Here is a 144,179-nt window from a genome sequence, read left to right as displayed (position 1 = left end):
AACCTGGTAAAGGAGGAAGCCGAGAAAGGCGAAGTCACCAAGCATGAAAACCTGGTAAAGGAGGAAGCCGAGAAAGGCGAAGTCACCAAGCATGAAAACCTGGTAAAGGAGGAAGGAAGCCGAGAAAGGCGAAGTCACCAAGCATGAAAACCTGGTAAAGGAGGAAGCCGAGAAAGGCGAAGTCACCAGGAATGAAAACCTGGTAAAGGAGGAAGCCGAGAAAGGCGAAGTCACCAAGCATGAAAACCTGGTAAAGGAGGAAGCCGAGAAAGGCGAAGTCACCAAGCATGAAAACCTGGTAAAGGAGGAAGCCGAGAAAGGCGAAGTCACCAAGCATGAAAACCTGGTAAAGGAGGAAGCCGAGAAAGGCGAAGTCACCAAGCATGAAAACCTGGTAAAGGAGGAAGCCGAGAAAGGCGAAGTCACCAAGCATGAAAACCTGGTAAAGGAGGAAGCCGAGAAAGGCGAAGTCACCAAGCATGAAAACCTGGTAAAGGAGGAAGCCACCAAGAGAAAACCTGGTAAAGGAGGAAGCGAAGTCACCAAGCATGAAAACCTGGTAAAGGAGGAAGCCAGAAAAGTAGAGCACACCTATCAAGAAAACAAAGAAAGTGGGATCGCGGAGAAAGGCGAAGTCACCAAGCATGAAAACCTGGTAAAGGAGGAAGCCGAGAAAGGCGAAGTCACCAAGCATGAAAACCTGGTAAAGGAGGAAGCCGAGAAAGGCGAAGTCACCAAGCATGAAAACCTGGTAAAGGAGGAAGCCGAGAAAGGCGAAGTCACCAGGCATGAAAACCTGGTAAAGGAGGAAGCCGAGAAAGGCGAAGTCACCAAGCATGAAAACCTGGTAAAGGAGGAAGCCGAGAAAGGCGAAGTCACCAAGCATGAAAACCTGGTAAAGGAGGAGAGGAAGCCGAAAAGCGAAGTCAACGTGCCGGGAGGCATGTGAAAACCAGTGGTAAAAGGGATCCGCACGCTTGATATCAAATAGTGGTAAAGGGGTGACGATAAGGGTGGAGTAAACATATATAGCAGATATCATATCTCCGGACAGCAAACGGGGCATGACAGTCATGAAACTTTGGCCCGATCCAATACGCCTTGTCTTTTCTGTAATCATACAAAGCATACATATATTTACGTAAGCATACTTTTGTGGTACATGTCTTAGCTACCTACATCATGTTTTCGAAAGAAAAAAACTGAAACTATTTCGACGTTTTTTGTTTTAATTTCAGAGACAAATATAACAGTGGATTTAATGACCTCAATATTATTGAAAAGACGATACATCTTTTTCAGAAAAGATGTCTTTGCGATGTAAATATTGCCTGCTTTATTTCTATTCAATCGTGTCATGTGTGTGTGTCAGTGGAATTCTCATTAACGTCACATTCGTGGATAGCAAATATGAAATGAGCATGAAAGCTATAACTTGAACATTTTAACTTTATATAAAGTAATAACATACAAATTCAAAACGATAGAGCTTACGCAAGGATACATTTGTAAATCGAAAATGTAGATGTTAATGTTCTTGTTGGAAACACTGTGAGACTCGTGCTTGTCATATACACAGAACGATGTGCGTGTTATTGCGATCACTTAAAGCAAAGCTTTTTTTACTGATAATTGACATAAACCGTGGTACGCTTAAGCAATCCAAGTAATTACTTTTTATTAAATTAACAACGTCGCACTTACCACTGACAACCAAACTGTAGGTACCGGAAATTGACGTCACTGGTACTCCATTGACGTCAGCTTGTATTATCAACTGCGTGTTTTCAGTCTCAAAATCGACAGAGGTTGTCTAAATATGACACGTGATAATTAGAAACAGAAAAAAGAAGCTTGCTACCTTGAATAAAGTACGACCATTCGATGTAGTGTAGCTTAGTCCCAAACTGAGGGCAGATATTCTGCTTTTTCGAAATATTGAATCTAAATAATTATTATAAATCAACTGACAAATATACAATGATTAACTTCAACATGTCATAAATTTGTGAAGTGCATTTGTAATTGTCAGTATATTCAGTGTGATACACACCATCTTTTGTTATGTTCGCAGAACTGCTTTCTTCCAATTGTAAGTTCGGGTGTAAGCTATACGTCTTCTGGAGTTTGATGTCTGCGATTTATACATGATTAGATAAATGTAAAATGAGAACCATGAATGTTAATTGCTATTCTTGGTTAAAGGTGACAAATTAAGTTAAACAAACGTATTAAGATTGTACAAAGGAGACAAGTGAATAGCAACACTTTATAATTTAGTGTAAGGTACAGTAGAGCCAAACAATTAATTAAACTACATCAAACAGCTGTTTCGTCCTTTTAGGATTCGTCAGTAATACTACATCATACAACAACTATCCTTTGTAGCTTGAACTAAACTGCATCATACAGTTGTTTCATTCTTCTAAGACCCGTCAGTGATGCTAAGGGCCTAAAATTTAAAGCCTGGGAGGCGACTAAGGAAAATCCAAAGTGATCAAAAGAAAAAAGTCAAGTCTAGAAGAGAGGTACAGCAGCTCTATAATTAGAAAAATATTCGTAATTCCGTATAAGCTGAGACAGAAAACCATATTCTTTAGGCTAACTACGCCGGTTATCGTATCGGAGTAACAGGTAGACGTTTCAATGCAAGTCTTGTTTGGAAACGCGTGCGAGCATCTCAGCGTATAAAGGGCCTGTCAAACCGGCTATCACTATTTTAATGAGTCGTGCGTTTGTAGGGAAACAGATATCAACAAATGAATAACAACGCAAAACCTTACTTGTTCTTCCATAGTACATAAATAAACTTCAACGTAAGGCTTTACCATATCCAGATATCTCCTTCAGAAAAAAAGTCTCTTGTTAAATTTACGCAATCAACGATAGGTCACGTGTTTTACTAGTCTCATGTTATACAGCATTTTAGGAGTTTGCTGTGTTTTCAATTTTATTATCTTCAGTTTTTGGACGTAAGTTGGTATAGCTAAAAAATATTGATCATCTGAACACCGTTTCTAGGTCCTCAAGAGAGTCACGCGTACGTCGTATGATAATAAAGAGGCGAGTTTCACTAAGGGCTCTGCGACCTGGCTTGACGCTGGTAAGTAATCAGCACAATGAAATAATATTTGAAGAATGCGGAATGTACAATCCCAATTTTGGTAGAAGTTACTATGATTTATCAAAATACATGTCCGCCATGAACCATAAATGTTCACAATGATTACATAAATTTAAAGTGAGCTTAATTTTAAGAACTCACCACTCGTTTTTCTAGTAAAGCCGGATCCTGGAATGTAGCACTGGCCCAACTTATTTCCACAAACCGTTCTGGGGATTTCTTTGGAAACTGTGAACAATTAAAGGATACAATAAAAGGATCACTTTGAAGACATTTTTCAAACTTTGGACACTTCATCCAGTTATTATTTTATCGTTGTTTTGTTTGTTCATGGTATACATGTAGTTACTAACATTATCTTAGATATTTAATTGCTATCGCTTGATGCTTTTCAGTATCGTGTCTTGTTACAATGTTATTTATGATATTTTTTTTCGTTTATATGGGATTAGCTTAATGATCACAGTAATTACAGAATGTAAACGTTCTTCACGCCGGTAAGTTCTAAAGGATTTGTTTTATCATAATATTTTATCTACCTTTAGTTGGTCTGTGTTACTCGTTGTGATTTTGAGTATTGATTTACTTGTACAAAATAAAGATCTCAAAAAGACATAATCCCATAATTAATCCAGTTGGAAATAATTCAATTATATGGCATCGCTATTACTATTAGTCGAAGAGAAAAAAATAACAACATTCCAAATGTATAGGTATACAATTTTCTCTTTTTTTGCGCATTCAACTCATGATATAATATGATACGCATAAGATAAATAGTGTTTTTTTCGCAAAGAAAAATATTTCAGCACCGCATTTCAGTTCTACGTTATTACAATGAATCTGTGTATACAATGCAATATGCATATTAACATAACTATGAAAAAGTAGCATATCAATGTTCCGTAAAAGGAGATAATTTCAGTTTGGCTCATGTTATAACATTATCTAAATAATACCGAATTTATCGACTTTTTACACGATTCAAAGGAAAAAAGCAAGCGAACTTTCTTTTACGAAAGTGTGCCGTTTTATACAAAAAAATTCAATAAAAAGGACATGAATATTAGCTTACCTCCAACCCAGTTGTATTGAAAACCAGTTTCACAGATCTCAGATCAGCGCCATTATTCAGCATCAGCTGGAAGTGACACGTCACTTCATCGCCTACATCCACTTTAGCTGGCCTGAGAGAGCTTACATCAGAAATGTTTGTATCACCTAAGATAGACAGCTCTCCAGTGACTGTCACTTCGCAGAACACAGTACCTAAAATGAATTCGAAATCTCAGTAACAAGTGAATAGTAAGTATCATGGGAAAAATTGCATCGATTTTACAAACATAGTGTGTTTAATATATAACTAAATTACTTGTATATCCTTTACCTGTGTTCCATAATGTGCAAAGAAGAAGCAAAATGGATGAAAATTTCCTCATTTTGGTGGTGATTTCATTCCGATCTGTTTGCACAGCACTTCAGATTAAGCTCCCTCGCCAAATGTATTACTATTTTATCACCAATATTGATTCTACTGATTCTATTGTCTGGTGTTAGTGACACAATAAAATTCTTACACCCTCATAAAATACCAATTTCTTCACAGATTTTCGATTTTAGTGAATATTAATTCTTTTTATTATGTATAGATTAATCCTAGTCGGGATCATTACTGCTAGAATCATTGATTTTTTCCTTCAGTCAGTTTATTGTACCAGGACAAAAACAGTTCAGACGTCGAAACTGATCCCGAACAGAAGATTACACTTTCCGTTTGTCCTTTAAGTGATTTTGAACAAAGACTCGGAACAATCATTACCATGCAATGTGTCATTTATTTGAATTGATTAATAATCATGTTTTTGTTTTTTTTTGTTTTGTTTAAAAAAAACATGGAATGATTATTCTAAATGCATTGAAATTATTTTAACTTGAAATCGTTACGGCCTTATTTAAAAAATAAAAAACAGAAACATGCCACTATCACTTAATTGAATCATTTAAGAATAAGTAAACGATGTAACTAGACCGTGAGGAGCTGGTGGTGACTTATTGTATAACATTTTTATAGCAGATTGCTTTCGAGAACCGTCAGTCCGTTTATGCTGGACATAGTTGTGTTCTGTACTTTTCACCCTACAGTGGGGAAGATGGTGACCTGCCAAGATTTGGAGGTGACAAAACGGCTGAAAACAAACACATATGAATGTAAATAGTGTTTATATAAATACAGGTAATTCGTGTTTATAATAATAGTTGTTTATATACTTTAATCAAATGATTGACGTGCTTTGCAGATGCTGTTGTATCGAAGCAATACATTCTAAGATAAAAAAAAATCGTAGAAGTGATCAAACATTTCATTTGAAATTAAAACTTACACCCTGTGCTAAATATTTTGTATATTAATTTATGCATCTAGCTTGTAGGGTGTTGCTTCACGGGAAATTTACCTTCATCTTATGATATCGTTTCGGCATTCTTACTGGACCTGTCACCATTTTTGGATTAACAAATACATTATTAGGAATAAAACTATATAAAAAGTAAAAGTTTAAGGAATTCCGATTCTGTAGCTTAAGGAAAACATTGAAATATGATTTCCTCTACCGCAAACACACGTTAGTTTTTACAAACCTGTCCTCGAGGACATCATCCATCTCGGAAATGGATGCCAAATAGGTTGGTATCCTTATCGTAACATTTCATCGAAATACAGATATACGTATACTAAATATGCATATTCATCCCTAGATAGCAATGTTATTAGTTATATGTGTTTCTCGTACTCTTTCCTATATCTTAATCAGAAATATTAATCCAGTGACAGCAGATATAAGCGTTTTGATCTGTACAAAAGGTACAAGTGGACAACACCTTTCAATACGAATTTAGAATCAAATACAGCAGAGCAAACCAATGAATTGAACTGCGACTTGAAAGTTGAATGCAGAAAGACATTGATTTCCTTCGATTCAAAAAAAAAATTCGAAATACATGAACATTATGAACCATGGGTCATGTGGACAATTCCGGTAAAAACTCAGCGTGATAGTTCCACGGTCTAGACGACTATTCCAAGGTGGATTGAAGGTCAATGTCAGCAATGTGGATCATTATACATTGACTTGATACTACACAGTGATGACCTGTGACGTCACACAATTTCTCAGGATTGATTATATGATATCGATCATAGAAAATTACGGCAAGGAGTTTACTGATCACTTGAACACTTTACCCCACGGAGAATTTTTCAGGCGACTTTTTGGTAAAGATTTCAAGACTTACGCACCTTTTATAGACACTAAAGGATTTTATCTGGACAGTGCTAAATATATATCAAATGCAGCCAAACTATACTTCGACAATAAAAATCTTAGGCACACAGCATAAATGTATGCACATATGATAACTGAGTGTTATATTAAATAAAAAAAAAGAAAAAAAGGACTGTTGGTGATACTAAAGAAGTTGTAATAAACACCATAATTTTAACATATAATTAAATATATAACTTTGTACTCTTTTTGAATTTCTTAATAAGAGGACTAAAAGATTTGAATTGACATAACGGTTTTATTACCTGACGAACTATAAAACTTGCATGACCCTCACTTTTGTCAGAACCTAAATGTTCCGAAATTCAGAATTATAGCAAGAAAATGATAAGGAGACAGAAAGATTGAAAAAAAAATTAGATATAAGAATAAACAGATTCTGATTTTGAATTAATGTTTTTAATAAACAAACGCAAAAATGTTCGACGATTTTTTTTAAACATTTTTTTCAGGTCAAGAAGTAATTAGTGTCATTTGTCATCGCTAAAATCCTTGAAATATACATCGCCGCTGACGTAAGTTCGAGGTTTCAAAAAAATTGTTGCGAAACATTGATACTATATCAGACTATATATACTGAGAGGAAAAAGAAACGCAATTAGCAGAAATTTAATATTGTAAATTAAATCCTTCAATTCAATTTTTTTCAATTTATTTTTATTTCTCTTTAACCATACAGTACATAGAAAACATATTTACAAAGCAACGAAGTTAAATAAAGTTGTTCAGCCAGATAGAAAGTATGAATACATACATTGTATACTATGTACATGCAACATAAGTTATGATAACATAAGTTTGTATACATGTTAATACTTAAAATATTAATATATCGTATATATATTGTACATGTATATCATAAAATATCATTGCACAGTACAAGTGATACCATTCAAATATATACATATTAATCATAAAACGTCCAAAATTAGAACTGAAACAGCTCAGTTCATGATTTGTACTGTATTATGGAGGACAGATATTAATAAAGATGATTCTAATAAATTTACAAAGTTTTTTCAGAGTTTTATCGTGTTTAGAGTTAATAAGATCTCTAAATTTTAATACATTCGGTCTTGTATAATAATATTTGTTTACATATAATTTTCTATGCTCAACAAGTGACTGGCATTCTAGCAAATAGTGGAATTCGTCCCCTATTTGTTGACTATTACAAAAAGTACAAATTCTTTCGTGACGTACAGTATTATTCCCACTTCCGGTTTCGATAATGAACCTGTGATTTGTTGTTCTGAATTTACAAAAAGTGTTTATCTTTTTATCTGTTAAAATATCCAAATATCCTTCAAATCCAAAATTTTCTTTAAAAATTCTGTAACAACTAGATTTTGAAGAAGTAAATACATCATTTTCCCATTGCTGCGTGAACTGATTGTGAAGTGTTTGTTTTACATAGGATTTTAACCATGAGGTATCTAGATCTTGAATATATTGGACATTCCAAACATAGCCAATACCACAGTCATTTAATAGTTGTTGGATATAACTTACATAGGAGATATTATTATATTGATAATGACATAAAAGTTTATACATTACAACATTAAGTTTGTTTTCTTTTGAATTAATCAATTGAGACCAATAAGTCAACATTCTCGTTTTAACTGAAATATTCAATGGATAAGCTCCAAGTTCACCATATACCATAAACGATGGTGTACTACGTTTGATCCCAAGTAACAATTTACAAAATTTTAAGTGAGGTCTCTCAATAACTTGTAGATTTGTAAAACCCCAAATCTCACATCCATACAATAATATAGGTTTAACGATTTTATCATACAAATCATAAATACATTGATTAGAGAGGTTATACAACCTTCCCTTTTTTTAAACATCATACATTGCAATAGTTGCTTTTTTAACGTTGTAATTTTTAGCTTCATTAAAGGAACAGGTACGAGAAAAAACAGTGCCCAAGTATTATAGCTTTTGACAGTTTCTATCTCCTCTGTATCAAATTTAAAATGAAATCTGTTATTTAAACGACCTTTACTGAATATCATACATTTTGTTTTCCCACTATTGACTTTCAATTTCCAGTTTTTACAGTATTCATTAAAAATATTTAGCTGCATTTGAAGGTCTTCTGGCATGTCAGAAAATAGTATTGTATCATCAGCATATAATAAAATAAATAATTTAAAATACATATGGAAATCATCTTCAAGCTGATTATTAAGGCACTGTAAACCAATGACATTGTTACTAACCATAAATTCCTCCAGGTCATTCAGATATAAACTAAATAAAAAGGGAGATAAGTTTTCCCCTTGCCTCAAGCCGTTATTACATGCGAAAAATGTAGAATTCTGACCATTGAACGATATATTAGATTTAATACGTTAATACATATTGTAAATTATTGTATACATTTTACCATTTATATGATTAAGCAACATTTTATTCCATAAACAATTTCTCCAAACTTTGTCAAAGGCCTTTTCGAAGTCAATGAAAATACAGCAGAGTTTCTTTTTCATCATATTAGTAAGAGTAATTAAAGAATACAACACAAAGATATTATCTATAGTTGAATACTTCTTACGAAATCCAGCTTGGTTTTCACATATTAAGTTAACTTCGTCAGAATACTTTAAAAGTCTTTCATTTAAAATGCTGGTAAAAAGCTTGCCAAAGCAACTAACAATAGTGATTGGCCTGTAATTTTTGGGGTCTGAAGGAGAACCCTTATTTTTAAAAATAGGTACGATAGAGCCTCGAAGCCAGCTTTCAGGGATTTTCCCTGTGCTTAAAATAACATTGAACAACATAACATACAGATCGATCATTTTAGAGGACGAGTATTTAATACATTCATTACTGATAAGATCATTAGAGCAAGCCTTATTATTTTTCAGTAGCCTAATAGCACGTTCCACCTCCTCTCTGGTTATATTACTATTTAATACAATATATACATGACCCATATCAATATCATTAACTTCGAATGGGTTATCATCCCCTTCAACATTCAGGGTTTTGAAATAATCAAACAGCATATCGAGTGAAATGTTACCTCTCTTATTTTTACATGGACCATTAGAAGATTTGAGTAGTTTCCAGTAGTCCCGTGCATTATTACTTTTCAGTTCTTTCAACTTACATCTAAGATCTTTTCTAAACTTGTAAATACTTTTATCCATTGTACGTTTGTATATTTTTTCTGATTCTTTATATTTTTTAAAGAAGCAATCATTTCTGTGACGTCTATACGTACCTTTATTGCGTCGGAATGCCCTTCTGGCCACCTTACACTCACCATTGAACCAGGGTTTAGAATTTGACTTAGGTGTATTACATTTATCAGTATGCTTACGTTTATACGTACCAAAAGTTGACTTAGCAGCACTTACCAACACATCGCTACAGTCTGCTATTAGTGTATCAATATCTAGGTCATTGATGTCATTACACTGGTCAATTATATTAGTAATATATTGTATTTTGTCATCATTTATGCTGTCAATAAAGTTCTGGAATTTCTCACTCTCCCAATTCTTAATCCGTTCAGTAGTCTGTATTATCATGAATATTACTGGTGTCAATGGAAAGTGCTATTCCACCTGTAGTAAGAGAGAGAGAGGGCAGTGCGCGTCGGACAAAAGAGCGCTAAAATCTAAAACATCAAAATCACGTGTGCGCTTAAGGAGCATATCAGAACATAGTAGTCGTTCGCCAAGAGTTACGTCCCCTTCACATCTCCGTCGTAACAGGCTTCCCATTAGAAAGATACGACATTTGGCATGTTTTTATTAAAGTTAAGGTACAAATGGTTGTTGCTACATCTATTACATTTCGTGACAACGACACAAGGATGTTTTATGCATGCTCCAGTAGTTATAATGAAAAGCAATCAAAGGAAACATCCGTAAAATTACTCGAGTTCATCTTGCAGCTTGCTGCTATTACAACGTGAAACACCATGGCGGACGAACGGGTTTCCGCAAGTTCAATATAGGTTGCTATAAATATTTATCCAATAAGCTATTACGCTCGATATGACGCATTAGGGATTTAATCCCATCTGTCAAATGAAATTGGTCAACAGAAAATCTATTTTAAGCCCGTAATTACCGGCATGACGATGCAGTGTTGATGCAAATAGACGCCTTCAGAAATAGTTCCGGGCCAAGGAAAAACGGACCAATGACAACAAAATTGAAACAGTAACTTTATTAACAACAATAAATTGACATTCCTTGTCAAATAAAGCATATATCAAAACTAGATATACATATATCCATTATCAAAAGCCATCACTCCACAACTATTTTTTTATTTAAAACGAAGTCAGAAACACTTGCATATTTATATGTAGCCACAATGGCTTGTCTAGATAATTAAGATAATAAAAATAATTTCGAAAAGTCCCTGTGATTTTGCTACTTCTGGTTATTAATTTTGTAAATATGCTTTTTTTTCTCACATGATGTACAAAATATTGCCCCATTAGGATATTCTGACAAGGTGAAGTTAACGACGCCATCAAAAGACCATGGCTGCAATAGTAATAATGGTATTGACTTATCTGCAAATAAATTGGCAACCATACAACTTAATGCTAGAATCACTGTAATTCCTCCACCAGTATGAGTGATTTACATTATTCTGATAGTGTAACAAACAAGCTCTGTCCCGTCAGTTTATCCTAATAGGGATCTATGAAGGTATAATGGAATGCTGACAATATTCATATATTGAACAATCATTTTAATTTGTCACACGAAAAAAAAAAAAAAAACAAGAGCCTGTTTCAGGTCACGAAATACGCCTGTGATTTTGTCTGACTATCACCTACACTATTTATGCTGTATATAATATATTGCATTTGTTTCAATGGTAATTGCGTAATACTTTGCAAAGTTATTGCACCGACTTTGAAAAGGTTACAGACATTAATGGGCCGTAACTCTAAAAGTTGTGGATCAAAAATCATGGAAATCAAACTCAATCTAGCTTTGATTGTACTTAAGCTTGCAATGAAAGTTAAAAGAAATCTGTTAAGGCTTAATAAATTCCAAAATCGCTTGGACATTGAAATGTTTACGAACAGAGGGACATACGGACGGAAGATGGACGGATGGAAGACGAGAATACCATAATATGTCCTGTCATTTGACGGATGTATAAAATACATAAATATCAAACAAAAAAAAGAAGTAAATAAATGTAAAGATCATAAATCTAAAATAATAAGCAAAATCACTTGAGGTACGCATATTGTGCATAAAAATACATTGAAAAATTAATTTAAGATTAGAAACAAGAGGCCCATGGGCCTTATCGGTCACCTTAGAATCAATCACTTCACAAGCAATGGTAAGAACTGACAGTATTTCTGATATTGATTTACATTTATTATTAACAGCTAATAGTTGTCTGCTGTTTAAAGAATTATAAAAAAAAATCATCACATGTTTTGTTTTTTATTTGTCTATTTCATTATATCTAGGAACATTTATCTTATAGTGATATAGTGACAGCTGTCAGTTGCTCACTTATTATGAGTCCATACTAGTTTATGGAGAAATTGCTGAAATTAGCATGTCTATGTGTGCTTGATGATGAAGATAATGATGTTGACTGTGTCTAAGAATCTGCAGCATCCTTATGCATGGAAGTTAAAGTGTGTGAAGAAGCTGATAATGAGGATGTGTGATGCTGCTGTGTGATGCTGCTGATGTTGGTATATATGATGATGTTGAGGTGTGACGATGCTGATTTGGTATGTGATAATGCGGATGTGTAATGCTGCTGAAGTGTGATGATGCTAATGTTGATAGGTGACCATAATGATGCTGATGGTATGTGATGATGCTAATGTGTGACGAGGATGATGATTGTATATGATGACGTTGATGTCAGATGCTGATGTTGTTTGTATATGTAACAATGCTGGAGTGCTAGTATGGCTGCAAGTTATAAATATATGTTTAGAGTGATTGTGTTACATAGTGTCTATGATAGTTAAGATATAGTGTGCAACTCAAAATGCTGTGTGTTTAGTGGTGAAAATGATGCATGACTATACTCTGTAAGTGTGTGACGATGGGAGTTATAGACTGATAGTATATATGAATCTATTTATTCCTCATGTGTTTTTCGATAAATAAAAAATAAACAAATATATATAAATAAATAAAAATAAAATTGATATTATCCCTGTTAATAATTAACATTTAAAATTACTTTTGCTAAATGATTCTCTTGGCATGTTTAAATGGGTTAAAATTTCCCTTGCACCGGTTGCAGTGCGCTTCCATAAAATTCTACAACGATACTACGCGATCTCTAAAAACTACAGCTCAAGCACCATTTCATCAATTAAATAATATTAATATAATACAAAAGAACTATTACTTACGCATAAGAACTCACCACAGTTCCCCTGTAAGCAATTTCTTTCCGTGAGGTGCGCGTAATACCCGCCATGCTTACATAAAAATAAAATCAAGTAGGATTTCAGCCATACAAGTGCTTATAACTGAAACATACCTCGTCCATTGTCTTCATAATGATATTTGGATGTTTTCCTCTTAATAAGTTGTTTCTCTATCTTTCAGTTTGAGAGTTTTCTGCGATCGCTTTCTGCTCCGAAAATGCGTGCTGTTGTAAGTTACGCTAGCTGCAGATGTAACTAAGTATGACGTCACTATCACTTTTACATGACATTTCCTTATGACGTCATATCATTGTTTCCTGATCTACCGTTCTTGTTTGTTTGTTTGTTTTCCCCTCACTTTTTTTTTTACAGTTTTTTACATGCATATTTTTGTAATAAACGTATTCAGCTTTCCCAGTGGATGTTCATTTAATCTAAAGGTTAAAAGCTGGTGTGTTTTTATGTCAAATGCAGGGGGAAATTATGAACGTTCACAGTACCTAACTAAAACTGCTTGAGTGCCAAAGATGATCAATTTGGTATCTGTTTGATGTATCACTCTATCATAAAGTCTTACTCAAACAATTCTCTGTTATGCATATCTACATTTCATTAGACCAAGTATCACATTAAAGTTAAATTGATATCAGTGATACAAAATTAGAATATGTTTTGATGGAAGCTTTAGGTCTAAAGCATTGCTCACCATTGATTATTCGAATTCTTTGTCTGTGCTCTCTTCCTTTCAAATGCTTGTCTGTAGGCTGCTGTTAACGTGGTAGTGTCGATCTGCAATGCCTGCAAATATTTCAATACATATGCATGCGTGAAAATACAATGTATTTCCAAATATTATTGATTATTTTCTACTTTTTCATTATAGCAACATTGCCGTGTCTTGTATCAATGAGAATACAATGATACAGTGTACCATCAATGTATATGGTAGTCCGGGACAAATGGCACATTATACTTCCCTGACTGCTAACTATATACGGAGGCAAATCTGAAATAAATGTTCTTACATTGTTAAATACCCTCCATCGAACACTCTTTCACATCGTTGATAATTTTTGTGTATTGTTATTACGAAATTAATGAAAGTTGGTTAGTTTAAACTGACCTATATACAACAGTGACGAGATAATTAGACATAAAAAAAATACATTAGCAACCCCTTTCCTCCAATATCTAAAAACGGATTCTAATATTGTCCAGTCGCTGGCCAATCTGCGATTTTTTTTCCAACTATGAACCCTGTAATGAAAAATTATTTGATTGAAATACGAGGAGACCCCCCCCCCCCCCCCACCCCCTCAAAAAAAAAAAAAAAAAAAAAATTGAAAAAAAAACAAGAATATATATTAGCCTGTGGTCTTTTGCTCTCATATCAATGGTTAATGACTATCTTTTATGGTTACGATTAATACAATCAACCAGCTTAGCCATCACGTTAGAAACTACTATAGTGTAAGCTGGTGAATCGGAAAATGCTCGCAGGCAAACGTCAGGTATGCTCTACCTGTGTACTGCAATGTATCTACTTTTAATCGGCATGCATCGTGGCAAGATTTTATCAACAGGTGACTGAATTTTCGGAATTCACCATCCACGTTTCTGTCACTTGAAGGAGGACATTTCTTTCCTGATAACTACGACCGAACATTATCGATGGGTACCAAAACAGTTGACCAGTTGTCAACTTCTATGCCAGCCAGGTCCTTTGTCAAAAAAATAAATGATATAAGATATATAAGTTGAAAATACAAGGATTTTTTTTCGAACATTTTCGATTGATGACGTCGTGTGCACGGTGGACGTAAATGTCTATTGGCGGGTCCGGTTTGTATTCCACATATATGTTCATAACGATATTTTAATAAATATTCAACAGTTTAACACATTATCATAACAGGTATGTGATGGGAAAACAAGCTTAGGGCTTATAGAAATATATGTTCTGTACCTTAGTTATGTCAGATACATGTGTCGCGGAAACTGAGAATGTAACTTTCTTTTCAACACTTAATACAAATCCCATGGACATGGAACCAATCACGATCGTCTGTTTGTTATGGACAGAACGTCTTCTGACTTGACTTACTAAATGTGGCAAATGAAAAGGTTTCCAAGTGAGCCGAATTTATTGTTGTGAAACAAGAAAGATAACTCTCAAAACTTTAAAAAATATGAACATTACAGAAGATATCTTTCTTCTTAAGCAAGTTAAAATCCTATCTTTAATCTAACTTCATATCAAGGGAACTAGATACGACATAGAACAAGAGATCTTATCTTACTTAAGTAACTTTAAAGCTTTCATAAAACGATCCCTTAGAGCCTGCTGCGTTCACTGAAATGTTTATATCTAATTTAAATCCACATCCGATACGGAAAACGAGGAACCCCAGAAGTACGACGCCATCAATTTTCGTATGTTCTTCATTTGCCAGTGCTCTTGAAATCAATCACGTGTAGTTTTAAGAAGAAAACAAATTTGAAATACCGGGGTAACTTAAAATGTTTACTTTAGATATCAATATTCGAGATGGCCGCTCGTCGCTGTTTTCCCAGCAATCAGGCCCAAATTTCGATAGACAAAACCAACGAATCAGAAGAATCGTCATATGAAATTGAAGAAAAATCCATTCAGAAATAGCACTTGATATTGCTCACTTGGTTGAGTTTGCTGAAACTGCATCATTTGATTTAAATGAAAAGCATTAAAAAGAGTTTGCAATCTTGGGTGTCGCCCCTCTCCTAGGCTCCACACCCACCGTCTATTCAAAATTGATTTTTCTTTACCCAAAGATGTTTCAGATCAAATTGGAACAGAATCTAGACGATCCTTCAGAAGGATTTTAAAGGCTTTGCTCTTCTTCCCTATATGCCCCATCCTTCCGTCCCAGTGGGTCGAGATCCACCATCTATAAAAAATGGGTTCCCCTTTATCCAAGGATGCCGGAAACCAAACTGGAACAGAATCTATAGATTTTAAACAACTTGCTCAACTCCCTCTTTTGGCCCCTGCCACTCCCATACCAGGATGCCTTCACCCACTGTTTATACAAAATTGATTTTACCTTCACCAAAGGATGACTCAGAACCAATTGGGGCAGAATCCAAGCATCTCTAAAGAATGTGATTTGTTTTCCCTTTTGGACTCATTCCTTACCGCCCGATTGGAGAAGCCGTTTATACGATATCAGTTCCTCTCCACCCAAGGATGTTTCAGACTAAAATTTTGACAGAACCCTTGCATTCCTACCGAAGGAAAGGGATTTTAAAGACACTATTTCCCCTATTGGGCCCCGCTCCTCAGACATCTAGGGGCCAAGACCGACCATTTACCTATAATTTGTTCCATGTTATCCAACTTCATAAAATCTGGCTAAATGTGACCAGAAAAATTGGAGCAAATTGCTTTTCTTTAACAATTTGAATATTGAGCATCTCGTCGTAAGATAAGCTGTACGGAGCTGATGTAATTCTGTTCTAAAATAATACTCTAATTGACCCAAAATACTGAAAAAACTCAAAGTTATATCAAACGTCTAAACGAAACTTACCAATATCAGTCAATATACTTTCCACTTTGTATATCTTATAACAATGCTAGTTGATGCGAGCGTTCAATGTAAAGGCTACCAAGGGGTATAAGTAAACGTTGTGACATGGGACACGATTTTTCACAATTTTGCATTGTTAACTGATGTGACCCCAGGTTATCTGTAATTCACAAGGCGCTGTCCCTCCCCATTCCTACGTGAATGACCTAAGAGATAATGACCCCACGTTATCTGTAATTCACAAGGCGCTGTCCCTCCCCATTCCTACGTGACTGACCTAAGAGATAATGACCCCACGGTAGCTGTAATTCACAAGGCGCTGTCCCTCCCCATTCCTACGTGACTGACCTAAGAGATAATGACCTCACGGTATCTGTAATTCACAAGGCGCTGTCCCTCCCCATTCCTACGTGACTGACCTAAGAGATAATGACCTCACGGTATCTGTAATTCACAAGGCGCTGTCCCTCCCCATTCCTACGTGACTGACCTAAGAGATAATGACCTCACGGTATCTGTAATTCACAAGGCGCTGTCCCTCCCCATTCCTACGTGACTGACCTAAGAGATAATGACCTCACGGTATCTGTAATTCACAAGGCGCTGTCCCTCCCCATTCCTACGTGACTGACCTAAGAGATAATGACCTCACGGTATCTGTAATTCACAAGGCGCTGTCCCTCCCCATTCCTACGTGACTGACCTAAGAGATAATGACCCCACGGTAGCTGTTATTCACAAGGCGCTGTCCCTCCCCATTCCTACTTGACTGACCTAAGAGATAATGACCTCACGGTATCTGTAATTCACAAGGCGCTATTCCTACGTGACTGACCTAAGAGATAATGACCTCACGGTATCTGTAATTCACAAGGCGCTGTCCCTCCCCATTCCTACGTGACTGACCTAAGAGATAATGACCTCACGGTATCTGTAATTCACAAGGCGCTGTCCCTCCCCATTCCTACGTGACTGACCTAAGAGATAATGACCTCACGGTATCTGTAATTCACAAGGCGCTGTCCCTCCCCATTCCTACGTGACTGACCTAAGAGATAATGACCTCACGGTATCTGTAATTCACAAGGCGCTGTCCCTCCCCATTCCTACGTGACTGACCTAAGAGATAATGACCCCACGGTAGCTGTTATTCACAAGGCGCTGTCCCTCCCCATTCCTACGTGACTGACCTAAGAGATAAGTCATCGAAATATATATGTTCGTAATATGCATATTCTGTGGGTGATAACGAAGCTGATGGGCTTGTGACGTATCAGGTGTCCTCCTGTCAATATTCGGCTTCTGTTATGAAAATGAAATGGATGTTTCATTCATCACTGAATCAGTAAGAAAGATCCCCGAGAGAAGTGCTGACCAAAGGCAGTAAAACTCTGAAACAAAAGAATAAGATTGTGAAAAGTGTCTAAGTGTTGAATAGTATGCAAGTGACCCGATAGAAACTGTGATCACGAATTTTAGTTTTGAACTTCGTCGTTTTACCAAACTCAACTGCATTGGTCATGAACTGTTGGTCCGATATTGTATTACACCTGATGGTCAGTGGGGAAAATGACGATGGCTCTCTGTCTCATGCTTGCGGTTCACAAAGTTTCAGATTTTATAGCCGACAGATTGGATAACGTCTGCTGGAAAAAATTCACACACCTTTCATATATAAATGTGTATGCACACCAAAGAAAAACAGCTACATAAAAAAGTTGTTTTTCCTTTTTGTTAAGAAAGTTGAATGAATATTTGGTGTATATTTATGATACGCTTTATTTTAGTATCTAAGAGGGTTCATTAAGGTGTTAAAGACACTTCATCTTCACAGGGACATTTAACCGAACGTGCTACCGCTTGACTAAAGAGAAAGTCAAACTAGCTGTGGCTAGTAAAGCCACCAGAAGATAGCTCTCGAAGACGATCACAACCCAGGTTTGATATATCTACTTAAGCATCTCAGTCTGTTATGGCTTCATTCCTTGATGTGATGAGCGGTACGGACTCTGTTACAGGAATAACATGGCCCATCCCCGCTAGGGTTTGAATTATCTTTCTAGCAGGACATTTCGTGGGATGACTAAACTTCTCACCTGCTGAGACTAATTATAAGGGTACCGAACTCTTAAATTTTACACGTTTAGATTGTCTGTTTTGAATATCAATATAAACTAGTAGTAGTATAGTGGGGTCGTAACTTGACCGGTAGACCGGTTTATACCGGTCGACGGTATGTAGTGCTACCATATACCCCCACCGCCCCTGATATGTGGTACAAGGTACGTCCAACCCGCCCCTGGTATGTGGTACCAAGCGCACCTGTCCCCACCCGCCCCGGTATGTGGTACTGCCAGATATCCATGTCCCCACCTGTCCCGGTTTGTGGTACTACCCGGTACCCCCACCTGCCATTGTGTGGTACAATCAGGTTCCGTGGTACCTTATACCGGAGACGGGTGGGGACAGGGGCGCTTGGTACCGCATACCAGGGGCGGATGGGAATGGCGGAACCTTAGACCACATACCGGGGCGAATGGGGATAAAGGAACCTTGTACAACAAAACGGGACAGGTGGGGACAGAGGAACCTAGTACCACATACCGGGGTGGGTGGGGACAGAGGAACCTAGTACCACATACCGGGGCGGATGGGGATAAAGGAACCTTGTACAACATAACGGGGCGGGTAGTGACAGTGGAACCTGTTTGTACCACAATATGGCGGACAGTAGTAACACTAAACGGGACAGGTGGGGACAGAGGAACCTAGTACCACATTCCGGGGTAGGTGGAGACAGAGGTGTCTAGTACCACATATCAGGGGCGAGTGGGGGTACCTGGTGGTACCACATACCGTCGACCGATATAAACCGGTCTACCGGTCAAGTTACGACCTCACTCTGCTACTACTTAAATTGCAGTTTTTAAAAATGAATCATGAAAATAAACCAAGCTACATGATAAAGTAAAACAGTAACAATACTAATCTCAGTACCAAAATTGAGGCACTAAGACAATCTTTACAGTGTATACAATAGATATAGCAGAAAAGGAGAAATCAAACAGGTATGGTTGATATAAAATAAAAAGGAATAGACGAAAGATATCCGGAAGAATGTTACATGTGGGATATAGATATAGATATATAGGTTAAACAATGGCGGTAAAATTGGAACACTGGTTAAACCCGAACTTTAATGGTATATATATAAAAAATATTAAAATTTGTCAATGTAAAACCAAAGACAGTGTCTGTACCGCTCAGTCGGATTTTCCGACTTTTGTCGGACTTCGGATAATTTGTCGGGAAAAGTAGGCTATTTGCTATATTTCCCTTTATTTTGCATATGTTCGTCGGATTTGAGCCCCTTAGTTGTTTGTTCTCGTTTATCGCAGCTATTTACGAGCTGCGTTGTTTTCCTATATCTATTTTGTTAGTTGGCCTTCCAGCCTCCACAATGAAACAAAGCGCTTTCGCAATAGAAGAGTAGAGGGGTGATCACTAATTACATATACCAAACGCACTCCCTCCGGGCGTATTGATAATTTGAAACTGATAAAACAGCCTGACTTGATGTGGTTGGGAGTAAGCACAATTGATTAACGTAACTCCCGCGTAATTAGGTCAGACGACTCTTGCTTGTGAATGAACAGCGTGGCTGTCGTAAAGAATGGTGCTACACTACTCGAACTCGCTTCTAACGTCAAAAGATCTAAACAGTGGTGTTTACGGTGATTGGATTCTCAAGAAAGACATATTCAATATTCAGTGTAGATTTTGCAAATCAAATGTTTGTATAAAAGAAGGGAAAAAAACCTTATTTAAGCACAGCGGGAGCGAAAGACATCGCAAGGCAAAGGATGCGGCTTAAAAAAACCGTTTCGGGAGTATCAGTGAAGCTTTCGTTGCGGTGGTGGAGAAAAACAAAACAAATTTATGCCGAAATAATGTTCCTACACTTTGTAGAAATGCATGGTGTTACACCGCACGCAGCCACGTGTGCTTCTGGTTTGTTCAAACAAATGTTTCCGGACTCGAAAATCGCATTTCGGTTTTCACTATCCGAATTTAAACAAGGATTTGTTATAACGCACGGGTTAGGACCGTTCTACAGGGAAAATTTAACGAACAGATTGAAAGAGTCATTTTTTAGTATAAATTTTGACGAGTCCACGATTCTGAAAACCAGCCAACTGGCCATATCGGCCGATACTTCAACAAACATTTGGGGAAAATAGTGCGCGAGCATTTCAAAACGATCGAAATTGGACAAAAAGACTGTTTCAATTGTAAACGCTCTCGAAAAAGCATTCGGGGAAGCCAGGTTTGACTTTAAACGTCAAATGGTTGCAATCGAGACCGATAGCTGTCCAGCAATGAGGGGATCTCGAAGCGGTGTGATTACACGTCTACAGAATACAGTGGAGTGTTTACAGGACCTTGGATGATGTCCTGACCGCCATATAGCTAACGCAGTCAAGTATGCAATGATAGAACGATATCATTCAGATATAAATGAATGTGAATAATTAACAGTGTGCCTTATTATCGCTCACTTGATCTAGTACTAATTACTACATTAGGCAAGCATGATAATCTTTTGTAAGTTTGATGAAATTCTTACTCAACTAAACCCCATGTGATAAATGCCAATATTGCATTATTCTATCAGCTGTTTAAGGAAGGGCTATGGAAGGGCTAAGTCATTTTATTGTACATTATCTCAATTCAGTGACGAGGCTGCCATATTTTTTTTATGAGTAGTACCATGATTAGTGTCATATCAAATTTTGAAAGTGTAAAAATAGTATCGGAGAGAAATTATGAAATAAATATGAATATCAGTAATTATTTTGGTACTTGAGCTAAACTTTTATATCAAAATTTGATAGGCCTTCATCATATTGCAGGAGGTGTACAGCAATCTATCACTATATTAGTTCTAATGTTCAGGATAAGAATAGTCTAGCTGTAGTTTTAGTGCTTTTTTAAACTTCACTTAATGGGTACCAGGTGTATTATGTCTTCTTGCAAATACATCTTTAATGAATAATGGAATTACCATTTATTGCTAAGTCAACATGTTTTATATCTTATTTCATTTGATTTTGTTTTAACAATTTCCACTTGAATTTTACAATCTAAATGAGAATTTACTTAGTCTGCATTAACATTTTTCACGTTAAATGTCTTATTCCTAGAATACAAATCTATGCATTTGTCTTATTGTAAGTATATATTTTAGGTGGACTATCATCCAATCTTGTTCTGCAAGGGTTTTCGAACAGCTCGATGCTCTGGAAGCCATGTATATCAACAAGAAACTCACAAAGTCTGAAGAAACAGAGGGTTCAGGAAACAGAAAGTATAGACTTGTCTCACAGTTCACTAGCAATGCAACACCACTGTTTAAGTTGAAACTACTATTCCTACAGCATGTTACAACTAGATTCTGTGCAGCTATTAAAGTGCTAGAAAAAGAAGAACCACTGATGCACGTGCAGCATGAGCTTGTTAGTAAGCTTCTCCATGATCAGCTTTCAACTTTTGTTAAACATTCTGTTATGCAGAAATTGGAAAACTATAGAGATCTTGTTAGAGTTGGATTCATGAAGGAGGAGAATATTTTGTCCGATAACAAAATACTGTTGCCATCTGAGGTACAGGCGTACATGGAGTCAGTGTCATTGAACAATAAATCACACATCCCTGTTTTCAAAGAATTTATGAAGTGTGTCAACAAGTTTAACACTAAAGCAGCTGAAAAGTTAGTACATTGTTGTGAAATCCAATTAACCAACAAAACTATCATTAGCCTGTCTGCTTTCAACCCTGAGAAACGTAAAGATGAAACATTGGAAGCTAAGATTATGTACTTGCAGAAGAAATTAACCTTTGTGATCCCATACCCAGAGAGGGATAACCTCTGTTCAGAGATCAGAGATTACCAAGGTGCAATTGACATTCCATGCTCTCAGCAGTCAGATGAAGAAGAGAAAGTCATAAAGGTGCTACTAGATGTGTCTGAATACTGGTTTAAAGTAAGAAAGATGACCAGCATGAAGATTGAGAGTGGGGAGCTAGTTCCAGTTCAGAGGTTCCCACTTCTGTCAAAACTTGCTTTAAGCTTTACTCAGTATTCACCATTCAGCAGCAGAAGTGGAACGGGAGTTCAGTGTGGAGAAAAGGATATTGACCCTGAAAAGGAACAGAATGTCCCAGGAAACACTAGACTCACACATGCTGATTCATGACCATGTTAACAGTCCCAATGGTTGTGAAAATGTGAAAGACACCATTACTGATGATATCAGAAATGCCTATAAAAATGCTTCAAGTAAAAGAAAACAGCATTTACAAAACCAACAGAAGGAAACAGCAAAAATGCAGGAATTATTGAACACAAATAGAAAGAGAAAGACAAGGGAAGCCATGTTGTTAAATAGACATAAATTGGAGAACTGTCTAAGCAGTTGGATAGTGGAAAGAACTAAGCAGTGGGATAGTGGAAAGAAACTTTGTAAAGGATTATCAAATGTTACTAAACCATCCAAAGGACTTAAGCCCACAAATCAAAAATCAGTTAAAATAAGTGAATTGAAAATTAACACATTAAAAGAGAATTTTATACTGACCTTTTATCTTGTATTTATGCTCTCTCTCTCTCTCTCTCTCTCTCTCTCTCTCTCTCTCTCTCTCCACACACACACACACACACACACACACACCCACAGACACACTATATATGTTAAACCATTATTTGATAATAAATATGTCATCTTGGCATACATGAGGTAAGCGTACTTTTAATTAAAAAGAAATAACACAAAGTGTTCTCAAATACGACATGTATATTTATCTCAATATTACTGACTGCACCAGATAATGACTGCGGAAAATGTCATTATATCAGAAGGAAGTATGTGTTATGGATGATGTTACATGCGCTTTCTAAAAACAAGCGCCATTGTCGTCAATGTTTGTTGACAGGTGTTTTGCACTCCAGCTGATACAGAATTATGTTGATGCCACTTTATGGAGGAAATTCACATACAAGTTGTGTCACCTTGGAAAGGAAAACCAATAGTTATGCAACAAATTTCGGCATGCTAGAATAAACATAATAACTTTCCATTGTCTGTGGTGCCCCCGATGCATATTTGTAATGAACATACAATTGGTGACTTCCTGAACCCCTCATTGACAATGGAACTATAGACGAGGGGACTACTGAATCTCAAAAATAGAGCTGGTCACGAAATAAAAATGTGTACTAGATACTACTGGGTCATTTTATAGGGATGAAAATGATGGAAAGATCCTTACAAAAATACCTGCACCGTTTGAGAACCTGAACTTATGTCTCAGTGATGGTGACAATGAAATTGTTGACCGGGGGTTTAGGGATGTGTTGGACCTGTTGCGAAGTACAGTGTTTTCTGTGCACATAACTTTTCGTCTTCTGCCTGGTCAAATATAGCAGGATACACTGATTGCCAAAGAGGATCGCCGGTGCACAAAGTCAAGATAGGTAGTGGAGAGTTACTTTGGTCGACTGAAACAGTGGACAATGTTCAAAGAGCAACTTAGCTCAAACTATTTCCTCAGCATCACAGAGGAACTGGTTAAAGTAGCAACAGCTTTTTTTATTGCTTTGCATGGGCCGATTTATATGTCTACACCAAAGAGGGTCTTATGGCACCGTCGCCTTTGTGGACCCATGCAATCCCTTTTGGTTCTGCTCAGTCCTTTGGCCGTAAAGACAGTTCATGAACCCGAGCTTTCTAGACGCAACAGGGTCAACTAAGTGAAGCTTGCCATCTATTCAATACTTGATATGGGATATCTAAATGCATCTGAAACCGGATGGATCTTTGAAGTGTGGGTCTATCAGCATGCTGAAAACCTCAATCAGGCTCAAATCCAGTCAAGGCACAAATGGCAGATAAAAATATAGTGTTGTGATTGCGTTTGATAGGCATGATTGAGTTGACCAGGTGGAAGATTATTACTCTGTCTGTCCTGTTGCGCATGTTGCGGGCATTTAGTATTTCTTTAGGTCAGGTAAATCACCAAGACCACAACCTACCAGCCCATGAGGCACTCAAGTTCAAACAAGCAATCACTAGAGCTGTTTTCACAGAATCAAGCTGTATTTAAAAAGCAATTTTCGCAATTTAATTTATTGAGTAACGCAACTGCATTGTTATAAACTGACTTCTCGGAATTGCCACAATAATTAAAACTAACTATTGTTATCAGCTATCTAAACATATAACACTTCACTGACCTCATTGATCTTCAAATTTTACATGAATCTGTTGAATAAATCTTTTAAAGCCTAATACAACTATTGCTGTATAAAAAATTATGATTCCGAAACATTCTAATTTTCGTTGTACTTTTTGCTATGGTATCGCTGTCGATCATTCCTTTATTCAATTTTGACTTTGTTTTAACAACATTGACTTAGAAATTAGAAATAGTTTTCGCAGTGTTTGTTTTACTCAGTATTTTGACCTCACTGAGGTCAGTAAAAGGGTGCCGATTATAGAAAGGCATGTTGTCATTTATTAAAATTTGATCCTGTACTTAACCAAACCATTTATGATATATGATTTATTCGCTTAAATATTTAATGTCTTTGTAAGAGATCTAAAAAATGAAAGAGATATTTTATAGAATACTACGATAAAAGTTTCGATATCTTGTAAACCTTTCTCTAGGAGATATAAAGATATTAGATATAAATTTAATGACATAAATCATAAATAAGATATCCATAGGTTCTACATACCGGAAAAGTGTATAAGATGTCTTGCTTATATCATTATATAAATGAATGAGATAGGTATTATTAAGTATTTAGGATGTCTTAAATATTATGAAAGATAATAGATGTTTGACTATTTGAAATGTCTTATATGACTTGATTCAGTGCAATATCAACATGGTTCGTTGAATAAATGATAACTTGGATTGTCGTAGGTTTTGACCTATAGATGATGGTTCACTCTACAACATTCACGATTTCGCTGTTGACCTATAGATGATGGTTCCCTCTACAACATTCACGATTTCGCTGCTGACCTATAGATGATGGTTCACTCTACAACATTCAGGATTTCGCTGCTGACCTATAGATGATGATTCACTCTACAATATTCACGATTTCGCTGCTGACCTATAGATAATTGTTACTTTTACGATATTCACGATTTCGCTGTTGACCTATAGATGATGGTTCCCTCTACAACATTCACGATTTCGCTACTGACCTATAGATAATTGTTACTTTTACGATATTCACGATTTCGCTGCTGACCTATAGATGATGGATCACTCTACAACATTCACGATTTCGCTGCTGACCTATAGATGATGGTTCACTCTACAATATTCATGATTTCGCTGCTGACCTATAGATAATTGTTACTTTTACGATATTCACGATTTCGCTGTTGACCTATAGATGATGGTTCCCTCTACAACATTCACGATTTCGCTGCTGACCTATAGATGATGGTTCACTCTACAACATTCAGGATTTCGCTGCTGACCTATAGATGATGGTTCACTCTACAATATTCACGATTTCGCTGCTGACCTATAGATAATTGTTACTTTTACGATATTCACGATTTCGCTGCTGACCTATAGATGATGGTTCACTCTACAATATTCACGATTTCGCTGCTGACCTATAGATAATTGTTACTTTTACGATATTCACGATTTCGCTGCTGACCAATAGATGATGGATCACTCTACATCATTCACGATGTCGCTGCTGACCTATAGATGATGGTTCACTCTACAACATTCAGGATTTCGCTGCTGACCTATAGATGATGGTTCCCTCTACAATATTCAGGATTTCGCTGCTGACCTATAGATAATTGTTCACTCTACAATATTCACGATTTCGCTGCTGACCTATAGATGATGGTTCCCTCTACAATATTCAGGATTTCGCTGCTGACCTATAGATAATTGTTCACTCTACAATATTCAGGATTTCGCTGCTGACCTATAGATGATGGTTCACTCTACAACATTCACGATTTCGCTGCGGACCTATAGATGATGGTTCCCTCTACAACATTCACAATTTCGCTGCTGACCTATAGATGTTGGTTCACTCTACAACATTCACAATTTCGTTGCTGACCTATAGATGATGGTCCCTCTACAACATTCACGATTTCGCTGCTGACCTATAGATGATGGTTCACTCTACAATATTCACGATTTCGCTGTTGACCTATAGATAATTGTTACTTTTACGATATTCACGATTTCGCTGTTGACCTAGACATGATGGTTCACTCTACAATATTCACGATTTCGCTGCTGACCTATAGATGATGGTTCCCTCTACAACATTCACGATTTCGCTACTGACCTATAGATAATTGTTACTTTTACGATATTCACGATTTCGCTGTTGACCTAAAGATGATGGTTCACTCTACATCATTCACGATGTCGCTGCTGACCTATAGATGATGGTTCACTCTACAATATTCACGATGTCGCTGCTGACCTATAGATAATTGTTATTTTTACGATATTCACGATTTCGCTGTTGACCTATAGATGATGGTTCACTCTACAACATTCACGATTTCGCTGTTGACCTATAGATGATGGTTCACTCTACAATATTCACGATTTCGCTGCTGACCTATAGATGATGGTTTACTCTACAACATTCACGATTTCGCTGCTGACCTATAGATGATGGTTCACTCTACAACATTCACAATTTCGCTGCTGACCTATAGATAATTGTTACTTTTACGATATTCACGATGTCGCTGCTGACCTATAGATGATGGTTCACTCTACAACATTCACGATTTCGCTGCTGACCTATAGATGATGGTTCACTCTACATCATTCACGATTTCGCTGCTGACCTATAGATGATGGTTCACTCTACAACATTCACAATTTCGCTGCTGACCTATAGATGTTGGTTCACTCTACAATATTCACGATTTCGCTGCTGACCTATAGATGATGGTTCACTCTACAACATTCACAATTTCGCTGCTGACCTATAGATGATGGTTCACTCTACAATATTCACAATTTCGCTGCTGACCTATAAATGATGGTTTACTCTACAACATCCTCGAATCCTCTGTAAGTAAAGTAACATTGCTTACAGTCCTCTCGTCAGTCTGTATAGCATTTAGTTTACGTGTCCTGGGAATGCCGTTGGTATCAATGTTAAGTAAAATGTAAATACAAGTATTGGACTAATCCTTGCATATTCAAACTGGCATTTCAGCCCACTGTATTGATACTGATATTTAACAAGAGGCCTATCGGACTGTTAAGACCTATGATTGATAAAATATAAGAGGTGGTAGTGGGAACAAGTGTTAAGTGATTCAGACAAGTCTGAACTCAAGCTTTAAGGTAACAATAATTTCGTCGTCTCGTTTTCTCAACTTTTCCATCTAATTTCAGTTTGGTGACGTCAAACTGAAGAAGTTTCGGCTGAACCCCATCGGTGGCACGTTTATGGTCTTGTGGATGCTCAGAAAAACTATGATTGCTCAGTCATGCTACAAAATGGCCGCTGTGACTGTCATGTCGAAATTTTGAACTTTTGACGATACTTCTTTTCCTAAACATTAAATTTCTTTGTTTTATAATAATTGCGAAACAAGTTATTTCAACTTATATCAATCACTCTTGTTGGCCTGGATGTAATCGCACGAGGGGTCTTACTGTGGGAGAAAACTGGAGTATCCAGAGAAAATCCACATGGTCGGGCAGATGATCAAATACCTGTTCACGTTCGTTCCGTGAATCGAACCCCTGACAGCCAGGTGTGAGAGCGTCACCACTATACAATCCGATCATCCGGAGCGTCTCCACCAATTTCATCTCAATAAAATGGCACCGTCCGTGCAAGCGACAAAGTTTTTAATTGTCGTTCTTAAAACTGCGTTCATGGAGGTCATGCTGGATTTAGACCGACCAGAAAATTAACATTTGGTCAGGATCATCTCTGGACCATTTCATGCAAGTTTGAGCTGAATCCCATTAGTGGAACTTGAGAAGTTTCAAAATGTATTTTCCAGATGATGACCACGCGTTGATATGGGTCTGCTGAGAAGATGTTAAGATGTGATCTTGTTTCGGTATGGGGCATAAAAATAGGACAGATGAAAAGTGCACAACAAAGGTACATGTATTTACTAAATACTATAAATGATTTCTGGTTTAAACGTTTCCTAAAAATACATAAACCTGTCTCGGTCATACCACTAAGTACACATTGCTGATAATATCTTTATATTCAATTTCAGTTAAAAGGCTGTTATCATAATGTCGAAAAATTCTTTTTTGAATTTTTTAATCTACAGTCCATTTTTCACGTGACGCAAACGATCCTTGCGTTTCTTGTCTTTTCTTGCTTTCTCTTTAGCATTGACCTTCACCTTGGAGCCGACCTCAGCCTCTAATTTGAGTCTTTCTTGTCTTTCTTGTTCCTGTTGTAGAACCAACACCAGTTCCAGCTTCCGGCGAACGACTTTCATGTTTTCCAATGTGATAAATTTTATGTTACCGATGGCGGCGTCTGCCTCGTTTTGCTTCGTAGGGGTCAAGGTCGGGACAATGTTTGACCTTTTGGTGTAATGTGATAGACCATCCACGTCATTAACATCTACAATGGTTTTATCGTCCAGATTGACTCGCCATGAGACTGGTTTATACTTTGAACTTTCAGTACATTTTGGTGAGCGGTCTGTTTTCTTAACAACACGAAATTTACTATAGAGGGCGCGTTTATCAATTTTGGTTACTTTGGTGATCCCGTTATTGTTGGTTGTGGCCTCGTTTTCACCAGACAATTTGCGTTTACGTGAAGCGCCATCTCCGATCCGCTGTGGCTGTAATTCGATGTCGTCTTTCTGTAAACGAATATGCAGCTTTAATTACTAGCATTCCAATTTCTCTCATAATTGTTAACAAAGCAATTGAAATTAGACTCCTGTTTTACAATGTTACCTAAGAAAAATGTATGGCCTATTTTCGGAAGCTCTGGTACTGGAATGGTACGTAGGAGGCCAGTAGATTTATCAATCACACCAATGGTTAAATCATCTCTGATGTCAATCAATATTTCAGATTTATGTAAAATGTCACGTTTTGTTCATTGCCAAAATAGGTGAAATCTTTCAGTTGAAAACAAAAGAACCAAAAAATATCACACATAATATTTTGTACCTGTTGATGTGAACTTTGTTGTTGATAGCACAAATCATACGGTCGGTGTTTGTCCAATTGTGCTTGACCACCATGCTGTCTATCTGCTGCACCTTGGAATGGAACACAAGCAATCCTTCTACCGAGAGATAAACTTTCCTGTTTTTGGAGTGGCTTTCTATCTATGCAAACATTGCTTCCATTTGGCAATTCTCTTTTGTAGAAATACTGTTGTTCGGCCTCTCCACCTCTCTGGTGTCTATCATTATCTCTCCACACAGCAGCAACATCGTGGTGTTTTGTGATGTTCACCAATGTTTCGTTGACATACTTATTTTTATCATCTGCGTGTGCCGACGTCGGACTCGTGTACCATTCATTATTGTGGCTGTTTATGTTAGTTACACCAAACAAAGCTTTGTGCGACGAACCAGTATGATCCCAGTAGTGGCTGCTTGTGTCGGCCTCTTTTGTACCGCAGAACCAGGGGTATGTCGTAGCATCTCCGAGGTCAAGGTCACTGACTGGCGATTGTGTGTATCGGTTACATGTCCTACCATCACACCTGCTGATGTTAAAGAGTTGCTGGTCAGTACTTGCTCGAGCGTTGCTATAGTAAGCGGTTCCAGACATCTGGTTTCTTCTTTCTCCCTCAGAGGTTGGTCTATTTCCATAGTAGTCTGCACCAGCATAGAATCGTCCTTTTCTGTTGTAAAAGCCGTTTGCACATGGCTGACTGGCTGGATGACGAAGAATCTGCTGGTTAAATAAAAAAGTATTTGATAAGAAATACCTGAACAAGAAAACCTGTAACATAAAAATACGCCTGTTTTATATCTCGTAATATGACCTGAGATAAAAAAGAAAAGAAAAAGAAAAGAAAAAGAAACAACAATAAAAGGAAAAGAAAAGGGAAAAACAGAATCTTTAGAAAGTTTCGTGAATTTTCGGTGTACCAAGTGTCCGTAATAGGAAGGGTAACGGAAAAACAGAATCTTTAGAAAGTTTCGTGAATTTTCGGTACCAAGTGTCCGTAATAGGAAGGGTAACGGAAAAACAGGTTCTCCCGCCTGGGTTTAAATTAGCGAGTTTTTGGTCTCTAGTTGGAAACGCTAGTGTTTGACTAGGAAATTCAACTTTTATACTACTTCCGTCATAAGTCTAGATCTTTGCCCTCTTAGTCAACCACAGCCCAGTCCAGTAGCTAAGCAGGGCTAAAACAGAATAAACTTTTACAATCGGTACACAATATATGGAGCGGGAAAGGAGAAACTAGACACGTGTAACTGATATAGAATAGGAAGGCGCACAGAGAGCAAAGTTCTACATCCGTTAGGAATATAAACAAGTTAAACATGGCCGGTAGAAATTAAAACAGTAGTTAAGATTTAACTTTGACGGTAGGTATGAAAAGAAATGTTTTTAAAAAAAAATCAATATGATCAATACATTTAACATAAACACGGAACTTTAAAATGGAAAATAACATCAAAGTCGTACAGTGTAGTAGATATCCAACAGTAATAATACACATAAATATATCGTAACGATGCGCGATTTTCTATGTAAATTTACCTACGCTGTAGATTTATCTAGATAAGAGTTGAAAACATACCTCATCCATTGCGTTATCGTTAAATATGATTATGTATCTTCAAAATTATCTCTTGGTGTTTTCTTCTCGGTTTGTTCGCTTCCTTTTCCTTCAAATATGAGAGTATTCTATAATTTGTTGGCTCCGTAAACTCGCGCTGCTGTAAGTTACACTAATCGCTGATGTAACTAGGTTTGACGTCATAATCACCAGGTCACGAGGCGACACTATGACGTCAGGAAATAGTCTTTCGTGTCCATCTGGAGCCATGGTATACTCTGCGATTGTTATGTGTTGTCCTCTCCAAAGAAGGGAAGAGTTTAGAGATATAGGAAAAAAATAATTTAGTTCATGCATATTTAACCTTAAAGTATTCAAAACTTCAGTCAGTCTGAAAAAAAAACTAAATTTGGTTTGACCGGGATCTGATATAACTTGGAATGTCACCGTTAGATTTTTAATGCTAGACTTTGCTGAAATAGAAGTTTACTTTTCCAATACGGCTTCATATAGGACTTACGAATATGTAGTATGTTGGAAGTGCCAAACAAAACCTTGGACATAATTCAGATGGTGTGGATATACGTGGTGGGGAACATTTTATATAAATATTATACATCTACATCTAGACTAGTTTCGTTATTACCTCCGAAATGGAAATAACGCTTCCCTTTTAATTTTCCACCTTTCAATTGTCATTTATTTCCCGAGTGAAAACTTGAAAATGATTCGTTAATTTGCCTTGGAGTGGAACGATATCCCGTGGTTGGTCAAAATATAGAAAAAAAGGTCAAGGTTACTTGTTAAAGTAGATAATGTCTGTAAGACATAAATGCCTCGCGTCAAGGCCTTGACGTCTGACCGGTACACAACAGTGTCCAAAGTATACTCATACTTGATGTTTGCGTAATTTTTATCAAATTCCAAGAGAAGAATAAAGTTGCTAAGTGTTTAAATTGAATGAGTTGATGGTCTTATATATATACTTCAATATATAGCAATTTAAGGGTAACTTTGAGCCGCTGAAACACAACTACGTCTGAAATATATTCGTAACTATCTTAGTGTAAAGTTTGACAAAATATATCAAAGATCAAAGAATGAAATTATTTAGTGCTGATATTGAATCGAGACTGGACGGAATGCAATGCCAAGGACATGGGCAAAGTCATGTGCCCCACCCCCTCAATTTATGGCGAGGGCATAAACACGTGTTGACGAGGTAAAGAGTGATGCTAAAGTAGAGTCTGATTGCATCTGCGACCGGCTTTGTCTTACCCTGATGATTTTGCAAAGGTCAAGGTCAATGATGCTATAAATAGAAATGTCCAGATTAATATTTAAGAGTCTTTTTTACTTTCTGTGTATTGTTTTAGAAAGAACCCCATTAATGTTGGCTACGATCTGCTAAATGTCACACAGAAAATGTGTTTACACAATGTTCAGATTTAAGGTTTGGATTTTGCCGTCATATAAGGGTATCTACCAAAAACATCATTCAGTTTGCAAGTTTCAAGCTGAGAAAAAAGTTCCACCAACTTGAACTGATACTTCAGAGACGGGTAGAACATTTTTGATATTGGGGATGATTGCACAATATTACGGTCAAATCGAAGTCACTGTTGTACCATAAGTTAGTGTTGCTATTGTTGAAAACAGAATATGTAAGGTGCACACTAATCAATAACAATTATAAACTATTTTGAAATAATGGATTCTAAATACCCATGAAAGTTTTGTCTTTTATTTGGTTCAGGAGTTGTTGACGGACTGCTTGGCGTTCATCGTCAGAACCAAATTATAATTTCTAAAAAGAAGGAAATAGAATGACAAGTAAAAAACATATATTTTTTTCATTTTATTTTATTTGGTATAAAATTATTATTTTTATTTTACATACAACTCTTCTATGTACTGTGTACATACAAAATATGAAAGCGTGTATAATTTTCTATAAAGTACCAAAATGTATAACATAGGAATGCCGTGTATATATACACTATAAACAACTATACTTGGAGACATTCTAGGAGTGGAATGATATTATACAGGACAAGCACACACAAGTGTTAACAAACAATTCTCAACCTCCCACAACTTTTGCATCTTCATATTATATAAATATTATTAAAATCAAAAGCACATTTTTAGCAAAACTTGAATTTTACAATTTGTTCAGAAATGTAAGGTGCAATAATATCTTATGAAAAATTAATTCACATCCATTAACAAGGCCATAAATATCACCAAACAAGGACCTGATTTGATACTTTCTTTCTATAATTTTTAAAATATTTTTAATAAGGTGCGGTCTAAGATCATGCATACAAATGAAATAATTCCCTTTTGTAATAAAGAGGGAAAGATTTTGATATATCACAAAAATGCACTTTCATTTAGACACACAAAAATTGCAAACATTTCTTTCCCCCAAAACACTGATTTTCATAAGCAATATAACAAAATACATATAAAAATTGACAGATACTCTAGTATATGTTTAAACTTAATTCCCCAATGCCAAACATTTTTTAATTTTCAAAAGTAATTTATGAGAGATTCAAATAAAACACTATTTCTAATTTATTGATATTGGGCAAAATATCCACCATCACAAAAGCTAATCATGAAATATATTTGAGTCTTAAGATCAGTCCCTTCCTCTCATCCCAAAATACCCGATATCTTGTAAGCATCATTTCTATTCTCCTTTCCCATTCTGGTTGGCTGTCCTCCTTAAAAGGAACCCCAAGCCCCCTCCCCTATTTCCTCAACTCCCTTGTCACACATACACACTAACTCCCTGTAATACATTATTTCATATAAAAAGGATAGTAATGTCATGAGCAATGTAAGTTAAATGGGCCCAGAAGTCTGTGTAAAACTATACACAAATCCTTGGCAAGATTATTACACTAATGTAACCTTTGACGTGTATCATTACATGGTATATACACAGTCAAATGTCTCACACGTGTCATGGGATGTATATATATATTTATGAGTTTTCAAACATTACTTAAAAATCCCCAAAATATTTCATATTAATTCATCAAAACCATTAATTAATGAAACAACAATCCGTAAAAACAGAGATATTCTCTAGAGTTGCTTTGAAGAACAATGCAGCTTTGTTTGAAGTCTAGTAAAGGTTCAGTGAAGTAGAAAATAAAGGTGACAGTGACCTGCATTTAATGTTAACAAGCACTTCTCTTACAATGAATGTTTTTGCATAAGTTTGTCGAGCGTTTATCTGACCAAGACATTTGATGAATTCGAGTATACTGCAAGGATTTTACAACATATTTGAGTATAACCCAAAGATTCTTTATCTTTGCAGCAATAATTTCCTTTCAACCCAAGAACGTATGAACAAAAATGGATTATGAAAACCTATGCAGGTTGTCAAAATTGGTTCTTTAAAATCATAAATTTAATGTAGTTTGAAGAAATGATATTTTTCTTTATTTTGAAAGAAGGCAGTATCGTTGGAAATGATTTGAAGACAATTTTCTTGTAAATTTGAAAAAAAAAAAAAAATATAGCTGAACAAAATTAAGTCATTATCACAATCAGCTTCAACATTTCTTCAACATTTTTTTTAATTATTTTTATTAAAAAATTTAATTAAAAATTTAATTCAAACAGCACTAATCATTAATACTCCTAAAGAAAAAAAAATAAAGAAATTTTTGGATAAAATCAGAAAACATTTGAGACCATTTTCTGTCTCAGATTTTTATCTTTGGGAAGAAACTAATAGGATGTTACTATCCGGTAAGGGTCTGATGGTTCTGGCACCTCGGGACCATCAATATCGTCAACGATTGTCGTCTCAATTCTTGTATCCTCGGGTACATCTGAAGATCGTGGAGATGGTTCCTCTGGCATATATTCAGTGGTAGTCACAACTTCGTCTACAATGACTGGCTCAGGATCTTGGTCATATTCTGGTTGAAACTCCAACTGAAGTTCAGGCTCCGGATATTTTGGTCTTTCAGGTTCTGGACGCTTTTTCACCTTGGCATAGGCAGGTTCAGGTTGATATCCATAATTGTCATACATAGGATTCACGTTTTGAATAGGAGGCTGAGAAACAAGAGATATTTATCTTGTTACATTTCATGAATATCTGGGTCAAAATTATGAGATAATTTTCAATTTGCTTCACTTAATTATATTTATCAGAAAATTTTGTATCTGAAAAATAAGGAATTTTTAATGATAGTATCTTATTTAAATATGCCTTAAAAAGTACAAGTTCCTGTGTGAACTTGTCTTTACCAACAAGAGGCCCATGGGCCTTAATAGTCATCTGACTATCAAGACCTATACTGTACATGTAAGAGGCAAAGTAGGCCTGAAATAAATAGCTCAACTACTCTACAGCTTACATAGAAGACATTGTTGGTTCATTAAGACATTTTCTGCAAACTTGAAATCATACATGCACTACACAATTGCCATCACTTCAGATGTATTGCTTTTGAAAAAGCAAGCTAAAGGCCCAATATCAAGACCCTTGGCCTTTCGGTTATTGAGAAGAAGTTGCTTAAGCATTTCAACACATTTCACACTTGGTCCAATATCATCAAACTGGGTCTTTTGGTTATTGAGAAGAAGTCATTTACCATTTTAACACATCTGATACCTGTGACCTTGAAAGTGGGGCAATGTTATTCCTATTAACTTGGGGTTGGATTTCAGCAATGATTCAGCACTCTCTGTGATGTTTTAGACTAAATTTGGTTGAAATCCATTCAAGCATTAAGAAAGAGTAGCATTATGAAGTAAAATCTTGTCTAACATCCCTTTTGGAGCCTTTAAGAAATAACTGCCTACCCTAACTGATGAATGAGGCTAAAGCCTGTTGAAATCAACACAGGCAGAAAGGAGGATTAGGGTTTTAAATCCAATTTCAGCACCTCCCCCTGTAGGGCCCTGATCTCAACCCCTCAAAATTCTAGATTTAAGAAATGATTAACCTTACCCAAATGATGCATCAGACCAAATTTGGTGAAAATCCATCCAGGTATGAAAGAGGAGTAGGATTTTAAAGAAAAATTTTATACTCAACGCATGGTGAACGAGGCACAAATTATTGCTTTCTAATATAAATATATATACCGGTAGGTTTATATACACAATGGCACCATGAACATAGGATATGTTTATATGTATCTTAAGCTGAATAGAAATTACACATACCTGTTCAAATCTCTCCTCTGTTCTGGTTTCTGTGAAAAACAAAACAATAATAGTTTTTAAGAGACAATATTCAGAAAATGCAATATAAATATCATCTCTATATTTACGTAAAGGAAAAGTAAAAAAAAAAAATTTTTTGATGAAAAAATATTTGGCACTCAGCTCAATCATATACACATATACTTGACCTGAGTTTTGGCAAATTTCAATTTTATAATTAGTAAGAGTTAGATCATAATTATAAATTTCAAGCCCCAAAAAATTAGTTAGGGGTTTTTGTATTTGGATGTACTGTCAAAACACAAATGCTTATCAAATTAGGTGATAGTATATTTCATAACAGATAATCTTCCATCTTAAGCTTGTTAAGGTCAAATTAGGTAATACATATTGATTGTATAAATGACATCAACCCAAGTTGGAAGATTATCTGTGTTAGATTTGCAGACAGCTGAGTTGCCCCTAATGCCAAACTTTGTTTGTAAAAAAAAATCTGTTTTCTTTTATATGAGTTTTACAATAAATGTGTTTGTATGTACCGTACATAAGTCTTGCGTTTTCATTTGGGCTGTTTAAACTCTATATTTACGTAAAGGAAAAGTAAAAAAATAAATTTTTTGATGCTATTTTCCAAAACTGATTAAGTCAAAATATCATAAGATCTGATTTGTTTAACTCTGTAAACACTACTTACCAAGCAAAGCAGTCTTGTGCTCATTGCTAGAAAAGAAAGGAAAATTTACACATAATCTGGAGCATCATTCAAGTGTCCAAAATACTCCCCAATAAAAATATAAACACATTAAACATAACTATGGCATGATGTTGGTACAATATTTTTTTTTACATTTGTGCAGTATTTTAATTGTGGTGATCTTTGATTATAAAATGAGATTTTATATAAATTTCAATTTAAAAGAATGCATAGTATTAAAATTAGCTAATGACTATCAGTGTAAACTGTGTAATTGTTTATGAAGCAATGCATGTAGTATGTAACTACAAAAGCAATATATCATAAATTTACATCATAGACAAACAAAATTTTTTGATCATCTTAAAGAATTTCATATAAATCTGTAACCAGTGCAATAAATACTAGTATGCCGAACAGTAAAACTGAATCATTCAAACTGGTTATTTTGAATTAAAAATACTGTATTTTGACTATGTATCAAGAGGTAAATAAAGGGCCACAACTCTAAATTTTTCAATCATGAATTAAGATAGATGTGTGGGCTACTTCTCTGAATATCCAAAGCCAATATTGGTATTAAAATCTGTACTAAGAGACACAACTTGAATAGTCACATCTTTGTATGTCTTATGCCAATGTATTCAAAAGGGATCAAAGAGATGCTACTCTGTACCTTTAGCAAACACATTCAAATGTGAACAAAGAGCCAGGAATCTGTATATCTTAAGCCAATGCATTTAGAAGGGAACAAAGGGCAACAACTCTGTATGTTATAGGTAATGTATCAAAAGCTCATTAAAGGTCAACAACTCAATTCTTTAACTCACAAATTTAATCTAGTGACCCTATGGCTAGAACTCTGCAAATATTTAATCCTTGAATTAAATAAAATGTGACCAACCAAGCGAAGAAATTTTTCAGTCAAAAAATTATAATTATGAAATAAAATAAATATACATGTATATGCCATTAGATAATAGAACATGTTATATAAAATGATTATCATGTAAATATAGTTTTAACAATTGGAATGTTACCTGAAGCTTGTAAAGGGTAAATAATTTTGTGTAAAAATATTTTAAAGTAAGTTATAAATGCTGAGGTGTGATTTGTTGTTGCACATGCAGAATAATAGCTTGACTGCTATTCATTTTTGTGTACATTAATCTGTCATGTCATCATTTTGATAATGAAATTATTCAACATGAAATGTTTCATGTTTTGAAAGATGTGCTGGGATTAAGATCATGCAATTACTTTGAGGTGTGAAATGTTGAAGTGGTTAAAAAAATCAGTTTTCTTGCGTGTTATCATTTTGTTTCTTCTTCAAGTAGTTTAAATAGATAGGCTTACTGTATTAGTATTTTAGCAATTTTGTTGAAAGCACTACTACTCAAGCTGGGACTGTATTTACACTGATAACTTGTGCTTTACTTAAATATCTGTAAGCAAGTTGTTCATATCATTCAATTCTTACAGTTATAAATACTATAAAATCATCTGAATGGTTTTGATAATATGATTATACAATTCTAACATGAACACATCATTATTAGCTTAAAGGTGAAATAAACATGGGATAAACAAAGCTAAAATGTTGTAAAGATTTGCAGGAAGTGAACTCACCATGTGCTGAAAAGTTTTTTTGAGAACATATCAATTCAAGAATTGTAACCCTATACATATTCATTAGCTAAAGAGACATCCTCTTGCCATGGTTTCATTTTCTTTGCTTCCATTGAAAAGTTCTCATTGAAATATTTTCTCAAAATAAGTTTGGCGAACCTTTTTTTCCCATTTTGTACACAATATCAAGATCAATATTGAAGCAAAAATAAAAAAACCCATTTTAATGTATATGGTATATGACCTAATAAGGGTGCAGGAAGCAGGTAATTGAAGGCAAGGGCGCCCTTAATAAGACTGGACAATCAGTCAAGAATTTTTCCTGAAAAAAGGCACAGATGCCCTTATAGAGGCATGCGCCCTAAAATGGTCATATTCGGCAAATATATGTAAAAAACAAATTATTCTTAGAAATTCAAACAAATATTGACAGAATTTTTTTTACACCTTTAGGATGTGAACAATGAAATAAGATCAAGAGATGCTTTATACACAATCTGATTGTCTCTGTATGTCTCTGTATGTCTCTGATTGTCTCTGATTGTCTCTGTATGTCTCTGATTGTCTCTGATTGTCTCTGTATGTCTCTGATTGTCTCTGTATGTCTCTGATTGTCTCTGTATGTTCTGCAGTATATAATTCCTGATTACTGAAGCTTATTACTGCCATAATCAACAATAACAGACAGCCTTTATATATGTATGTATATGTAGAGTGATATCATTTCCACAGCAAACTTTTGGACTATATATGAAGCAACATGAAGCATATTTCATTAATATACATAAAATTCAAAAGTTTAAGTGATTTAAAGTGAAATTTCTATTAATGTTATAAAAAATCTTTAATGTATTTCTGAAATGAACATCATTAACATTTTTAACTTTTTAATAAGTATAATTGTCTCTTTATTTACAAATTCATAAATTTTTAACAAAGTTAATTCTACATTAAATCTACACTAATGCATTCAATACTTCTTTTGAAATAACTCTTAGTATCAACCTCACTACTTGGCTGCTAAGTATTGACTACTTACGACTTTCTGATGCAGTAACATGCGATGAGAAGGAAGAAGAGGCCAACGACGATGAGAACAATGATGATTATCATCACGACCAATGTTGGAGTACGGTCAAATTTATCTTCTGTTTCAGTGGCCAACTGAGGAAAAAAACCATCAACATGTAGTCATCAGTGTAATGCTAGCAGTGCTTTGTAATGCCATTGATTTTTAATGGTATTTAATCGTCCATTATTGAGTAAACAATGTCTGTAAATCACAAATCTAATATCAGTAAAGGTGTTATTTGTGTTAGTTTAAAATACCAGGATCATTTGCATAACCTATCAGGGAAATTTCACGTACATTTTTCACTTTTAGTTTCAATGTATCTTCATCAATATATGAACTTGTCAATGGGCTTCGATCTCTCGTTACATACATGGAAATTAGACAGTAATTGCAAATTGTAATGAATTGTTCTCTCAACATATCTTTCCAAATGTATAAAACCATCCCTTCTATAGAAAAAGTGACTAGATTTCCGATCCGCAAAACAGAGGCGGGTCATCCTGTAATATGAAATCCAACTCAAAACTCAACTTCATCAAAATAGTTCATATCATAACTTTTTAGCAATATAGTTGACAAAATAACCTTGACCTTTCCAAAAACCCTGACCTTACCTTAAGTTCATTAATATAGAGGAGGTCAAAGCCATCGCTATTCTGACTCTGTAAGATCTGGAGTTCATACAGAAGTTGGGCACCACTGTATACACCAGCACCACCATTGTAGCCACATGTGGCACATCCTGTGGAGATCACAGCATCAGCCCTGCAAAACAATTTGTTTGTATTTTTGTATTTTGTGTGTTTATAATTCCAGGAAGTATTTGAAGGGTGAAGAGTAAATCTTTGCAATAAAAATATATGACCACAATTTACTTGTATTTTTTCTTTTTTGTTTTGGTGTTTCAATTGGTTACAAATACTTATATATCTCTGACAGTATTTTTGTTGTCATGAAGTGTTCTGCAAAGTGAAATACAATGCCCTTTATTTAGTGGTTCCGGTCTAACTTTCGTTACTATAAAATTATTTTATAAAAGTATTTCTGATTTCAGGTGAAACTTGAGTCTTTTAGATATGTGATCTGTCTAATTTTTGATTTATGGTTTGTACCGACAGATTTTATTGTACCTACCAAAAACTGGTTGTGTCTCCTGAGGAAAGGACATGGTCACTTATACTGTTAAAACACACGAAAGTGAAGATCGGCTGATTGTTGCCATCTGTAAAACTCTCCAGTAACCTGACAAAAACGTGAAAAATAAAAACAAACAATGGAATAAAAGAATGGTATCTTCAACAAAAAACCTAGATTCTTCTTCTTATTATTATTGTGACAATTTTAACGACCCGTCAACCCATGAAATGTCAATAGGGCCATCGACCGGTAAAACACACAGCGATCCAAAAAGGAAATAACATCAAACAAACTAAAAGGTAAAAGATAAATGCTAAAAATCTTAAATGGTTATATTATCACAAAAGATTGAAATGGTAAATCAGAGTCTGTTACATACACCAACATCTTTCAGATAATCTAGAATTTTACAAATCTCAATAGTTTCAAAAAGAGTCTTTAGACTTGTAATGTTACAATAAAAAGTTTCTCTAGTAGACAGAATGTCATTGCAGTCCAATTAAAAAAACCCCTTAAAATCAGGTATACACATTAATGTTAAAGAATGAGAAAGAAAGCACTGAAGACATTGAGATTTAAATATGATGACCTAATTCTTAGGAGAGGATTGTTAAGGAATCAGTAGATAGAACAAAGAATAAGTTTTTGATTCATTTCTTGTTACCCAAATTTTTAAGGTTTCACTTTAAGTCTCCTGACCCACTTCACATCTCTGTAGTTAAGAAAGCTATCTCATCAATGTCTAAAAAAAGCAAGACTTCCATCTGACACTTCTATCATAATATCATACAATACTATACAGAGGGGAATTTGTTTCCCACAATAACTATACAGGGATTTTTCTCTCTGGTTCAAAGTTTTTGTGGTTCAACTGAAAATTCAAATGAAAAGTATCTAACTTTCATAGGAGTCATGCGACAAATTACGATTGTTCTTTTTATATAAAACTGACAAAAGTATACAAGACATCTGTAGTAACGTTTACTCACTTCTGTATTTGTTCCTTGAACAGTCTCACTTCTGAGGCTGGTTGAGTGATGACCAGTGTCACACCATTCTCTGGATGTGTCACAAATATCTACAAATAAATAAAATAGTTATTGAATAGGAACAGTGATGATTCATTTTAATATATTTCAACAAAACCATGTCAAATTAAACATACAGAAATATGTTTGACATTAAAAATAAAGGACTGTATATATACAATCACACTGTGATAAAAAAAAAATAAAATAAATAAAATACCATACAAGGGGATTGAGAAAAGTGGACTGCATAGTCAGTTATGTTTCATATAGAGGTTCAACTGGTGTGAATTAAGATACATAGGCAACCAACAAAAGTGTTTTTATAGACAGATCAATGGTGGTTTTGTTATACAATGTTGGTTTTGTTATACAATGGTGGTTTTGTTATATAATGGTGCTATTAGAGGTATATGATGAAAAAAATATATCAGCAATCACCTGTACATCAGCTGTGTCTTGTAAGTTGCTATCCTGCGCCTGGACCTTAATGTTGTACACCTGGTTGTTGGTATTTGACATGAGTACCCTATTGGAAATGATTCCTGTGATATCATCGATGACAAACAGGGACTCGGAGTTACCATCTGTGATACTGTATCTAACATCTGTGGAATCCACATCAATAGCTTCTACCTTAATTATACTCTCACCGATCGCAGACCGAGTAGACACGCCTTAAAGATGAAATATATATTATGTCAGATCAAGTGGACACACCTTAAAGATGAAATATATATTATGTCTGACCAAGTGGACACGCCTTAAAGATGAAATATATATTATGTCAGACCAAGTGGACACGCCTTAAAGATGAAATATATATTATGTCAGATCAAGTGGACACGCCTTAAAGATGAAATATATATTATGTCAGACCAAGTGGACACACCTTAAAGATGAAATATATATTATGTCAGACCAAGTGGACACGCCTTAAAGATGAAATATATATTATGTCAGACCAAGTGGACACACCTTAAAGATGAAATATATATGTCAGACCAAGTGGACACACCTTAAAGATGAAATATATATATGTCAGACAAAGTGGACACGCCTTAAAGATGAACTCTATATATATATCATATTTATCTACTAACAGATAAACCTTATAGTATCATATTTATCCATTAACAGGCATATTCTTGGTAAATAGACCACCCATACGTATATCAAATATTATTTATATAACACTTACAGCCACTGTAAAGTACTTTGGTAAATGTAGGTTTTGCATCATTGGTGTCTCCTACAAGGATTTTCACTGTGACAATGCTGGGATCTGTGGCTCGTCGACGACGATTAGTAATGACACTGTAGTCGCTGACATTGTTGGTGGCTTGAACATCTAGGAAGTAGATACTCTTTGTTTCACGGTCTAGTGGGTTGGCCAGGAATAGTTCTCCAGTGGTCTTGTTCAAGAAGAATGAGTTATCCTCATTGCCACCTAAAGAATAATCACAATCAGTAATTCATTAATCAGTAGCTTCTGCGATAGCCTCTCAATCAAAAGCTACTATAAATGAATTTATCTACATGAGTTATACACCTATTGTAATACGTGGCAAACAGCGCCGAGATGAATCCAAGGGACATAACTCTCATAATATGCCTTCTTTATCAGTGTAACAGTAAGTTTTTTCAGGTCACATGACATAAATCTGACACGACGTCCTATCAGCCAGTAACTATGTAATGACAATGGATATCACATCTTTCAATTTCAAAAGCAGATAACGTTATCATCCTTCACAACATATATGCCTGAAGCTCCATGCAAATTTAAGATGTTTTTACAAGCCCAGGTAAACATTTTGACAAATTTTTTCACTGTCTTGTGAAAAAAAATTTACCTGACATAAAAACTTACTTATAATGTAATAGTGAATTCTGACAGCCTCTGGTTCAAAGTCCTGGTCTGTTGCTAACAGTCTGGTTACCAACGTGCCCACGATGGCATTTTCTGGAACTTGTACCTCGACAGGAATAGTCTCCCCTTCCTGTAATCAAATATAACAATGGCCACATTGATATTTCTGGAAAATTTTGAAAACTGCAAACTTATACATTTAATATCTATAAAATGTAACAACATAAAATATGATTACGGCAGATGCAAGTCTACATTGTAATATAAAAGACTGATATTTTGAATGTCTGGAAAACCATTACCTCTGGTAATAAGCCCAAGTCTGGTAATAAACCCACCCATACATACTGATGATCAGTACAATCACAACCCAATGTTATTTGATTGTCTTGTAACAAGCTAACTGATTTAAATTTTTAAATGACCAGAGATCAATAGACCTTTAAGCATTGTAACACTAAATATGTAACATGTATAAATCCCTTTATTTAAGACTTTTTCACCAGTTAACATTGTAATGTAGTTGTATATCAGGATATTTTGTATGAAAATTTTAGTACGCTCTTTGAATTTGGATTCAATTTTTTTCTTATTTAACCAGAGAATTTAAAAGATTTGAAAAGCAAATAATTCAAAGACTACCAAAACCAAATCAAACATATCTTTTTATGATAATGATTTTTTATTGATAAAAACATTAACAACCCTAAAGAGTCACCTTGAAATAATTAATCCTATACTTCTAAAATAAAAAATTTCACATTTCTGTAATAAGAAATCATCGCAAAGAAAATCAGAAGGATTGATATATAAAAGTTACTTACTGCATTGACAGGGAAGACTGGAGGGTTGTCGTTGACATCTAAGATAACAACAGTCAGGAAACGGGTTGATTCTAAAGCTGGAGTTCCTCTATCCTTAGCAGAGAGCAGCAACTAAGGGAAGTAACTCATTTTATAAAGACAATGTTGTTTTTACAGGAAAATTACTCGGGTATTACAATACCTATTTTTTGGAGATATCTCGGATCTTTTTAACACCCCTTAAAAACTTGTGAGGTGCATACTTATGTGAAAATTTGGCAATAATCCAGCAGTGACAGAATTTCTCTAGTCAAAGTGACTGCAGAACTATTGTTAATTGTTGTGGTAAAAGAGAGAGACTGTCCGAGGTCAACAGTCTAGTTAAACTCACCACATAGCGATCAACCTCCTCCCGATCATACACTCTCTGTGCTCTGATGACTCCAGTGATGGAGTTGATCATGAACTCTGGAGTAGATGTTGTGTATACTCCGTTGTGATAGAAACCATAATCAACAACACCGTTTACTCCTTCGTCAATATCAGAGGCATGTACGTCATAAACCCACATACCAAGATACTGGCTCTGAAAGTAAAGAAAGCAAGAATGCCTCGTTACTAAATTTGTTATTCAAAATTTTTGAATATTTTATTTCAAACTGAATATGAAACAAAATAAAAATAAAGTGTACACTGAAATGTAATTTGCGCAGGTACTATATGTGGTTGAAACTAGTGAAAAGTGCTTCTACTTGCATAATGTGTGCACCCAAAAATTCATCAAAAACAATCTCCAGGAGCCAAGAAATTGCTCCCAAAATGTCTGACCAATGATATAAAAGTCCATAACTTGAAAATATTATCTTCAAAACTGGTTTTCATCTCATTTATTGACTTTTAATTGCCTTCTTCTCTTTAATTATTGGTACAATATAGGTACAAAAAACTGCCTTATATTTGTGCACTTCCTGTTAGACATCAGACGTGTTACAATGCATCATACACTTACCTATACCTACAATTAACCTAGATTTTTTATCTTATGTGCACAAACACTTGTCTTCTCACTAGTCAACAGTGTTTAGCGTTAAAATCACAGGTACAAATCGTTATCTACCTATTCATGATCAAACAAGGTAGTTACAATCTCAGACAATCAAGTTCCCTGTTAAATCTTGTCTTATAATACACACGCTAGCTGACGTAAATTGCGGCCAAAACTATATATAAAAGCCATTGGTATATGGGGCAAGGAATGTACTGTAGACTTATATATGTGTATTGTCAAAAGACTGGCATTTTATTACATTTATTAATGTGTGCAACATCCCCTCCCCTCCTCTCCCCTTAAATTTTATTGTGTGCAACATGCAACATCCCCTCCCCCCACCCTTAAATTTCAATGTATGCAACATCCCCTCCCCCCACCCTTAAATTTCAATGTATGCAACATCCCTCCCCCCACGACATCCCCATTAAATTTGGACTTTCATTTTCTAAAAAAAAGAAAAAGAAAAAAAGAAACAAATAAAAAAAAGTGTCCATAATTACGTGTGTTTTAATGGTAGACAACATGCATGTTTATCTTTCAACTGCAATTACATGACACTGAAAGGTAACTGAATTTGAATCTTTTATGATATAGAATATCCTAAGACAATGAGCTACCTTGTGTCTCTATTGACACTACCAGTACCTAATTTTTAAGCTGAGAGTCTGCCCAAGTCATGAAGGCTATGGACTCAAGTGATGACATACCAAACTCATGGAGGTAACACTTAAATGCCTAATGCACAAAGATTCTTTAATCTGTTTTTCAGTAAAATGTGATCAGTTGATCATGTTCCAGGTCATGATATTTCAGTGACATGACACTATAAATAAAGAGGTTTATCAATGGTCAGCCATGGACTTCACATGATCATGACAGACATACATAGCACCAAGTGTTTGATTAAACAACTAGAATTGTGTACCTCAAGGACGTCAATACTCATATTGGCAACAGGAGGTGTTCTCCACTCTGGGTAAGAGTTTGTAGCTTGTAAAACAGTGATCCTCACACCAGCCACGGCAGTAAATGGTCCGTTACCGTCCAAGTCTGTGGCTGTCACATTAAATGTGTATACTCCTGAATTACGTAGCAGGCTGGCTTGTATCTCTATAGCACCAGAATGTCTGGCAATTCTGAAAAAATCTGCAAAGGGATGGAAAAAGATTTAACAATGAAAACTTAATAAAGTGTCTTATCCAACTATGCATGAAACATGACACTTCTGCTGGAGTTGACAAGGTGTCAGAATATATAGGATATTTTTTGTACTGGTAGGACAACTCACCTTCCGTTATGCTGGGAACTGATTGTTAGAAATAGCCTAGGTTCTTCTGTTTTGAATTTTTGACTATCGGAAACTTTTTCTCAATTACCTAGTAATTACTTTTACGTATGTAGACAACTTGTAAATATTTATTACATATTCTGTAATTTAAAAACTTTTCATAGTTCATAATGATCCCAAAAATTATCTTATTTCAAGTAAAAAGAATTATTCTCTTAAAATCAGGAAATTTTCAATGCGTACCATTCAGATCACCACTCCCTGGAATTTTTTCAAAGGCGATGAGGGCATTCAAACCAATGTCAAGGTCACTGGCCCGCACCTGAAGGATACTGGTACCCACAGGGATGGTTTCAACAATAGTAGTGGCATATTGAGCTTGACTGAATTTTGGCTTATTGTCGTTGATGTCATCCAAATAAACATACACCTGTACAGATAAAATTGACAAAATAATTCTTAATTTTGGAATGGTCCTATATAATTAGAAACAAGACCAGTTGAGAATTTTCATACTCATGAAGGTGCCTAAGGACTGGGGAAGGACAAGAAGAGAGACATACAAGCAGACAAAATTGATATAGCAAATGAGACCGAAAGAACAAATCTCACAAATTAGAATTTTTCAATTTTTACGTACTGTTGCCGTGGCAAATCTCCTGATGCTTATATCCTGGGTGTTGGGACTGTCGTAAGCTGTAACCTGTATGCTTACATCACCGATGGTTTCTCGGTCCAAATTTGCTCCAGGTTTGACTGTTATGTTACCCTGAAAACCAATACACACATAATCAATAGTCAATGACATTAAGTTTGATATAGTTTCATACACAAATATCTATATCACTTTTTCTATCTGCTTTCACTTCTTGAATCAAAGACAGTTTTGAAACACGATATACACATTTCTCACATACAAAAAGACATGAAAGTCTTCCACAGACTTAAATTTATTAAGCAATTTTTCAATTTAAACAGCTAATGTGACTTAACAACAATTCATGAGTGACTTATTTCTGTATTGTTCCCTTAGAAAGTAATCCCTGCGATTGCAGATATGTTAATTTCTTAACAGAATAAAAAAACTTAATTTTCGTAAAAATACAAATGAAATAGTCTATAAGAGTAAATTGCAGAAAGTATTTGTTTCGAAAATCAGCTGCTTTACAGTTACGTATCAATAATCATATATGAATGTACCTATAGGAATTAAGTGAGACAAATCTTATATCTTTTTTCCCTATACCAGACTTAATAAATTATATGAAATCTTATATTGAAAAACTAACATAACTGAACTTGTATTCTCTTACCGTGATACTGTCGATTTCGAAGTAGGAGCTAGGTTCCCCTAGTGTGTACCGTACCACACCATAGTCGCCCTTATCAATATCAGTAGCACTAACTTGGACAACAAATGTACCTGCAGGAGAGTGTTCTTGAATTCTGGTGATGTATGAAGACTGAAAAAGATATCAAGTTTGTTTTTTGAAAAAAATGTTTATCTTTACACTAACCACACCAGGCCTTCCATGTCACATCATGATCATGGCATGTCACATGATCATCATGTCATGTGACATGATCATGACCATCAATGCAATGTAATGTTGCTGAAAAATGATCCAAATTTAGGGGGTATTGAATTTTTCCTATTTTTTTATTGCTAAAATTTGGAAATTTAGATATTTTCAAGTTGAATACCATCACCTGTTGAAACAAAGTTGTGCTTGATAACATTTTTATTTTGTATGTTTTGTAGTTCATATAAAACATTTTCACAACCGACTGAAACATCATGTTCTATCAGTGTTGTTGATTACAACAACTTTTGTCCATCTTACCTGTCGAAATTTGGGCGAATTGTCGTTGATGTTGTTTATTGTGAAGTAAACTGTTGTTGATGCACTTAGTCTGGGAATTCCGGTATCAAACACCATCGCAGTGAAATAGGTAGACTCTATCACTTCAAAATCAATTCTTCTGGCAATACTCACAGTTCCTAGGGAGCACAAATACCAGGGCATCTATCAGGAAAACACTTCTCATACACAAAATTTCATGTCTTGGTAAGAATTATGTTTAATAGCAAAACACAAAAAAGACACATTTTTTTCTTCTAATTTCTTCATTAAAATCATAAAAAAAAAAAAAAAAAAAAACCAAAAACAACTTTTAAAAAAATGTATTCTCAACTCAAAATTGATGAAAAAAAGATGAAACAAGAATAAAAGATACATTTACAGAGACCCTTGAAAAAGGTAAAGGATTACAAGACCAGGTGTTCCAGAAGGGAAAGCATCATCTGCTTCATCGACAACACCTGCCATGAAAACCTTGGTCAATCCAAGTAAGTTATGACACATTCTCAAATGAGTAAGTCCCTATCCTCGTATTTAAAACATGGTAATTATGACATTTAAAGTGAAAATGTACAATTAAATCATTCTGCAGTAATGTTTCTGACATGGGTGGGCTTATCAGCAAGCAAGGGATCCGATATTGACTGTAATCAGAATATGTACCCCATTCCCCCACCCCCACAACCACCCCTCAAGCCATTACCTGTTTCAAAGTTGATAGCAAAGAACTGGTTTGGATTGTCTATGATCTGGTATTCAGCTATGGCGTCATCCTGGTCACGAGCTTGAAGCACCATGACAAATGTCCCAAACGGTTGTTCCTCATCAATGGTTTGATTGGTAAATGGCAGGAAGTAAGGAGGCTGATCATTGTATTCCAATACAGTAATAATAAGTGTTCCTGTCAGAAGGGTAAACAGAGCTAAGTAAACAATCTGAAGTCAAAGGTTATCAGGTGATAAAAATTGCATATATATGTATATATAATTATATATATATGTATATCATATATTTGTCAGTATATTGAAACAGCAAATCTGAATCAAAACATGACAGAAGGAGAATGCTGTTCATTACTCAAATAAAACAAACTGATAATGATGCAATTACTTTTGTCGAAATCACAAAGGGAACCCACAAAATTTTGGCAACTTTTTTAAGGAATTGTCAAAGAATGATTTTCATATCTTAAACATTATGCCATATTATCAAATAAGTTGACCGTGTACAATTTTTCAATTCTTTTTTCGTTTTCCAAATTTGAAATGTGTGTTATATGCAGTCAAACTCGTCAATAAAGGTAATCCAAAGAGCAGAGACGAGTTGTATCTATAGGCAATTCATCGCTGTTTATAGGTTCAATTACTATGAAATGTATATTTAATGACCCAAAACATGTCATATATAGACAGGTATCTGTTATATACATGTGTCCTTTATAGACAGGTATCTGTTATATACATGTGTCCTTTATAGACAGGTATTTGTTATATACAGATGTCCTTTATAAACAGGTATCTGTTACATACAGGTGTCATTAATAGACAGGTATCTGTTATTTATAGGTGTCCTTTATAGACAGGTATCTGTTATTTATAGGTGTCCTTTGTAGACAGGTATCTGTTATATACAAGTGTCCTTTATAGACAGGTATCTGTTTTTACAGGTGTCCTTTATAAACAGGTATCTGTTATATACAGCTGTCCTTTATAGACAGGTATCTGTTATATATAGGTGTCCTTTATAGACAGGTATATGTTATATACAGGTGTCCTTTATAGACAGGTATTGGTTACTATAAACACACATATCTTATCAGTAACCATATTTTAGCATTTTCGTCACTGAAAATATTGTGCTTAAAGATGATTATTCCAAAACATTTCTGTATTTTGTTTTAAAGCAACAACTGTTAATTCCCTCACTCATAATTGCACTAATTTGCCAAAATATGATTTTGTGCTCAAATTGCAAGTTCATTTAGAAATTTTACTGGTTTCCTTTAATGCAGGTTTCGCTGTAGATATCACTGTCTAAAGAATTTTTAAGGGAATTCCTCATTTCTCTTTAGACAGGTGTCCACTTTATATGAGGTTCTTTAGTTACCTGTGCCAGTCTGAGGAGGGCTGGCGCTGACGTCCACAACAATCAAGGAGTATGTCAAGACCGAGGTAAGGTCTCGATCAAGTGAACTGTTTGTACGGACGATTCCTGTTGCCTGTTCAACTCTAAACAGGTTCTGTAAGTAAGGGGAAAATCTCAATTAGCTAATGATGACTCCTATGTAGTCCCTTTTCTCCAAGACAATAACGTTAGAGACAAAATTTGAACTAAAAAATGTTGCAATGTATTTCAGACACTAATGTGAACATGTGACAGATCTGTAAAGATCGAGTGTCAAAACAAGTTGTAATAGTATAATAACATACTTGAACATAGTCTTTTTGTAGGCAGCAGAAAATGCAATACAGATAATCCAGCACCAGACCTGTATAAATAGCTAATATAGTTTAGCTCAAATGATCCCTACAAAAGTTGTACTAGAGTACAGTTGTATAAGGTTAATAAGCCCATGCCTGGTAATAAGCCCATCTTTATATATTGTTGTTCTGTACCATTTAAACAAATATTATTTTAAGTCAATAAGACTAATTCAGGACACTGAGTCAGAAATTGTTGGCCCCTTGGTCTTACTGCAAACATATCATCCCATAATAATACCACTTGTTTAGAATTCTTCAGAAACAACAACAGGACCGGGTTGGTTAATCAGCAGAGGCGGGCTTATTAACGATTAAACATAGTAAGTCATTTACAGTTAATTGATAATATTGAAAATATGATTCTTGTACCCTCTAAATTTTTTATTAGAATTCGATCCAAAAGCCACTATGACAAACCGTGTAATCGTAGACATTTCTGTCAACGTTGTTACCACGAGGACTAATGGCCGTTTTTGGTTCCACAAAAAAATAGTTGAGAACAGCATTCGCATCAGGATCTTTACCCACGACAGTAATGACGGAGTAACCGAGCACAACGTCTGAAATTACAAAATTATACAATTTATCTAGTTATAATGTTTATCACCATTTGTTCGAAGATCACGAAAAGATAAAAAAATTATAATATTCTAAATAGGTTTAAACATGTTTGTGTGTGTTTTTATGGAGTTTACAGCCAGTATTTGCATTGTAAAGAGGCATGACATGCATTCTCATCATTTCTAGTTCAACTTACTTTCGTAAACCTCAGCCTGCATGGTGGTTGGCTCAAAGTACGGATCTTTATTGTTGACATCACGGATATTTACGTAAACTTCCTTGGTGGAGTTTCGTGGAGGTGTACCACGATCACGTGCCAATACCTTTCGAAATTAACAAAAAAAATGTTTTCAGAAATCAAGTTAACCATTTCACTGCATTTCATAGTCCTGGGAATCGGTTCCAAGGATAAGATTATTGACTCCCAACAAAAACCGATGATCTATCTAATACAGCAGGAAAGATCCTCCCCCATCCCGCGGTGGATACACCCTTAGTTTACTCAAATCACCAATGCTGAATTAATTAGCTTACATTAAGCTGAACATGTTGAAAATATAAAATAAAAATTTGGGATATATATTTTGTATGTATTAATTTTTCCTATGTTAATTGATCAAAATTTTTTGGTTGAAATTTTCACTTGCAATTAAAATCAAGCATCAGCTGAAGATTTTGAAAATGCACAGAGATTTTCATAAAGTATTGCCATGAACAACTCACAAGCAATGTGTATCTTTTCTTCAAATCATAATCAAAGCTTGAATCCTGGGTGGTAGTGATTATGCCCTGAGTTCGACTGATCTGAAATTTTCCATCTGTACCAGAAAGGATTGTATAATCCACAACACCATTGTCCGTTGTTGGTGAATCACCGTCTGTAGCACTCACAGTTATGACGGATGTTCCTTGAAAACAAAATTAAGGAAATATTTGAGGAGATATTTTCAAATATGTATCTAAATACATACTGTAGTATACAGTAATCAACATTACACTATACACCCATAGTGCTAGACCCCTTATCTAATTGAACAGAAATAAACAAATTCAAATTACTGAACTGATAAAGATGATTTTTAATCAAAATTATCTTGTGTATTGTTCAAATGAGACGTCCAACACCAGTAACTATTCCACTGTCAAGACCAAGAAATATAATAAACAAATTTCTTTGTGTGTGGAAAACTCTTCAGAAAAGGAAATTCATATTACAGTAAGAGAGCATATATCCTTAAGTCTCACTGTAATCAGTAAGGTAGCATACAGCCTTAACACTGCATGTACCAGAAAGGTAGCATACAGCCTTAACACTGCATGTACCATAACACTGCATGTACCAGAAAGGTAGCATACAGCCTTAACACTGCATATACCATAACACTGCATGTACCAGAAAGGTAGCATACAGCCTTAACACTGCATGTACCAGAAAGGTAGCATACAGCCTTAACACTACATGTACCAGAAAGGTAGCATACAGCCTTAACACTGAATGTACCAGAAAGGTAGCATACAGCCTTAACACTGCATGTACCAGAAAGGTAGCATACAGCCTTAACACTGCATGTACCAGAAAGGTAGCATACAGCCTTAACACTGCATGTACCATAAAACTGCATGTACCAGAAAGGTAGCATACAGCCTTAACACTACATGTACCAGAAAGGTAGCATACAGCCTTAACACTGCATGTACCAGAAAGGTAGCATACAGCCTTAACACTGCATGTATCAGAAAGGTAGCATACAGCCTTAACACTGCATGTACCAGAAAGGTAGCATACAGCCTTAACACTGCATGTACCAGAAAGGTAGCATACAGCCTTAACACTGCATGTACCAGAAAGGTAGCATACAGCCTTAACACTGCATGTACCAGAAAGGTAGCAGACATCCTTAAGATTGCAACAACACTTTTCATTGGTCAATTACCTATATTGTTCAACCATTTTACAAAACATGTACATGTATAATTTTCTAACAAAAAATGAGGGTGTTACTTATTTCCAAAATCTTATTTCTATCGCAGCTTATTTAAATTATCTGAGGATATTTTATCTAAACTATTAAAAGTCAATATTTAAGTTAAGTAAATTATTCAAAATTGTGTTCAGTTAGACATATGTCAGATAATTTAAGTGCCAAAGTGAGACCAGCTAAATTTATTACTGACTTCTATAGACCAGTGGGCAATTATATATTGACCGGTAGCCAGAGACATTCTGTTGTTAATCAATCTACTACACATGTCCATGTATTAATTAATTCCCAGGTTATATAATTAATAACAGGAGCCCTAGCTATCTGTCTATCAGATGATGGTCAGTGTATACTTATCTTGTAGATAACAAACTAGTCTACAGCCATTCCCAGGTATAAGTCTACTACTAATGTTTTACTTAATATTTGTATTATAATATAATGTATATAATCTAATGTGTAATATTACTTTACCAACAGTTCCATGAAATTTTAGTATAACAAGTGCTAATTGTAATGGGGACCATTACAAATGTCCCCCTAACGACCCCTTCAGCAGTAAACGATCACAATAATCAGACCTGCAGTCATGCCAAACATGGACTACACCATTTTGCTCCTATAGTTCCACCTAATACATATATACCAATTTTTATGAAAATCAGACAATATCTAAAATTTGGCCAAATTTTGACCACAGCTGACCTCTCAGATGATCCATCGGTGGCTGAATGAAAAATGGACTACGCCATTTTGCTCCTAGTGCCACCTAATACATATATACCAATTTTCACAAAAATCAGACAATATCTAAAATTTGGCCAAATTTTGACCACAGCTGACCTCTCAGATGATCCATCGGTGGCTGAATGAAAAATGGACTACGCCATTTTGCTCCTAGTGCCACCTAATACATATATACCAATTTTCACGAAAATCAGACAATATCTAAAATTTGGCCAAATTTTGACCACAGCTGACTGCTCAGATGACCGATTGGAAAAATTCAAGTGGCCTGCACTCCGCCTCGCATGTATGAATATGTGTGTCAAGTTTTGTTAAATTCCATGCAATAGCTTTTGAGAAACACGACGGAAACCTCGCCGGCGGAAGAAAGTGGAAGAAATGAGAATGATATAAATAATGATAATAATAAGAAATGGAGCATCACAATATGTCCCCCCACTTCGTTTGGGGGACATAAACACACGTGTAGATTAAGCCAGTATGTATCGTTTCCTGAGGGAATGTTAGTGTTACTATCTCCACAATATAGCCCACACCACAATAAATATACAATGACCCAACATCTGGACTTCATCTATCCACCATTCAATACAGCATCGTTTTATGTCTTACCTCCAGGTGTTTTCTCACTAATAGTTGTCTCATATATTCCTGGTGGGAATATTGGTGTGTTGTCATTAATGTCCTGTAAAATTCAACAACGTCTTTAATCTATTAAATCTATATCCCACTTTTCTATCAAAGGTATTTCTTCAGAAAGGTTACAGAAATTTAAAAATTACAAATCTGCTTTAGAGAGACTTTGCAAACATTGTTGCTGTATGTTTTTAAAACTAGTCAAGGATAGGTCCTTATCTCAATCCATGTATCTTCCTTTTTTCTTTACTTACAAGTACCCACATTTTCAAAATATTGTTTTTAATGGTGCACTGCAGAACACTTTTATCCAACAAAAGTTGCAGACATTATCATTACAATATTTTTGCAATTTAAATAGCAAGACAAAATTCACACTTACGATAACAAAGATCTTGACATTTGAAACGGGTGAAAATTTTCCATCTGTCGCCTGTACTTGGAAGACAAAACTGAAATATGACAAAGGAATTATTGTAACATTCATATCTTGGGAACATTCATATAAACAATTTCTGTTTTGCAATAGAATTTGTTGAAATGAAAACAAAGACTTTCTTTAAGTACAAAGTGATCAAGACTATCATTAATATAATCAACTTATGAAAACACATTTTCTTGTAATTTTTGTGTTTCAACATTCTTTAGATTTCTTTGTCCTGAAGATGCTTCATCAAGCAATTGAACATCACTGCAACAGCAATAGATGTGGGTGGCTTTCTAACAAATAGGGTACAAATACCATACACAACAAGCATTGCTGAAGCAATACATGGTCCCTAACAGCCCACTATCAATTTTGTACAAGTAGTAACAGTGACCTTGAACTTGACCCAATAACCCTAAAACTTGAACTTGTCCAAGATAATTTGATGCTTTATAAGTGGGTAAAGTTTGATGAGAATCCATCATGAAATGGAACTGGTCAAGCACTGGCAAGAAATTTCTAAAAATAGTTACAGTGACATTGATCTTGACCAAAAAACCTTGAAACTCAACCATTTCCAAGATAATTTGCTGTTAATATGTGTATGAAGTTTGATGAGAATCCTTAAACGAATGAAGTCACTGGAAAGCTGGCAATCTTTCACAGATGCAGGGACCGACAGAAGTGAAAAAACTGTAGTCCACTCTTGTGACATTGGTAGGGGACACTATACATGCTATACTGGAATTTTACACATTTACTTACAATCCCACATTGCCTGGTGTATCAGAGTAGATAACATCCTTCTGAGCATAAATGTACCCAGACGAATTGACTGCCCATATCCCAGTCTGGTCAGCAATGACGCTATAAGATATGGGTCCCCCAACAGTATCCTTATCAAGTGCAGATACGATAATCTCTGGGTTTGGGTTACGTCGGTTTTCTTCAATATAACTTGTGTAATTCTGGTTAACAAACACAGGCGAGTTATCATTGACATCAAGAATATTGATGGTCAGTGTTGTTGTGCCAGCTCGTCCACGTCCATTCTCATCCCGAGCTGTAACCGTCAATACATACTGACGTTTCTTGTCAAAATCAATACAGTTGCCACTTCCTGGAGTTGGACAGTCTGCCACAGTTACCAAACCTGATGTAGCATCTAGAGAAAATCTGGGAGAAAACATTGAAATTTGAATAAAAATATGTAGAATGTCATTTACAATAATTCATCACACATTTTCATAACATTGCATTCAACAAAAAAAAAATTTGCAGGTTAAAATTTAACACATCACCTAGTTTTTGTCTGATCTTGTCAAATAGTCCTCTACATTTTTTGGTTTGAAAACAACTTATTTACCTTTATAACATTTCAATAAAATTGTGTAACATAGGAAATCTACATTTATGAATCTTTTGTAACTCTGACCTTGGTTTTCACAACCTGTTTAAAGATATTTACTTGATGACCTTGTGTTGCATTTTCATAAATACACAAATATTTGATAAATTAAATGACATGACAAACAACAAGTTTAAATTTGGTAGTAAATAAAAAATGAGACTCAAGTTTTATCAAAATCTAATTATTAACTAATTATATCAGGTTCAATTGATTTCCAAAAACTCCACCACTAGGTATAGTCTTATTCAAACGATCATATCATTATCACCATTTCACTTCTGTCACTACTTGGTAGGACATTGCTTCTCGGAAAATTCCACCTGCTAGAGATTTTTCACGCCTGAATTTATCTACATATATATATGTTTTAAATAACCCCTGCATTCCTTATAGAATTCACTCTCTCCTAACCTGTACCATCCTTCTAGCAATTTGGATGAAGATCAACCACATTATGTGAACTCAGAATACCACCAACTTACCTAGAAGACATATTGAAAACATTCAACACCCTGCACACTATCTACTCCAGATTTCAGATGAATCACAAATCAACACTTCTTACAGATCTATGCTACCACACTACAGGCCCTGTGCACAGATGTCAAACTCTTCTTTGAGACAATGGATACTTACAAATTCTTGCCATCACCTGTCATTCCATACACAATGCCATCTTTACCAAAGTCCCCAGAGTCTGGATCATTGGCCTGTTGTGGAATGGAAACAATATTTAAAAAATAAATTAATAAAAATAACTAACACCTTATACAAAAATTCAGTAATCATTTACTACACAGATTCATCATCGACATTTTTCAGTATTCAGCATTAATTGATAGTTTGTGGTCTGACGTTTGACATATTAGACATTCTAACAATTCTGGGACTATCAAAGTATTAATTGACAAAGTTTATGAGTAGTTTTCTTGAACGGTTCTAGAGTTCTGGTCTGCAAAATGCTCATTCACAGTTAATTCAGACAGACTTACAGACAGAGCCTGATTGAATACCCCCCCCCTCCCCCATCTCAAACGTACTTCCCCAGAATGGAAATTATATTGCCAATAAGAAAGCCAAGGCTTTAGATTTCCTTCTACCCATTGCTGGTAGTTTGGTCAAAGACATATGGCCAGTTCAAGTCAAAGATTACAAATATGCAGAAACCTAAAAGAGTACAAAAGTGAGAACATTTCCTTTCCAACTGGACAGAAATATCCACACATCCAGTGAGGACAAAATACCTATAACTTAAAGGTGTGAGACAGCCTGTAAGCACACAATATAAACACATGCTAAAGTGAAAGTTGTAAATTTAAGAAGTGACTGACTGATATTGACAGTATAATATTATCATATGGCATTGTCTGATTATCTTTGATTATTCAAATCAGTGTTATGACAATGATTTATTATTATTATCTTGTATAATGTAGACTACAAATTGGGTAAAATTAAAAACAAATGCTTGTATTTGCCTCCTGTTGTTTCCATAATTGTCAGCATATATTTGTCTTGTTATCCTATTTTTAGCAGGCTGGAGATAAGGTGTAGACAGATTCCCTAGTTTGAGGGTAGGACGGATTCCCTGGTATGAGGGTAGGACGGATTCCCTAGTTTGAGGGTAGGACGGATTCCCTAGTTTGAGGGTAGGACAGATTCCCTAGTATGAGGGTAGGACAGATTCCCTAGTTTGAGGGTAGGACGGATTCCCTAGTTTGAGGGTAGGACGGATTCCCTAGTTTGAGGGTAGGACGGATTCCCTAGTTTGAGGGTAGGACGGATTCCCTAGTATGAGGGTAGGACAGATTCCCTAGTTTGAGGGTAGGACGGATTCCCTAGTATGAGGGTAGGACAGATTCCCTAGTATGAGGGTAGGACAGATTTCCTAGTTTGAGGGTAGGACAGATTCCCTAGTATGAGGGTAGGACAGATTCCCTAGTATGAGGGTAGGACAGATTCCTTAGTTTGAGGGTAGGACAGATTCCTTAGTTTGAGGGTAGGACAGATTTCCAACTTTGAGGGTAGGACAGAGAAAGCCTTGGGTTGGACAGTTGTGAATCTCCTCCTCGGGTAGAGATTCCTCCGTCTTACCCTCAAGCTAGGGAAAGATCCTATTAGTCTAAATCTCAGAGAGTTCGAGGCTATCAGGAATCAGCTCTGTTCTTATCAATCTAACATTCTTACATTAAAAAAAATAACACTATTCTTACTACATTTATTTTCATATAATGAAACATCAAATCTATTTTTAACCATGGCCTAGCCAACAATGAAATTTCACACTTCACCTCTTTCTAGCTTCATACTTACACTAATTGTTTCAATTGAAAAACCAGGGGGAGAGTTTTCCAAAATACTTTTCACATAGGTCGACTGGATAAATTTTGGACTGTTGTCATTGACGTCAATTATGTTGACAGTGATTTTAGATTGACTCTGGTATCTTTCTACCGTCAAAAATTCTTGAGCTTGAACCTTAAACAAAAGAGAAATGAAATATTTGAAGACTTAATATTCTGTTTAATAAATACAAATGAAATTTTAATCTAAAATTAATTGAGTGTAAGGATCCAGCCTCACTATTTTTTACATTTTCTATGTAAAATATGATGAACGTAAATTGCATATCAAAAAATCTTTTTCCCTTTTTCTGACACCTGACATGATTCAATTAATATGCAGAATCAGACAAGAATTCAAAATACAAAGATTTTGTATGACTATATGTATATAAATAGGATGTTGGAGTGCTCAGTATTTAGATAAGACAGGGAAGTCAAAATACCAAGGGCTTCTGACGAGACAGAAATGGCTGCTTCTAAATTTAATCTGTAGACAATTTTTTCTTCTCAAATTTATAATTTTTAAGTTCAAAATAAATAAATCTGTATGTTTCCATGCAAAATATGAATTTTGCTCAATCTGCTATTCCTGTTATGTCACTCTATCAAAAGTATTTGTGTTTCTCGTAAAATTCTTACAAAGAAGACGTATTGTTTCTGGGCTCCTTCATAGTCTATAAGTGTCGTGTCCTTCACACGGATTTGTGCAAATGCAGACTCGGACTGGTTTCCAGGGTCAGAGAGCTTGAACTCGGCATTATAGTTGCTCAGTGTGAATATAAAATTGTTGTTAATTCCCTGTAAATAAAAATATGCTTATTAAACAAATCAGATTCTGAAGTTTCAGTATTCCTGTTAAAGAAATAAGCCTAGAGGTCCTCCACATTATCTCGGACTTGAAACAAGCTTACTGTTAGTGTTGCATGCAACACATGTCCCTTGCCATAAATTACTGTATTTATCAGCAAATAAACCCATGTCTGCTAATAAGCCCACCAGTGTTCTGATGTAAAGCAAATGGGAGCAAATGCTACCTAACTGTTTGCAATAAGTTAACCCTTTACTATGGATCCGAGTTCATATGTTGGCCCCATGATCTAATTGCAGTATAAATACATTATTTTTTCAAGTAATATAGAACTTGTTCTGTATCAGAAGTATCTTGTTTTATTATTTATAAACTACCATTGTATGAAGTTTCATCCAAATCCATTTATCCATTCTCAAGTTAATGTCCGGAAACTAAAATGTGACAACAATTTCTATTTTTAGCAACAGTGACCTTTGTAGTTGATCTTTTGACCCCAAAGTAAATCCAACATTATACTGCCTTATAAACTACGATTGTAAGAAGTTTGATCCAAATCCATCAATCTGTTCTCAAGTTATCGTCTGGAAACCAACATCCGGACAGACAGACAGACGGACGGACACCTGGACGGCGAGACAGACAGACGAACGGACGGACGGACAGACGGAGACAAACACTATAGTCCCCTCCAGTTTCACTGGCAGGGGACTAATAAGGAAACTGGCTAATAACAGTACAGTAATTCAGGTTGTAATATTCTCTTAAGTATAGATGATGTGGTATATTTAGTGGTGTGATTTATGATGTACTGGCTTTGTCCTTTTTATCTTTACCAGGGCATACTTTCTCCACATTTAACCTGAGAGAGCAACAGGTGTGGACTTTCTGTCAGACAAATCACTTAATTTTTCATTGATATTTCTAATCAAAACACACTTATTAAAAAAGACCAAACCAGCGTAGTACAGGTATTACTTTGTCATAATACATTCTAACATCAAAACAGATGTTGACAATCTGCTATTTGTGACAGAATTTGAAAAAAACATATTTGGACCAATAACAATTGATCCTAAAGACAAACCTGATCGGGGTCCTGGCAGGGGATCAATAAATTGAGGGGAGTATCATTTGGTGCATCTTCGCGCAGATTCGTCACATACTCATCCTGTTCAAACTGTGGCTTGTTGTCATTAATATCCTCAATAGTAATGCGAATCTGTGTTGTTGTGGAATTGATGGCTGCGTCACCAAGCTCCCCAGTAACAAGGTCTCGTTCTCTAGCCTGAAAAAACATGCCAATACCCTTTTTCCACTTGCTTTATTGAAGAATTATTTTGCGTGATACTTTTTTCTGATTAACCAAAATAAGCTGGGGATATATCACTTATAAAGGAAAAATTATGCTTGAAAGAGATTTTTTATGAAAAAAAACCAATTTCAACTAAATCTTAAGATTATCCAGTTTTAAATGTATACTCATGGAATGTGAAAATGGCTGCAAAAGCAATGTTGAAGTATTCATTGAGTGATCTCCACTATACACTATTACTTGTCAATTGAAAAGATATGAGTGGTCCACATATAAATACCCTAGCATGAAATGTGGAAGACATGTACAAAGCAACAAAGTGGTGGGTGACTGTCTTCTTATTCATATTCAAGCTGATAGTCTATGCTAAAACCTGGTTCCTTGTTCAAGCTAAAGATTATTCAATTTCACTTTTTCCAACAAGTGATTCTCAGAAACTTGAAGATGAAAAACTTTTCAATGTATAAGCTCAGATTTTGACTGTGTTGTACATGGAAATTTCAATTACATAAAAGTTCCAGGACAAACAGAAAATATCACTCTTGGACATTGAACAATTTTACCAGGATATTCAAAATTTAAGATATGTATTTGTTCAAACATTTATGACTTACACGTATATTTAGATCCACATATCCCTGCAGAAAATCCGGACTCTCTCGATCGATCAATACAGTGTTATAGATCTGTCCTGTTGCATTGTCGATTCTAAAAAGTGTGTGTCCGACACCAACTACAAAACATATTAAAATTAGTTCATTACTACTGTAAATTAACTTCACAGTGCCTAATAAATTGTCTGAAGAATGAGTCCCATATTGAGTCCAGGGGTGTTAAACTGATCCATTGTCACAATGTACGGTGACAAATGGGGAGCAATACGCATATTCATTTTTATCAAAATTTCATAGCAAGGTGACTAACAAATTTAAAGAAATTATAGGTATCAGTGCTGATATTCCAAATGTATACTGGGACATGTTGAATACCTCAACTAGATATAAAGTAGACTTACTTGTATCAATGATTTCATAAAAGATTGGACGAGGGTCATCAACATCACCATCTACAGCTTCAACAAAGTCCAAATATGTGCCCTTCAAAAAGAAAATGTAAACATAAGTTAAAACACTTCACAGTTTATCTAGTGTTAAATTTGACTGCTTTTTTCCCCCAAAGGGAGATAACTTTAATATGCATTTTCTCTTTTTAGTAACAATTTTGGGATTTTGCTAAAATACAATATTATCTCTGGTCTTGTATCAAAACAGTCATAATTGATAAGATTAAGAAGCTGTTGAAAAGTCAGACAAATTTGACGTTAAGTTACCTCAAATTTGGCTTTGAACATTGGGCAATATAAATAATTTATGCTCTTCAAGTGTCTATTTGTGATGCAATAGGTTTTCATAACCAGCTTCACTAAACAACAGCGGTTCACATACAACTTCTTACCACTTGTTTCTCCTCAACAACAGTGATGTCCTGGGCTCGATTCCACCGTGGAGGGGTATCCTGAATGTTTATTACTGTTATTTCAACAGTATTCAGTTGGAAATTCTTTCCATCCTGCAAAGATGTAACCAAGTCAGTTCATTTGTGAAACAACTACCATAAATATGTGTGTATAATGCACACCTTTTTGGGAGGATTTTGGTTTTTTAAAAACGTGATGCACATTATACATAAGAACAAAGCATTTTCATGAAAGGCCCTGCTCAGACTCCACCTCATTCATGGGATAATATGCCTTCCCAATGCTTGATTGAAAGGATGCATATTGATTTGTAAACCATCAAAATGTGGTGTTGAAAAATGTTGCTGGGTCGTTTTAAACCATGGTAGCAGGCTGTCAACCAAGTCTTCTTCGAAATGTAATAGGAATATAGGAACATTTTTTCAACAAATAAAGGAGTTTTTTGCTAGTTTTGAGGTAAAATATAGGAGTTTTTTGCTAGTTTTGAGGTAAAATATAGGAGTTTTCCAAACAAAAATTGTTTCATTCAAAAGCATTTATACTAACAATTCTTACCTTCACTTACTGTTTCTATGTTAATCAATGATTAAAATCTACCTTAAAGTAACCATTCACTTCAACAGCATCACAATCCAGACAGAGAGCTGCTGCATAGTTCATCATCATCATCATCATCATCATCATCTGAATGGGCACCTAAAAGGCCAACATCCTGTTGTCCTGCCTAGCAAGGTGCCCATACAGGTGATAAAGAGATGCACTGAATCATTTTCTGGTGGCTGGTGATGCTGTTAAAGACTTAAGAATTCTCTAACTTGTAAAATACAGAAGCCAAAAGCAGTATCAAAGAAATATTTACAATCTCTGCATTCATCGGCGACAAATTTCCTGAAAAATACAGGAAATAAGGTCTCTCAAAATATAGGTTTTTGAACCAAAATATAGGAATATAGGAATTGGTTGACAGCCTGTGGTAGTGACAGAGTAATTGCAGAAACATGCAGAATCCTCCTCTGTTTTGTGTCAAGTGGATATAATATAGGCAGGACAAATACAGCCTTTTTTCTGATGTTGTACTAATCCAGGCCATAAAAATCAAAACATCATCATGTATATCTCTCTTGATAAAGGTGTATTTAGACCTCTGTGGAAAGGTGTGTTTAGACCTCTGTGGAAAGGCGTGTTTACACCTCTGTGGAAAGGCGTGTTTAGACCTCTGGAAAGGTGTGTTTAGACCTCTGTGGAAAGGCGTATTTAGACCTCTGTGGAAAGGTGTGTTTAGACCTCTGTGGAAAGGCGTATTTAGACCTCTGTGGAAAGGTGTGTTTAGACCTCTGTGGAAAGGTGTGTTTAGACCTCTGTGGAAAGGCGTATTTAGACCTCTGTGGAAAGGTGTGTTTAGACCTCTGTGGAAAGGCGTGTTTAGACCTCTTTGGAAAGGTGTATTTAGACCTCTGTGGAAATGAAACATTATTTGAAGCAAGATACTAGATATCAAGTATAAACAGACACCTGATTGTTGGTTTTATCAAGTATATTCTTCAAATATCTTCAAAGATCGTTGATATTGAAAGCAATAGTAGATTTTTATTTTCGGTTGATCCCCAATAATTCTCTTCTGCTCTGAAAGTCATGACAAATCACTGTCAAGATGTGATGAATTCATCTAGTGATAATCATTTTTTTCACACCTTGTTCTATTCGATTCACTGAGCACATTTTGTGAAACCAATATACATTTGTTGACTGGGTTTGAGGTCAACATGTGTTATGTTGAACCCTCAGACCAAACTGTTGCACAAGGCCAAAGGCGAATATTTACTATTAGAATATATTGGACAACACATTCTGTGAAATCATTAACCGTTGTGTGTTTTTTTCTGTTCATAATTTTGGTTACTTTTATCCATGAATTAGAAAATTGTTGCAAAATTAATTTTTTTTTGGATAAGTTGATACTTGCTACTGGATATAGATGATCTGTAATATAAAATGCTCACAAAATAGTAGTTCCTTGAACAAACCCTGAAATTTGTGCCCCATTAAAATAAATTTTTGAAGGATAACATCAATTATCAGGTTATTTTTGTATATGTTCACCAAATATCTAACAGCTTATATATAATCACAACATCTGACAAATCAAGAAGGAGCATCGAAGTAGACACAACATGTCAGACAATGAATGATTATTACACCAACTCATAACATCTACTTGACAAAGTTACATTGAGATTTTAATCCTCAAACTTACAGTCGCAACAATAGGGATCTGGAACTGAGATCGGACTTCATAATCAAGAGGCTGAGAGAGAATGAGAGATCCGGCCCAGGAGTTTGTACTGCTGTTGAATCTCACTAGTTCGAAGAAGTTACAGGCATCTGTGTGCTACCAAAATAAAACAGACATAAGATCAACATAGAAATTCTCACCCAGTATGCCCAAATGGCCAGCATATTATTTCTAATTAGGTGTCCAAATTGAAATTTGTAGCAGGCATTTGTTATTTTCCACAACACAATAAGGTAGTTCCTAAAAAGTAGCAAATATTCTTTATCAAGTTTCCATGTACAAAGCATACATCCTTAAGTCTCCATGTTACAAGGGGCCTATAGGGCCAGTACCACTCACCAGGATTTTAAAGCACAGCAATGTTATTCATGCCTATAATTTAGGTATTTCAAATATTTTCAAATTAAAGCTTAGTAAGCTAACATCTTTGATGGGGCAAGATCAATGGCTAAATTCTGATAGCATTACTGTCTTTCTCTTTTGATGCCAAATAAGAGTTTATATGGTTATTGAGTTGGTATTTCAACCATGTCAAAAATACGACCTAGAAAGAACATCCCCTGAGGTGTGCCACATCCAAGGACCAATTCTTGTTATCCAGCATTGCTATAAATAGTTTAGGGGTGGGGATCTCAGCCGTTTCAAACATATAACCCAGAAATTAAGTTCAGAAGGGTGAAGTCACAACTAATGGCATGTTCTTACATCATGAATATGTTTATCTCTTGATGCCTATCATTTCTATATAAGATTATGAGATAGGGATCTCAACTGTTTCAAAGACATAAAAAGGAATCTAAGTCCCTTGGGGCCTTGGCCAGACCACGAGTCAGTTCTTACGTCACCACTGTGTTCATCTCTTTTTGCCAAGCAATGCTATACATGGCTATGGAGTTAGGATCTAAACTATTTCAAAGATATAAAACTTTTCCCCTACTGAGTCCCCTCCCCTCTTGCCCCAGGCACCTTATATTTTTACAAAACTGATTTCCTTCATCCAAACATACTACAGACCAAATATGGGTTAAGTCCAGTCATCCCTACAAGTAGAGGGCCCCGCCCCAGGGGACTGCACCCCACCATTTATAAAAAATTGATTTTCCTTCACACCACATTTTGACGAAATCCAATCAATCCTACACAAGGAAAAGAATTTTTTTAAAATTTACACTATTTCTTCTATTGGGCCATGCCTCTCCAACCCCTTTTTGCCGTAGGGGGTCAAGACCCATCGTTTATACAGCATTGATTCCCTTTACCCAAGATGCTTCTGGCCACATTTAGGCAAAATCCAATTATTCCTAAAAAAGGGGTAGGATTTTAATGAATTTGCTCAATTTCCCCATTTGGTAGCACTGCCTCCTGTTGTTCCTGACCAGTAATGTTTTGTAGACTATGGATAGTGGACGGACACTGTGGTATCCCTATAGGGTCAGGTGAGCTACTAATGTAGTCTTAAGTCTTCATGTTACAATAAGGTACTATTAACTCTATAAGTCTCCATGTTATGATAAGGTAGAATACACCCTTAAGTCTCTAAGTTACAATTAAAGTTCATTAACTTACCTGAGCGGCTGCCTTGCTAGGATCACAGATTAATCTGAGCGCCTTGTTGACTCCATCAACATCACTGACATAGAACTTATCAGTAGGGTTCAGGACTGTGGTTCCAACTGGCGTATTCTGTGATAGAAAGTGACTTATAAAAGACATATACCATATTTTCCAGGTTATTAGCTGCTGCTCTTTCCCTCTCATGTGTGAGGCTTATATGCTAGGAAGGCTTACATGTGTATAACAGCAATATCATGGCTCTCTCCTTTTTTTTCAAATTATCAATACAGTCTAACCTGTCATAACGGCCATCTTAGTTAGACGGCCACCTGCTTATAACGGCCGTTTTCAGACCCTCCCAATCGTTTTTGCTCACTAATGATATCTAATTTAACAGTCACCTGTCTAACGCGGCCAGCGGCCACCCTTTTCGTCCCCAAACTCGCGATCGAAGCCTCTGGTTAACGGCTGTTTTGACCACAAGTCATTTGACAAGCTTTCTTGACTGCGAGTCACGTTTTCTCGCAACGTGAACATTCCTACTAAGAAAACAGCTGATGGCACGTAAACAATTCACCATGCATTTTATATGGAGTTTGATTTCATTTACGTCACTGGTATACACAATACAGGCATATTATCACTATTGTGGCAAATCACTTCGAAATATGAGCAGCAAATGAAAAACTTTAACTCTTGAAGATAGGGCTCTGTATCGAAAACCGGTATTTTACGTTCGTTAGATATATCGGATCGAAAGTTTCTGTATCGAACAAAATATTGATCATTAAGAGAAATAAATGCACTGTCGAAAAATACCACATTTAGTTGTTTTTTGTCAATCAAATTTCATTGCGAGTGCTTTCGCTTTGTAAACTCAACATTTCGCTAGAATAGAGAGCGGCTATCCGTGACCTGAGGTCCTGAATATTAATGAGGAGTAGAGTAAAACCCAGAAACATTCCCGACAACAGGTAACTAGGATGAGAAATTTTATAAAAAATATTTTAATGGATAGAAAGCAAAAACAACGCAGTGGTTCATTTTTGAAGGTTGTAAGAACAATATATACAATACTGGAGTGCTTCCACTTCGTCGCCATTTTTCGTGCGACATCATTATAAAGTTCCCATCCACTCTAGATACTAGTCTTTACTGGATGTCGTTTAGACATGGCATCGAGTGTTTGAATGAAAACGCAGGCAGATTAAGAATGAATAATTTATGTTTACGTTTTCTTGGTTATAAATGAAATATATTCAAACAAATATTAACAATTATTGGGAATAATTTTGCATTAACAAACCTAACAAAGAAGTAAATGTTTTGACTTGAATCACATGCGAAATTACAGGTAGAACATTACGGTTGTTCGATTAAGAATTTTTCAATAGTTTCATTAAAACTTGTACATGCCTTCCTTTCAATTTTGTTCTTTTGTATTTATAGTTGTGTCATAAAATAAAGATTGGTCTGTCTTCAAATTACTTGCTAACAAGATAATAAATAATAACAGATGATGTTTTATATCTTATTATTAAACTGTATTCAAATGTCAATGTGCAAATTGCCGCAACTTGGGTTAGAATATAAGGAACCTCAATTAAGAGGCCACCTCTCTATAAAGGCCACTTTCATAATTTCCCAACAGTGGCTGTTTAATACAGGTTAGACTGTATTTTATCTAACGTCATATCACATGACATAAGTATGAAGATTTTGTAACATCCATATAGAATCTACTTAAAATATTACTGTGATGCAAGTTAACACATATGTATTAAAAGTTCTTTGACAACAAATAAACACTTACCTCAGGTATACTCTTACTGTATGTATCTGATGCAAACACTGGATCATTATCGTTTGCATCTAGAATGTTCACACCAACCTCTACTTCTGTCTTTATAAAAAAAACAAAAAAATGTGCAATATTATTTTTAAATCTTAAACAGTTTTCCTCAATTATTATTTTTTAAATAAAAAATCATAGAAATGATTTCACTGATATGCAAAAAATATCTCCATTGCAGAATATATGATTTACATCAGAGTTATCTTTCCTTGTTGCCATCCTCAGTATCACCATTGGTGGTTTCCGAATTTATTTGTCAGATGCCATGTTTTACCATTCCACTAGTCTCATTTTATTTTGTACTTTCAGTATTTCTATTCCCAAGCTCAAGGTGCTTTCAGCATTCTCTGAAATTATCTTTGATTATGAGTAGGAGCATACTGTATTGATACAGATAGCCATTTTGTTACTTATTCTGCAATACAATACAATAGTAAAACTTACTTGAGTTCTTCTTCTTTCATTCTTTGCAATAAATGTCACAGTAACAAATCTGTCTCGAACATTCTGAAAAAAATCAAAAAGATAAACACTTCGCATAGTATGAAACAATCACAAAAACCAACCAGGTTTGTTTTTTTTCACAAAAAAAAGTAAACTAGTATGATGTACACAGAAAAATGAATTATTTGTCTTCAACGATGGATCATTTTTAAAGTTAAAGTAATTTATGGGCAAGTGAAGAAACTTGACATCTTTGTCCACAAGGAAAATTTGTAAGGCTTTGTATCAGAAATCAATGTTAAATATCATGATTCTAAGACTTTTGTGCAATCAGTTGATCATTAGAAATCAACAAAGCTGACTCATGTGATCTTGAATATAGGTAAAGGTAATTTCTTCAGCTAATTTTATCCCATGAACTTTTAATACAAATATCATAACTTTAGGTCTTTTGGTCAATAAAAGAAGTGTTTTAGGACATTTGACTCCAGTGAACTTGATCATGAGTCAAGATTTCTATTCATAAACTTTGTCAAACTTCATCCCAGCAAGTCAGTAACTAGCCCAAAATGGTGACTTTTGGTCTTTTAGTTATTGAGAAGAAGTTGTTAAAAGGAAAGTATTGATGCTAGATGGATGACAGACAGACAAATGATGGACAGATAAATGGATAATGAATGCGACACCACAGCTCCTTTGGGCAAGGGAATCTAGGAATGACAAGAGATCCAAGAGGGATCTTGGCGCCCACCATTTGAGGATCTGTTTTCAGTTCTTGAAGATTTGTTTATTTTTGTTTGTTTGTTACAGGTGTTGTAAATGTTCATGAACTGGTCTTCATTGAATGTACTCAATGATGGCACAAGATATTTTTATTAAGCACCTATTAGCAAATATGATTTGAAAAAGATCCCAAAGTATTATTAGATAGCAGTCAGTTACAGGTGGATAATGGACAATATGCTTGTGCTGTATTACTGTCGACATCCAAGATGGCTGCCTGTGGGCCACCTTGATTTCAAATCAGTCCAAAAAAGGTACAATGCACAACTAGGGACCAAGGGGAAACTGCATATGAAATTTGAGAAAGATCCATCCAGTACTTTCCAAGAAATAGCAGTAACAAACTTTTACTTCCAAAATCCAAGATGGCTGCCTGTCGGCCATCTTGAATTCGAATCAGTCCAAAAAAAGTACAGTGCACAACTAGGGACCAAGGGGAAACTGCATATAAAATTTGAGAAAGATCCATCCAGTACTTTTCTAGAAATAGTGGTAACAAACTTTTACTACCAAAATGCAAGATGGCCACTTGTCGGCCATCTTGAAAGCGAATCAGTTCAAAAAAGGTACAATGCACAACTAGGGACCAAGGGGAACCTGCATATGAAATTTGAGAAAGATTCATCCAGTACTTTTCCAGAAATAGCGGTAACAAGAATTGTTTACGGACGGACCACGGACCACGGACGCAGGGCGATTTGAATAACCCACCATCTATTGGATGGTGGGCTAATAAAAAAATGGTCACTTGATTATACATGTGTTTCATGATGATAAATCCTTTTACTGTCATAAATTTTCAAAACAGCTTAAATGGATAAACTCACCTCATAATCAGGGGTTTTGGTAAGATAAACCTTCCCATCAAATTCATTTTTCAACTCAAATGTGTTTGAGTTTTCGATTGCGTAAGTCACCTCATCGTTAGCCACCGCCAGCAGTGTATAAACAGGCACTATAAAGGAGTAAAGAAATTATCTATATAAATCTGTATACGCACTATTAACCAATTTGGTTCATGAGGATGAATGGTTCCCCATTTTCCCACATTTTATATAACAGGCATTTGTTATCTGAAGACACAATAGGAAGACAGTATACTGTAAAATCATTAATTTTTGTGGAAATTTATTTTTGTTTAATTTGTGGGTACTCCAAATTCATGGATTCATGCTCATCAGAGAATAAACAGATAAAATTTGACATAGAGTATAGTTCTAGTGGAGAATGAAACAAGATTTATCCAAAAATTCAAATGCCTACGAAAACACATAAATTTTTGAAAAACCACAAAATTTTAGCCCCACAAAAATATTGGATTTTACAGTATATTGTTTATGACGGTGTTTTTCAACTGATATTTACCTTTGATTTACATTGAATAGATGTCCATATATAACAAGCAATCATAAAATCTATGTATGATGGTTTAAAGACTAAACTGTTACCTTAATCACATAATGACCAGTGTGAGGTGTATTGCACTGAAATATGCAAACTACAGCGGATGGAATGTAGTGTGATGAGATGGCAATAATGCTACAGTTTATGACATTTTACCAACATTATAAAAAAGTGATCATATTGTAACCCTGGTAAAATACTAGCCACAATATACCACTCGGCTAGAGAGAACTTCTCTTTAGCTCTGTAACCCTGGTAAAATACTAGCCACAATATACCACTCGGCTAGAGAGAACTTCTCTTTAGCTCTGTAACCATGGTAAAATACTAGCCACAATATACCACTCGGCTAGAGAGAACTTCTCTTTAGCTCTGTAACCCTGGTAAAATACTAGCCACAATATACCACTCGGCTAGAGAGAACTTCTCTTTAGCTCTGTAACCATGGTAAATACTAGCCACAATATACCACTCGGCTAGAGAGAACTTCTCTTTAGCTCTGTAACCCTGGTAACTACTAGCCACAATATACCACTCGGCTAGAGAGAACTTCTCTTTAGCTCTGTAACCCTGGTAACTACTAGCCACAATATACCACTCGGCTAGAGAGAACTTCTCTTTAGCTCTGTAACCCTGGTAAAATACTAGCCACAATATACCACTCGGCTAGAGAGAACTTCTCTTTAGCTCTGTAACCCTGGTAAAATACTAGCCACAATATACCACTCGGCTAGAGAGAACTTCTCTTTAGCTCTGTAACCCTGGTAAAATACTAGCCACAATATACCACTCGGCTAGAGAGAACTTCTCTTTAGCTCTGTAACCCTGGTAAATACTAGCCACAATATACCACTCGGCTAGAGGGAACTTCTCTTTAGCTCTGTAACCCTGGTAAATACTAGCCACAATATACCACTCGGCTAGAGGGAACTTCTCTTTAGCTCTGTAACCCTGGTAAAATACTAGCCACAATATACCACTCGGCTAGAGAGAACTTCTCTTTAGCTCTGTAACCCTGGTAAAATACTAGCCACAATATACCACTCGGCTAGAGAGAACTTCTCTTTAGCTCTGTAACCATGGTAAATACTAGCCACAATATACCACTCGGCTAGAGAGAACTTCTCTTTAGCTCTGTAACCATGGTAAAATACTAGCCACAATATACCACTCGGCTAGAGAGAACTTCTCTTTAGCTCTGTAACCCTGGTAAATACTAGCCACAATATACCACTCGGCTAGAGAGAACTTCTCTTTAGCTCTGTAACCATGGTAAATACTAGCCACAATATACCACTCGGCTAGAGAGAACTTCTCTTTAGCTCTGTAACCCTGGTAAAATACTAGCCACAATATACCACTCGGCTAGAGAGAACTTCTCTTTAGCTCTGTAACCATGGTAAATACTAGCCACAATATACCACTCGGCTAGAGAGAACTTCTCTTTAGCTCTGTAACCATGGTAAATACTAGCCGCAATATACCACTCGGCTAGAGAGAACTTCTCTTTAGCTCTGTAACCCTGGTAAAATACTAGCCACAATATACCACTCGGCTAGAGAGAACTTCTCTTTAGCTCTGTAACCATGGTAAATACTAGCCACAATATACCACTCGGCTAGAGAGAACTTCTCTTTAGCTCTGTAACCCTGGTAAATACTAGCCACAATATACCACTCGGCTAGAGAGAACTTCTCTTTAGCTCTGTAACCCTGGTAAATACTGTAATATACCAATATAGCCACAATATACCACTCGGCTAGAGAGAACTTCTCTTTAGCTCTGTAACCATGGTAAATACTAGCCACAATATACCACTCGGCTAGAGAGAACTTCTCTTTAGCTCTGTAACCCTGGTAAATACTAGCCACAATATACCACTCGGCTAGAGAGAACTTCTCTTTAGCTCTGTAACCATGGTAAATACTAGCCACAATATACCACTCGGCTAGAGAGAACTTCTCTTTAGCTCTGTAACCCTGGTAAAATACTAGCCACAATATACCACTCGGCTAGAGAGAACTTCTCTTTAGCTCTGTAACCCTGGTAAAATACTAGCCACAATATACCACTCGGCTAGAGAGAACTTCTCTTTAGCTCTGTAACCATGGTCTCTTACCACTCGGCTAGAGAGAACTCTGTAACCATGGTAAATACTAGCCACAATATACCACTCGGCTTGAGGTAAACTTCTCTTTAAGCTCTGTAACCATGGTAAAATACTAGCCACAATATACCACTCGGCTAGAGAGAACTTCTCTTTAGCTCTGTAACCATGGTAAATACTAGCCACAATATACCACTCGGCTAGAGAGAACTTCTCTTTAGCTCTGTAACCCTGGTAAAATACTAGCCACAATATACCACTCGGCTAGAGAGAACTTCTCTTTAGCTCTGTAACCATGGTAAATACTAGCCACAATATACCACTCGGCTAGAGAGAACTTCTCTTTAGCTCTGTAACCCTGGTAAAATACTAGCCACAATATACCACTCGGCTAGAGAGAACTTCTCTTTAGCTCTGTAACCATGGTAAATACTAGCCACAATATACCACTCGGCTAGAGAGAACTTCTCTTTAGCTCTGTAACCATGGTAAATACTAGCCACAATATACCACTCGGCTAGAGAGAACTTCTCTTTAGCCCGATTGGTTGAGCGTCAGACTAGTACGCCAGGGGTCCCGGGTTCGATTCCTAGCGGAGGCATTGAAATAAATAATGACATCTGTTACAATTATTTCCTACGACTAAATGTAATTCTGTAACTACAAGAATATTAAAAAGAGTCATTGGGATTTTGATGAAGTGTCATGTTTTTGTAAGACATACAAAATTTACATAAAACTTTTACAAAATATTTTATAATGACTTAACTGATGCCATGCATTCACAAATATATTGGATCTCAAATGACTTGTCGTTTCATGAGGTTTTATTGAACAAGTCAAGTTTCATAAAATCTCATTTGAAATGAAAGTAAATCTAAGAAACGTGTTATCACATAACTCAGGAAAGTTTCATTTCAATAGGTTTGAAGGCAACAAAGGCAATGATCTTTTTTTTGTGATGTTTTCTGATTCATTACATAATGTTATTGTCAATAATATGACACCACAATTACTTCTCCACTGTCACAAGCAATGAAAATTATTTGTTAAATGGTTGATCTTTTCTCTTTGTCAAATCCACGATAGTAGTATGGCTGCCATTTTAATTTTCTAATAAGTCCTAAAATGAAAGGGGCCGGGACTAAGGGAAACATACAGAGTACTGAAGAAAGATCCATGCAGCATTTTCTCACGAAATAGTGACAGTAAACTTGAAATCCAAGATGGTCACCTGTCGGCCACTTGATTTCTTTGATAATTCCCAGAATGAAAAAGGAGACAATAAAGGACCGAAGAGAACCCAGATATGAAATCGCTAAAAAATCTGATCTGTCTCAAAATTGTCTCTGCACAAGAAGGGACAAAGAAAAAACTACATTTAAAAGTTGACAATGATCATTTAGTACTACTCTAAAGATCAACAAGAGGCCCATGGGCCTTAACGGTCATCTGACAAAAAGCAAGCCAAACCTAGAAAGTGGGTTGAGGTCATTCATTTGAACAAACTTGGTAGCCTCTCCTCCAAGCATCTTACAGGCCCAATATCAGCACTCATGGACTTTTGCTTGTTGAGAAGAAGTCGTTTGCATATTTTAACATATTTGACCCCTGTGACCTTGAAAGTGGGTTGAGGTCATTCATTTGAATAAACTTGGTAGCCTTTCCTCCCAGCATGCTACAGACCCAATATCGGCACTCATAGACTTTTGCTTATTGAGATGAAGTCCTTTGTATATTTTAACATATTTGACCCCTGTGACCTTGAAAGTCAAACTTTGTAGGGCTCCATGCCAGCATGCTATGGGCCAAGTATTAGCCCCCTAGGCCTTCTAGTATTTGAGAAGAAGTTATTTAAAGATTTTGACATATTTGACCCCTGCGACCTTGAAAGTTGTTCAAGGTCATTCATTTAAATAAACTTGGTAGCCTTTCCTCCCAGCATGCTACAGACCCAATATCTGCACTCATAGACTTTTGCTTATTGAGATGAAGTCCTTTGTATATTTTAACATATTTGACCCCTGTGACCTTGAAAGTGGGCCAAGGTCATTCATTTGAACAAACTTTGTAGGGCTCCATGCCAGCATGCTATGGGCCAAGTATTAGCCCCCTAGGCCTTCTAGTATTTGAGAAGAAGTTATTTAAAGATTTTGACATATTTGACCCCTGTGACCTTGAAAGTTGTTCAAGGTCATTCATTTAAACAAACTTGATAGCCCTTCATCCCAGCATGCCACAGGCACAATATCAGCAATCTGAGCCTTTTGGTTATTGAGAAGAAGTTGTTTAAAGATTTTAACATATTTGACCCCTGTGACCTTTAAAGTGGGTCAAGGTCATTCATTTGAACAAACTTGGTAGTCCTTCATCCCAGCATGTCACAGGCCCAATATCTACACTCTGAGCCTTTTGGTTAATGAGAAGAAGTTGTTTAAAGATTTTAACATATTTGACCCCTGTGACCTTTAAAGTGGGTCAAGGTCATTCATTTGAACAAACTTGGTAGAGCTCCATGCCAGTATCCTCTGTGCCAAGTATTAGCCCCCTAGACCTTCTAGTATTTGAGAAGAAGTCGTTTGAATGAAAAGTTTACGGACGGCGCACGGCGCACGACGACGGACGAAGCATGATGACTATAGGTCATCGGACCCTTCGGGTCAGATGACCTAAAAATCTGATGAGATGGCTACAGGACAGACGGGAGGCCGGAATACGAGTGACTGGGAAAGCATTGCGGTTTGAGGCCCTGCGTATGCATAAGGCAAATGGTAGTCAATTGTTAAAAGCCTCATATGGATGGTTTTCTAAAATCAAAAAGAGACATAACATTTCGTTCAGGCGATCTACACTTGTGGCACAACATGAAGTTTCATTAATTGATGATCGTATTGACAGTTTTTTAATTTCGTGTCAAGAATGTGTTGGCTACGAGAATACCCCGATAGCCATATCGCTAACATGGACGAAACCCCGGTGTGGTTTGACATGCCAGGAAAATCAACATTGGCAATAAAGGGGGAAAAGGAGGTCAGAGTTTACAGTACTGGCCACGAAAAACAAAAAATAACGGTGACACTGGCAGCATATACCGATGGGACTAAAATCGCCCCCCTTGTGCACATGCCAGGCATTCGTCCCCTTCCGAAAGATGACATACCAAGTGGTATTGTGGTATACATGTGCAGGCCGGACAAAAATCCTGGGCAAACGAGGAAAGTATAAAATTTTGGTTAAAAAAACTCTGGGGTGTGTATAATACAGCTAGGCGGTTATTAGTATGGGACGCTTTCCGTGGTCATCTTACTGAAGATGTAAAAAAACTGGTTCGTCAAAAATATAATTCAGACATCTGTGTTATACCCGGAGGATGTATATGTAAGCTACAGCCAGCTGATGTGTCGTGGAATAAACAAAAACTTGGAGAGTTGTATGACGAATGGTGTTTCAGTGGCCCCATTGAGAAAACCAAAGCAGGGAATCGTAAAGCCCCATCGAAAGCTGTAATGTTGTCTTGGGTCAAGACAGCATGGGATAGCAATAGCCCGGACACAATCAGAAGATCGTACAAAAAATGCGGTATCACAAATTCGCTGGACGGTAGCGAGGATCATATTTTCCAGCATGATTCCGACGATGAGGAATTCCAGGGGTTTAGTAAAAAGGATGTCCAAGCTGCAGATGACGTTTTGCAAAATTTAATGGCTGATGTGAATGCGCCTTCTATTCCACAAACAGAACTGAGTGAAAGCGAGACTGGCGAAAGTGAAGACAGTAGTTCGTATGGCAGTTCCGGCCGTTAGGCCTGCAGTATATTGAAATGAACCGTGGATTAAATTGATATTACTTGTGTACATGTTGTGACAGTGTAATTTTCTTGTGCCAAAATTCATTTGTTCATGTTCATGGGTATCAGGAATTTAAAATTTATTAAAAGGTAAGCTTTGTAACCTGACTCCTGAGTTGTTGAAATTTACTGAGAAAACAGGTGGGGGGGGGGGGGTTTATTAGAGACGGGGCGTTTATTGGAATAAATACGGGAAGCAGATCTATAAATATAATGGAGTATAGAATGCATAACAATACAATAATTATGATGAGAATTATTTAACACGTCAATACTATACATCTACTGGCCACTGACAAGAAACTGGCCGGTTTTCAGGGATCTTCAATCTCATCCAACAATGTCACTTGTCTGTATTCTGTCATATGTAAAAGTCTGGTTTCATGTTAATTACAAGAATTAAATGTGAATTGGATGAAATAGCTTAACCAAATGAACTCTATAGGTCCTAACCTTAAAACTTGAACCACAAAACTTATTTCTACTTACCTGTTTTGTCCCAGTCTTCTGGGACACCAAAGCCATTCATATCTTGTACAAACACAGGAGTTATTTGTCCACAAACTAGAACAAATAATATATATATATATATATATATATTTGCACATGTCATGTAACTTGATCAAATTATTGTGCAGATTTCATTAACCCTGCTTTTAAAGTATGGCTGTTCTTCATCTTCTATGGATAATTCGAAAAAACGAAACTTTTTTATTTAATTTTTTGAAATTAGGATAAATAAAAATGGTTTCAGTTCAATAATCATACATGTATCTTTGTACTGAGCATATAGTAAATATGTACAATATACCTTCTCAGAATAATTGCAATACATCTTTTACTGTGTTTAGTATTTTGTATTTTTGTTCTCATTGACTTTACAATTCAAGTTTTATTTACCTGTGTTAACGATAACCAGAAGCCATGCTCCCAGCCACCAAGCTGACTGGTACATGATGTTACGAAAATCAGCACTGAAAAAGTAAAATATGAATAAAGTAAAAAAAACAGCAATGATACAATTTTCAATCAATCGAATCAAGCATTCTTCCCCCCTCCGCCCCCCCCCCCCCCCCCCAATGTTTCGCTCTAAGTTAGTTCAACAATAATTAACTGAAATGAAGAATCGAGGTACCTTTCTAATACAACAAATACAACATCATGCAACTACCATGTAGCACATAGACACAAACATCTCAGTATCACTTTAACTAGTTGACATAAGATTTATGATACATGTTATGATGGTACTTTGCTGAACAGCGATATAAAATGTCACAGGGCTACCGACTTACACTTGCGCTACTCATGAGTCTGTACAGCGCTATATTCATAACTTCTTTGATGTGAAAATAAAGAATTCAGAACTACAAAAATCATCGTTTTAAAACGTGCAGGCAAAAATAACACGTTATGCCTACTAACAGGCTGACTATCACTTCGTCCTATTTACTAAACATCACGTCGATCAAAACAATTGAAACAGTCCTAGTGAAAATCATTGAAAACATAATTTACATTTTTTGTTTCATCTTGTCCGTGACAAAATAGTGACTAAGTAAGAAAATGGACAATTGGTGAGTTTTCCTTGTTGTGCATCTTACCTGTCCGAAGCTGCTGTACGCCCTGCCTGAGATCAACATTCAATCCGTGTTTCTATTCATAACTTCCAAGACCGGTTTGGGTGGGCGTGTCAAACAAGTCGAGGGTGGGACTTCGTTCCGCTTCTTTGCACTTTGGCGGCCATTTTACTTGTGTAAGTATAAAAACAGATTTGCAGGCAACATGACAAAGAGGATAATTTTCTAATTTTGTATTTTGATGATTGAAACAAAATAAAATTGCCCATTTTTCTACTTTAGAAAATCTTAGTAAACAGTCTAGGTATGAGATCATATTGTTACTTTATAATTTTAATACAATAACACAAATTCTTTCCGGTAAAATTTATCAAAATACAATTATAACAACCGATGCAAAGAAGAGGTGGAGCATTCAACAATACGGCTAAAAATAAACAACCTGCAAAACCGGTTTTTCACCGATCAATAGACCTTGTTATGCTATTTTCATCACCAGAATATACACACATAGGGTGTGCAGATATAACATCTACTGGTTCGTAGGGAGATATTCAAGAACCGATCGGATGGCATTGGGAAAATATTAACTTTCGGAGATCTAAATTCTTTAATCTCACCTGGAAAAACAATAACACCTTAGTCGAAAGTAGGGCATCACACCTGTCACAGGTAAGGTATAATTCCAGTGTTTTGTTTTGTTGCTGTTTTACCACAAATGAGACAGTGAGGAGGGGTACATTAAACATCATGGCAATATTGTAAATTATCTGACGCATTTCTGTTTCCTTTTGTGATATAAGACCAAAATGAATCAGAATATTAGTGTAATGATTATACCTGTACATGTTTGTTAACTTTCGACCAATAAGCTATATGTGGTTAAAACAGTTTCATTCGCCTAGATCTATCATGTACTTACCGTGAAAAATCCTTGTACCATACTACATCAATTTTACATATATATGTGTGTGTGTATGTGAAATATCGATGTATTTTTAAGCCTGAAATATTTTGAATCAATTTAATAATGAACATGTACACGTTTTCTTACCAGAACAAGATATATAGACCTGACTGATATGACTTCCCTTGAATATTATTGTGCAACTTAAAACAGACTGACAAGTAGCCTAATCACATACTTACACTTAAGCTAGAAAACTAAAACTTGGTGTATATATATTAGACTAAGAGGATGTACAGTGTATCTCATTCAGGGCCTTGAACCCCTTATTTACAAAATTATTGCCTAGTTTGTTAAAATTTTATGTCCAATCAAATGTTTTTTTGTGGAGTATTCATCATTTTCACTCTGACTCTTGTTTTTGCAGACCTAGAGTGAGTGACAAATAAAGGAATGATGAAGACTATTTTATTACTGCTGATACCAGCAGGTGAGTATTTTTCAAAAGCCACACATAAAATCACCATATCATTGAATTGTTCTTCGTCTTAATTTGAGAGTTGATGAATTGATTACTGAGATTTACACTAAAACTAGAATGTGGTTTTTCTGGAACATTGTGCCATATATTCTAATAGGAGTTACCACGATCACAGTGGAATATTTAGGTCACCGGAGATGAAGTACCAAGTGAACTGTTGTGGTTGCCTATTGATGTTCATCATACAGTGTCTGTCTTAAACAAATGACATTTTTTACTTCTTTTTAATAACCAAAAGGCCCAGAGTGCTGGAATGAGGGGCTACCAAGTTTGGTCAGATGAATGACCTTGACCCACTTCCAAGGTCACAGGGGTCAAATATGTTGAAATCTTTAAACAACTTCTCAATAACCTAAAGGGCCTTGGGTCATCATATTGGGCAAGTAGCATGCTGGGCTTTATTTTTCCCACAAATTAATTACCTTGACCTTCATTCAAGGTCACAGGGGTCAAATATGCAAAATATAACAACAGAGAGTGTTATCACTTTAATTTTGCATTAAGTCTTCAAACTTAGAAACAATAAGACGTTAGTAGGTATGTATATATCAGTTCTGTTCTGTCTAACTCAATGCTGTGACTGATGGACAGGTTCTAAAACTGTCCAAAGACCTGAAGACCTTAGGTGACCATTAAGGGCCACTGACCTCTTGTTTCTTTTCTTTGAATCTTTTGTGCTGCGGTTGAATAAGACTTCAATCACATCCATAAACCATGAGATTTTGATGGAAAATGATAATGATTTAGTGTAGCATTGGAAAAAGTGTCTGAGAAAAGAAAAACAATACCTTGACCTGTTCTGACTGCTGTTAATATTCTGAATTCATCTCATATTTTAAAAAAAAGTGACTCCGTAGATAGTTGGTAAAGTTTAAACAACATGCCCCAAACTTAAAAAAAAAACCTCTCAAGTTTGAATATTGGCAACTTTGTTTTTTATCAGGATTCTGTGTGAATATGAAATTGTCAGTTCAAAGCTCTCATCAATTTTTTAGGGACTTAGATATTTGAGACCTACACTCAAACTTTTACTGTAAGACCACCGAAAATTGGAGATGTGGAGAAAAATATGATAATGTTCATCATTAAACAGCTTCGATTAGTAAATTGATACTTGCTGCCATACCTGATTGTTTTATATGGAATTACTGAAATGACAAGTTTAAACTCATCTCCATTTCAAATATCAATTTTGAATTTGGATTTTGTCATACGCCAGTATTCATGATCCTGTTTTCTATGTCAAATATCAAGATGTGATGTTTAGCTAAAGTTCCTTTCCTCTGATTTGTGCCCAATGCTCAATAAAAGTTTTTGTTTTACATGATGTTTACAAATATTCTTTTTCTGCCGTTTCAGTTCTTCTGGCTCCTGCTGTTGGAATAGGTATGTACATACCCAAATTTGTATCAAATTAAAAATTGATTTCAAAAAATCATAATTTCTTGTACAATTATTATGCAAATAAGATGTATTGTTTTCAATTTGTTTGTGTTAAAGAAGAGTGTATCTGTCTTTCTTTGGTGGTAAACACATCTCTTTCAAATTTAATCATGAACTTTAATTGGTTTTAACTTTCTCTTTTTTCATTACAGAAATCAATTTTCTGGAGTATGATGAAACAAATATAGATGGAAATTTGAGACGTAGGATAACAAAAGAAGGTGTACTTGAAAATCTACCAGCAGGTAAGAGTTTTCTTCAATAAAATAACACTGTAATTTCAAATAGTAGAATTTTTTAACAAATACATAATTATTGCTTTGCATTAAATTCCTCCCCTCAATTGAACTAAATATTAAATTTTATTATAGGTATGCCATTTATAGTTAGATGTGTTTGATGCTTGCTAGTACACTTGATGGTCCCTTTGTTGTCGTCTGTGTTCTGGAAATGACGTGTCGCTTTCTCCTCTGGTACACCTGGTCGTCTTATCCTAAAATTATTTTTAGGAGTCTCCATGTAAATCTTTCTAAGTTCCAAATTTGTGCTAGTTTTATTGAATTTGAGTTTAGAATATGATAATGATCATATGTTAGTATTTTCTGTGCTGTTTTTGAGCCAGAATTTGTGTGTTGGTACACTGGGCTTAATCGTTAATTAAGGTATATTTTATATATATTTGATATAAAAATCAACACATCTTAACTGGATATTGATCATCTGGTATACAATATTCTGTCTCAATTGAGTTTTTATTGGTCTTTCCAGGTTCCTACATTGGTCAGCTGGTTGCCCATGTTGATGGACAGCCCAACTCTAATATCGTGTACAGTAAAGAGGATGCTGGTGGAGATAATCACTTTAGTGTCAATTCGACTGGTGCTGTGACCACTGCGGCTCCTTTGGATCGGGAGGTCAATTAAATATTTTTTATAAATATATCTTTAGTTGCCAAACTTTACCAATTTTTTGTTTCTGGCAGGGTGTTTTTAGACCCATTCTCAAATGAAAATTATGGAAAAATGTATTTTTTTTGCAGTTTTGATTGATTCTTTCCAAAACATTCTGTTTTTGACACTTCTTAGATATTCTTGACTTTGGAAAGACAAGAAATTATATGCTTTTGCAATCAACGATGTCCAAACACAACTATCTACAGAACACACGACGATTGTTTTTTTCATCAAAATTTCATTGAAGGGATGTTTTTGCTTTACTCTTGGCATCAGCCTCGGTATTTATTTCATGTTTGATTACCCAGTTGTTAATTTGTGTCAATATGGTGTTACATGTGGTTTTTACATAATTAAGAACACTTAGCTTGAGTCAAAGTCATCTAACCAAAGGTCAAAATCATGGGTCTGGAGGTTGGGGCAAATTTTGTATCTCTCTGAGATCCATTTATATGGCATTAGTTTCAGGAGTCAACTAGAAGTTAATTTGGTCAAGGTCAGTGGATAAAAGGTCAAGGTTAAATGTTGTTTTTTTTTTAGTTGGTAGATAGTGTGTGGACATTTGTATTTGTGAACAATATTATAAACTCAAGAACATGCAGTAGTGTTAAGATACCTAATCTGATATCTATTTTTACTCTTTTTAATGGTTTTTTTCTGTTTTTCTGTTTTAGACGGTGAATGCTAACACACTGCCTGTAACATTTATTGCAAGCTACCAGGGTGTAACAGTAAGTAGAGTGGTTTAAGGCCCTCTTATAGAGTTTAATAGGCATGTACTTTATCTCTCAATGAATTCTGTTACCAGTAATAAAGAAGGAATAATGCTTTATCAAAGAAGAGCATTGAATTGATGAACAAATCGCTGACATATCAGTACATGTACACGTGTATACATCAGACAAAAAATACAGTAAAGAAGGAGAAAAATAATAAAGTAGAAGGCTAGAATATTTAGGATATTTCTAATGCTATCAAATTTCCTGTGAGTAGAGCTAGTAAAGTTGAGACAAAGTTTTTTCCATCAATTTTTGCTTTGATAACTTTATTGATTTCTGTACTTTTTATGTCACTGTCACAGGTCTTAGAGCCAATCAAGATTACTGTACTGGATAAAAACGATAACCCTCCAGTCTTTGAGCGGAATTTAGGATATGGTACCCAAGTGTCTGAGGTATGAATTTTATCTATAGAAAGCAAGCAAGAATTCTTATAGTTTTTAACTGGTAATAAGCTTGTGTTGGGTATTGTCGTCTGTGAAGCCCATCTTTTTGGTCTTTGAGTGGTTAGGTATTTGATCTATGCCTTACTTGAAAATAATGTAAAATAGAGGTGCAGTGAGTTACGAAAAATTTGGATTCCAAAAAAATGATTTTTTAAACTCTTTTCAGTTTCAGAACAGAAATAGATATGCATAAGCTTAAAAAAATTAGGTTGTGAATAGGTTTCATTATTTCTTTGTTACATAACAAACAATGTATGAAGTTCATTTACATAAATATCTAGATACTTTAATTCATGCTTTTTAAAGATTGATCGAGATATTACGATGAGTTTGTGTTTAACATAGCATTTAGAATAAACAGAATAATACTTAACTTGAATAGTGATCAATGTTGGCATGAAACATGATATTATGTTATGTGATATTAAATGTGATAATATTTATGATGATATTAACTGCAAACAAAAATGTGATATTAAAGAACGTGGCATAAATCAGCACAATCATTGCGTGTATGACTTCTTTGCACTTAAAAGCTTACTATTGTATCAAAATTTGTAAAGCATTTCTACTGTATTTGGTTCAATAGAACGTTGCAAGTGGAACAACTATCTACAGTGATATTCTGGTTTCTGATAAGGATGTAGGATGGAATGCTCAATTAACAATGGCCTGCTCGAGTATTACAAACAATACCAAGGTAAGGAGTTCAAAGGTTAAGGATGTAAATAGTGAGTGTAAAATTTAAAAAAAAATTGGCTTTCAAGCAGAAAACTTTCATTTGCTTTGACATTGGAGATTTGGTTTTGAGAAAAAGATCGTGAAGATTTCAGAAATTTTGAAATTTGGTTATCTGTCATCAATTTGGTTATCTGTCATCAATTTGGTTATCTGTCATCAATTTGATGCATGAAATTTGGTTATCTGTCATCAATTTGATGCATGAAATTTGATGCTTATTGTATTAAACATATGTATTTGAATATAGAACTCATAGGTAAATGATGAAAGTTGGATGGCATTGGGACAGTATATTTAGAATAGAAGTGTTATCAAAACAATGGATATAAATATGGCAAGTCTTGTCAAGATCTATGTAATCAGGATGTTTTAGAGGGGTGTTGGGAGGAAAAGGGGAAGGGATTGGCAAACAACATTTGTTTACAGTAAGAAATAAATTGATCTATCACATATAAACTTTGATTACAGAGTATCGAGGCATGTGAAACGTTTGGACTTTCATACGAGTACGTTAATAGAAACAACGACCAAGAAGTTTACCAAGCTTTCATTTTTGTGACGAAGGCCCTGGATTATGAAACACAGAAAGATTACACCATGACAATTTCAGCAATAGTGAGTGGTGAAAACATTTTCAGACAAATACTTGCTTTGTAATTTTTTACATTTTCATTTAACATTGAAGTATTGCTATACTATAATTTTTCTGAATGCTGAGAGACTTCAATTCAAGTCCAAAAACTGAACCATCAGTAAATATTAATAGATAATTGAATTGATAATCAAGGCTCTTATATCAAACAGCTTTAATTTGTCATGTTTTTAAGTTGAAATTTGAACTATGTACACTAATTTTTTCAAGTTTTTTTTTTATCAAACCTTAAAAATACTATGAGCTGTAATTCCATATTTGTGTTGATGAACTCTAGACATATTGATTTTGATTATCAGTATTATGCCAACTCCACATAATCCCATGTCATGTATAAAACAGCTGTGTCTTCATCAATTAGGAGAGGGAAAACACTATTGGAGCACACTATGACCTCTGAACCCTAGACAGGACCTCCAACTTATTGAGCTTCCTTGTTTCACTCCTTCCTGCTTTTTCTAAGTATTTGAAGACTGTATTATGTACAATGTATTTTCAGGACAACCCAGACAGAAGGCAAGACGGAAATCAAAATGAAGCTACTGTTAACATTGCTATAGACGTCTTTGATGAGCAAGATTCACCACCTGTTTTCAGTAGAAGCTCCTTCCGTACTTTCGTACATGAGCATTCGCCTATAGTAAGTTCACTTTACTTATGATTAAAGTTAGAAAGTCTCAGACAGAATAGTCTTTATCTGGCAATGACAGTGTCTGAAACAGAATAGTCTTTATCTGGCAATGACAGTGTCTGAAATAGAATAGTCTTTATCTGGCAATGACAGTGTCTGAAACAGAATAGTCTTTATCTGGCAATGACAGTGTCTTAAACAGAATAGTCTTTATCTGGCAATGACAGTGTCTTAAACAGAATAGTCTTTATCTGGCAATGACAGTGTCTGAAACAGAATAGTCTTTATCTGGCAATGACAGTGTCTGAAACAGAATAGTCTTTATCTGGCAATGATGGTGTCTGAAACAGAATAGTCTTTATCTGGCAATGACAGTGTCTGAAACAGAATAGTCTTTATCTGGCAATGACAGTGTCGTAAACAGAATAGTCTTTATCTGGCAATGACAGTGTCTGAAACAGAATAGTCTTTATCTGGCAATGACAGTGTCTGAAACAAAATAGTCTTTATCTTGACAGTGTCTGAAACAAAATGTCTTTATTTGGCAATGACAGTGTCTGAAACAGAATAGTCTTTATCTGGCAATGACAGTGTCTGAAACAGAATAGTCTTTATCTGGCAATGACAGTGTCTGAAACAGAATAGTCTTTATCTGGCAATGACAGTGTCTGAAACAGAATAGTCTTTATTTGGCAATGACAGTGTCTGAAACAAAATAGTCTTTATTTGGCAATGACAGTGTCTGAAACAGGATAATCTTTATCTGGCAATGACAGTGTCTGAAACAAAATAGTCTTTATCTGGCAATGACAGTGTCTGAAACAAAATAGTCTTTATTTGGCAATGACAGTGTCTGAAACAAAATAGTCTTTATTTGGCAATGACAGTGTCTGAAACAGAATAGTCTTTATCTGGCAATGACAGTGTCTGAAACAGAATAGTCGTTATCTGGCAATGACAGTGTCTGAAACAGAATAGTCTTTATCTGGCAATGACAGTGTCTGAAACAGAATAGTCTTTATCTGGCAATGACAGTGTCTGAAACAGGATAGTCTTTATCTGGCAATGATGGTCTCTGAAACAAAATAGTCTTTATTTGGCAATGACAGTGTCTGAAACAGGATAATCTTTATCTGGCAATGACAGTGTCTGAAACAAAATAGTCTTTATTTGGCAATGACAGTGTCTGAAACAGGATAATCTTTATCTGGCAATGACAGTGTCTGAAACAGAATAGTCTTTATCTGGCAATGATGGTGTCTGAAACAGGATAGTCTTTATCTGGCAATGACAGTGTCTGAAACAGAATAGTCTTTATCTGGCAATGACAGTGTCTGAAACAGAATAGTCTTTATCTGGCAATGAAAGTGTCTGAAACAGGATAGTCTTTATCTGGCAATGACAGTGTCTGAAACAGGATAATCTTTATCTGGCAATGACAGTGTCTGAAACAAAATAGTCTTTATTTGGCAATGACAGTGTCTGAAACAAAATAATCTTTATCTGGCAATGACAGTGTCTGAAACAAAATAGTCTTTATTTGGCAATGACAGTGTCTGAAACAGGATAATCTTTATCTGGCAATGACAGTGTCTGAAACAAAATAGTCTTTATTTGGCAATGATGGTGTCTGAAATAGAATAGTCTTTATCTGGCAATGACAGTGTCTGAAACAAAATAGTCTTTATTTGGCAATGACAGTGTCTGAAACAAAATAGTCTTTATTTGGCAATGACAGTGTCTGAAACAGAATAGTCGTTATCTGGCAATGACAGTGTCTGAAACAGAATAGTCTTTATCTGGCAATGACAGTGTCTGAAACAAAATAGTCTTTATTTGGCAATGACAGTGTCTGAAACAGGATAGTCTTTATCTGGCAATGACAGTGTCTGAAACAGAATAGTCTTTATCTGGCAATGACAGTGTCTGAAACAAAATAGTCTTTATCTGGCAATGACAGTGTCTGAAACAAAATAGTCTGGCAATGACAGTGTCTGAAACAGGATAGTCTTTATCTGGCAATGACAGTGTCTGAAACAGAATAGTCTTTATTTGGCAATGATGGTGTCTGAAACAGGCAATAGTCTTTATCTGGCAATGACAGTGTCTGAAACAAAATAGTCTTTATCTGGCAATGACAGTGTCTGAAACAGGATAGTCTTTATCTGGCAATGACAGTGTCTGAAACAAAATAGTCTTTATTTGGCAATGACAGTGTCTGAAACAAAATAGTCTTTATTTGGCAATGACAGTGTCTGAAACAAAATAGTCTTTATTTGGCAATGACAGTGTCTGAAACAAAATAGTCTTTATTTGGCAATGAGAGTGTCTGAAACAAAATAGTCTTTATCTGGCAATGACAGTGTCTGAAACAAAATAGTCTTTATTTGGCAATGACAGTGTCTGAAACAAAATAGTCTTTATTTGGCAATGACGGTGTCTGAAACAGGATAATGTTTATTTGGCAATGACGGTGTCTGAAACAGCAACCAAGAATTCATGATTGAGCCTAAGAGAATTATAGGTATGGAAAATGTGTCATTAAATTAGATTTGTTGTAAAAAATTTGTTGAAATCTGTCAGCTTTCAATATTTGCTTACATACATTGTTTGAATTTGCTTGACTAGGGCAAGCGTTTGTCATCGGTGACTGTGAGAGATGGAGATGAAGGAAACCCGCGTCTGCTGAACATCACAACCATAGGTATGCTTGATACGCTCACCCGTTCAGTTCATGTGGATCGTTTTCTCGGACAAATCAATAATAATGTTTTAGAAGTTTTATTTAAATATTTTATAACTTTTTTTGTGTTTTGGATATTCATTATGAAAATAATTTGCAGATTCATAACCCTGTTTGTGAGCTAAGGCTGCTTAATACAATATACTTCTACTCACACCATAAGTGATTGTAACTTCTCAATGTGTAAGAAAGATTCCTTACCCCCTAAATATTGAATGGATTTATTGTACAGTAAAAGTCAACTGGAAAAGTTTGATCTGTCCCATTTTACTTCATGTTTGAATATCTTAAAATACAACCCTCTGATTGTGGTTTAGGAAGATAATTTTCATAATGCCATTTATCACTTAGATCAGTGTCACAATTATGATACTTGCTTAAAAAATATGGCAGTGTGAAATGTATTCATTTCCTGGCAACGTGTACACAGATATTGCGTAATACAAGTTAAACATCTTGTTTTCAGAACAGAAAACCATATTGATTAGGCTGCAGTATATGTATTTACATACCCTGGTACTTGTTTTTGCTTTACGCAGTTGTTAAATGCTTTTTTTTTTTTTTTTTTTAAAGTTTGCTGAAATATTTAAAACAATGGCATAACGCTTTTCAAATTTCAGGTACAACTTGGTATAAATTTGCTTTCCAAACTCTTATAAGTGAAAGGCTGGGGGTTGGGTAGAGAAGGAAAGTAATGGTTATGTACATTTGAAAGATGTGGAAATTACCAATATATTCATCCTGCAGTAAAGAATTTATTGATGAAAAGTTTGACAAAAGAAAAAGGGGTTGTTTCAATTTTTTCAATCCTTAAGCAACTGTATTCTGTGTTACACTTCATTCATCTTCTTTTCTCCTTCCAACATCAAAAATATTTGTAAAAAGTCCCATGTTGTAATAACCTTTCTGTAATACTACTTATGAAGATTTTCTCGTTTTAGCAAAATACATGTTTAATGGTAAAACGTAGGATATCAAATTTTTTGTTCAAAAAATTGATTTGTCACTAAATTTACATCGATTTTACAAATGACCATAATAGAGTTAAATAAATTTGAACAGCCAAAAATTAAGATCTTTAATATGTGATGGAAAATTTACATAAAAATGATAATTTGGTTTAAAGGAAATGGTACTAACAAAAGTGATCTTACTATTGTATATGTAATTTTGATTGGTATTTACATAATTTCTTATTAGATATAAATAATCCCGAAAACGTCTACTACTTCAGTAAGCCCATGTCTGATGTTTATCATTGTTCTATTCAGCAGTAAGCCCATGTCTGATGTTTATCATTGTTCTATTCAGCAGTAAGCCCATGTCTGATGTTTATCATTGTTCTATTCAGCAGTAAGCCCATGTCTGATGTTTATCATTGTTCTATTCAGCAGTAAGCCCATGTCTGATGTTTATCATTGTTCTATTCAGCAGTAAGCCCATGTCTGATGTTTATCATGGATCTATTCAGCAGTAAGCCCATGTCTGATGTTTATCATAGTTCTATAGAAATAGTTTAACATTTTAAATTATTGAATGTAGTAAGCTCATCAGTTCAATGGAAACAAATCTGACCCGGGCTTATTACTGAATAAGCAGAATTATCCACACTTTTTCCTGTTGTTATTAACAAATGTTTTTGATCCCTCCCCTACCCAGATATATCAGGCAGTAAGTATTTACAGAGGTCTCCACCATAATGAGTATCTGTTGTGTGAGACAGCTTTATATTGCATGCAAAATTTGCCAGTATGTTTTTTTATACATATATATATTTACATATGTCCATATTTGGTCTGCATGTGTGTTGTTTATCATGCATTTATTTCATGGGAAACATAAATTTCTGTCATGAACTGAATTTGCATGTCTTTAAAACAGAAAACTAATCACTTTTTATTTGAATAGATCATTTCATTACTAAGAATTACAACACCAAATTTCATGTTAACTGACATCATGCTTCAAAAGTTAGGATTATAATGCTCTCATTGAGAATTTTGATAGCTTTTGTAGTCCTGGGGTCAAGGTCACTGTTCTAAAGGAAAAAAATGTACACAGAAAGGTCATATATTTTTTTTAACTGTTTACTTTTGATTTAGAGACTTCAGCTTAGATAAACGAAAATAAATAAATAAATGATAAATAAATAAGAACCAGAAACAAAAATAGTGTTACCAGCATTGATCTTTTTGATAATATTGGAAAAGAAATGATAGCCAAATATTGCAACACATACACGTGATTATATATATCTTTACATCATACAATGAGTTTTATCAATCCCCGGTAAACATAATGGTATCTGGATCTGTTGACTGTTTTAAATGTTCTGTATTATTTTTATTCACTTGAAATGATTCAATAATCTATCTTTATCTTTTATATTTATCTTTATTTTTTATATTTATCTTCATAATTTTTTTTATTATTTTTTTCACTCCCTGTTTTCATATCGATTGTGAATTATTTGTCATCTTTAATTTTTGTTCTTCATGTTTTGTTTCAAATTATTTTATTTCCATCTATTCTAACTTGTTTCATTTTTGTGGTGGCTATAAGGACACATGACTGGTGTTTCTGGTCGGAAATTGTCATCATCATCATCATCATCATCATCATCATCATCATCATCAACATTTGACAGTTTTGTACTGAAGTACATCTCAACACATTCACCATTAACTAACTAGGAAAGTCATGTTTAAAAAAAACAAAGGAAAAAAGGAGGAAAACACAATGTAGAATTCTGTGTATATATGAACTATATGAAATGAAAGGATTTGCCAACCTTTAAAAGTCATTGTGACCTTGACCAAATAAAACAGCATTACTTAAGTAAATATTTTTGAGAATCATAGTTCTAATTCTATATTCAGGTGTAAATTTCATGTGTCCTGTAGTTGTCTTACAATTTTCAAAACTTCTTTTTCTTTTTCTTGCGAATATTTTGGCAAATGACTAAATTGAATGAAATTCTCTATTGGCATTCTTTCTAAATGCAGATTTTATCAACGTTTTATTCCATGTACAGAATATTTTGAATCAAGAACCAAAAATTTTGAAAATTGTAGGAGATCCTAAGAAGAATTCCAATAAATGTTATGGAACTCCTTAAAATCCACCCCATGTCTGCTTTCAGGATGTACAAAACCCAGTGGTCATTGTACTATATATAGTATCTCATTAATGTTGTGATATTGACATAAAAATGTAGAACAAAAAGCTTTAGATGAAATTTCACTTTGATGAAATTAGACTTTTATAGAAAATGCAATAAATTATTACAGTTTATAATTTACTTCCATAGATCTCATTTGTTGAGCTTTTAAAGTCTCAACTCTGAAAAAGAAATTGTATTTAAATAAGAGATTTTGCAAAATGTTTTATAGCATCATACAGAATCACATTTTCATTAATTGATATGTGAAATATCTATAAATCTAATTACTTCAGAGTTAGGTCTTACAAGGTTTTTGTCTACAGAGCTCTAATATCAGTATCCGATATAATGTGTAGCTATAATTAATATTTTAACTTTATGTCATGCAGACTGACCTTCATAGTGTAGTTTGACAGTGACTTTTTGTTGGTTTTGTTGGAGTTGGGAGTTGGTCAGATTACTTTTCTCCAGTTTTTCAAAACATTTCCATTCTTAATATTTCCTTCTTTTTTTTTTTTGTAATTTCTTGTGTATTAGCCATGGGCTACACAATGTAACTCATTAAATAATGACCTCTGCGGGCTATCTGACGTTGTGGCTATCTGACGTTGTGGCTATCTGATGTTGTGGCTATCTGATGAAATGATTTCCAAAAACCAATCAAACTGGAGTCTATACAAAATTTGTCAAATGTAAGAGAGACAATGAAAAATACACAAGTTTACAAATAGTTTGCTTTAATTTGCTTTAATTATCAAAAACATGGAAACTGTTCTGGAATGAACCAAGTTTGTAACAGCTGATCAAAAATGTATGAAGGGTATACCTAGCCATCCAAATCAGATGAATCACTATCGAAGAATCTTTCCCTATCCAGCCGCGCAAATTCTGCTAGTGGTATGTCATCATTATTTCCTTGATCATCAACGTCTCCCATTTTGGCAGTTTACATTGTCCCACGCTGTTTGCACCCACAAACGCACTTTTGCATATGTTGCATGGCGCATTCGATCAGTTTTATTTAAGCCTCCCTGCATTCCTAAACTTTCACCTGTATTACATGTGCCAGGACAAATCAAATAAAAACAATTGTTCACAAGTAATGGTATCTGTGAGGGCTGTCAGTCAAAACATAAACAACGCATTGGGGATTCCCCAGGCAGTGTTATGGGTATTGGAAATTTATAAGACAGTTTTACGTAATTAGTAGAAGATAACCGGAGCAAGTTATCTCAGAATCAAATCCTTAGAACAGTCATTTTGGTTGGTGTGGGCAATGAATACACAAGAAATTACTGTACAGCAATATGTGTATACTTTACGAAGGAGGATTGTAAGTTAAGGAATGTGAAGAAGGTGTTGGGCCCTGTGTGCTGTCCTGCTCATTCAACATATTGCTGCCCCCTTTCCACGTTGGCAGAATTATTCCTTTAGCCCCTCAACACATTTCAGATTGTATGTGTGCTTTATATACTGAGAGGAAAAAGAAACGCAATTAGCAGAAAGTTAATATTGTAAATTAAATCCTTGACGTACACCCTTGAAACTTGACAATGTGTGCATTTGAGTTAGGTCCCTATGGTACCGTATTAAAATCACTGATGCATCATTAAACTGCGGACGCCACTTGTACAAAAGAATAAGAGACAAAAGCACGATATCTTGACCCCAGTATGAAGGATTGGTTCAAAATCTGTGAATCTTCAGACATATCTGTCTTGATTTCCCACATTTTAAGCATAAACAGTTCAATGTAAAAAATGCCATGACTGTCCGAAGGTGACAGGGGTCGTGCCATTGCACTTCTTATGCAAGGTACCCCGCAAAATCAGGTCGCTAATCAATTTGAAATCCATCCATCAAACATTTGCCGTCTCATACAAAGACTACATGCCACCGGAAGGGTTGCAGACCGTCCCTGAAGCGGTCGCCCTCGTGTGATGACACGTTGGCAGGATAGGGCAATGCAACTTTCGCACCTACGCAATCACTTTCTGACGGTCATGGAAAAAGCAAGGAACACAATTGGGCATCATCATGTTTCAAGTGATCCAAAGACAGTGTGTACTCGACTGTGTGCCTTCCGTCTAAGACTGCGGCGGCCACAGCTTAATGCGCGGCGAAGTGCCAGATGAATGCAATGGCTGAATGCACATTCCGTAAGACGCTTCCCAATGCAACGTTAGAAAAGGGTCCTGTTCTCAGATGAGTCCAGGTTTTCGCTTTAACTGGCAGACGGCCGACGCCATGTCTATAGACGTATCTACGAGCGCTATGCAGATGCTTGCGTGATAGAGAATGACTGCTTTGGAGGAGGATCGGTCATGGTATGGGGAGGGATTGTACATGGTATCAAGACTCCTCTGGTAGTTATTCAGGGAAATCTCACGGCCGTCCGCGATAGAGATCAAGTCCTAGCACCGCATATTGTTCCTCTAGTACAGCAGCATCAACTGACGTTTCAGCAGGACAACGCCCGGCCGCATGTAGAGAGGGTTTCCATGGTTATCTCACAGCAAACAATGTCCCCACTCTAGACTGGCCCCTATACAGCCCTGACCTCTCCCCATTAGAACATTATGGGACGAGTTGGACAAAAGGATAAGACGTAGGCCAAATCCTCCAATCAGTGTCACTCAGTTGGCTTTGGTGCTGGATGAGGAATGGAAATGTATACCAATGAGGAGGGTTAATACCCTGATTAATTCAATGCACAAAAGAGTTTGTGCAGTTACTGCAGGGGGGGGCACACGATATTGATGGGTCCAGAAGGCACTTCATTTTGAGTGGGGTACTCTTGAATCAACGTCAAATTTGAAAGGTTTACTTAACGTACACAAATGAAATTCTTGTAGATGATAGAGTGGTCAACTATCTTCCAGTTACACTGTAATTACATTCTAAAACCCTTTTCTATTTCCTGTAGTTGACCTGGAAATTCCTAATTGCGTTTCTTTTTCCTCTCAGTATATAATTAGTAGAATGAGGAAATTAGCAGAAGATATACTGAAATATATTCATATATTTTCTTAGTACAGGTGTACTTTGCATCCTATGTTCCTTGATTTGGACTGTGTATAGCAGTTGCCAATAGATTTGTATATATTTTGGTTTTGTACTAAGTGTACAAGTTTTGAAAATTCGAACTATGGGTATGCACACTTACACAGTTATATATTCCGTTCTCTAGGTTCTGTGTTACATATATAATCCAATTTCTTGGTTTTGCGCAAAGTGTACAGGTGTCTGTTCAATAATTGTTTTTTCACATTGTTAAACTTGGATATTGTGACTTATGAAGAATGCATGACATTTGCATGGGCATTGTGCGTGTTTGCCTGTTGCTGGAGAGTTAGTCTTAACGCTTTATACTCTGTTTAACAAAAGTATACTGTAAAATTGTTCATATTGTATATAGGTCACTATTAGGAAAACTTCTTAGCTTTGCATGGAATATTTCCTGAAATTTTTTTCCAAATTACAGAATTAGCAAAAAAAAAAAAAAAAAAAAAAACGGAGTTGAGTGGTAGTGGGGGGCTAAACTTATGTTGTTTTTTTTTCAATCTTATTTACATGTACAAGGTATCTTATAATTATGGTTCCTATGGAAACAGATTAAAGATTTAGTGATTCAGAGAACCAGGTATATATCTAGAAAATAAAAAATAAAGTATTGAATAACCTAGTACACATGTCTTATAAAACATTAAGTACAAGCTGGTAATTTTGAACAAGAAAAACTCTTACAAAGACATTTTTACAGTATACTCTGCATGTGAGAGAATTAAAAACACCAGAATTTGAAATGCTTGACTTAAGTTTGTGATTTGATGATAACTTTGTGAAACAAATGTCATATGTTGCTTCACTGAAACATTTTAATAACGCATATTTGTATCACAGTCTCTGCTTCTGATGATTAAAAAATCTTGTGCAGATATATATTAAAAAAATATTGACAGTATTATAATGCCTGTTTATAAATTAAGATCTACTGTACAAATCTCTATCTTATGTGTGTGTGTGTACAAGATACACCCAGTATATAAAACTTGGATACCATTGAGACAGGTAATTTAAGTCTGAAACCTTCAGATCAACATATAGTGAAGTACATGTCTGAACCTTCAGATCAACATATAGTGAAGTACGTGTCTGAACCTTCAGATCAACATATAGTGAAGTATGTGTCTGAACCTTCAGATCAACATATAGTGAAGTACGTGTCTGAACCTTCAGATCAACATATATTGAAGTACGTGTCTGAACCTTCAGATCAACATATATTGAAGTACGTGTCTGTATCAAATATCAATACCTTTCTTGTAAGTGAAAATGATTATTCACTGTTAAAAAGTAAAATCTGTTCTTGGGTTAAAACAAAAAACAAAAAAAACTTGTTTACTGTTCTGTCATTGTTTGTTAAGCTACAAATTATGATGTCATGTGTTGCTTTTGTTGGCTGAGCAAGTAAGTACTTATAAAAAAACTGTCGCGCTTGAAATATTTGTGTTTAAAAATAACTAAAGAGGGTGACATGAAAATAATATGCTTCTTTTTTTTGAGTCTGTGTTAACAGTTGAACATTGTTTTAAAAAAGTCTGATGTTTGACAACTTTTGACCGTTATTGGAAAACGCAGAACTTTGTACGAGTGCTTTCTGCATTGTGATTGTGTATGTATTGAACTCAATGCTATTTTAATTTATATTTATCAGATTATATTTTAACTTGAAAAAATGTATCTGGGGAGTTGAACTTTCACATTTGTGCATTTATGCTATATTGATGTTGGTGTCTAATTGGCTATATGGATTTGTACTAATTAATTTTAACTGTAAAGTCACCTGGTCATTGCTTTTAATTCTTCCTATATCTAATTATTGTTTCTCCTGTTGTAGATTGTTATCTGTGAATCCCTTTGACAAAAATGTTTTTAAGTTTGTTTGAAATACAAGCTTTTGATGATTTTGAGACTGACTGAAAATTTTCTGTGTTTTAACGAAAATGAAAATGTTGAAATAGAAATATTTTCAAATAAATTTAAAGATATAGGAATCAAAGGGAGCTCATTTGATACTATAGATTCTTCAAATCTCTAGACCATGGGTCAGTTTGTGTCATATGTGTTACAGATTCTGTTGACCTGTTTGAACTGGACATCTCGATGGACAATGAAACACGGATCTACACGGTGTTCGTCGTGGTCAAAGGAGACATTGACCGCGAGTCTTTCATTGATGGTCACAAGTTCCTAATAAAGGTATGTTGTTCATTCCAACAATACAGTAATTCCAAATCTTATCGATGTATAAGTTGCCTTATACTGTTCCTCATAGAAGCTGGATGGTTATATGTCTTGTAGGGTTTGGTTACACAGATGGTTTATGTCTTGTAGGGTTTGGTTACACAGATGGTTTATATCTTGTAGGGTTTGGTTACACAGATGGTTTATATCTTGTAGGGTTTGGTTACACAGATGGTTTATGTCTTGTAGGGTTTGGTTACACAGATGGTTTATATCTTGTAGGGTTTGGTTACACAGATGGTTTATGTCTTGTAGGGTTTGGTTACACAGATGGTTTATATCTTGTAGGGTTTGGTTACACAGATGGTGTTATGTCTTGTAGGGTTTGGTTACACAGATGGTTTATATCTTGTAGGGTTTGGTTACACAGATGGTTTATGTCTTGTAGGGTTTGGTTACACAGATGGTTTATATCTTGTAGGGTTTGGTTACACAGATGGTTTATGTCTTGTAGGGTTTGGTTACACAGATGGTGTTATGTCTTGTAGGGTTTGGTTACACATACACAGATGGTTTATATCTTGTAGGGTTTGGTTACACAGATGGTTTATGTCTTGTAGGGTTTGGTTACACAGATGGTTTATATCTTGTAGGGTTTGGTTACACAGATGGTTTATGTCTTGTAGGGTTTGGTTACACAGATGGTTTATATCTTGTAGGGTTTGGTTACACAGATGGTTTATGTCTTGTAGGGTTTGGTTACACAGATGGTGTTATGTCTTGTAGGGTTTGGTTACACAGATGGTTTATGTCTTGTAGGGTTTGGTTACACAGATGGTTTTATGTCTTGTAGGGTTTGGTTACACAGATGGTTTATGTCTTGTAGGGTTTGGTTACACAGATGGTGTTATGTCTTGTAGGGTTTGGTTACACAGATGGTTTATGTCTTGTAGGGTTTGGTTACACAGATGGTGTTATGTCTTGTAGGGTTTGGTTACACAGATGGTGTTATGTCTTGTAGGGTTTGGTTACACAGATGGTGTTATGTCTTGTAGGGTTTGGTTACACATACACAGATGGTTTATATCTTGTAGGGTTTGGTTACACAGATGGTTTATGTCTTGTAGGGTTTGGTTACACAGATGGTTTATGTCTTGTAGGGTTTGGTTACACAAATGGTTTATATCTTGTAGGGTTTGGTTACACAGATGGTTTATGTCTTGTAGGGTTTGGTTACACAAATGGTTTATATCTTGTAGGGTTTGGTTACACAGATGGTTTATGTCTTGTAGGGTTTGGTTACACAGATGGTTTATGTCTTGTAGGGTTTGGTTACACAGATGGTTTATGTCTTGTAGGGTTTGGTTACACAGATGGTTTATCTCTTGTAGGGTTTGGTTACACAGATGGTTTATGTCTTGTAGGGTTTGGTTACACAGATGGTTTATGTCTTGTAGGGTTTGGTTACACAGATGGTTTATATCTTGTAGGGTTTGGTTACACAGATGGTTTATGTCTTGTAGGGTTTGGTTACACAGATGGTGTTATGTCTTGTAGGGTTTGGTTACACAGATGGTTTATATCTTGTAGGGTTTGGTTACACAGATGGTTTATGTCTTGTAGGGTTTGGTTACACAGATGGTTTATGTCTTGTAGGGTTTGGTTACACAAATGGTTTATATCTTGTAGGGTTTGGTTACACAGATGGTGTTATGTCTTGTAGGGTTTGGTTACACAGATGGTGTTATGTCTTGTAGGGTTTGGTTACACAGATGGTTTATGTCTTGTAGGGTTTGGTTACACAGATGGTTTATGTCTTGTAGGGTTTGGTTACACAAATGGTGTTATTTGGTTACACAGATGGTGTAGGGTTTGGTTACACAGATGGTGTTATGTCTTGTTGGGTTTGGTTACACAGATGGTTTATGTCTTGTAGGGTTTGGTTACACAGAGGGTGTTATGTCTTGTAGGGTTTGGTTACACAGATTGTAGGGTTTGGTTACACAGATGGTTTATGTCTTGTAGGGTTTGGTTACACAGATGGTTACACAGATGGTGTTATGTCTTGTAGGGTTTGGTTACACAGATGGTTTATATCTTGTAGGGTTTGGTTACACAGATGGTTTATGTCTTGTAGGGTTTGGTTACACAGATGGTGTTATGTCTTGTAGGGTTTGGTTACACAGATGGTTTATGTCTTGTAGGGTTTGGTTACACAGATGGTTTATGTCTTGTAGGGTTTGGTTACACAGATGGTTTATGTCTTGTAGGGTTTGGTTACACAGATGGTGTTATGTCTTGTAGGGTTTGGTTACACAGATGGTGTTATGTCTTGTAGGGTTTGGTTACACAGATGGTTTATGTCTTGTAGGGTTTGGTTACACAGATGGTGTTATGTCTTGTAGGGTTTGGTTACACAGATGGTTTATTTGGTCTTGTAGGGTTTGGTTACACAGATGGTGTTATGTCTTGTAGGGTTTGGTTACACAGATGGTGTTATGTCTTGTAGGGTTTGGTTACACAGATGGTGATGGTGTTATGTCTTGGAGGGTTTGGTTACACAGATGGTTTATATCTTGTAGGGTTTGGTTACACAGATGGTTTATGTCTTGTAGGGTTTGGTTACACAGATGGTGTTATGTCTTGTAGAGTTTGGTTACACAAATGGTGTTATGTCTTGTAGGGTTTGGTTACACAGATGGTGTTATGTCTTGTAGGGTTTGGTTACACAGATGGTGTTATGTCTTGTAGGGTTTGGTTACACAGATGGTTTATGTCTTGTAGGGTTTGGTTACACAGATGGTGTTATGTCTTGTAGGGTTTGGTTACACAGATGGTTTATGTCTTGTAGGGTTTGGTTACACAGATGGTGTTATGTCTTGTAGGGTTTGGTTACACAGATGGTGTTATGTCTTGTAGGGTTTGGTTACACAGATGGTGTTATGTCTTGTAGGGTTTGGTTACACAGATGGTTTATGTCTTGTAGGGTTTGGTTACACAGATGGTTTATGTCTTGTAGGGTTTGGTTACACAGATGGTGTTATGTCTTGTAGGGTTTGGTTACACATACACAGATGGTTTATATCTTGTACGGTTTGGTTACACAGATGGTGTTATGTCTTGTAGGGTTTGGTTACACAGATGGTGTTATGTCTTGTAGGGTTTGGTTACACAGATGGTTTATGTCTTGTAGGGTTTGGTTACACAGATGGTTTATGTCTTGTAGGGTTTGGTTACACAGATGGTTTTATGTCTTGTAGGGTTTGGTTACACAGATGGTTTATGTCTTGTAGGGTTTGGTTACACAGATGGTGTTATGTCTTGTAGGGTTTGGTTACACAGATGGTTTATGTCTTGTAGGGTTTGGTTACACAGATGGTTTATGTCTTGTAGGGTTTGGTTACACAGATGGTGTTATGTCTTGTAGGGTTTGGTTACACAGATGGTGTTATGTCTTGTAGGGTTTGGTTACACAGATGGTGTTATGTCTTGTAGGGTTTGGTTACACAGATGGTGTTATGTCTTGTAGGGTTTGGTTACACAGATGGTTTATGTCTTGTAGGGTTTGGTTACACAGATGGTTTTTATCTTGTAGGGTTTGGTTACACAGATGGTTTATGTCTTGTAGGGTTTGGTTACACAGATGGTGTTATGTCTTGTAGGGTTTGGTTACACAGATGGTTTATGTCTTGTAGGGTTACACAGATGGTTTATGTCCTGTAGGGTTTGGTTACACAGATGGTTTATGTCTTGTAGGGTTTGGTTACACATACACAGATGGTTTATGTCTTGTAGGGTTTGGTTACACATACACAGATGGTTTATATCTTGTAGGGTTTGGTTACACAGATGGTTTATATTTGGTGATATATCTTGTAGTTTGGTTACACAGACGGTTTGGTTACACAGATGGTGTTATGTCTTGTAGGGTTTGGTTACACAGAGGGTTTTATATCTTGTAGGGTTTGGTTACACAGATGGTTTATGTCTTGTAGGGTTTGGTTACACAGATGATTCAGTAGTTAATGCATATGCCTTTAGCCTGCATGAAATTAATGTCAGTTGATATCAATTTTTAAAGGAAGGTGATCCATTATATTTTTTTTTATACCTCAAACATGAAATAGTCAGTGGTCAGAGATGTGTTGCTGTAGAACATTTGTTCTATTTATTGATTTGTCTGAAAGTTTGTTAACAATAAACCTTGTTCTAATATTCAGGCAGTAGAAATTGACGAATCCACAGGAGCACTTACCAACTCTGAGGCTTCCATCTCAGTTGATGTGACAATCCAAGACATCAATGATAATCCACCAGTATTTACCCAAACTGTGTACAGGGTAGACCTTGTCGAACCCAGAAACAACAACGGCATAGTACCAGGGGTCATATTAGAGGTCACCGATGCAGATGTGGTGAGTAGCCAATAGGATTGTAGCAGTTGAGATCACCAGAGGTCATAATGTATCAAAGACATAAGGTCATGATAGCTTCACATACATTTTCAAGCATGAAATATATCATAATGGATGTTTTAAGCCTCAATAAACTAATTTAGTGTTATAGACAGTTGTTATTTGCAGAGAAATGTACTTAATAGGTGTCTAATCTTCAACCTTTTTTTTATCTTTTCAGACGAGGACAGCTGATGGTGTATGTATATTTATATTGTTTGTTTGTTTGTACTGAAAGTAATGATCGTTTTAGTTCAGTATTAAATGACTTTTGCCAGCACTGAAAGCAAGGTTGAACTCGCTTTTAGAAAATTTCTGTATACTCTTTCTGTGTTGTTTGTTGCCTCTGATAGCATTAGACTCCATTCTATCCAAAATTCTTATTTATAAGGTCAACTAACTTACTGTCTTTGTTTTGTGTTATTGTCTAGCAGTTTCAGGGAGGGGGGGATGGGCTTGGATCACATGACACTACTCTACCCAATCAAGAAGTGTGGGAAAAAAAATTGATTAAAGTGATTACAGAGGTCAGATACATAAAATGTTTTATAGAAGAGAAAGCAGCTTAAAGTAAAGGCCTATTATTTTTTAGAAGTACATGAACTTGAAGTGTGTTCAAGGTCATTGGGGTCAGACATGTTTTGAAGCACCTCAATACATAGGACCTATGTTTCAATATGTGACCTTACTATTTTGGCTGTTCATTTTTGTGTTAATTGTCTGTTACAGTTGAGCTATTCCACATTCAACGTTAGCATTATTTCACAAAGTAGCCCTCCTGCATTCTCCCTGAACAACGATGCTGGCACTCGCAAGGCCAGCTTCAACCTTGTCATCGATAACTACATGAACCTCGACTATGAAATTCCTAGTTACAGAACAAGAAGCGTCTTGGTAATGTTTTTAAATCTTCATCTCCATTTTGATATATTGTCAAAAAAATTTCAGATTGTTATCATTGGTCTGTTAAGGAAGAATGCTACCTTATTTTTGCAAGTATCTCCAATCCAAAAGATTTCACAGTAATATGATTTGGTATTGATACAAAATAAATAACAATCCAACAGTTGTTCTATTCCATGCTTAATAAACATATATATCTGCAGTAACCTCAGGGAGCTGACATATTACTCAGAGTCAGGGGGTGAGCTTATTAAATCCACATGGACCTTGATAATTTCTGGATTTAAATCAAATATGATGTAAACTTTTCAATGCATGTATATAGTTGAGAAAACACTCTCAATCTTAACTTGTGTTGTTTTGTATATGGAAAAGGAACTCCAGATGTGTTATTTTACACCTTTAAATAAGCTCAATTCATTCAATTCATACTGAACAAGCCCCTGTCTGTTTGCATTACATTTTGTTAATAATTCATTGTTTTAGATTGAAGCAGTTGATTTCAATGATGGTAGCTTGTCATCTACCGCTACTGTCCTCATTGACATCTTAGACGCCAATGACAACGCCCCAGTGTTTCAAAGGACTACATACACTGCCCAAGTGTCTGAAATTGAATCACCAGGAAAATCTATTCAGACTGTTACAGTAGGTCTAATTGTCTATTTCACTGCAGTATTTGAAGTTATTCTATGACTTTTTTTACAACCCTTCTTCAACAATTATGTTGCCTTTTCATTCAGTTATATAATTATTGATACACTTTGAGACTGTAACAAACACATAGCCAATTGATACACTTTGAGACTGTAACAAACACATAGCCAATTGATACACTTTGAGACTGTAACAAACACATAGCCTATTGATACACTTTGAGACTGTAACAAACACATAGCCAATTGATACACTTTGAGACTGTAACAAACACATAGCCAATTGATACACTTTGAGACTGTAACAAACACATAGCCAATTGATACACTTTGAGACTGTAACAAACACATAGCCAATTGATACACTTTGAGACTGTAACAAACACATAGCCAATTGATACACTTTGAGACTGTAACAAACACATAGCCAATTGATACACTTTGAGACTGTAACAAACACATAGCCTATTGATACACTTTGAGACTGTAACAAACACATAGCCAATTGATACACTTTGAGACTGTAACAAACACATAGCCAATTGATACACTTTGAGACTGTAACAAACACATAGCCAATTGATACACTTTGAGACTGTAACAAACACATAGCCCGCTTTTCACTATTTGATTAACTCACTAAATGTAACATTCATATCTTTCAAAAACAAGAGCTCTATTAAGGGCAGTAAATAGGGAAGGAACAATTATAAGGGATATCTCCTTTGTACCATCATTTTGGATTTTCAGCAATCATTGTAACAACAATTTTGATTAAGTAAGTAAATAGAGACAACGTCAGTATCAGGTAAGTGGTTTCTTCAGTGGGGTGCTTCACTTGAGCTTGGATACCAAAGGTATGCAGGGCGATTAACGAAATGTTGAATATAAGACCGTTAGAGAATTAATCGCAACAAGAACAAGTATCACCAGTCATTGTGTACTTTACTTAATTGTCTACTAGTTTCGCCTCTGTTCGAGGCTTCAGGATTCTCTAATGGTCTCACAGTTTTGATTGTCACAAGAAGCTGACTATTATGTGAATTACTTGAAAAAGAGGTCATTAGAAGGTGACCCATATGTGATGTAAAGGTCAGAGGTCAGTCAAAAGCATTGCATATTAATTCAATGGTAAAACTAGACACACACACAATGAATTGTCTCTCTTTACAGGCTACAGACAGAGACAGTGGAAGTAATGCAGCACTAGAATATACCTTTGTAGATCCCAACATTGTCATGTAAGTTTTGATTGGTTGCCGACATGTTTGTTGTGACTCAAAATCGGAGGTGGGGTTATTACAGGAACATGATTTAGAATTTGTTTATTCTACGGATCAGCAGCTGTAGCTCGATATTTGTGAGCTTATTACCAGGCATGGGCTCATTTTCTGATATAGATATGTTAAATGCCACTTTGACTATCCCCACTTACAGTTATTTAACCTTTAATTCCAAATAATAATGAAAATAAAAATGTAAAAAATCCTTAAATTTAATTTTGATCAAAAGAATGCATGCAATATAACACAATGAAAGGTATTCTACTCTCATTTTCCATGTTTATGTCTCACATCAAAGTTAGTTTTATTTTCTCAATTTTCTATTATGTGTAGTACTAATGGATTTTGTGAACAAGATATGAAATATGTGCAACGGAAAATGTATATTTTTGGGAAAGTATGGAAATAGTATGATCATACCGTATTATGAATAATAAATACAGTTGTTGTGTATTTTCAGGTTTAACCTTGACCCAAATACAGGGGTCGTAACTTTAGCTCAAAAATTGGACTATGACAATGGGGCTGTGCAATATGAAATGACCGTCATAGCATCAGATAAGGGAAATCCCATTCAAACAGCATCAACCTCCCTTCTTGTGACGGTGCTTAATTACAATGACATGGTACCTGTCTTCCAGCTATCCTCATACAGGTCCACCGTCACAGAATCCTCCACAGTGTTTCTCATTCCAGTTACAGTCCAGGTATTCACCGTTTCTCTTATCTGTGCTTGTGAAATTGGTTTCATTCCTTTTTACCCCATGAAAATGCAACTTCTTTTTACATACTCCAATAGCAATAGCTTTTTCTACAACCAGTTACATTTGACAGCAAAACTTTTACACTTACAGAATATATAGAGTTCAACCTGATTGAAACCCAATGTGAATATGTTTTTTTTCAAGCAGCAAAAAATATTCAATCTATTCAAATAAAAGGGAAATTTCTCCTTGGCTGACCTCTTTGTAAGTGTGTTGAGCTCTCACACACGACATAAGACTGAAATAATCAGTAAATCCCGTAAATACAACATTTGAAATCTTGCTTTTAACCAAAACTTTCGTTAATGGATATTTTAACAGATATTTTTTTGTTAGTATTAAACCGGATAGTTACTTCATATCGATGTAATATTTGTTTCCAGGCAACTGACCCAGATGGTTACGCAATAACCTACAGAATCGTGGACGGTAACACTAATGACAATGCCTTCCAGATTGATCCCATCCAGGGGACGCTTTCACTCAACTCCATTGTCAACTACAAAGATACCAAGGATGAAGGAGGATTGTAAGTCACCGGATCATGCTGTAGTCAAGTGTTGGTCACATGACCATTGATGCTGACTTGTAAGTCACATGATCAGCAATAATGACCTGTAGGTCACATGATCAATGGTGACAACTTGTTGGTCACATGATAGATGACTTACATAACATGTGTCATTTACTTTTGATATTACATATATTTAATGTGGATGTATATGACTGCTCTTTCTCTCTCTCTCTAACAAGTCTAGATCTAGTAAACCTAATAATTAATATCCACGGTATGGTACCAATATTGGTACATGATCCTAGCAAACAAATATTCATTGGATGTGTATTACTGGAATAGATATATGATCAATGAAGTAATAATGACAGTATGGACAAGCGACTTGTCAAATTTTCTAGGCAACCTGCCTCTTTATCAATACACAGATATTACATAAGTTACATCACATTCATAGAACATGAAACAAATACAAAGTTATAAAGTAAAATCGAGCAAGGGTGTAAATTTAGGTGTCTCGATAATCCCTTTGTAGGTGTCTCGATAATCCCTTTGTAGGTGTCTCGATAATCCCTTTGTAGGTGTCTCGATAATCCCTTTGTAGGTGTCTCGATAATCCCTTCGGCCATTGGACACCCAAAGGCCTTTATAATGGACAAAAAACCATCCCAAGTTATTGTATGGAAGATGGGGATTAAAATATCAAAAATGTTTTATATCGATTTCGGTATGTTTTGCACTCTAGATACTGAGTGATAAGGGCACCATCCATAACTTGTCATGTTATCTGGAATTTGTCTACCTGTTCTTGTTCGTCAGAAAGAGACTGTAGAGGTTTACATCTATTAGCCAGTGCATAGACCATTCATAAGCCTTCTTCTCCCTCCAGGAGAAATTTTGATTTCAGAGTATAACTAAGGGCCATTGGTCCCTTTACAGAGGAGCATATACTGGATGTTAATCACAGAATTTTCTTAGTCATTCAATTTACAAATTGTCTGTAATAATGAAGGATTATAGATTAAGTGAAAATACCACCTGAATGAATCTCTTTGAAGATTTTTTTTGTAGGTAAAGTCTCCAACAAAATTTGTCATTTTTTTTTCAGTTTTTTCCTGAATGTGTCCGCTACTGACAGTGGACTTCCAAGCCAAACCTCCTATGTAACAATTACTGTGGAAGTCCGAGTAAGTCGTTGCTATTCAGTGTTAGGTCAACACTGTGTAAACAATTTTTTCAATGGTTCAAGTTTTACAAAGTTTTACAAGTTTATCAAAGGCTGCATGCAAAATTTTTTTTCACACAAAAAAATTAGAAACAGTGTTATTGCCATTTGCAGTAATATTGTTGAAGATTTTATTTCTTTGTTATTAGGATGAGAACAATGCTGCTCCGTCCTTTACCAAGACCAACTACAATGCTACTATTAAAGAGTCCAAAGGCAAAGGTAAGTTTGTATACAAATTATCTCCCCTTAAAGGGAAATCTTCGTATTTAGAAATCCAGTGATGTTTTGTGACACTTCAGACTTTTGCTTCTCTATTGTCTCTATCTTTGTTAGACATTAAGGAACAAAAGATAGGAGTTTCTATAAAAGGATTAAACTGATGGCATGTAATGGCAGTACAACAAGGTTTTACTGACAACTGGTGGCAGTGTAACCAGGTTTTACTGACAACTGGTGGCAGTGTAACCAGGTTTTACTGACAACTGGTGGCAGTGTAACTAGGTTTTACTGACAACTGGTGGCAGTGTAACTAGGTTTTACTGACAACTGGTGGCAACATGACAAGGTTTTACTGACAACTGGTGGCATTATGCAAGGTTTTACTGACAACTAGTGGCAGTACAACAAGGTTTTACTGACAACTGGTTGCAGTGTAACTAGGTTTTACTGACAACTGGTGGCAACATGACAAGGTTTTACCTACAACTGGTGGCATTATGCAAGGTTTTACTGACAACTAGTGGCATTATGCTAGGTTTTACTGACAACTGGTGGCATTATGCTAGGTTTTACTGACAACTGGTGGCATTATGCAAGGTTTTACTGACAACTAGTGGCAGAACAACAAGGTTTTACTGACAACTGGTGGCAACATGACAAGGTTTTACTGACAACTGGTGGCAGTACAACAAGGTTTTACTGACAACTGGTGGCAACATGACAAGGTTTTACTGACAACTGGTGGCATTATGCTAGGTTTTACTGACAACTGGTGGCATTATGCTAGGTTTTACTGACAACTGGTGGCATTATGCTAGGTTTTACTGACAACTGGTGGCATTATGCTAGGTTTTACTGACAACTGGTGGCAACATGACAAGGTTTTACTGACAACTGGTGGCAGTGTAACCAGGTTTTACTGACAACTGGAGGCAGTACAAGAAGGTTTTGCTGACAGCTGGTGGCAGCATGGCAAGGTTTTACTGACAACTAGTGGCAGTGTAACCAGGCTTTACTAACAACAGACGGCAGCATGGCAAGGTTTTACTGACAACTGGAGGCAATATAACAAGGTGTTAGACTTAACTTTTTTTCTCTTCTGGAGTCTAGCAATGTTAGTGTGAATTCAGTTTGGTAAAATAATGTTTACACTTGTATATTTAGACTCGACTTGCCACTAGCTGGTAGGAACTATCAAACAAAGACAGAACATATCTATATATAGTGAGACGGGCTAATTATGCATCTGTTTTGTGTCATTTGTTGCTTTTGTTTTACTTCAGGGTCCACAGTATTGCAGGTCATAGCTACAGATGCTGATTCTGGTACAAATGGGGCAATCACCTATGCCATTACCTTCGGAGCAAAAGATGACTTTAAAATCGATTCTGACACAGGAATCATATTTGTTGGACCTGCTGCTGCGCTGGACTACGATGCAACTCCATTCTATAACATCACGGTATAATCATATATCTTATTCAGTATTTTTGTTTAACAGTTACTACAGATTAGAGAATCGGTAATAGAAACAAATTTGTAAAATTGATTTACCAGAATTTAAGATAATCAACAACCATTACCAGTAAGGTATAGACAGTATTTTCTACCCCACCAGACAGAAATATCCGCGAGTTAGGGTAACATATCTCAGTTTTCAGCGAGACAGCATGCACATGCAGAAAGTGACATTCAGAGTATGTGTATTTATTAATGATGTCATTTTTCTGATGTTTTGAGATCGGTTAGTGTCCTTGATGTCATTATTAATTGTTATCCGAGCCTCACATGACTATAACGATGGTTATAATGCCACCCTGTATAGTTACTTGCCTATCTATTTTTGAGGTAAAAAAAGGGGTAGAAAAAGGATCATTCCCTACTCTGAGGGTAGGACAGAAAACCTTAAACCTCCGAGGAGATTCGTGACAGTCGAGAATCTCCTCCTCCTCGGGTAGAGATTTCTCTGTCCTACCCTCCAGCTGGAGAAAGGTTCTATTAGTCTTTTTCATGAAAGATGATCACTGCAGAATTATTGTGATGCATAATCGTGAAAATAGCAGTGAAATGGAGTACATTCAGAATATTTCGAGCTAATTCATTATTGAAAATATTTTAAGGTAGATCCTACACTCAAATTTATACACGACCTCTGAACAAAGAACTTTCAGTTTTACATATTATGATCTCTGTATTCCTTAGGTGGAGGCAGTTGACCAGGGCAGTCCCCCAAGGACCGGACTGACCACTGTCCAGATTACAATTGAAGATGCCAACAACAAAAGTCCGAGCTTTGACAAGCCTCTTTATGCACAGACACTGGATGAAAGTAGGTCATGGCTTCCTTCTTTAATGCTTAGACTTAAGAAATGTTTTTGAAAAGGGATTGAACTCGTGGTGTGTCACCATTAATGATATCCTGTGTTAGGTCAGTGTCAGTACTCTACTAGATCATGTTTCTCTACACCAAATTTCAGTTCTGCTCCTACCATTTTTGATGGGGGTTGCATATAGTGTTAGCGATACCCACACCAGTCCTGTCTCATCATAACTCCGATCAATGTTATAACTCTAACAACTTCAAATCTGCAGGGAAATTTATCAAACTCCTCTGCAAAGGTCAAAGTTTGTGTTTTATGTTTCAAAGGTCAAGGTCAAGATTACTGTTTATAGAAATTTGTCTATCATCAATAGGGATTTATATGCATGTGAATGAAGGCATTCATGTATTCAAACATTTTATATTATTTTTTTTATTACAATTTTGTCATGCAATGACAATAAGATGCAATAAGAATTGGGAGGATTCATTTTCCTTAGATATTTTCTTGCTCACACATAAATTAACATTCTAAGTACAGGTACATCTAGTTTATACAGTACTCCTTCTTATAACTAGAGTTATGATATCAACCTGTTGTTACTAAAATTAGACTTGTTGAATCAATAAAATGAAATCTGAATCCTATTTGACCATGTCCTGTTTACAAAACCCTATCTGATGTTTCTACACTCCATGCAAGAATTATATTAAAACAAATGTCATGATCACTCGATTGTGTAGCTAGCATACAGTTTGCGATGTTTTCCAGCAAAGTATTGTTATTAAAGTAGGCTGTAAATAAAGAAGCAAGATAGCTTTGAATATATTACAAACACTTCAACATTTTAAAATGAATGTCTTGTGTCCTTTAGCTGAACCTATTGGCACAGTTGTGATAAAGTTGAATGCTACTGACCCGGATTCGACCAGCTCCCTCCAATACTCAATTCTGTACTATCAATCCAGTGGACAAGGCGTACCAACTTACAACTACAGGGTGATGTATACAACCAATCTCTCCCCAATATCAACTACAGGGTAATGTATAACAACAATCTCTCCCCAATATCAACTACAGGGTAATGTATAACAACAATCTCTCCCCAATATCAACCACAGGGTAATATATACAACCAATCTCTCCCCAGTATCAACTACAGGGTAATGTATACAACCAATCTCTCCCCAATATCAACTACAGGGTAATGTATAACAACAATCTCTCCCCAATATCAACTACAGGGTAATGTATACAACCAATCTCTCCCCAATATCAACTACAGGGTAATGTATACAACCAATCTCTCCCCAATATCAACTACAGGGTAATGTATACAACCAATCTCTCCCCAATATCAACTACAGGGTAATGTATAACAACAATCTCTCCCCAATATCAACTACAGGGTAATGTATAACAACAATCTCTCCCCAATATCAACTACAGGGTAATATATACAATCAATCTCTCCCCAATATCAACTACAGGGTAATGTATAACACCAGTCTCTCCCCAATATCAACTACAGGGTAATGTATAACAACAATCTCTCCCCAATATCAACTACAGGGTAATGTATAACACCAGTCTCTCCCCAATATCAACTACAGGGTAATATATAACACCAATCTCTCCCCAATATCAACTACAGGGTAATGTATACAACCAATCTCTCCCCAATATCAACTACAGGGTAATATATACAATCAATCTCTCCCCAATATCAACTACAGGGTAATGTATAACAACAATCTCTCCCCAATATCAACTACAGGGTAATGTATAACAACAATCTCTCCCCAATATCAACTACAGGGTAATGTATACAACCAATCTCTCCCCAATATCTCCAGGGTTAACCCTGTCTCTCCCCATTGTGATGAACTACAGGGTAGGTGTATACGACCAGTCTCTCCTTAAACCTGTATTGTGATGAGTGGTGTATACAACAATCTCTCCTTAACCCTATCAACTTGTGATGAGTGGTAATGTATATTTCTCCACCAATCTCTCCCTTAACCCTGTATTGTGATGAGTGGTGTATACGACCAGTCTCTCCTTAAACCTGTATTGTGATGAGTGGTGTATACGACCAATCTCTCCTTAACCCTGTATTGTGATGAGTGGTGTATACGACCAATCTCTCCTTAACCCTGTATTGTGATGAGTGATGTATACGACCAGTCTCTCCTTAACCCTGTATTGTGATGAGTGGTGTATACGACCAGTCTCTCCTTAACCCTGTATTGTGATGAGTGGTGTATACGACCAATCTCTCCTTAACCCTGTATTGTGATGAGTGGTGTATCATTGAGGTTTTCACATTTACATAGTAATAGGTTTTAGTTGCTGTATTGATCCATTTTTAAGACTATGTCTGGTAATAAGCCCCTATTACAGTTCAGTAGAATTGTAAATGAATACTAATTCCTATCCTGTTATAAACCAACCCCTTATTTTAAGACAATGTGCTGGCTCCCTGGGCTTATTACAAGATCAATGCATTATTTCTTCTTACTCATTTTTTACTGATATTATGATAATATACCAATGGTCTTTCACCAGAAAAAGTCAACATTTTATATTTTGTATTTTGTATTTTTTTTTAGAATGCTTTCCGTATTGATAGCTCTTCGGGTATTATCTATACAAACGCTACACTTGACTTCGACCAGGCGCCACAAATCCAGTTTGTAGTTGAGGCTCGAGATGTTAATGCTACCGTAATACAGACAGCTACAGGTAAACTGGTTAAATCTCGTTTTAATCTACAAGTGGTTAAACTTTTATCCTGTACATACTGTAAATTGTATATTTTCATTGGACTCAAATTTTGTGGCTTTGTAAAATAAGCATTTTCCTTGTGACTTGATTTCATTGATAGATGTTGCTCATAAAATTGACGAGCACTATAAACCATTATAAACCACTATAAACCATTATAAACCACGATAAACCACTATAAGCCATTTCTTACCTGCTTATTGTTAATTTGACGTTTCATTTCCGTGGATTAATAGAAACCACAAATTTAAGGAAAATGAATTCCCATGAAGAATTAATTATTTTACAGAGCCCTGTTACTATATGATCTCCTGATTGCTATCACAACATTTTAATGATAATCGACACCCTATTTGGCCTGCATGAAGCCTGTGTCTTGTAATAAGCCCACCCATTTATATTACAGTTGTGAAAAATGATTAAACAGATTCTATATCATTGTCCTGCAATACGGTGATCTAAATTAAGTGAAATACTGTGATAACTTAGTGGGCTTATTACAGCATATAAACGACACTCTATCAGTCTTGTTTTATCAATTCATTATTTCTCATATAAAAGTACACTGCACTCATATAGATGTAGTCCTATCTTTTTACAATTCCTAACCTAAATGAATAATAATGAAGCTCGTTTGTTTTCTTCAGCAACTGTTCTCATCTACATTCTACAAGATGTGGACAATACTCCAGACTTTAATGAGCCTTGGACCGATGCAAACCCCAGCTACTATCATGTTATTCCCGAGGCGAAGACAAATTTTACCTATATCACACTGATCGCCTTTGTACCCAGTACTAGGGAGCAGGTTACCGATTACCAAGAGGTGCCAGGAACTGACCCCGATGATTATTTCACTGTTGAACGAACAACAGGTGAGCTGTTATGTTAAATGGTCGCACCTAACTGTTTGGTATGGAACAGTCACACACACATCACACTTGTTTATGCAAAATACAATATACCATTTTAAGATTTAAACAAACAAAAAAAGGAAAAAAAAGATCATGGGAGGGGGAGGGGGGAGACATATAGTTTAAACCCATGTCCACCTTCTCAACACATCTAATTATTTTCTACTTCAAAACAATGTGGAGAAAATATCAAAATATTAGGGTCTTAGTTCATTTTACTGTATTGTATCTATAGATTGGGGGAGGGATATGTCTTATAGACATGTACTAGTTAACTAGTTGTAACAGGTACATCAATATCTGCTACATTAAACTTACCAAAGTTTTGAAAAAAATTGAAACTCTGGGAAATAGTGCTCATTCACACTCTAGTAGTGAGAAATGTGTATATATAGAGACTTACTCAAACATGTTGCTCTTTCTCAAGGAGAAATATTCTTTTTTTAAATTATGAATGAGATAGAATAAATAACGGAAGCATCTGAGGTGAGCTAAACTGAAAGCTTCCCTTGTAAGAAAACATCTTCTTTCTATACATGTTTTAATGATGTTTTTCAGGAAAAGTCCGTGCAAACAGAGAGATTGATTACGAGACCTTAGATAGAAAGATTCTGACGTTGACAGTGAAAGCAACGTCTCCAGAGGGACTCTCTTCAATTGCCAATATAGTCTTCCAAATCCAAGACATCAACGACAACGCTCCACAATTTTCACAATCGGTAAGTTAAAAGCTACGTTTATTTGTGCTGTATGAAATAGGGTCTGACACAAAATATTTGTGTGAGCGAGTAGCCATATTGAATTTTTGTCAAGTCATTCTGTTAATATTTCATGTAATAATTATTTTGTTAAATTTTGAAAATTTGACCGGTTGAACCTGCAATATTTTAGCTGCAGTCGTCCAGAAAATTTGTGACTTAGGACATGTAGTGTAAATATCATGCAGTGGTAATGTTTGGAATATTACAGTAGATAAACTATCAATAGACCTCATCAAAAGTCAGGATGTTGATATACATGTTTTCTGTCTACACTGGCTTACTGGTTAAAAAAAATGTCATCCTTAAAATTCCGTTATTTGATACTGATTTATTTTTTGTTTTCAGAATTACACATTTACTGTTTCTGAAGGGAAACAGTATCCACAGGAGATTGGTAATGTGGTCGCCAACGATGCCGACAGTAGCAGTAATGCTAACATCTCCTTCAGTATAACTGGCACCAATGCCAGCCACTTCACCATCTTCATGGTGGTAAGTGTTTTTTTGCATCCAATCCATGGAGTTACCTCCCCTTTCAAAAATTGTTCATGTGTTTTTCCATTTGTCTTTTAAACAAACTAGTTCTTCGTGGAGTTTGTGGTTGTGTCAGTATTTTATTTTTGTATTTCACAAAGGGTATTAACAAATATAAGGTCAAGTTGAATTAAAGAAAAGGTATATTTCCAAAGAATTTGATTATACGTCATTAGAAATTACTTTGAAATTAAAACACGTAAAGCAATCATTTGTAATTAATCCTTGACTGTGTCTTTTAAGTGAATTATTTGATCAAGTTTATTGAAATTGATTAAGAACCATTGGATTCTTTTTAATTGTGGTGCTTTTGTATATTTTCAGGGAAACAACATGGTAAGTGAAGTTTTGATCATTCTGCATTTTGTTTTGTACTAGCGTGTCTGGTTTCACTCTGATGGGTGTGTGTGTTGTTATGATTTTGCTCTGTAGACTTTACCACGCTTTTGGTGAATTATTGTACATAATAACAGTAAAGTTTGTATCCACTTTGAATATCCTCTTCTACACATTTTAATTTTCTGTAATAATGACTTTATAGATGTTAGAGTGATTTTCTTAGGTTTTTACTAATTACAATTCAAAACCAGATAGTAATCGGAATCTAAGTCATTGTTTTACGATAGCTTAGTGAGAAAAAAAGCATTCTTAAGTTTTTAGGGTCGTGGGTTCAATCTGAATTAAACTTGTCACAGATAAATTTACAAGTAAAACTCAGTTGAGTACAAACTTAAGTAGTCACTTGGTAGCTTAGTGATTCATAGTTGTACCTTGATATGTGGATTAAGATCAAAGAACATTTTATTTTAGTTTTAAATGCAAATAATAAGTTATTAAGACAATATTTTAAAAGCATGAACAATTTTTTTTGTTATTTTCTAGAGATAGAAACCAATAAAACATTTTGAGATCATTATTCATAAAATATTTCACATCTGAATAAAATAATCCAATTTATCATAATATCATTTTCAACATCTACCAAAAAGTTATTGGACTGGAATCTAAGTTGTAGTATCTCATTTGGTAAGATATTAAACAATTTTAATAAATTTCAAAAAAAAAATTTCCCGCAAAATTCAAAAAGTATTTCTCTAACTGTTGTTTGTTTTTCTTGTAAAATGCCAGCATGTAACATTATACTGATAAAGATAAACAAAGCCCTGTTATAAAAACCTGACACAATTAATCCTGGAAATTAAACCCATGTCCACCAGTACACTGGAGGTCAAACTCAGAAAAGGTTCAATACTTCATGGCAGAGAGTGACTGATAATTCAACAGAACTAATCATAATGAATCCAGTTAATTGATAAATTTAGAAATAAACAGCAATTAAATTTTTAATTTTAAACTTGTAAATCACTTTTTACTTGTTAACTTGTTGACTTATTCACTTGTGAACTTATTTACCAACTCACTGAATTACTTGTTAAACTTATTCCTCTGAAGAGCAGACATTGTTGCATGTTGAGCAGATAGCCACATTACAACATCTGCATCATACCTGTTACTTCTGCATTCAACTGAATGAAAACTTAAAACTTTATAAATCTGTAAACATTTTTAAAGTTTGTTTAAGTCTTTGAACAGTTCCATCATTTTGTTTCATTTAAGACTACAAATCAAAATCTAGTTTTAAGTAACTTGAGTGCTCATCTAAAGACTGTTATGTATGAAATAAGAATGAAGCAAACTTCTGGGGTAAAGTGGAATTTCTCTGTATTTTTGTCAGATAAGACTACATCATAATTTCATAAATGAGATTTTTCAAGCACATGCATTAGAATACAATTTTGTGTTATTTTTTTTAATTGTTTTTGAAAATAGATTTTTTATTTGTGTTTTTGCTTTTTTAATCTTTTATATTTTTTCATGGCAGTTGAAATGCTTATTAGTAGTAGAATGATAAAATTAATCTGCATTTCTGTTTAATTCTGTTTGTAAAAATTTCCGTGGCACTTATATCTAATATTTCAGTTCCTGTCACATTAGCATGTATAAGAGATTTGGATTCAGACAGTATATAATTATATCTGGAATGACCACATGTTTGACTCTTTCACGTTAGGATAAACGGAAAACAGAGTTAAGTAAAACTGCTTCATCAAAATTAAACTTAATTTTATTAATTTAAAGTTCAAACATTTTCTTGTTTCATTTTGATAAAGTAAAATTATGTACAGATTTTTTTTCTCAGAAAATTGATCTACTTCATTCAAGATTTAATTGTGATTAAATTTAGGAATATGTGATCTTGGGCCATGAATTTTATCATTATTTAAGTTTTGTTGTCATAACGGTTTTTATGACCATAAATAAGAGGATATATTGAAGTAAAATTGGACAATCAGATGATGTGAAAAGGACAAATTTTGAAAAAAAATTTTTTACAAATAATTGACCTAAAGTAAAAGAACATAATAATATGAAATAAAATAAATAAAATGAAAAAAGAAAATATCTGTTTTTTATAATTGTGGGAAGAGATGGTAATGAAGATGGTAGTTTTGTGGGGTTTTATCCTAACTTAATTATTTAAGTGTTAAGGTTGATTTTAAACCAAATAACCAGTGGAATTTAAGCTGACAATTTAAAAGTGAAAATGAAAAATAAAGCTTTGCTTTTCTGTAAAGATGATGACACCTATCAATACTACATGTGTGTAAATTTGATCCAGACAACAAGTTGTGCAATCTTCTCTTACACTAAAACAGTTAACAACTTCCCTAGATAATCAGAATATTTGGTATGGTGTCATTCTGATATATACATATATGGCATGTTTGTTACTGTGTTTGTGAATGGTATTGTGCATTGTGTCCAGTTATGGTTTGTACATGTACCCAAATACAGTGTTTTTATCTTGTGTCAATATATGGTACATTTGTCTTGTTTACAATATGGAATGCTTTTTGTGTTTTCTCCATATATAGCACATTGTTTTGTTCCCAAATATGAAATGTCTTTGTGTTATGATCATATATGGTATGTTTGTCTTGTTCCCAAATATATGTATGAATGTTTTGTCCATATATGGTATGTTTGTCTTGTTCCCAAATATATGTATGAATGTTTTGTCCATATATGGTATGTTTGTCTTGTTCCCAAATATATGTATGAATGTTTTGTCCATATATGGTATGTTTGTCTTGTTCCCAAATATATGTATGAATGTTTTGTCCATATATGGTATGTTTGTCTTGTTCCCAAATATATGTATGAATGTTTTGTCCATATATGGTATGTTTGTCTTGTTCCCAAATATATGTATGAATGTTTTGTCCATATATGGTATGTTTGTCTTGTTTCCAAATATATGTATGAATGTTTTGTCCATATATGGTATGTTTGTCTTGTTCCCAAATATATGTATGAATGTTTTGTCCATATATGGTATGTTTGTCTTGTTCCCAAATATATGTATGAATGTTTTGTCCATATATGGTATGTTTGTCTTGTTTCCAAATATATGTATGAATGTTTTGTCTATATATGGTATGTTTGTCTTGTTCCCAAATATATGTATGAATGTTTTGTCCATATATGGTATGTTTGTCTTGTTCCCAAATATATGTATGAATGTTTTGTCCATATATGGTATGTTTGTCTTATTTCCAAATATATGTATGAATGTTTTGTCCATATATGGTATGTTTGTCTTGTTCCCAAATATATGTATGAATGTTTTGTCCATATATGGTATGTTTGTATATTATATGTTTCTATTTTGTATGTTTGTATATAATCCAGAGTAGAGTCTTGTTTGTGTTTTTTTTTTTTTCGATCCATGTATGGTATGGTTTTCTGTTCCAAATATGCTAGTAAATGTATATTCATATATAGTTTATCTATTATGTGACTGTTATTGATATGGCTACGTATTGTAAATGTTTTGTTTATATATATATTGTGTGACACCAGCTTGGAACTCTCCTTTGTCTGAGACTGTTTGCACACGTCACATGACACCAGCATCTGGTTTCTGTGGGAACTTGGTCTCATGAGCACATAACTCTCTGCTTACTTTTCTTTGTTTTTTCTCCATTCTTTCAGAGAAGTGCCACAGTAAGTAATTTGACAGATTTTAAATTGATCCTTACCTCCCCTGCCTTTTTGCTTGATATTTTTGCTGCATGAGCTTCGGCTGTAGATGTTAGATATTTTTAAAGAGTATGTAATTTCTCTTGCAGGTATTTTTTAACATGTATTGATAAAGTATGGGTCGCTGAATCAGGATAATAAATGAAATCACCTACATGATTTAAATGCTGAAAAAAGCGATAAAGAAATTTGCTTTGGCTTATCTTGTAGTTAGAAGATCAAGGTCATTGGTTTAGGAATAGTTGGGCTAAAAATAGTGGTTTAGATTTGCACAATGAAACGAGGAGTTTGCATGAAACCTGGTGAGGATTTAATGTCATTGAATGAGTATAAACTGAAAATGAATGTCACATTGTTGTTTTTTTCTTTTCTATTAATAGAATTTTCTTATAAGATGTCTTTGTAACAAGTGTAATTTTCTTCGACCTTGACTCTTGGAGATTAAGTGAACTATAAACTTTGACCTTGTTTAAGCCTAACCAATTGATAACCTCCATCTCCATAATCATGCTTCATGTAAGAATCAGGTTTTTTGGTCAGCTGAGACAAAGTCTGATGATGACCTATGGTGATACCCTTTTGTCCAGCCCTGTCTGTCATGCATCCATAAACTTTTCACATTTTCAACTTCTTTCGGAAAATCCCTGGACTGATTTCAATGAAACTGAACAGTAACCTTCCATGGCTAACAGCTAACCAAAATTATAAACTATATGGACTTCCCTCCCCCAGGGGCCTGAGGGATGGGGCCAAAAAGGGTCAAATTGATTGAAATTTCAAAAATCTTCTTCTCAATACAAAATTCAAATACTCCCATGGATAGAAGTTTCTTAAAGTACTTTACCAAAATTGTAACTTTCATTACCCTAGGGCCTCACATTTTTCTCTGGGGAGGGGTTAAAGTTCATATAGGAGAATTACATTTATGAGCATAATTTGTTTATTTTCTATTGGAAATAGATCAAATTTAGTTAGATACTGGCTGATCCATAGAGGCTTGATCGGCGGGGTCAAAAAGGCCATATTGACTGAAATTTCAAAACTCGTCTTTTCAATACCCAAATATGGTAGAATCAAATACTCTTCATGGAGATGAAGTAAAACTACTCTGTCCCTGTATAAATAGCATTTCTGATTTTCTCTTCTCTCTACACATTCATTCCAACTGTTTCTGTTTATAAGTCCATTTAGGTGATGATTTAGGCCCTCTGGGCCTTTTGGTATGTGTAGTAGCTAGCTGTCTTCTATAGTTCTACAGTTCAATCTGCCTGTCATGTTTTTAACCAAAGAATAGGTACAAATTATGTTCAATGTCCAAATGCTGTTTTTGCATAGCCACATATAATATTTTATATTTTTTTCTAATATGAATTATTTACAGTGTATTAATTCTAAAATGAATTTATTGGTCCAAGTAATCCTTTGGAATATCAATTTTTTTGTGAAGTTTTAGCCTTTAACAAAACAAATTTGTGAAATGCTTTTTCAAATCACACATGCAATATAAATTTTAATTTTGTTTAATTTGTTTTATAACTTGTGTTAAGTGATATTTGAGTTTTGTTAAGATTAAAACTAAAGCTGCTTACATTGAAATCAAATTAATACAAGTTTGGTCTGTAAAAACTTAGTCATTGTTACCCAACCTAGGACTGAGTCATTGTTACCCAACCTAGGACTGAGTCATTGTTACCCAACCTAAGACTGAGTCATTGTTACTCAACCTAAGACAGAGTCATTGTTACACAACCTTGGACTGAGTCATTGTTACGCAACTTTGGACTGAGTCATTGTTATCCAACCTAAGACAGAGTCATTGTTACCCAACCTTAGACTGAGTCATTGTTACTCAACCTAAGACTGAGTCATTGTTACTCAACCTAAGACTGAGTCATTGTTACTCAACCTAAGACAGAGTCATTGTTACACAACCTTGGACTGAGTCATTGTTATCCAACCTAAGACAGAGTCATTGTTACACAACCTTGGAGTCATTGTTACCTTTGGACCTAAGACAGAGTCATTGTTACTCAACCTAAGACTGAGTCATTGTTACCCAACTTTGGACTGAGTCATTGTTACCCAACCTTAGACTGAGTCATTGTTACTCAACCTAAGACAGAGTCATTGTTACACAACCTTGGACTGAGTCATTGTTACCCAACCTTGGACTGAGTCATTGTTACTCAACCTAAGACAGAGTCATTGTTACACAACCTTGGACTGAGTCATTGTTACCCAACCTAAGACTGAGTCATTGTTACCTAACCTAAGACTGAGTCATTGTTACCCAACCTAATACTGAGTCATTGTTACCCAACCTAAGACTGAGTCATTGTTTCCCAACCTAAGACTGAGTCATTGTTCCCAACCTAAGACTGAGTCATTGTTACCTAACCTAAGACTCATTGTTAAAAGACTATTTGTTACCCAACTTTGGATTAGACTGAGTCATTGTTACCTAAGACTTGTTACTCAACCTAAGACTGAGTCATTGTTACCCAACCTAAGACTGAGTCATTGTTCCCAACCTAAGACTGAGTCATTGTTACCTAACCTAATACTGAGTCATTGTTACCCAACCTAATACTGAGTCATTGTTACCCAACCTAAGACTGAGTCATTGTTACTCAACCTAAGACTGAGTCATTGTTTCCCAACCTAAGACTGAGTCATTGTTCCCAACCTAAGACTGAGTCATTGTTACCTAACCTAAGACTGAGTCATTGTTACTCAACCTAAGACTGAGTCATTGTTACCCAACTTTGGACTGAGTCATTGTTACCCAACCTTAGACTGAGTCATTGTTACCCAACCTAAGACTGAGTCATTGTTACCCAACCTAAGACTGAGTCATTGTTACCTAACCTAAGACTGAGTCATTGTTACTCAACCTAAGACAGAGTCATTGTTACACAACCTTGGACTGAGTCATTGTTACCCAACCTTGGACTGAGTCATTGTTACCCAACCTTGGACTGAGTCCTTGTTACTCATCCTGAGACTGAGTCATTGTTACTCAACCTAAGACTAAAATATTGCTATTAAACCTAAGACTGTGTCATTGAAATCCAATCTTATAGCTACCAATCCTAAGACCAAGCCATTGCTACCCAACCTTAGACCAAGCCATTGCTACCCAACCTTAGACCAAGCCATTGCTACCCAACCTTAGACTTTGTGACATCTACCAAACCTTAGACAGAGACATTGCTACCCAACCTTAGACTTAGCCACATCAACCCAACCTTAGACCAAGCCATTGCTACCCAACCTTAGACCAAGCCATTGCTACCCAACCTTAGACCAAGCCATTGCTACCCAACCTTAGACCAAGCCATTGCTACCCAACCTTAGACCAAGCCATTGCTACCCAACCTTAGACCAAGCCATTGCTACCCAACCTTAGACCAAGCCATTGCTACCCAACCTTAGACTTAGCCACATCAACCCAACCTTAGACATTGCTACCCAACCTTAGACTTAGCCACATCAACCCAACCTTAGACAAAGCCATTGCTACCCAACCTAAGACTTAGCCACATCTACCCAACCTTAGACTTAGCCACATCAGCCCAACCTTAGACCAAGCCATTGCTACCCAACCTTAGACCAAGCCATTGCTACCCAACCTTAGACTTAGCCACATCAACCCAACCTTAGACAGAGACATTGCTACCCAACCTAAGACAAAGTCATTGCTCCCCAACCAACAACTTAGCCTTTGCTATCAACCTAAGACAGAGTTGTCGTTACTCAACCAGAGGCTAAGTTATTGCTAGATTTACTATCCTACCTTAGATATAGTTGTTCTGATGTGTGTACTGATAATGCCAAACTTGCACCAAATTCTTTGTTAAAATGATGATACTTATCTTTGAGTTTGAATAACTATACAGTTCAGAAAGATATGAAAAATTTTACCATTTTGAAGTAAAATGTAATCTTATTAAATTTTAGTTAACAAATTGGAACCTAAATATAATATTCTTAATTAAAGATAATAAATGTATTTGAAGTGGCCGTTTTATCTATGGAAAGTAATTCAGAGCGATAATTATTCTGGAGTTTCAATAAGAAATAAGTGTGTCAGATTCTCAGAAATGTTGAATGGTTTAAAAAGTTTAATATTGGTACATGTACCAGATACTACAGTATTTGAAATACTTTCTGTCTTTATTTCCACAGGGAAAAATTGTGGTATCTGAAGGTACTGTCCTCGACTATGAGACCACTCCGCAATATAATCTCGTCCTAACTGCTCGTGATAATCCAGATGTCAACCGGTTTGATGTTTACAAGGAAACATCTGTTAAGGTATTTACTTCTCAAATTTATCTAAATTGTGATCACTAATTGTTAAATATCATTATCATTCTTATTAAGATATTTACTGCCTTTGTCAAGCCTAATAGTTTACTCAACGTTGTCTGTTTCTTTCTGTGGAATTATGATATTTTTAATACATATTTACAGGTACTTCTTTATTTTGAAATTTCTTTTTTAAAACAAAAAATCAGATTGATTACAATATACCAAAACAATTGAAATGCATTTTTGTAACCATATATATATACTACCTGGACATTTTGAGATGAATTTGCTAATGCTACAAGGATTGAACTCAAGGCCCATCACATTTGTTGAGGCTAAGTCCCAGGATGATAACTTGAAAGCTAACAAATCGTCATGCAACAACACCTCGCTATTTCCTGATATCATGAGATAAAGTATTACAAACTATGGAATGATATCATTTATTGAGGTCCTATATTCTGTAGCTGCAGTCATGTTGGAAAAAACCTTGTCCTTCTTTTCTCTTTATGTTACTGTAAAATTATGTAGTTACTTGAATCATATCGTGAGCAAAACTTTCCTGTTGGTCTTCTTTATCAACCTGGTAATTTAAACTAAAAGTAATTTTCTCAAACTTTAGAAGGTTTAATTCCTTTAGTAGTGTACCAATATCTGGTAAACAACTAAAATATTCAAACAATGTATTGTGGTAGAAACATGATGTGTTAGATTGAACAGAAATATTTAGACTATCTCATCAAAATGATATTGGAGTAGACAGATTTTTTTTGGTATATTTTAAATAAATTCTTGATTTAAAACATCATGTTGAATGTTTTATTCATAGTATTTTATATTTCATTGCAGTTGACCATCAGACTGAGGGATAATAATGATAACAAACCTCTATTTGATAAAGACAATTACTATTTCTTCACCGTGGAAACATTTGGTGGGACAAATCAGATAGGCCAAGTATCGGCTACCGATGCTGACAGTGGCAGTAATGGACAAGTCTCCTACTCATTTGTCAATCCCGATGATAAAGGTACTCATAGATGTCTATCTTTAGAACAATAGACAGTTTGTCATGTGATCAAAACAATACACTGTCTTGTCATCAATAAGTTTTACTGGGTAAAGAAACAACATTAATGAAATTAACAACACAAGTATCAACTGTAACAAGCTGAGGATAAGTTGGTGGTAGGTTTATTCATCTTGTCGACCGGTTTTGCCCAAACTATGTGGGCTTCATTTGAAATTAATAGAATATAAATATAGAGAATAGTTTAGTATAAATGTGAAAATTACAACTTACTTTACACAGTGGTGCTAATACCATTGAAATTTTGCCATTATTTTATTTAGTTGGCTCCGTTCAGTTGCATTGTAATTCTACAAGTACCTGACATTTTACTGTCAACACCAGTTAATTAATATGTTTTTTACTTATTTTTGTTTATTTATTTCCATTTCAAAGTGACAAAGTATTTCTACATCTCCAATTCTGGATTTGTGTTTGCGAGGACTTCACTCGATGGGGCATCAGTCTTGGGTTCTTTCTATGCCCAAGTCATGGCAAGAGATAACGGGAATCCGTTTCAGTTCTCTTATGCAAATGTCTACATCAATGTGAGCAGTGGACAACTGGACAACGGTCAACCTGTCTGGTTCAGTCCAGGAATAGGAGAATCTATTAATATATTAGAGGTAATTTTAAAATGCTCCCATCATTTTTAGGAGGGGGAGGGGGGGGGGGAGACACTTATTGTTTCTCATGCCCTCACTATTTTAGTGGGAGAAGGGACACTTACTGTTTCTCATATCTGTTCGTTGGCATCCTCACTCATCGCATCACTTGCTACTCAAAATCAATATTATCATATCCAAAGAATCGTATCCTAGGAATCATATCCTTAGAACTTCTCAACATATTAATATTTATCCCCATAGTATCATAAGACCAAATTCTATACCTTGTCCTACTGAAGTGGTTGTCGGTAATGGTTAAAGGTTCATAGGTCACATTTTGCAACTTCCAGAAATTTATCAAAAAATGATACTTCTATGCATAGATGTGGATTTATTGATGTTTTGTAGTTAATAACACAGTAACATAAAACACCTTAAACTAATTTTCTGGCTGGATGGGCATTTTTATCTCACTTCAACTTGAAAAGTTTTTCGAAGTATTTGAATATGAAATGACCTTTCCCCTTATAATCTTGTATATTTAGTCTAGCCTGTTATTGCTATTGTAAGTTCACTTAAAGATCAAATTTTGAGCATGTTTTCTAGCTGTCGTAGTTTTACCACAGCAATGTTGATATGGAGCCAAATTTGATTTGAACATTGGAGGTTGTGAATGGATGAACGTAACTTAACAGTATTTATGTAACTTATCATCACGAGGGCCAATAAACACTTAAAAATAAACAGGCTATGACAATTATTTGAATGAAATATCAAAGTTTTAAATTTGCTCGTTGATATGTCTGTTTCAGGGTACACCACGCTTTACATCCATATTTAATGCGTCAGCATCGCCTCGTACCCCGGGCGCAGGGATCATTTTCAGTTTTCTGTCTAATAGCCAAGACTTAGATAAATTTGCCATCACAGCAGATGGACATATCACTGTGGTTGGGGAAATTGATCGCGAGGTCAAGGACGTTTATGATGTAAGTATTTCTATTTTTCTTTATTCAAAAATTGTAGTATGGATGTTCTGTAAACCTAAACAACATATTGGTCCTTGGTAGCCGTGCTCCGCAATTTTGAGCCTGATCAGGTGTTCAAGTTGGTCACCTTAATGCATGTCGTAGTATTATTTCTTTCCCTAAAGCCAGTGAAAGGATTTTCATAAACCATTAGACTCCAACCTCATTAATATACATACATGGATTTCCAACTATTTAAAATACTGCCATTTGTCAGTGAGGCAACATCTAGTGATAGAAAGCGTCATGGCGACAGAAAACATGTAGTCAACAAACAAACCATCACTTGTTCGTACATTCAAGATGGCCACCACTTGTTGGTTGTGCTTTACTTATTGAAAAGTTAGATTGGTTCCAAGTAGGCTGTTGATGTAATGTCAAAATGTCATTGGCAAAAGGCGATGTGATTCAATTACTATATATTCTTTTAAAAGTTATTAGAAATTTGGAATTTTTATTTTTCTGTGTGTAAGAAATAATGATATGTCATTTTTCTGTGTGTAAGAAATAATGATATGTCATTTTTCTGTGTGTAAGAAATAATGATATGTCATTTTTTGAACAGTTGATCATTCTTGCAACTGATTCGTTGAATACGACTCTCCAAGGAACACGCCGTCTAACAGTGAGAGTGCTTGATGTCAATGATAACCTTCCATCATTCAGGGATTGTCCAGATAAAACAGTAAGTTCACTTGTATGGTAAATCATCATTCCTAGTATGTTTAATGACCACTCCTGAGATTTCTAACGGCCCTTCAGAGTATTTTGACTGGTCCAAGTATCTTTTAATGACCACTACTATTTAGTATTTCTAATGATCAATCCCAAGTAATTTTTATGAGCACTCCTATGCTTTAATATTTTTAATGACCACTCCAAGTAATTTTAATGACTCACCTTATCATTAAGAATATTAATGACTAATTAATGGATTAGTTGATGATAATATTGACTCGAGATAAATTGCCCATGCTGTATTTATTTGCATTAGATGATAGAGGGAAAAAAATGAAAAATAATACATACATTATGAAACTGAAATTTTTGTCAGAAATGTGAATCTTTGCCCGAATTTACCTGTTTAATAATTTTTATTGAACTCTCAATTCACTTTAATGAGAGAAATCTTTTGTGTATTTGATTTCAGTATCTGGAATTAGTGACGGTGAACGTACGCGAGAATCTGGCTGCCCCAGCTTTTGTTTATCGTGCTGAAGCATGTGATTTAGATATTGCGCCCAATAACTTCATCACATACAGCTTTAGTTATGATGACACCTCATGTAAGTTCTCGATATACAAGATTTTTCTTTGTCTGTTTTGTCTGAAGGTTAAAATGAATTTCCTGAGAAGGATTTCAACAAGATCCATTGATGGTCAGATGCAGAGAGCAGTTTTATCCTTGATAAATGCAGTGACCATCAGAATTTGATAAAAAAAAAATGAGATGAAAAATTCATGTCTTGAAAGGCTAATTAATAAATCTTAACAACTCTGTGATCATCTTTTATCCACGGTCCCTTTTTCTCAGGTTGGCTGAAAATTACTTTTTTTTTACTACAGGTTTCCCTAATGCCACTGGGCCATTTAGTCTGAACCCAACCACAGGAGTAATCACAACAACTGTAGCTTTGAATCGTGAACAATTGCCCTCATACCGTATCTGTGTCGAAGCTAGACCTTCCTCGATTGGGCGGAGAAAACGTGCAACAGATGACACTGTTCAGAAAGTAGATGTTGTTATTCTTGATGACAATGACAACGGGCCTGTTTTCCTAACCAAGGACATTTTTACAGGTACATAACACATTTTTTATTTAGATTTGATGTGTAATTTTGATGGTTGCCATGACAACTATTGGTAAATTATGCAAGTTTTACCTGTAGATACCTTAGGGGTTACATTTTAGAAAACTTCATTTTAATAAAATAATGTCTTATAAAAATTTTTATATTTTGTCAAACAATAAGAACCAATATTTTTAAAAATAATGCAGGGAATATTTGATATATGGATAAAATGTGATAAGTTAGATATCATGTCAGATATCACAGTAGATGGATTCTGCTCTACTTGAATTAACAATAAAACATGATGTTTCAACATTCCTACTTATTAATATGGAGTTCATTATTCACAAAAACATCAATTTCTGGGTATCAAAAATTATTTATTAGAACGCAATGCTTTGAAGATTAAGAGCCATTAAAAAAACTTCTTATTAAATTTCAGAATGGCATTGAAAAACTTTGAAGTTTTTGAAGTTGTTTTGTTAACAAGGTTATCATTTCTTATCCTCTTTCATGCAGTATGGCTTTATTTATAAAAGCATTTGTTAAAATTATGATTGATTTTTTGTTTGTTTGTTTTGTCATTTAAAATATTTAAGAAATATATCTACTAATATCTAAAACAGAAAAAAAGGAAAAGAAAAAAAACACATGAGAAGTTATTCTTTGTTTCCCTAAGCAGAGGATGTTCTCTGATTTGTTATTAATGTCTGCTGTATCTGAACTAATGATGTAAAAAATAAAAATAAAAACAAAGGTTGATAAAATTTCCCATTTTCTTTCAGCAATATTTGAATTACCAGCACAGGAGACAGTCACTCAGCTGCGAGCAGTAGACCCCGACTCTTCTTTCTTCAACAGAGTGCGTTATTCCATCACAGGGATAATATATGAAAAGCCTGGACGAAGGATTAATATATATGGGGCTTTCAATATCAACCCAGATACTGGACTTGTGACTGTCAACTTCCCTACATATAAGGCATTCACAACAGGTTACTTTCTCATTTCCGTTCGTGCTGAAGACGGTTTTGACTCAACAATGTATGATACGACACAGATTAAGGTATATCAGCCATATTGTATGGTAATCTATGAAAACATATGTAGAAAAGTGATAGTACTATCTGCATATGAAGCTATAGCAAAGTAATTCTTAAATATTCAGTAGAAAACTAGCAAAAAAGTCTTTGCTTTTCTGATGTCAACAATAATTGCCGGTGTCGGATAAGAAAGGTTTATTTGACCAATGCATTGTGCCTCACAGGGTGTCAGATTGGCTTTGATGCATTTGTCCTTGTTAAAATATTGATGACATGCTTTCAATAAATTGTTTTCTGATTCATAATTAAACCATTTTTTCCTTGTAATTTGACAAAATGATGGAGTTTACTGTTTACAAAATCAGCCCACTCCCTGATTTTGAGATAGAGCTGACAAACCCTGGACTCTACAACAAGCGTGAATTGCTCAATTGGCTTTCAGTTCTTCTTGGTAATGATATCATCTTGTAAAAACTAGAATGATTCCATTTTCTTCCAGGTATACATTGCTGAAGAAGTTACCCAAATACGTGTTGTGATAGATTCAGCAGGCAATGTGGACATCGCAGACAAAGTTACCAACATGATTAAGTAAGTAGAGTCAAAATTCAGATCTGGAATAAGAGTTATTCCCCCTCAATCAATGCAACTAATTAATAAGAAAAAAATCTGTTGTAAGACTTCTACAACTTTAATCAGCTGAATTATTTTACAAACTAACTGTTCTTAGTATGAATTGGATGAAAAAGATTCATTATAAATGACTTGTACTTTGCAGCGATTTAAATGCAGCTGGATTGATAACATTTCAACAGACACAGATACGATATCACAAGGATTCATCTGGAGCAACAATACCATCAAAGTATGTTGAAAACAGAAACTGAGTAACCTTACTCTATCGAATTATTGAAATGGAGTCACAGATGTAAAGGGAGTTCACTCTATCAACATTTTATATTGAATAACAGCTGCGCAAGGACTCAACAGGTTTTGCTGACTTGCATCCTCTTGCATATAGTCCTGAATGATTAAATAATTTGTTTAAATAGGTTTCTCAACCTTACAACACATACATTCATTCCCATATGACTGAATTATTCAGATTTGCTTCATAGAGGTTACAAAAAAGTCAATTCTATCAGTGCTGTCATAAGAACCATAAAGTGTTATTTGGGCGTGAGTAAAGTCAGGATCATTGACACTAATGGTTAAGTTTTTATTGGCATCAGTAAAGTCAGGATCACTGACACTGATGATTAGGTTTTTATTGGCACCAGTAAAGTCAGGATTACTGACACTGACAATGATCAAGCTTTAGGTGATGTTCATTATGTCAGATTTTACTGTACTTTGTTTTGTGTTTTGTGTTTTGTGTCAGATTTGTATCACTAAGAAGGAAGTCCTGTTCTCTTTTTTGGCCACTTGTTACAGTTACCTATTGTAATCATGCTTTTTCATTGGATGTATGTCATCAGTAAGCATTTTCAACTTCTTCTTCAAAATAGCTGAACTGATATTGACAAAATTTGTCAGAAATGATCAATCTACATGAAGGAGCCCAAATTTATTCTCAGCATTAGTGCTGTCCTTTTGAGATGTTGAATGGGTTAACAATTACAAACTTCTTTGACTTACCCTTGGCAGAAATGATATTTACAAGTTTAGGATCAGAATTTCTACTCAGCTACTCCCCTGGGAGCTGGAGGATGGGATGGCCAAATAGTGTCCACTGACTTCTCTGAAATGCTTTATAGGGATTTTACCATATTTGGTTAAAGCATTCTTACAAGGTGGGGATCAGAATATTTACTTCCATGTAAGAGTCTGATTTCTGGGGGTCTGGAGGGTGAGCTCTAAAAGGAATTTTACTTGTAGTGATTTGATTCTCAGAACAGAGATTGAAATCGATATTACCAGTAGATATTGTTTGCTTACAAACAAAACATCTTTTACCTAAGATATGGATGTAGCTTCAGATTTGTTCAGATGTTTAGGTCCATGGGTCTCTCCATGTATTCAGATCCATTGGATTAAGCTATGATTATGAGATGTGCATGAATCATTTGCAAAAATGATTATAACAGTGAAAACTTTCCTGATTATTTTACCTGCATGCTTTCTGCATTTTTGATGTTTTATTTTGGGGAATCATTTTCACATCTTTCTTTCTAATTAACCAGAGTGTTTCCCTGTCTTTCTGACTATATATTTCTTTTTCATGTTTTCTCACATTAAATGATCATTGATATTTTTCTATTTATAGGACTGATGTGTGTATGTTGGTCATCCAAAATGACAAAGTATTGGATGCTTATGATGGACAGGTGATGCTGGAGACAAGAGATAGCATCATTCGTCAATATGGCTTTGGGGAGATTGGGGTAGGTTTTCATTGTAAAAATATATCACACATACCCAGGTACCCATTGAGGGAAATCCTACAAGTTTTCTAGAAAAAACCGTTGACAATTTTCATCAGAATTATTATAATTTTACCAAAACAATTAACTAGGTCATACATTACCTCTGATATAGCTAAGCATTAAATGTTGACAGTTTGATGACCAAAAAAAAAATACCAGAAACAAAAAACAGAAAAATAGGAGATTTTAAAAAATCAAATGAAAGGAAATTCAAAACAAAATAATTGAAGCACATCATGGTATTTCTTCACCTGCCTTAGAGATCACCTGTACATTATATTGCAAATACCTGTCTATAAAGGTCACCTTTCTATAAAAGAATACTTGTCTGTAAAGGTCACTTGTTTAGTGTCCCAAATATAATTCAAATTGTTCTAAGTGAACCTCTTTATAAAGGCCAATTGCAGTGACCTTTTCAGACAGTTTTGATTGTGTAATAAATAATCGTGATAATAGTTACATAATTGAGATAATTACACTGTCATGATAACTCTAAATATTCACTCAGGTTATTTTTCATCTTGATCATAGTAATTCAACGATAAGTCTACATATGACGCAACAGAAAATACGGAATATGTATGCTGCTGTCAATTTTGTCTCTGTTTAATTGACCATCTTATCCAAAATAAGGTTTCTGATTTCACTCTGTGTACAAAGTCAGGCATGCATGATATTGTTATCAGAAATGCTTTTGATATTGTGATGACATATTTCAGGAAATTTTCTTATTGATTTCTCCAATAAATCTTGGAAACAAATTGGCTTTTACAGTTATATTGATACCATATTCTGCCTAATAAAGCAAGGTTTTGTTGCAATCAAAATTCAATTTTTATCACGAAATGCTTTATGAAAATAGATGTCATGATACCATGGTTTTTTTTTTTTTAAATACATTGATAATTTCAAAATCATGAAAATAAGCTAATGAAACATACCAGTACTGTTCTTAAAAATCCATCGAATTATAATTAAATATTCTTATTTTCTGTCATCAATGTCATCAGTTTTAATCAAGAATATAATTAGATTATGTTTTCGATGATTCTAATAAGAAAAAAACATAAAAACAATGTATAAATCAATATACGTAATATGAACAGTATGTCATTACAATATCCCACAACCCACGCTTCTTCCCAGCCTGAGAGCTGTACCATGATATGCTCTAATTCTGTCAATGGATTTGATTAGTTCTGTTGACTTGGGGCCCTAGTAGGGTGACATGGTCTGATGCTTCCATTTTCTGGTGGTTTGTATTTCTCAGGAAGCTTAGAAACCTACCAGTCTGTGCTGACGTGACAAGACTCCTTAGCCTTAGTGATTGCATGCGATGGGCCTCCCATCTGTTGTTCTGTGAGGTAGCCATTAGCAGCTAGATATTTGATTTCTTTTTCACTTCTTGATTGCATCTTTATCTTCAGGAAGAATGTTTTTTAGTCCCTCTATGGTAGAGCTATACATGATGTAAACAAGATATGATGTATATAAACCGCCCGAGAGCAGATTAAGAGTTTATTGTAGCCTAATTACGGTAATTGGTTTTCGTCTGTACAAACAAACCAAAGCATTACTTACTTAGACTTACCGTATTACTCTATTGCATCAAGGTCTTTTTCATCAGTTAGATAAACTGAAAATAGAATCTTATCCCAATATGGCAGAATATATGCGTCTATGCGTTTGTCTGCTAATTCTGCATGGTTAAGGAATTTCAGATTTGGTCTAGAGATAATTATATTTTTCACCATGCCTGGAGTACAGATATTGAATCTTGGTGCCTGTTTGTCCAGAATGGAGCCATTTGTCAGTCGTCTGAAACCATTTCTCTAAATCAAAAATATCTTTTCATTTGAAACATCACCAAACTTATCTTCTGGACTTCCAACTTCCATATAAAATTACAAGTTATAGTCCAATTTTTGATTAGAGATGCTGATTGTACATGGATTTTATTGACTATTGACTGCAAAAGCAATTTGTAGTACGACATTATATTAGAGTAGTTTTCATCCTGATTGCTCATATTAGCAGAGATGGATATTAAATTAAAGCCAACCAAGGGACATAATTCTGTCTGGATAAATATTAAAAAATGTTTAATGAAAATGCGAGCTTGTTAATCTGAATAATTTTGTTTGGTAATAAGTCATTCTGATCTTTATATTTATCTACAAACTTGGCAGCCCTGAACAAAAAAGTTGGGGAATGGGGTAGACATCCTAATAAGTCCATCCTTCCTATTGCTGTTGTTATCAGACAAGTGTATTATTTATCTGGTTATATTTCAATAAGCTCATTCCCTTACTTATAAGGATTCAAAGACAAATGTACTTACTCTGTGGGCATGTTTATGAAGAAATATAGCAAGCTTTTTAGAACTGGATGTTGTGTTCAAGTGAAATATTAGCTAGAATCTAGACCTTTAGTCTTATTGGGGACACTTATTGTGGTTACATATGGTTCTAAGTCACTAATGACCTTTCTGTTATACATTACATTTGCAGTAAAACTGATTATTTTTCATGTTTTTGTGTGTGTTTTCCAGCCATGTGAACCCTCCACTACCAGTAACCTGGAGGGATGGTCAGCATTCTGGTGGGTTCTTGTCGCCTTCGCTATCTTCATGTTCATCCTAATTATTATTCTGATGTATGCGATATTTGCGCTCTACCGGAAGTAAGTATTATGACTGACTAAATAGAATCACAATTCAGATTTTGTTTCTTAGTAGGACTATATGTAACTTACACACATTACTATCATGCTACTTTCTATAATGTTATTTGTGGCTCGGAAAAAATTGAAAAAAAAGTTTTATCAAAGCGTTATCCACATTTTTCCATTTGTAGTTGTCTAATGTCAGAGATGTACATTGCACTCCTCAATATTTTTCCTCTTGAGAGTTTTTACTCTCATGTTCAAAAACTCTTGATGGGATCTCTTTAGAGAGAATTTTTTGCTTTTGTTGAAGTGCATAAGGTTATCTCCCCTTTGAATAGTCTCTCTTGACAGTTTTCATTCATGTGTCTTGCCTTAGATTATCTCCCTTTGCAATGGTGTCTTTAAGATATTATTTTCACAGAAGTTTGTCTTGCATCACTTATCTCCCAGTAGAATGGTCTCTTGAGACATTTTCAGTGTAGGGGTCTTGCATCAGATTAGCTACACATGGAATAGTAGATGTTTGTTACTGGTTGTAAAAGACAGGTTGTCTTCCTGTTGGATGGCTTCAAGTGACAATGTTTCTTTCGATACTGTCACCAGAGATTCAGTTCTCATGGGCGTGCTTCTTAAAAGTGAAATATATACGCGTTTTTGTTCACAGTAAAGCCTAAGTTTCCCATGGTACCCAATCAACTATCAGTTTAATGATGTGCAAAACAAGTAATTTGTTTTCGTTTGAAGTTTTTTTATCCTTTGGCTATCAGTCAACCATCTCCAAAAATACTGTTTGTCACTGCAACATGTTTGATATGACTATATTTTACAGCTTTTAAATTTGAAATGTTTGACATTAATGAGTTTAAGGAGAGAATTCCCTGTCATTTATCAAGATTTAAACATTTTTAGAATTTTGAGCAGTGATAACACAGTGTACACGTAACAATTTTGTTATGCTTGGCAGTTTGTTATATGTCTGGTGGTTAGATATTTTCAATATTTTATTCAAAAATTTTAAACAAATACATTCTTTGGACAGCAAAGGAGTAATTTTGAATTTTTCTTGTCATTGAAAATTGTTTTGAAAAGTTGGGTTTATATATGAAAATGCATGGTGTTTAATTAGTTATATTTCCTTTCAGTTACAAAAGTTTTATGACAACCAGACAACAATGTAAGTACAAATGTGAATTCTGAGCACAAAGAAAAGTTGATCAAATGTACCAGATGTATAATTTAGCTTTGAATTAATTTTTTTTTTTACTTTTGTCCACACAGCTAAGTTGAACCTGATCCAATATCTTGGTCCACACACATGGTTATACCGTGTGGCTTGTAATTTTAAAACAATTGCATAATATTTTAATGAATTAAAATTTTACAATCTGGTTGTGAAAGGACATCTTGTACACACATATCTCATTTCTTTAATAGAGTAAATTTTGTGATCACTTTAACGTACCACGAAAAAGCGAAAATATTGTCCTTACAAAAATAAGCGGTTGTATGGTAAATCGCATCAAAAACTATTTCCAAAATTCTTCATTCATTTGACACAAAAATGTTACAAATATTTTTATCTTTCCAGATTTAGTGCAATAAACTACAATGACCTTGAACTTTGCTGTCATTTACAATGACCTTGAACTTTGCTGTCAGATGATCATCATTTCCGCGGGAATTAATCCACTTTTTATGGCTACATGAGTCAATAGAACCAGACTGATCATCTGGAGGGTAAAAAGAAATTCAAATTAGTGTGAATCATTCTGAACTATTATTTAATTAAAAGAAGGAATTGTGGGTAAATAATTACAAAAAATGGTTACGTATATTGTGATATAACAATTTCCCAAATGTCTGTGTGCTCCTTCAAGTTACAATATTGTAGTGTTATATCATGTGTTGGTTGTGAACTTGACATGGAGCAGAGAGGTCTGTCTTGCCATTTGATGTGAAGTATGACATTCGTTGATCTACAAATGACAGGATACACAGACAATTGACGTTTTGGACAAAAAACGTCTAGACATTTCGTCTTTTCATTTTGCAAAGATATCTGGTGTTGAAGTTGGAAAGTTGAAGCTGAGTTGAGCAATAGATTTGATGTGTATGAGAGAATTCTCTGGCTTATCATAGCCTTTCTCGACATACTTCATACAATTGGATTCCTGGAAGAGTTGATTTAATTCTTATAAATGCATTGGTCTGTTTTCCAAGATGAAAATTTTAGAGAAAAGTCAGTATTGTCTCAGAGTCAACCTTGTCATCCCTAAAGCCTTTAGTAGACTTGCCTATGTAATTTTTAAGGGCTGTACTATGATGGATTTTAGGGGTGACATGATTAGATTTTTCCTTTTGTTTGACTCCAAGTTTTTCTGTATGTCTGATTTTTTGAGATGATGATTCCTGGGGTAAGATGGAAAAAAATTTGAGGATCAATGGGAGGGGATTGAGGATGGGGATCTGGATGGATAGCCCTTAAAGACAAGATGGAATAGGTTTCTAAATGTGTTGTGTCAAGAAAAATAAAGCTGTTAAAAAAATTCTGACCTCGGGCTGAGCTTGGAATTATTAGTGATAAAGTATTCTTAATCACACGTTTAATGATATGTTGATAAATTGTTACTGTGTCGTGTTATGTAGGTTTCTCGTACTTTTTTTTTTAGTTAATTCCTAAAGATTTGTAAGATGAAAGCTATAACCTATTATAAGATGTTAATGGTCCTAATGAAAGTGATAACACTAAGTGATATGCTGTGTTTCCTAGCATAACTCTCTCTAATTGAGAGTACCACTCTTTCAAATTATTATTTCTTTTTTTTTTTTTTTTTTTGTAAAATGTGTTTTATATCGTGATGAATATTGATTCATGACCTTGTCCTGTTTTTGATAACAAATTGCTGTGTAATAGCGTGCGCCAAATTTCACATCTGTAACATTATCCCTACTTTGAAATATTAATGCCTATACGCACAGAAATATTTTCAAGGTCATTCACTTGATATTTTCAGGGTCAAAATATCAAATTAATTCATTTTGTCTAGAATGAGAATTAAAATAAATATTGATTTTGGCATTGGTTGAGTTTTTATATGATTTTATTTATACTAAGATTATAGAGCATCAAATCTTCATGAATATTCATGAGATAAGATTGTATGCATTACAAAAATTTAACGTGTTTATAAATAATAAAATGCGGAATTTAGAATGATGGAGTAGTACCTCAAGGTCATTTTTGTTTGGATACTGGCTTAGGAAAGAGATTTTAATGACAGGGGGTTAGTTATGTAGGAGTTTGTCATGATGATGTGTATACTTACAGAAATCTATCATTCCCCTTATGCTTACTCAACATGATGTAGATAAGGTATTTTTTACATATATTTATATTCCAGGATTGTTATGTAGTTAGTGTGTGAGAGATTTGATTGAATCTTATTTGTGTGTTCCGAATACTTTATGCATAATTAACATTTGTCCCATTCCTTTTGTCCGTCAAAGCATGGATCTGATGTTTTTGAAATGTGATGGGACATATTGTTCTCAAATATACCAACTCGTGGATTGTCCATTTAATGTTTGCTTAAAAAGGGGGAGAGGAAAAAAAGTACTAGAATCTAAAAACTGCAGATGGTTTGATACATATAGAAGGGCACATCACTATGCTTTGCTAATACACACTGATATGAATTTCCCCAAAATTTTATTTATTTATTTTTTTTTCTAAATTTAATCAATAGCCAATTTTTATGCAGTTCAAGCTTTATATTCATTATATTGAAGTTCCAAATACTTGAGAAGATTATGAAAATTCAAATTAAGGTATTTATGTGAGATAGAAAAAACATTGTTCTTCAGGGATTTGTTGTATACATATCCCCCATAGTGCTTTTCTTCTGTTTGTGATAATTACCTAATTACCTAGGATTTATTGTATAAGGATTATATGGTAGATCACACCTTAACACACACACAAGTGCTTTACTTACATCTAATTGATGAAGAAGTCAATTGAAATTTGAATTAACAGTTCAAATCATTTATTCACCACCTCAGGGGGTACTTGGTGCCTGCTGAAGTCTCTTTATGGTAGCCGTTTCAATTAGTCAGAAATTGCTACTGTTTTCTGTCTGGGCTCCATAGGGACTCTTTCACCGCAATATTCTGACTGTAAAGACTGTCACTAAATTCTAATAAGCTTGGTTTACATAGATAAACAACGGCTTGTTTAACTGTTTCACACCACGGCAGTAGCCCAAATGATGTTCAGTTTTTAGCTGAGAGAAACATTTAAATATATTGGGAATGAAAGGCCCTGTAGATGAACATTAATTTCAATTTCAAAACAAAATTTAATTACAGAATTTTTTGGATTCAGCTATGTGAACACTGTTATTAGCATTTCCAGCTTAGTGCAGACTCCTGGTGGTCTGGAACTGGACACAAACTGTAAGCATCTGTAGTGTTGTTGCATGGTTTAGACAGAGAGTATTGTACTTCATGGTATCAGTAGAGTCAGGGAAGGTGTTTCAATGTAAGGTTTGTCTGCAAAAAGACAGTAAAACAGTAAACCACAACCACAACACAGTAAAACTTGTCTGCACCTAAAAGGATTTACAAATCAATTTCACTTAAGTGTATAAATAAACCTATGGTTTTTGATGTTTTTGATAATTTTATCAGACACAAACAATAGTAATGTAATTACAAGGAAACCCATTTCTCTGAAAAGTGTTTTGCTGTGTTAGTTTGCTTCAAGATCAAATGTTGATATTTGTGTAAAAAGTGGGTGGTCTTATTGTTGAGCATGGGCTTATTACTGATAAATAACATAAACATGACTTAATTACTTTAACACATTTCATGATAGATGCTGTGCTTTTTAATTCATCATATTCCAAAACTATTACCTTCAGATGTACAATGGGTAGAACAATAGGGATTGGTTTGTTTGTGATGATGGGCCAATGTATGAGTGAATTACTATGCTTTGTAATGTTAACAGGAAATACTACAAATTTGAAATCAATGACAGTTGCATATTGATTTCAGGTCATTAATTTTCTTGAAGTAAGTTTTGAAGTTTGCATACCAGTGAAGATCCCAACAAATTAGCTTTAGATCACAAAAATTATCATGTACTGAATATTGGTATACACATAGATGTAAGATTGATCACATTTTGTAATGTAGCCTTGTGAATGACTATATATCATGTATGCAAGCAGATTCTGCCCACTACACCTATATGTATGATTGAGATTTTATGTATATTATATATTACATAAGATCGTCTTTGATTGGATGGTTTTATATCTATATGTAAAGTACATATATACATTAAAAATATTTTTTATATTTGTAAATGCTTTCTGAGTTTTTTGTCCTCATGATTTATGAAATATTTGGCTGTAAATTATCCAGTAGTAATAAAGTGCAAGATTGTTGGCTCCATCCCTTGCTTTGTGTAGATTTAGTGCCGAGGTTTATTGAATTCTTGGGAATTGATTTTATAACGCCTTTGAGAATGTGCACAATAATCGGACTTGGAGCAAGTTAACTACTCTCTGATAATTCATATTTGAGTGTTAGTTCAACAGTATAAAATCACCTTTAAAATAATTAAACTGTTTTGTTATCAATAATGACTTGTACAATTGCTGAGCTAATACATATCTTTCAATCCTCTAATTCGTCATATTTATGTTCTTGCATAGATTTTCTCCAAATTATAACTTTGTTAGGTTAACAGACATTATTTCAACAAAACACCACTGAATCAAATGGGTATTATGATGTAAGAGAGCTGTTAAGGTGCTAAGTTGTATGGAGCCATCAGTTCAAAAGAGTTCCACAACAAGACTCGCTTGGTGAGATTTGCTACTACATTCAGGGGGTGAAAGTCTTCTCCAATCTTTTTAGCTCACCTGGCCCAAAGGACCAAGCGAACTTAAGCAATGGCACAGCATCTGTTGTTCGGCATCAACTATTTCCTTTAAACAACTTCTCAATAATCAATGGACTAAATGTTTTGAAATTTTGACTGGTATGTTCCTAGGATGAAGCCAGACAAAGTTCATGGAAAGAAATAACCTTGACCTATTTTCAAGGTCACAGGGATCAAAGTTGTTAAAACATTTAAACGACTTCTTCTCATGAACTGAAAGGCCTAGGTCCAAATATGGTTGGCATGTTTCTAGGATGAAGCTCGACAAAGTTTGCGAATAGAAAGGACCTTTACAAATATTCAAGGTCACGGGGTCAAATTTGTTAAAACGTTTAAACGCTTTCTCATGAACTAAAAGCCCAAGATCTATGATATTTGACTGGTATATTCCCAATATGAATCCCGACAAAGTTTGCGAAAGGAAGACATGTTCAGCGTTTAGCATACGAATATGGGAACGTGTACCAACAAAACACGGAGATAAGTGAAAAATCATTTTTAGTGTTAGGAGACTGATGTGGAAAATTAAGTAAGCCGTGGATATCGCGATGAAAGAGACGGAATTATTTCCACCAAGGAATTTTTGTATCGGCCAAGCCCCATTTGCTCCAAGATTAGTGTTTACCGTGGTTTGTAAAACTGGAAACTGTTGCCTCTGAAAAAGAGAGAATGAAAGCCAAAAGATACACTTGAAGTAATTTAATATGACCCCTAAAAAAGTTCCCTATTTGGTGTAATTCAAAACTGAAAATATTCACTTATCTCTTGTTATCTACCCTTTGAACAACCGCGGCTGTTTACCAGCGCTCCTATTCAAGCAGTTTCATGTGTTGACAGTTACCGTTCCACATCTCTTCTGTTGACTTTAGGAAACCATTGACACAACAACAATTATTTGTAAAGCATAAGACATATTCTGGAGACTAAAACAATATTCTGTATGAAATTCTAGCTTTGAGGAATCCAGTAATAGTGGTGTTGCTCTCATCGCTCCAGCTTTCACGATGCATTTAACAGACTGACATTACGTAACTATGAGTATTTGGGATTATATACAAACTACTAATACCCCGTGAGAATTATTTTATTAAAAATATCACTTTTTTCAGGTACACAAACGAAGTGGTGACAATAGAAAACCGAGGCTTGTACATACACAATTTTCAAGTTCGCTTACTATTTCGCATACCTCCATGTCCATCCTTCTATAATTAATACTCGAATTTTCCCAACGATCCTGTCGTCTTCGAAATAACGAAGTTCGACTGTACGCGTATATTCCCTAGTATCGTGTTGAAACTAGAAATAAAGCTTTTGTTGGCATGTTGGTATTATCTTTGGGTTTTTTTTTTATTGCAAGAGCACACTAGGTATTCATCAGGTCATCGGAAATTTGATTGACATAGGTACTTCTGAAACGTAAACCATTGCCATGCGGAGAACAGACTACATGTCTTCATCTACATCGAACTACACGTCAGATTGTATGTCTGATGGTCAGACCCTATCACAAGTTTGGATTCGTAGCAAACGTATGAACAGTTGGAAATCGTGACATGAAGGGCATTCTCCGAGGATAAATAAGTCTGACATTGGATGTCAATTACTTGATAAGATCTCGTAAGGAAAGAGGAAGCGATCGCGCCACACATCGTTGTGTAACCTCGGCTGTACTATAAACTGTGAACTATTGCTATTATAACAATTCTTCCTTATTGTCACAGCAACCCTTCCTATTGTCACAAAAATCCTTCCTTATTGTTACAGCAACCCTTCCTTATTGTCACAAAAATCCTTCGTTATTGTCACAGTAACCCTTCCTTATTGTCACAAAAATCCTTCCTTATTGTTACAGCAACCCTTCCTTATTGTCACAGCAACCCTTCCTATTGTCACAAAAATCCTTCCTTATTGTTACAGCAACCCTTCCTTATTGTCACAAAAATCCTTCCTTATTGTCACAGTAACCCTTCCTTATTGTCACAAAAATCCTTCCTTATTGTTACAGCAACCCTTCCTTATTGTCACAAAAATCCTTCCTTATTGTCACAGTAACCCTTTCTTATTGTCACAGTAATCCTTCCTTATTGTTACAGCAACCCTTCCTATTGTCACTGCAACCCTTCCTTATTGTCACAAAAATCCTTCCTTATTTTTACAAAAAGCCTTCCTTATTGTCACAGCAACCCATTCTTATTGTCACAGCAACCCTTCCTATTGTCACAGCAACCCTTCGTTATTGTCACAAAAATCCTTCCTTATTTTTACAAAAATCCTTCCTTATTGTCACAAACATCCTTCCTTATTGTTACAGTAACCCATTCGTATTGTCAAAGCAACCCCTCCTTATTTCCATAGAAACCCTTCCTTATTGTCACAGCACATCTATCCCTTATTGCCAGGAAAATATTTTCTTAATTTCACAGTAATTCTTCCTTCTTGTCATAGCAACCCTCCCTTATTATCACCGCAATATCTCCTTGCCTATTATCTCACCAGCTATATTCTATTTATACCAGGAGTCCTTCCGTTTTCATCTCCAAACAATTATTCCTAATTGTGATAACAGTATTTCCTTTTGTGCCAGCAATCCCTCCTTCCCTGTTGTCTCAGCAATTCTTCCATTCTCCATCCGCTGTCTGCTTTGACAGGCAGTTATATTTCAGTCTTACAAATTTTGGTCAGTATGGTTGATACGGTGATAGGAAATAACAATATCAGCAGGCTTATTTGTATTAATGCTTGAATAAGTCAGTGAGTAAGAACGTTTGGAAAAAATCTGATATCCGCAGCTCTTGAAACCTTATTGCCTTCTGACTTTCTTCTTCGTATCAACTCTTTTGTTGTTCTATTCACGTCCTGAATGTTCTATATGAATGTCGATAAAGTCCCTCTCCCAGAAGCTCAATATCGCGCCCTTGTCTTGCTACTGGAAAAATTACGCCCTTCGTGAAACGTTGAATTGTGGTCCTCGTTACAACCCCCAGTACTGTAACTTAACATCGCTTTATCCGGCAACAAACTTTTCCTAAATCTTCATCTGTAGTATTTTTCGTATTGAACAACACAAATTGTAGTACATTTAGCAAAAACGCCACATTGGCGCCAATTCTTGAATACTTATTTAAAAGACATCGATAATTCATAAATGTCACAGGGGTCAGACACATTGATATACAAAAGTAGACCTGTTAACCAAAAGGCGATAGTATATATATGTACCGCTTCCGTGTAGTCGTTAGAACTGTAACAGTTTGTCTGGCCCCTGTGATGTATGGATCTAATTCAATTTGTTTCATTTGTGCTATTTTCTTGAAAATGTAGTCTGTATACTCGCGTTTCTTATTCAAGGTCCTTGATTTTTTTTTTTCGTTTTAGCTGCAGTACTTACGTGCAAATATCCAGGGGGATATCTTTGTAATATAAGAGACAAAACATTAATTGGCTGTTATATATAAGGCCGTTTTGGGGCCGTAGATTTCGTCTCATGGTGGAAAAGTAATGTTGTGAAAGTCACCGCGTCATTATGTCCGTGGAATCGATTTCATTTGTCAATTTGTAAACGTGATACGCGATAAATTCCCAAGTCATCCGGCAGTCATTCACGAATTATCACACATTAAACTTTATCATGCAATTTCTTCTGTAAAATCAAGATTATTTTAGTAGCGTTTGGTGATAGCAGATTCGTCATCGTCGTGATTGCTTATGATAAGGTAAATCGTTTGTTTACTGTGGTGACTCTGAGTTTTTGAAATAACGAACTAAACATCATACTCTCTATTGTCAGAAGAATAAATATATATAAAATCGTATTATGATAGTTGACGATACGTCTAACCGAGCCATGAAGTATACATACCAATTTCGAAGTCTTTGCCAAAGCCATTTGGAAAATCTGACGGTAACATGTTTTTGAAATGTCTTGGCATCGGATTATTTCGTACTTGTCGAATTCAAGGCCAGTTCGGCATTAATGTACGTATAATGTTAAATAGTTTATATGAAATCCCCCCTCAGGACGTATTTCTGTCGTTATGTCTTACATTTTAACCTTATTGTTTACGAAATTTCCACAAACTACAACAAATCTTCGGACTGTAAGGTCAAGATGGAGATAAGACGTGTGTCGTGTAGATGTATACTATATATATGTATCGATTTTGCCTTGTTTCTGAGGCTTCTGAAATCTTAAATACAATGTGCATTATAATCGAACTGTCGATACAACTACGAACCGGATTAGAAGAGTAAGGGCGAACAGAAAAAACCGTAGGTACATGGACATGAGAAAATAAATCATGCGAATCTTACAATGACCATCCAATGACAGTGTTCCAAGAACGAACATATACAGTAGACATGTATCCTAACGGTTATCCGAGGTCACCCAACCCTTCAGCGGTGCCATGAAGCTCCTCGGTTTAAGAAATAATAATAATGGTAATGATAATAATACTAAAACTGGAATAAAAGGTCTTGGTGATATTTTTGTTTGTGTAATTATCACACATTCTTGGGTAATCGATATTATGTTTAAAAAATACTTTGACTTTTAAGTATCAAAAATTGAAATGGTGAACACCAAGTTGATAAGCTCTGCAAAATTATTTCT

General features: G+C 35.2%; 3 protein-coding genes across 3 annotated transcripts in view; 2 read left to right on the top strand and 1 right to left on the bottom strand.

Annotated features, from left to right (window-relative positions):
• LOC132560440 (axoneme-associated protein mst101(2)-like) overlaps positions 1-949 on the top strand; it is a gene marked incomplete at its 5' end in the record, with an annotated part of 1,657 nt that extends 708 nt beyond the window's left edge. The window contains one exon of the mRNA XM_060225105.1: positions 109-949. Within this exon, the coding sequence (XP_060081088.1) occupies positions 109-949 (841 nt within the window). The remainder of the gene's footprint in view (positions 1-108) is intronic.
• A 38,884-nt stretch (positions 950-39,833) lies between these two features.
• LOC132560439 (cadherin-87A-like) lies at positions 39,834-71,086 on the bottom strand. Its single transcript, XM_060225104.1, has 35 exons — positions 71,044-71,086; positions 70,864-70,991; positions 69,254-69,316; positions 68,768-68,857; positions 66,967-67,083; positions 65,362-65,496; positions 63,086-63,199; positions 62,646-62,727; positions 62,245-62,363; positions 61,403-61,603; positions 60,147-60,305; positions 59,476-59,640; positions 57,799-57,872; positions 56,517-56,927; positions 55,707-55,776; positions 55,301-55,373; positions 52,683-52,867; positions 52,156-52,282; positions 51,816-51,958; positions 51,022-51,154; positions 49,619-49,816; positions 48,898-49,055; positions 48,367-48,516; positions 47,694-47,822; positions 47,297-47,483; positions 46,691-46,911; positions 45,106-45,300; positions 44,736-44,846; positions 43,912-44,041; positions 43,240-43,488; positions 42,480-42,715; positions 42,000-42,088; positions 41,008-41,115; positions 40,488-40,638; positions 39,834-39,962 (listed from the first exon to the last, which is right to left on the bottom strand). The coding sequence occupies exons 1-35, from the start codon at positions 71,084-71,086 to the stop codon at positions 39,834-39,836; spliced, it is 5,073 nt and encodes a 1,690-aa protein (XP_060081087.1).
• A 9,251-nt stretch (positions 71,087-80,337) lies between these two features.
• Positions 80,338-135,285, top strand: LOC132560438 (cadherin-23-like). Its single transcript, XM_060225103.1, has 41 exons — positions 80,338-80,371; positions 81,782-81,808; positions 82,018-82,110; positions 82,634-82,779; positions 83,493-83,549; positions 83,900-83,992; positions 84,633-84,743; positions 85,253-85,399; positions 85,936-86,076; positions 88,696-88,771; positions 97,108-97,235; positions 101,441-101,635; positions 102,404-102,568; positions 103,064-103,225; positions 104,407-104,474; positions 104,977-105,223; positions 105,664-105,809; positions 106,903-106,981; positions 107,169-107,241; positions 108,525-108,703; positions 109,444-109,570; positions 110,437-110,561; positions 112,175-112,307; positions 112,997-113,224; positions 113,822-113,982; positions 114,370-114,516; positions 114,883-114,894; positions 122,851-122,979; positions 123,826-124,006; positions 124,442-124,671; positions 125,466-125,642; positions 126,247-126,366; positions 126,832-126,967; positions 127,248-127,481; positions 128,261-128,541; positions 129,018-129,109; positions 129,297-129,383; positions 130,785-130,902; positions 133,496-133,626; positions 134,754-134,785; positions 135,200-135,285. The coding sequence occupies exons 1-41, from the start codon at positions 80,338-80,340 to the stop codon at positions 135,211-135,213; spliced, it is 5,262 nt and encodes a 1,753-aa protein (XP_060081086.1). The 3' UTR covers positions 135,214-135,285.
• The last annotated feature ends 8,894 nt before the right edge of the window (positions 135,286-144,179 follow it).

The sequence above is a fragment of the Ylistrum balloti genome, unplaced genomic scaffold, assembly GCF_031769215.1.
Source record: "Ylistrum balloti isolate Yb309-2 unplaced genomic scaffold, AGI_CSIRO_Ybal_v1 Utg371062, whole genome shotgun sequence".
Lineage (NCBI taxonomy): Eukaryota > Metazoa > Mollusca > Bivalvia > Pectinida > Pectinidae > Ylistrum > Ylistrum balloti.
This window is presented reverse-complemented; position numbering and strand designations above follow the sequence as displayed.

Bases quoted from the DNA above. Each gene is read 5' to 3' on its own strand.
- LOC132560439 (XM_060225104.1), bottom strand. From the start codon at position 71,086: ATGTGGGAAAATGGGGAACCATTCATCCTCATGAACCAAATTG. The intron at 49,056-49,618 runs GTAATGGCTTGA...TGTGCTCCCTAG, and splicing joins TGCTATCAACTTTGAAACAG to GAACTGTGAGTATTGCCAGA. The intron at 47,484-47,693 runs GTACGTAAAAAT...TTATCTGTACAG, and splicing joins GGAGATTTGCCACGGCAACA to GTGTATGTTTATTTGGATGA.
- LOC132560438 (XM_060225103.1), top strand. From the start codon at position 80,338: ATGAAGACTATTTTATTACTGCTGATACCAGCAG. The intron at 105,810-106,902 runs GTAAGTCACCGG...TTTTTTTTTCAG, and splicing joins ACCAAGGATGAAGGAGGATT to TTTTTTCCTGAATGTGTCCG. The intron at 113,225-113,821 runs GTGAGCTGTTAT...GATGTTTTTCAG, and splicing joins CACTGTTGAACGAACAACAG to GAAAAGTCCGTGCAAACAGA.